This window comes from Pinus tabuliformis, chromosome 6 (genome assembly GCF_031772625.1).
Source record: "Pinus tabuliformis cultivar Carrire ecotype Pingquan chromosome 6, CPIR1, whole genome shotgun sequence".
NCBI classification, from domain to species: domain Eukaryota; kingdom Viridiplantae; phylum Streptophyta; class Pinopsida; order Pinales; family Pinaceae; genus Pinus; species Pinus tabuliformis.
The window spans coordinates 1,960,880,977-1,961,025,155 of NC_142292.1; the positions used below are offsets into that span (position 1 = coordinate 1,960,880,977).

The 144,179-nt window shown below is 37.8% G+C and overlaps 1 protein-coding gene across 1 annotated transcript; it reads right to left on the bottom strand.

The window, feature by feature from the left end:
* Positions 1–36,821: 36,821 nt before the first annotated feature.
* On the bottom strand, positions 36,822–38,741 carry LOC149267016 (uncharacterized). The gene is made up of 4 exons (XM_089397877.1): positions 37,889–38,741; positions 37,600–37,692; positions 37,438–37,505; positions 36,822–37,154 (listed from the first exon to the last, which is right to left on the bottom strand). Exons 1-4 carry the CDS (start codon positions 38,525–38,527, stop codon positions 37,037–37,039), a joined length of 918 nt encoding a protein of 305 aa, XP_089254003.1. The 5' UTR covers positions 38,528–38,741; the 3' UTR covers positions 36,822–37,036.
* Between the last annotated feature and the right edge of the window lie 105,438 nt (positions 38,742–144,179).

A 144,179-nucleotide genomic window follows, 5' to 3' on the forward strand; every position in this document is an offset into this window, starting at 1 on the left:
AGGAGGGGAGGAAGATGAAGTTGAAGGCTGGGAGGCAACTCTTGTCTGGTCTAACTGTTGACTCGACTGTTCAGGAATGGTGGTATTCTGAATGACATTGGTCGAAAAGAACCAAACTGGTAGGCCAATTGTCAGTCCTGGAAGCGACAATGTGGCCATGTGGGGCGCACCAACATCTCCCCAAGAGGAGAAGGGACTAGGATTTCCACCAAGAGGAATTCCTTGGTTGGTGTGCTCCATCTTTTCAACCTAAAGATCAACGCAGGATTAAAGGGTGATTGTTCCGTTTAAAATAAATTGTTAACGACGCTTTAGACACAACTTGCTTTTTCACTTTTAAAGAGTCGAGAAAAAGCTAAAGATGACTCTAGTCTCCTTCGATGTTTTAACGAGCCCAAAGTGACAAATGCTCGGATGGACTTTTTCTATTATAGAGTCTGAAAAAGGCCAAAAGAAACTGCTCTGGAGTTCTAGGCAGAGGGTGTGCCAAACTTTTCGCAAAACCGCAGAATACTTTTTAGGGTACGGGCGGTCGATCTTCATGAATGCTGTGTTCACTGCATTGCGATCAGTAGGGCGGCCGACACGGCTTCCTAAGGATAAAAGATATATGCCTATAGGGGTCTCCCAATATATACGCGACGGTACGTCGGAGCACAATCCATACTAGCGCTATCGTCCCTCAGGAGGAATCACCCACCTTCCACGAGATCGACAGTCACTAGGCTTAACGACGCCGGAACACGTCTCTAGCCTAGACCTCTATGTTATGCGTTATGTTACAAAGCGTTGTTAGGTTCATTCAGTTTATTTTAGGTTGATATTTTTAAAGTTTGCCTTTCAAGGTTCACCACGAGATGTATGATACAACTTCCTAAATGCAGTCTAAGATGATAAACAAGCTTTATTATCTTTTCAACTTTGAAAATCCTAGCTACTAAGGGAAAAGAATAACACTATCTTTTCTCAAAGAGCAATCAACACACTCTAATGCACTTTCCCTAAATCCATCATGCAAACTATCAAATGCAAAATGCACAATGCAGGTGTTTGTTTTCCACTTTCTTAGTATAAATGCCTACAAAGAAAGCTTTTTGTACAACTTTGAATTTGCTTTCAAAATGATGAATACAAACAAGTTCACTTTTTCGAAAACAACAAGGGTAGAAGAGATTACAATCACTTTGCGATTTTCGAAATAAAGACTTGTTTTGACACTTCGAAAGAGACAAATTCAAACCAATAAGCAAAAGTAAATCTATAATCAATCTGAAAAACAGCCAATGAAATCTCTTCTAAGATCACAAACAATCAAATCTGAATCAAAGGCTACAGGATGACTACTTTACTCATGCAAAGGAAAACTGTAAATGACGCCACAAACACATAAAAACATTCATAGTATTTTTGTACAAAAGGAGGCGGAATCTAAGCAAAAAAAAGAAGTTATCAGACTGGTACCTATGTTGGTTGAAGGCTACAAAAAACAGAGATCAAAACAGGGCAATAGACAGCAAAGAACCCCAGCTGCACAAAGCCAAACTGGATCAGCGCAAGTCTAACACTATGGAGTTGACATTCAACGCAGGTAGCCTTCACGGGACCTGCGTTGAAATGCAGACTGCCTTCACAGTGCCTGCGCTGAAGGAGAAACTCTCGTTTCCCCTGGGTTCTGGGTCACAAAATGCTCAAAAATCAACTGTTTCAGGCCAAATCAGAAACACAAGCAAGGTATAAACAAAGGGATGCTTTGAGAGGGTACTAAAGACTATCACAAGGATCATCAAATCATTTGTGGATCCATTGTTTAGATCATAGACAAGTCCAACAACTGGATCAAAGCAGCAACTTTCTACTTTGCATCCAAGAAAGATGCAGTTCGATAGTTGCTGTCAAGTCTATGAAGTAAACAAATGAATGAAAACACAAATGAAATAAATAAACAAATTCTCCCCAGCGGAGTTGCCAATTTGTTGTGGGGAAAAATGCCTATGCAGGACGATCCTATCCACCTAAGGTGTGACAGTACCTTAGCAACAAACGAATACAGCTACACTGGTTTCTTCCTTTATGAAATGTGAAAGAGGGGAGATCGATAGACTTACCGTTGTCTTCCGTTTGTCCCTCGATCTAGATCCTCTTCTCTTTGGGTGTTCACAGCTACTTGCCTCCTCGCTTGCTCAAGAGAACAGCTACTTGATTTCCACGAGATCACAAGAGAACAGCTACCTGTGACAAGAGAATAGCTACTTGCGACAAGAGAAGAACACAATCACAAAGGAAAATATTCATATTCATAAATGATTCAGGATTAGAAGTAAATCAAATACACTAATGCAATCATACAAAATACACCAGCATATAGGAAAGAACCAAGATAGCTTTATTGATTGATAACAGGGTTCAGGAAGAGATACAACCCAAAGGGCTCCAATCCAGCATCTCCTTCCCAACAGAATGGAATTCCTTCTTCAGCTCCCTTCAAAGCATTAAGCACCCAATGTTTCCAGTCACAAACCAACAACAATTCTTTGCAATAACAAAATTCCAGCCTCCTAGATCCCATGGAGAAGAGATCTATATATAGTTATTTTGGAGAGGGGATGAGTCAGCTTGAGATCTGACTAGTGTCCTCTCCCTCTCTCAGTTCTTGAGTCCACTTGGAGGTTCTTGCTTCCACTTGGAGATTTGGAACCTCTTACTCATCACCAGTCGAATTCCTTGATGCAAGTGTCATTTTGGAAGCTTCCTGGGCATTGACACATTGAGGAATGAGCCTGCCACTTGTCCAATTACGCTCAGCGCAGGTAGCCTTTGTTGAAGTTGACATTCAATGCAGGTAGACAGTGGAGCAGTTGACATTCAGCGCAGATGCTCAGTGGAGCAGTTGACATGATCCAGAATTGGCTTGTTTTTTAGTGTTTTCAGGTGGAGAACTTCTGTGAATTGCTGTGGTTGGTTTGCCTTGTTCCTTTAGGGGTAGGAACAACATGTTTAGGGACTTTGGATCCCTTAGATTATGGACATTTCATGCTCCATGCTGTAAGGCACAAAAATGTCTATAACATAGACATGAGTTTCCTTCACACAACATTCTCACTAGTATAAGAAACAATTATTTCACCTTCGACTTTTTGAGGATGTTTCATTAAGAAATTGAGTTGCTCAACCACATCCCTCTTTAAGTCACAAACACCTTTGCATCTAAAGTACAAGGCTGCAAATATATTATTGTTTTTGGATGTTTAGTGTAAGAAATTATTGTCAGTCTGAACCCAATTTGAAAATTCCAATACCAAATCCATGATAATTGATAAAAAAATGCATTAGTTTCTGTTTTGATTCTCTCTGTTCTTTTATATTTTAAATTTTAAAGCAAACAAAATAGAAAATGCATATGTGATAAACTATTTTTCATATTCTATAAGCAAAAGGAATATTTCTTCATGGTAGACATGGACTTCTTTCACATAGCATTCACCGGTATAAGAAACAATAATTTTACCTTCTACCTATTGAGAATGTTTCATGAAGAAGAAATTGATTTTCTCAACCACATCTTCCTTTAAGTTACAAGTACCTTTGCATTTTATGTACAAGACTGCAAATTGATTTTTGTTTTCAGAAGTTTAGTGCAAGAATCTATTGTTAGCCTAAATCCAGTTTGATTTCAATTATGAGGTTAGTTGGAAATCAATTTAAGCTCATTATAGATTTTGATAATCATGATTCCTTTAAAGCTACAAGAAGAATCTGTTACGATTGTGGAACATCTCCATTTGGATAAGAATACTTCCAAAATACCATTGAGGCTTATTGAAACATTCAAGTAATATGCAGTACCCGTTTATGTTAGTTTCAGTCAATTATCCATTTTCATCATGTTCATGGTTATAATAAAGTACATTGATGATAATTTTTTTAGTAGTGGTAGCAAGGAACTGCTTTTCAATGATATTCCTTATAGTGTAGCTGCAACTGTTTCAGGTGAGTTCCTTTATGTTGTAGTGAGAAAGTATTGGATTCAAGAGGATGTTATATTCTTCAAGGATGTACCTCCAAGATACAGGCTTCTTGAAACATTAAGGTAATATGGGTTCCCTTCTATGTAAATTAGATTATTCATTCCTCTATCTGCATTATATTCCTTTCATGGTTTGAAAAACGTACATGGACAAGGTGGAAGTTTTATGATGTTAGAAAGCTACAACATTTTCATTATTGTCCTTGTTTCTGAACAACTATTATAGGTGAGTCCCTTTGAGATTTGGTGTTAATTGTTTAGTGTTTAAGAGTTGTAATATATGATCTCAATGTGTTGGCATTGGAAATGCATATAGAAGGATAATTGAAATTGGTATATATATAGAAATAGCCAAGAGAGGAATATTTGTGGGCATGTAAATGTTTACAACAAGGAAAAATTGAAAAAAATTGTACAAAAGGGACAGTGTAGAACTTATGTTGACAAAGGAGGTAAGTTTTGTTCAAATGCATTTGGAAAAACAATGAAGAAATTTGAAATTGGTGAAGTGATTAATTGTGGACTTCATGATGGGGATTTTGTTTTGATTAATCGTCCCCCAAGTGTCCACAAACATTCATTGGAGGCTTTAAAAGCATACGTACATCCAAGCCTACAATGATTATTAACCCTCTCATATGTTGGCCACTTGGTGCAAATTTTGATGGGGATGGAATTCCTGTTTTTTATCCCCAATATTTAAAGTCTCAAGCTGAGCTTTCTTAGCTTCTAAGCGTGGATCAAAAAATGTTTAGTTCCCATTTTGGAGAGGTAAACAAAACTGAGTGTTGATAGTAGATACATTGTTGGCTTCCAAGCTTCTATCCAGAAAATCTATGCTGGATAAAACCACACTGAACCAACTATGAATGTAGATATCTAAAAAATTTCTTGAACCAGAAGTCACTAAAGTGCATGATGGAGGGCCTTTTTTTACAGCTAGCCAACTTCTTTATATGGGTTTAACTCTGGAATTGAATTGTGAGAAGAATGGGCTTCTCATAAGAAATAGTGAAATAATATTATTCAATGGTGATAAAAACAAATAAATGAGTTCTTTGAATAAAAATTTTAATGCAATTGTTAAGTGTAAAGGTCTACGAGCAGCAGTGAAGTGCTTGAATTCAGTTGAACATTTTTTTATCCTTAGATGGTTTTAGTGCAGGTTTGGATGATTTGGTTCTTTCTCACTATGTTTCTCAAATAAAGATATTTACGGAAGATCTAGGAAATGAACTTATTGAAATTTCTAGGCTTATGAAGCATGTGAGGGGAGGAAGATATGATAATTCCATAATTTCCCAAGTGGATAAGCATCTACTTCGAGTGCGGAAAAATGTTACCAAGGTTATTTCTTCTTCAAGTTCCTTTTTTCTAATGGTTGACAGTGGAAATGCAAGATCTACTAAGAAAGTGGTTCAACAACTTGGCTTCTTAGGGCTTCATATGTTTCCAGGGAGGAAAACGTTTCCTAGAGATTGGCTTACAAATATTTTTTCACATATTCCATTCAATGGTTCTCATCATTTGGAGCCACACAAAAAATATGATTCACCTAAAGTTTGTGGACTTGTTAAATCATCCTATGTTTTTCAAGTAAATCACTGTGAGGCATTTATTCATTCTATCTCTTCCAGAGAAGCTAATTTCTATCAAAAGATAGGAATGAAAGAACAAGGAACACCTTTGAAGAGTCTAATGATTGTACTGGTGAATCTGATAACACAAATCTTAAATCATACAAAAAAGATTGCTAAAAGTGTTGTAATGAGGCATGATGAATATGGAGTGGCTAGAACTAACCCTGGCAGAACAGAGCTAGAGAGGCTTTATTATCACCTCAAAATTACAGAACTTCTAATAAACAGTAATAACACAATGAGCATCCATGTCTACTACAAAGGCATAGCTAATGCCTCTTGCTTGGTATTAATCAATTCCTATCCAAAAAGAGTAGCCTTTATCTCAACAACCAATACCCTTATTGTAGCCTCTTTCCCTACGTGCTAGATGATTTCCATCGTTGCCTGCTTAAGGGATGATAAAATTTGTGACTCAATAGATTCAACAAACTATCGCATCACCAATGTCAGTCAACTAGAACATCAATACAACGTCAAACCATAATGGAACCAATACAAGACTTATCTAGCAGCATACCACCATGACAATAACACAACAACTATGCAGATTAGCACATCACAAACTTTGGCATATACAATCACCAACAAAATGATCTCAACCTCAATTACAACAACTAAATACAAATTTCTCAATACCTTAGCAACAAAAACTTTAACCATACAAGCAACAATTACTAGCATTCATATAGTGACAAAACTCTAGCTCATCATAATTTCTGCTACAAACCCTAGCTCATTACCCCAACAACAATAACATAACCTATGCTCACAATAAAACCAAATATATATGCATCATAAAACTTTCTGCCCATCGATTGTGACAAGCCCCAGCAGCATACATTCATAAAACCCTAGCAGCAATCATACTCTTACCATGCACCTAATTGCCATGTTAATCAGCAACATACACTGAAATACGTATGCAGTAAGATGTTATAAATTTACTCAGCCATACACATGTTCTTTGACAAACTCTTTGTATTAGTACCATACAATAGATAGTTTCACAATTCATTCACTATAGAATAGTATCATTACAAACCATAAGGTAGCCAGCCACTCATCAAGGTATTAAACCCATACATTACATCCTCTCTTAGGTCAACAACATATATACGAACTATATCAAATTGTCATACAAGACTCTGTCCCTATAACCACATCAGTTAGTACCATGAATAATGTCTTTCCATCAAACAAATTTTATTCTTCCCTCAAGAAAACTCATCCAAACATCTCATCCCTCAGCCATACATATTAATAGACTTATACTCTTCCCTTAGCAACATATATCGCAACATGGGTCACACTTAGCTAAAACACAACAATTCTACCATACTAGCAAAAGGACACACCATAGCAATATATCAATAAAATGAGAGCTACAAGATCATCTATGGTAGCATGATCCCTACAAGCATATTGTTAGCACAAGGAATACACAACAGTAACAATCCTCTGACTCTATGTTGTACTGATTATATTTTCTTCAAATGTCTTTAATCTCTGTCATGCACACTGGTAATTGTCTCAGTCATTAGTTCTAGAATAATGCAACTTCATTCGCACCAGCAACTCATTCCAACACACATGATCATGCACATAGTTACACTTACCATGCATTGTCTAACAATCTCATGCTACAGGTGCCATACTCCATTCGCTGGAAAATACTTTGTATGATCACTTTGCCATCATAGGCAGATTTAAGTTTTCCATGCACACAGGTTCCTTTTAGCTCAAGTCAATTTCTGCTAATTCCACTCCAAACTCAAATAATGTTCTCTCATTGCATTCTGACTACATTCCATGCACACAAGTGTCTCAGAGATAGCATACGCGCCATCATAATATGCTTTGACAATCATGCCTTTGATCCTTTATACCTAATCCAGAAAAATTAAAAAGAAACCAAAACATAAAATATATGTGCCTATGTCAAAGTAGTTAGAAGTTAGAACGATCCATCTTTAGAGCCAGACTGATCTACAAAAAAGGTAGTTTTCAAAATGCTTATATTGATCACCCTAAAGTGCACTCCTAATTGTCTAATCACCTTGCGTATTTAACCAAGTTGATTTGTTGATTACCATGGGAAAATACCCTAGATTCTTTGATGGCATTTCGAAACTAATGATGGACTAATTTAACCAAATTAATAAAATAATCTTTAAGTGGGATGCTTGGACAATAATTAACTGTTGATGACCAAAATTTTCCATTAAATCCACTATATGTTATCTCTAGAAATTAATTAAACGAAAAAAAATGTTGGACTTATTCATGGCAAAATTCTATGGGGATTACAAGCTCACCCTAGGCTCATAGACAATGTTGTTAGTAGTATCACATAGTCCATTAGCATTAGGAAACTAAAGGCACTACTTGATGGGAAAACAATTTTTTTGACAGGATTGTATTCTCACCCACTAGGAATTTGTTTAAGGTGACTCACATTTTTGCAAATAAGGGGGATGACCTAGCTTCAAATTAATTGAAAGTAAAGAGAGTCTGATATGACTCCCCTCTTTATAAGCTGATATGGCAAGGATTTGAAAGCATTCAAATTGAAAAAGTGGGTGTGTGGTTAGAGAGAGGTCTCTTTCTCATTCATTTCCACCACTCAAATACTTCCCTGAGAGTAATGGTTGCAAAATTGGAGAGAGCCCAATTGGTGATTCTTCCTGAGCAAGTCTTAGCTCTAAAAGACAAGGTTTCTGTGCTTGAATATTGAATTTCAGACGTGAACATCAGGAGCATGAGTTTTAAGAAAACCTGTAAGTTCTGACTACAAACAAAAACTCAAAGATTGACCTTCATACTCAGGGTCTCAAGATTCAAAGGCATGAGTCTCAATCTCATAACTTCAAAGAGAATAAAATATGAATGGGGATTGAAATCCAGAAAAGAGGAAGATGGAGGCAGCACCTAAAAGATAACCAATTCAAGTAACCACTCAATAAACTTTATGATAAGCATTGCTACTAGCAATGCAGGTAGAGTGGAAGTATCGAAAACTGAATATTAGGTTCCTTCCATTTTTTCCCTCTATAACACCCACTTCATTATAATATTCTCTGTAATTTCCTTGAATTTCATGTATTAGTTGGTGAATCTACAATGGCAAGCGTAAAAAAGAGTTTGAAAAATGGAATGACTTCAGCCCAAAGATAAGAGCAATGTTGAATTGTCTCAGAGGGCTCAGGTTAGCACTTGTTAACCTGCGCCAAGTATTTCTAGAACATATGAGAAAGGTAATGTCATAAAAATAGAGAAATCTGAAAACCTGAAAGTGCAGTAGCCTCCACTAATGTGGAATCAAACCAGATATAGCAAGATCATAACATGGTCAAACTCAATACAAACAACATAACAAAAAAAGATTAACATAGACTCAAAGCCAATAGAAGGAACAAGATAATTATTGCATCTATTGGATATTCTGCTGAGAAATACAAGGGGAAGCCCTCTATTTATAACAACCTAGGAGGAGTCCAGCATTTAAGAAGGATAGATGGCAAGTATACAAGTATTTAATGATTTACCCAAGTTAACTTACAACTATCTGTACACTAACAAACCCCTTAAGTGAAACTTGGGCGAGTATTAAAAAGGAGGCTGAATTCCAAAAATGGGTCATGGCTACATGGCCATGATAGGTACCCATGTACAAAATGCTTATAACAGTTGAAAAAGAGAGGGATTATAATTTTGTTGTGGACAGTGGAGCACCATATGTTGCAACTGAATACAATCAATGCATAATAGTCTTCAAATTTGAGGTTGACATATTCAATACCATTATATCTCTAACTCTCTGCAAACATTTGATAAACATTTCCAAATTGATTCAAGAAAAGTGTCAAAAGCCTCACCTTTTTTCTTTAAAAAGTAGACCCAAGTTTGTTTGGAGTTGTCATCAATGGATGTAAAAGGATAATGGGCCCTTTGAAATGATGAGGTAAGAATAAGACCTACAACATCATTGTGAACAAGTTGAAGACCTTTAGAAGCTCTCCAAGATTTGTCCTTAAGAAAAGTATCTTGAGGATTCTTGCCAAGAACACACCCAGTATAAACACCATCAAAAAGAGAAATAAACATAAGATTAGTGACCAAAGTTTACTTAGTTGATAATCATAGCAAGAGTTTAAGTGACCAAATCTCATGTCATAATTTAGTTAACTCGTTTGAGTGACCAATTAATACATTGATAGGAGGCTTCACTACAAAATGATTAGTATTGTAATTAACATATGTAACTTTGCGTTTTCATATTATATGAACTTGTACATTGTTTGCCATTTTTTTTTAATTTAGTTGCAAAATCATACTAATTAATTTATGCTTATTAATAATGAAAACATAAAATCAATCTAAAACTACTAGATTAGTAGTTTATATTTATTAATGATGAACACATAAAATGAATATACGACTAAATTAGTTGCTTATAACAATTGTTGATGAAAATAAATGAAATGAATATAAACTACTAAAGTAGTGATTTATATAATAAATATGATACTACCAAAAAATATAAATGACTAATGCAAATGATAAATTTGTGATTACAAACGACGACTAAACTTTACATATATGTGACTATTAGTAGCTAATTTACAGTATCTTATAACACGACTAAAATTTAGTCTTATATCTTTGGTCATTAATTGGTTTCAAACGATGACTAAAATTTGCATATAAATGACTATTAGTATCTAATTTACAGTATCTTATAATACGACCAACATTTTGGTCATTAATTGGTTTTCTCGGGTGATCCTTTAGTAATATATTTGTTGTATATTTGGTCATTAAATCAATGATTAAATCAATGACCAAATCAATGACTAAATTAATGACCACATTAATGACAAAATTAACAACTAAATTAATGTCTAAATTAATGACTAAATATACTCCTAGATAAACCAATTAATGACTAAGCTAAAAACGACTAAAATTTGGTCGCGTTATAAGATACTGTAAATTAGCTACTATTGGTCACCGACCGAAAAATAGTCGTTTATATGCAAATTTTAGTCATTTTTTTAGTAATTAATTAGTCATTTTCTACTATTGTTTTTATTATTAATTGAGCCAATATTTAAATTTTTACAACCCAATATCACTTTTAACTTCTTCTTCTTCTTTTTAATTTAGCCTCTAACACAAAAGTAAAACTTTTCTTATTAAAAATAAATCATTTAACCCAATTACAATTTATATCTTTTATTTTTCTATTATAAATATTTCTTTTATTTTTTCCATTATAAATATTTATTTTCGTTTTCATTTCAAGTTTAGCGCTAGGTTCAAATAAAATGTTCACAAGTTACAACTTCACATTTTAGCACTGTATTTTGCTTTGCCTTGTTGATAATGCCAAAATAAATATTTCTTTTCTTTTTTTTATTTCAAGTTTAGCATTGCGTTCAAATAAAATGTTCACAAGTTACGACTATCTTGATCTAGTTAGGAAGTATCTCGGCAGAGTTCAAATGTTCACAAATTTTGGGAGCTATGAACAACTTTCCAATAATTGGGTAATTGGTAGAAGGCCACTAAAGTCCAGACTATGTGGATATCTGGAGATAGATCTGTAGGGGTGGGATTTCCGATAATGGTGTAATTGGTGGAAGGCCACTAAATTCCATATTATGTGGATATCTGGAGATAGATCTACAGGGGTGGGATAAAGGTAGTTTACTTCGGTGAATTCCTTTCTTCAAGGCTTCCTCCCTACCCTGGATCTCTTGCTCAAAACCCCAGATCCATCACAATTATGAAATTTTCTTGTTGTAGTGGGCTTGAACAATTTATGTGTGGAGAGATGGGTCTCAGTTAGTGTGAATATTCCCATTTTGATAGATCACACTTTTGTAGTCGCGGATATACGGTTAACTCTATGCCTTTATAAACGTTGGTTGACTCAACCAGAAGTAGTGGGCACTCAGCTTGATTTGAATGCGGTGGATTAAACAAGTGAAAACATGTGGAGTTCTGGTAAGCGCTTTGGTTATGGTTTGAGGTTCTCGTACATATGTTAATTATATAATTTCAGCCTGGGTAATTTTTTACATTTAAAATTGTCAAATATGTAGACGTTACTTTACACATGGCTTAGATGAGAAAAAAAAGTGTCTTAATATAACACATAAACTTCATATTACTTACAGCTGATGCTATTGTATCTTATTGTGCATATGTTAATTTTATAACTCCAGTCTGGGTATTTTTTTACATTTAAAATTTTCAAATATGTAGAAGTTACATTACATGTAGCTTAGATGAGAAAACTCGTCTTAATATAACATGTAAACTTCATATTACTTACAGTTGATGCATATTGTATCTTATAGAAAAAGTTTGTTTTAATATAACATGTAAACTTCATATTACTTATAGTTGGTGCAACCTTTTGTAGGTGAATAATCAAACAACCCGTGTTGAACATGAATCAAGTACCTCAAAAATTGGGGAAGATCAGTTATTCTATTTCCAGAGGGGGAAAGATCGAGAGAAGGCAACGACAACTATCATAAATGGTTTTTGTCGGGTTTTATTTAATGAGATCTCACTAGAATTTGCTACTGAAGTAAATCAATTGATCAGTTTGAAACTTGAAGGTAGTGTTGAATATGTTTTGCAACGTCTCTCTATAGCACTATCTATATACATGATTCTAATACCATGATATGGTGTCTCAATAACACTATTCTATAGAGTCGGGTGGTAGATGTAGATATCTTTCTCAAGTTCTACAGGTAAATCATATCATTATATTTTCTATGAAATCTCGAAATGTGTTCAAAGTTTGTCTCAGATAAGGAAATATGTATGTACTCTTGAATTTATCTATGTTGTAATAAGATCAAGAATAAAGTTTTCATTGCAAGGAATTGGGATCTACCATGTAAGTTTTCTTTACTACATGAAATTCCTGATTTTTTAGATCCCAACTAGTTAGGTTGATTTATTTTTTTTTGTAATGAAATTAACAATAAACTTTTCATTTCAATCACTCGAATCTACCATGTAAGATTTCTTCACTACATGAAATTGTTGATTTGTTAGAGCCCAACTTATTAGGATTATGAATATTCCTCTTTCATGAGAATATTTATGAATGCTCTATTCTTGCTCAAAGAATTATAGATTACAGAAATGTGGAAAATAAATGAGATGCAGTTGAAGGGTTTCTGTTTTAAAATGCGTGAAGGGAGTATAAAATTGTCAGGCCAGGCAGTAACTCTCCAAAGGCAGAAAAACTGATTGGTGTATTATTCCATAGGTAACCCATTGTTATATACAATAGGGAGTGATTGTTTAGTTCATCTCCTGATGACTGTTCACCTTCCCAATTTATTTATTTACCTAAAATTCCCAATCATGAAGATTAGGTGTCAAAATTCCCCCCCTTAATCTGAAGGGATGTTGGTGAGTCCAAGCATCATTCTGAATTGTTCAAGCTTTTCCTTTCCAAGTCCTTTGGTGAAGATGTCTACAATTTGCTCATTTGTGGAACAATGACGGAGATGGATTGTTTTGGCCTCAACATGATGTCGAATCAGATGATATTTAGTATTGATATGCTTTGTTCGATCATGGAACTTTGGGTTCTTGGCCAGTTTTATTGCAGAGGTGTTATCAATCATGAGTGGAGTTGATTGTAATTGTTTTACCTGCAAATCTTCAAGAATTTTCCTGAGCCACACAATTTCTTTCGTTGCTTCAGCTGCTACCACGTATTCTGCTTCTGTTGTGGAATCTGCTGGAACTGATTGTTTGCGTGATCTCCAGGAGACAGCTCCTGATCCAAGACTAATAGCATATCCTGAGGTAGATACCCCAGTTTCTTTGTCTCCATCGAAGTCTGAATCAGAGTATCCAATCAAGCTGAAGTCGTCCACCTGTGTATACTTGATTCCAAGGTCTTGAGTTCCCTTCAAGTACCTTAGAACTCTTTTTGTAGCAGACCAATGTCCCTCACAAGGGTTTTGCATGAACCTGGAGAGGATTCCAACAGTAAATGAAATGTCTGGTCTGGTAGTAGTGAGGTAGATGAGACTTCCTACAAGTTGTCTATACTTTGTTGCATCCTCAAATTCCTTTCCTTCAATAGATGTGAGCTTTAAGTTTTGTTCCATTGGAGTAGAAAGAGGATTGCACTCTGTCATGCCAAATCTGTTTAACAAATCTCCAATGTATTTCTTTTGAGAAAGAAATATGGATTTTGGATGTTGGGTTACTTCAATGCCAAGATAGTAATGAACATAGCCCAAATCAGTCATTTCAAAACTTTTCCCCAATTCCTTCTTTATGGATGCAAGGTAGCTTTCATTGTTCCCTGTCATTAAAAGATCATCTACATATACCACAAGATACACAATTGTTTTGCCAACTTTCTTGACAAATAAAGTTGCATCATCAAGATCAAAATGATTGAAGTTGAGTTTTAGAAGATGCTCAGTTAGTTTTTCATACCAGGCTCGCGGTGCTTGTTTGAGGCCATACAAGGATTTCACAATTTTGCATACTTTATGTTCATCTCCTTTCACAGAAAATCCCTCAGGATGGGACATAAAAACATTCTCTTTTAGATCTCCATTCAAGAAGACAGTTTTTACATCCATTTGATGGACTTTCCAACCGTTCTGAGCTGTTAGTGCAAAGAGTGTCCGGATGGTGGCCCATTTTGCTGTGGGGGAAAAAGTTTCCTCATAATCGACCCCTTCCTTCTGTGCAAAACATTTTGCCACAAGCCTAGATTTGTGCTTGTCAAGTGAGCCATCAGCTTTGTACTTGTTCTTGTAGACCCACTTGCAGCCAATTGGTTTGGTTCCAAATGGAGGATCAACCACCTTCCAAGTGCCATTCTTTATGAGAGCATCATACTCCTTTTGCATCGCTTCTTTCCATTCATCATGAGAAGCAGCTTCTTTGAAGGAAGTTGGTTCAAAATATGTAGACAAGTTCAATTCACAATCATACGTAACATCCATATCAACAGGTGAATTAGAGTCATCTACATCACCTCCATTTTGTCGGTTTGAATTTCTGGTTCCTGTTTTTCCAATTTCATCAGGATGAACACTTTCAAGTGTCTTTGTCAGCCACTTTGGGGTACCTTTCTGAGATGGTCCAGGCTGCTCTATTGATTGAGTTGGGACTGAATCAAGATTGAGTCTCCCAATTCTATCAATTACATCACTTAAAGCATCATCCGTTGTTGGAGTTTCATGCAGGGGAGATTGTTCTTCAGAAGAAGATTCCACATGTTGATCTAGTATAGGAATCCCCCCTTCAAGATGTGGAATCTGATTATCAAATTCTTGAAATGATTTCATTTTTACGAATCTATTCAAGCGATCAAGTTGCCGCTCAACAACATTGTCAGATTTGGATGATTCAAGAAAAATTACATCTCTAGATACAACAAACTTTTTATTTACTTCATCATAGAGACGGTATGCTTTGGAGGTGTTTGAATACCCCAGGAAGATACACTTACGACTTCTAGCACCAAGTTTGTTTCTATGTACCTTTGGTATCAAAGCATAACAGGTGGAACCAAAGATCCTGAGATGTTTTACCGAAGGAACATGTCCATACCACAATACATAAGGAGTCTTGTTTCTTATAGCATTAGATGGACATCTATTCTTTATATATGCAGCACATAGAACAGCATCAGCCCAAAACATTATCTTTACATTTTTGAAGAAAAGCATGGATCGTACCATATTCAAGATTGTTCTATTCATTCTTTTAGCTACACCATTCTGTTGGGGATTATAAGGCATAGTTGTTTGATGTTTGATCCCATGTTGGCGAAGATAGTTTTCAAATTCATTTGATGTATATTCTTTTCCATTATTAGTGCGAATAGACCCAATATGAGATTGTGCATCATTTTCAATCCATTTATGAAAATTCTTGAATGTTTGAAAGGCATCAGATTTGTTCTTCAATAAATAAACCCAACACATTCTGGTGTAATCATCAATAAATGTCATGATATATTTATTTCCATTTGCAAAAGGAACAGGCATTGGACCACATAAATCTGAACGAATGAGTTCAAGCTTCCTATGTGCTCTTGAATGTGAATCATGAAAAGACTGTTTGCTATGCTTTCCTAGAATGCAAGCATCACATTGCTTATGTTTCCTAGGAATTGTAGGCAAACGAGCAACACCATTTTCTTCAATAAGCGGAGACTTTCATAGTTTAAATGTCCAAATCTAGCATGCAATAATAAACTTGATGGAAGTGTACCTTCATCATGATGAGAAATATATGAGAAATGTTGTGCATGAGCAGAGGTTCCTTGCAGTTTGAGAAGTCTTTCTTCTTCTATTCCCCTCATGACAAGTGAGTGGTCAGATGCTTTTCTTACCTCAAGCTTGCCATCAAACATATGAATGGAGTGACCTTGCTGGCGGATGTGAACCCAGGACAACAAGTTTCTCTTGAGCTGTGGGAGATATAGAACATGATCCAGAAGAAAGTCTGGAAGACCAGGCAGTTTAAGCCTGATTGTGCCAAGCCCTGATGGCTTGATTTTTGACTAATCTGCAAAGTATACTGCTCCATCAACATTGTCAGTGAAATCTTCAAAAAAATCTTTCCTATGAGTCATATGACAGGTTTCTCCTGAATCAAGCAACCAATCATTTTTCGAAGAAGCAAATGAAGCATTAAACAAATCTTCATTTACTCCGATGTTACATTGTGCCTCAATATAGTGAGCGGATTCAGGTGCTTTACCTTTGTCTGTATCATCAGTTTTACCTTTAGGCTGGTTTCTTTTCTGCTCAATTTTGTCCCATGGTAGCTTGCATGTAGAAGCATCATGTGATCCATTTCGTTTGCAACAAATGCAATGCAGATCTGCCTTTTCTCCTTGCGAATGTCTGCCCCCCCTGCCTCTAAAATATCTTCCTCTTCCTCTTCGTCCACCTCTTCCTCTTGTAGAGTCTTGAGCAGGATGCTTTTCTTTATGAGCAAGGCACACAGTCTCTTCAGAAGATTCAGGGACTGTCTTCTTTCCAAAGGCTTTCTCTCTTTCAGCAAACTTTTTCACAAGAGAGTCAAAGGTTATATCTTTAAGATTTCCATTTGCTTGTAAAGACCCAAGATAATTGGAGTAAGTAAGATAGAGTGCCTTGAGAAAAGCAATAAGAGGGATATCCAACTCAACCTTAGTGGATTTGATATCATGCATTATCGATTTTACTTCAGATGCAAGAGCAAGAGGATCATTATTTTTCAATTCAAGAGTGAAGAGTTTAATCATGAGCTGAACAACTTCAAGTGCAGAATGTGAGTCATAGAGTTCTTTCAGCTTTTGTAAAGCTTCAAAGGCAGTTGAATATGATGAAATATGGCGACTTACTTCTTCATTTACAGATGCTGCGATTAATGCATAGGCTTTGTTGTTCTTGTTTTCCCAAATGACGAGCTCTTTGTCTGATGTAGGCTGCACTGGGTCATTGTCTCCTTCTCCGACACACACTCCCTTCCACAACTCATTGAATATGAGGGCGTGTTTTATCATCTGGGACCATTCAGGGTAGTTCTGCTTGCCAGTGAGAACTATTCCTACCATAGAGATGATTGAATGCATTTTGTAAAAAAAACTTCTGCTGATAGAAAAAAATACTTCTGTTGATATACAGTGAAATTGTACTCAAAGGGCAAAAAAAATTTCAAATACTTTTATGTATTGTTTGTTCAAATCCCTCCAAGGATCCTCATATAATATATCCACCATATTCCATATGTACAGGCTATTTTAATGCCGTCATGATCCATTCATGAGACAACCTCCCTTTCTGCTTACAATATAATATGATGTGTTTAAATCCTTAACAGTACCACATTTGTAATATACAAAACCCAATCATAAACAAAAGCTAAAAAAAGAGGGCACCACGAGATCATATCAAAGCCTCAATGCTACTTACATCAGATAAATTCATGATCCACCAAGAAGGTCAATGTTATCAGCTATATTATAAACAGCCAGACGTTTCCAACTAGAACCAAAGAGCTGTTCACCGCCTATGGAAAATGTCAATGCCCATGATAGAATCACCGTTTGCTTTAATGAACACAACGGAAGCTAATGGGCCTCACTATGGAGAACCGCCAGGAGTTTCAAATGGTCACGGCGCAAAAGATCGAACAATAACTAAGCATGCTGTTTTTTTTTGGTAATAATTGAAAATTCGATTATTGGTTTAGAAATGTCCGATATACAATTGCATCGAAGGAAATTTTGGAAGAGTGGATACAACTGAAGCCACAGCAGACAGACATGGTGCGTCCAAGGTGCCTAAAGGTCACAAAACGAGAGATCCATTAGATTCTACAGTGAACCAAGCCCGCGTGACCTGTCGCGTAGCACAGTTAAGGTTCTACCCTAGCCGCCACCGCGCTTTTGATAGTCATACAAACACCATTGTATACACTATAAATCCAATGGCTGAACCGACTTATTCAAACAACGTCCAAGGCATATACAAACAGCGCGTTCAAAACATAAACATAAATGCGACTTCAGCTTTAATTCAACATCGCGTTAATATGATTTCAGCTTTTCAAAGGAGCCTTTTATCTTTCAAGGAGTTCAGAGAATTGAATAAAATAGCAGATACCAGCTTTAATGCACTGCACATTCAGAACGATGATACCACTGTGCATTCACCATTCCAAATCTCCGTTCTGGAACTCATTCTCAGTGGAACCTCCATGTCTGAGAGAATTCGCAACTCGGTCAAGGGTCCAAAACAAGTTGCTCGGTATTGGAGAATTTTTGCACCAACACATAGGAGTTACGCACAGTTCTTCCAACGCTTCAAAAACCAGCACTCACAGTGGACGCTCAACGTAGCTCTCAATTGATAACTGGAGGCAGAGCAGCGCTCAGGACAGAGCAGCGGTTAGGACAGAGTAATCAAGTGAATGCAATGCAATGGAGGCAGAGCATTTCAGGAGAGAGGCAATGGCAGAGATGAAGGGAGTTACAACTATTTTTAGAACTGGCTCTGATACCATGTCAGGCCAGGCAGTAACTCTCCAAAGGCAGAAAAACTGATTGGTGTATTATTCCATAGGTAACCCATTGTTATATACAATAGGGAGTGATTGTTCAGTTCATCTCCCGATGACTGTTCACCTTCCGAATTTATTTATTTACATAAAATTCCCAATCATGAAGATTAGGTGTCAACAAAAATCATAGTTTCCTTCAAATATTTTGGAGCACCCACTAAAGTGCTTCGTTTTCCTCCTAGCTAATTCCCTTTCTACTATCCCAGTGCTTCTAGAAGCCCTTCTCCAAAGTTCTCTCTTAACTATCTTGGAGGGAAAGTGATTATGTTATTGGGACCCACAGATTCGAATTTGATTAGGACGAAGGGATGAGAAAGCTTCATATTATTCAATCTCTTTCACGCGTTAAAATCATATCAAATGATTGTCTTTATGTTTGATTGATACGACAATCACTCCAACATTTGTTTGGATTTTGAGACCTTTTTCAATGAATTTTTTTCTTCTGAAAGTTGTGTTCTCAATTAAGGAAATTAAAGAAAAGGTGAAAATGATGCAATTGAAGGATTTTCTGTTTTAGCGCCTAATAATGCCTTGCTAATGTGAAGGGATTAGTATTTTCTTGACTCAAGATCAGTCGCATTTGACTTCCTAGCAATGCCTTTTAATTTCATTTTTCTCATGTTTATATTGCTATCCTTGAAGTTGGTGATCTACTTTGTGTGTAATAGGAAGTATTAACTATTAAGCACTCCCAAAGGTGATTTTGATGGATGACTAACTTTAAATGTCCCTACTTGACACTCTAGTATTATATGATCATGCAAAGAAAGTATTAATCAATATTAAAGGGAATATGATTAATGTGCAGTGTTTCTTGGCTTATCATATAATTACTACATTTTGGCACCCAATAATATATTTTAGGCTACTTATTGGTTGTTACTTGTGGAGCTTCTCTTTGGCTTAGAAAAGCATCCAAGATAAATGTCCATTGCATCGGCATTGGAAATCATTAAAGAGAACTTCACCAAAAGTAGTAGAGGACATGGGAGCAATTGGTATAATGAATGGATAACCACTAGAGAAACATCGAGCCACCATAATTTCTTATGTATTTATATTCACTCGAAATTAGCTAGTAACAAAAAGTACCTTTTTTTTAATATTTTCATGTATACGTAAATACTCAAAACACAATTTTAGACTAATTATTCATACTAATAATTATATGATAGTCATAATTTTATAATTAGATAGTATTATATGATTAATATTATAGGACACAACTATAGGGTCCGACTATGAAGGGCATTGTGACAATATATGTACACTTCTCATTGTATTAGACAATAATCTCTCAGAATGTGATATCTATCCAATGAAATGTACTACTAGAGGCCATCGTGGGATTGAATTTTTTATTTTAGTGACCATGGTGATATATTTTCTTGGGCCTTAATGTTTTGCTTCCTTAAGGGTTTGACACTTCTCATAGCTAGCACCTTCATTCAACCAAGTGAGGTACTCATCTTGGAAAGTTGAATCATTTTGTCTCCACAATCTAATATGATGCTGGATCAATCTCATGATCCTAAAACCATAGGTTATAATAGCCAGGAACTTTAACCATGGGCTAAAGCATCTCCAAATTTAAGGAACACGACTCTTTTAAGACAAGCAATAAGGATATTTTTTACAATGATCTTTTTTTGTTTTTTTTTCACAAGTTATATACTGTATGATATTCTTAGCATGTAACTTGATATGATTATGCCTAAGATTTTATTGAAGGTTGAATCCTAAGTTCCTAAGGTGTTATTTTCTATGGTAACACTTTATTTACTTTATTTATACAGGTCATATAGCCACATAGTGGCCACTATCGCCCGACTAAAAGCTATTTCCCAACTGAAAAAAACTTGTTTAGGTTTCTTACTTTTCTAGGGAAAAAATGGCATTGACATTACTTATTTTGAGGTATATGACGCATAATCCTTTATAGTCTACCTTAATTTATATTCTAATGTTCATCGTCTTTGATGTATTATACTTTGCATTGTATGTTCTGTCATTTTCAAAAGATGAACTCAATATTGATGGTAAGAAGCAAGAAATGAAGAAAGAGAACAATATCACTGGAGTGAAAAAAACAAAAAGAGAGAGAAAAGAACCAGTCTAGTGATGTCCTTAAAGCCAATATCTCGATTGAGACACACACATACAGACTAATGGTCAAGTCTTTAGAGTTGGTGAATTCGCCTACAATGCCTTGGCAAAATAATGATAATGTTTTGAAGTGATGAAACACTATTTCACATGTCAATTGTAGTCCAACCAATATTAAGTTAAAAATTTGTATTGTAATACTTGAACTTTCACATAATAAAAATTACGTAGTTGCAATTATTTATAGTTGCATTTGATATTATTTAATATTGTAATAAACATATGTAACTTTGTGTTTTCACATTAGATGAACATGTGCATTGGATGACATTTTTTTAATTTAGACACAAAATCATATTAATTAATTTATGTTGACTAATAATGAACACATAGAATCAATCTAAAACTACTAAATTAATAGTTCATATTGATTAATGATGAACAAAAACAAAATGAAAATACAACTAAATTAGTCGTTTATAATAACTATTAATTAAAGTAAATGAAATGAATATAAACTACTAAATTAGTTGTTTATATAATGAATATGAAACTAGAGAAAAAAAATAAAAAAATAAAAATAAAAAATAAAAAAAATGAATATTGCAAATGATAAATTTGTGATTATAAATGACGACTAAATTTTTCATACATATGAATATCAATAGCTAATTTACAATATCTTATAGCACAACAAAAAATTGTTCATATTTATTTAGTCATTAATTAGTTTCAAACGATGACTAAATTTTGCATATATATGACTATTAGTAGCTAATTTACAGTATCTTATAACATGACCAACATTTTGGTCATATTTCTTTAGCAATTAATTAGTTTTCTCGGATGATTATATAGTAATATATTTTGTTGTATATTTGGTCATTAATTATGACAATTAATGACTAAATTAATGACCAAATTTATGACTAAATATACTACTAGACGATAAAATTGAGACAACCAATTAATGACTAAGTTACAAATGACTAAAAGTTGGTCGCATTATAAGATACTGTAAATTAGCTACTACTGCTCACCGACTGAAAAATGGTTGTTTGTATGCAAATTTTAGTTCTTTTTTTAGTAACTAATAGCCATTTTTTACTAGTGGTATAAACCCTTGCCGGTTCTAGAAAGGCCATGGATAGACCTTTCCATGGACTTTGCCTTGGGATTAAGCCGCACTCAAAGGGGAAATAACTCTATTTTTTTAGTGGTGTACATATTTTCCAAAATGGCTTGATTCATTACGTGTAAGAAAACAAATGATGCAAGCAAGGTGGCTAAATTATTCTTTGGCGAGATAGTGCGCCTACATGGACTACCCAATTCAATCATGAGTGACTAAGATACATAGTTTCTTGGCCATTTTTGGAGACATTATGGTGGAAAGTTGATAGCATATTACAATATAGTTCAACCTATCAACCTCAGATGTATGGGTAGACATAAGTGGTGAACATAAATTTGGGAAATTAGCTTCAGAGCTTGGTTGGAGAAAATCCGAAGAAATGGGACTTGGTTTTAGCGCATGCTAAATTTTCCTTCAATTCCAACATTAATAGTTCTACAGGTAAGTCTCCTTTTTCATATTGTTTATGGAGCCAACACACAAGGAATAGTGGATGTAATTGACCTTCCCTAGGGAGGATGAATTAGTTAAACAACTTAAGGTTTTGTCAAGTATATGCATGATGTGCAAGAGGAGTTCAGACTAAAATTGCAAAACACAAATGAGGTGTACAAGACCAAGGAAGATTTGCATCTGAGAGAAAATGTGTACCAAGAGGGTGAACAAGTCATGGTTTACCTATGAAAGGAGAGGTTCCCTAAAGGAACTTACCATAAATTGAAACCCAAGAAGATTGTTCCATGGAGGATCTTCAAACAAATCAATGAAAATGCTTATTTGGTTGACCTACCTAAGTATTTTGACATCAAACCCATTTTTAATGTCACAACATATATATCTATCATGCAGGGGGGAAAGAAGCTGTTGAGGAAGATTTTCTTGGGGAATGGAATGGACAGTTACCACAGAAAAAGAGAGAACATATTGAGAAAGTGATGGACACCAAAGTTATTGCCACGAGATCAAAAAAATTATAAGCTATATCTAGTGAAATGGAAAGGATTGCATGAGTCATATAACACTTGGATCACTGAGGATGAACTCATTAGGTTTACTGAACTAGATTCATCTAAAACAAGAGGTTCAAAATTAAAAAAAAAAAAAAGTGAGGATGATGCACTATAACTCCTTAAACGTGCAAAGGTTCATTGAATCCTCATGAATGGAATTCTATTTAGAAAATTGTAGTTCAATTTAGTTAGGTAAATAAACTCGAAAATTTAGGGGATCTATTGGGGTGGAAATTAGTAACTATTGTAACTACTCCCGAGGGGGTAAAGGAGGAGCTTTTAGAAAAGAAATGAATAAGGAAGAAAGTAGTTTTTTTTTTATTTCTAGTTTTTTTTTTCCTGGGGTTCTGATTAGCTGGATTTTAAGTGCAAGGAGTGGCTTCCAGAAAGGGAAAGAATTCTCAATTATGTAGCAACCTGAGGTGTCTACACCATTTCTACAAGGAGGGACCATGGTAAAAGTTTCTATATTTTTTCATTCCTAACGAGATATTGTTAGCCTACTTGTGTATGAGTTGGCTAGGGATAAATTATTATAGAATTTTTCTAACTTCTCAAGCCCCTAGGTGACCAGATAAATTCTCCTAGAGGAAAAAATGAATCTATATAATCTGACCCTAATAAGAGGAGAGGAGTGAGATCTAAAGATACAAATAGATCCAAAATTAGGCACAAAACTAGAAGAGGAAAGAGCTTAGTTATACTTCCATTTTGTGTGAGGTTAACCTTGATCTAGGAAGTGGTCAAGCTGAAAACTAAGGAGGAGAAACAAAGAGCTTAAGGAACGATGATGTATACTTATATCATGGTATAATTGGAGCAATTGAGCATTTTCCATCATATCATTATCTCTTGTTTGATTTATGTTTATAGATTTTATTTTGATTGTGCTAATGCTAATGGGTTTCACAAAGTATTGGATTAGGTAGATATGTTCTTTGTATATGTGCAATATTTTATTGTAGGAAACAAAGGGGAAAAGATCTTTGATGATTCTTTCAAATTGGCTACTCCAAATAATGGTTTCTCTAAATAGAAGGTGTGCCCTATTCCTCCACTTTGTGATTTCTGTATTTCAATGTATGCACATGGATTTGCTTGACTATAATTATTGTTGTAACCATTACCATTTGTGTAAGTCCTCAATAAGCTGGTTAGAATAAAGTAGTCTACTCTTGTAGATGAAATATCTTCGCTAACAAAATGAAACTTAAAGGGAAGAATAAATAGTAGTAAAAGGGCTCGAAAAAAAATATGTTCACTGATTTATGACTGAATTCTTTTTAATCATATTCAAGGTGAAGAAACATCAACTCAGAATAAAATAACACAAAATCTCTAAATAAAAACATATATCTTACAATTATAACATTTCTTAAACATAAATAAAAACATTTTAAAAACATCAGATATGAATTTATTTAGACATAAAAAAACATCAAATATTAATTTATTTCGAAATAATATTTTATTATTAAGTAAATAATATTCTTTATTTAATTTACTAATTTAATTAATATATATCCAAATAAACTGCCCAATGTCACTATCAATCCATCTCTTCACACACCATCAATTTCCCCGTTAAGAATTATAATAGCATTCGATTATAATAGCATCCATATGAATCAATTTCCTATCACTTCACTCCTCGGCTCACTTAATGCATAGTCCACTTTAATGATGAAGTTATTGAAATGGTGCTTGGGTTCCCTCGAAACGCTATTCTATTCATTCCAATTAAAGTTTTTTTTTTTAAATCTTGAGTGATGACAAATATGAGAAATTAATTTTATTTTAAAAGAATAAATATAAGAAATTAATTTTATTTTAAAAAGAATATATGCTATGAAATACTAGGGTCATATTTAAGAGCTCGTCTTAAAGGAAACAGAATATGAGAGCCTGCTTATTATGCCAATTTAACAGTGATGAGTCTAGTCCTCACTACACCTCCACCTAGATGAAATACTAGGGTCATAGTTTCACTATCTGTGAATTAAATAATTACAATAAGAAAGTTGAGTCCTAATTACATTGGTAAAATAAATTAATACTTATCATATGAGGTTTCGTCATATCAAGATTCAAGAAATTGTGGTTTTGATTTGAGACCATCATTTCTAAGATTGATATGAGAAATTGTAATAATAATAATCTTATAAAATGGATTTTAGTGGGGTAATTCTTTGAACTATATAGGTGTAAAATCTATTACATTATTATTACATTATTATATTAAATTAAGGACTTTAGTGGGGTAATATATATATATATATATATATATATATATATATATATATATATATATATATATATATATCATTACAATGTTATTATTACATCATTACAATGTTATTATTACATCATTATATTAAAATATGATTAATTTATGTGATATTAATGGTTTATAACTAGAAAATGTATGATATCATTTTTTCATTTATTTGTATGAATGAATTAATAAGTTGTTGAGATAATATGGTTATCTTTGTTTAATCAATTAATTAATAAATATCCAAGAAAGAGGTATAGTTAAGTAGCATATTTAGCAATTTCAAAAGTTGAGATTTGAGTGAAGATTGTTCTAAAGGGTACTTTGTTGGATAGATGTTAACGGTAAATAACATTCATCACGACATGTGTCTTTTCTAACTTAAATCCCTACATCAGGGTTTTAGTGTAAGAAAGAGTGAAAAAGTAAGGCTACTAAAAGGGTTTCCATTAGCACCTATAGAAAGCATAATGTTCGCTACTCCTAATCTCAGTTGACATACAACAGTGACCCCTTAGCAATTGGTGAAAGAGGTGAAAATGACTTTTTTATATTTATTTTTCAATTCTAGTATAGTATGGGGCATAAAAGAAACGATGAAAAATTATCTTACAAAGATTATGAAGACCAGAAAAAGCAAGTATTAGAACCCTCTCAAACTCCAAATTCAAAAAAGGCTACACTAACCATATCTTGTCTTGCTTTGGCTAGAAGTAGTACACTCCAAAATATGAATAGGGAATGATATGTTTTCTTTGTAACTAGAGTTATTGGCAAGTCGGTTGGTCTCATACTTGCTTGACGCGGGTTGATTCTAACTGCTACCACTATAACCCCTAGTTTCCTATGTATTCCCCTTCCCTAGGCATAGGTGAATTGGGGGATCTGAACTTGTAATCACCTCACACATAACACTTCATTTTCACAGTCATCACTAATTAAGTTGTCCCCGAGGGCTTGAATATGAAAGGATATGTTAAGAAATGTAACATTGTTAATTGATTGTGGTAGTATCTTAATTTTATTAACCATAACTTAGTGAAACTTCTCAATGTTTTTCTATATTGAAGACCAAAATTTCAAATAACAAAATAATTGAAAATAGAAGATAAATTATTGAGGGAATAGCCATATTATTAAGCATACCATGGGAGATTCATGGACAACCCAATAGTTTTATGCTAAATGGGCAATGATGATGTGGTGTTAAACATCCAATTTTTATAAATATTGACTATAAATTTTTAGAAACCTTTCATTAAAATATTTCTGAAATGAAAAAAAAATTGAACTTAAAATTTAGAGGAGAAATCATTTAAAATGATAAACTCTAATAACATAATAAAATTGTTAAAAAAAATATCAAAGATCTTTTTTTCAATTTTATCCATTAAACATTCAAACATCTAATTTTAATTTATATCTTTATATCTCAAAAAAATGGTAAAAAAATCAAAATATTTATCAAATTATTAATTTTTATTATTATTATTTAAATTTAATCATACTATTCACCTCATAATTTCTACTTTCTCATGTATTCCGCTTACAAATATACCTATACTCACAAATTATGAAATAATAACCAGATGCAAGTTCAGGTGCTTTAATCTTCCTCAAAATGTTCAAGGACAAAGGTCTATTTGGACCAGTTTGAATTGAAATTGATCTTATACAAAATTTCAAAACTACAAAAATAAATAGTTCACATAACAGTGTTATAACTATGTCCCTTAGATTCTTATTAGTCCCTGTTGCAGGCTAGGCAGGGACTATAGTAATCGATATGATGCTCACTAACATTAATTGACCTGTTTAAGATTTTCAATAACCAAAGTTTTAAGACTCGCAACATATTTTTCATAGTGAATTTTTTTTCGCCATCTTATTTGGCCTCTTCCCGAGGTAGGGAGGCTAGAACCATATGTTATTTTCATGTTTCTTTAATATGTTTCCTTGGCATTTTCAATTGTGAAACTAATGCTGGCATTAACTCATTTCGATTAAATGTTTGGGTTATTTAGATATGTTAGTGATATATATGTTAGGGACACGCACACTGCATGCAACCAGACCAGATACCACATGGCTACTGCATGTACTGCCTTCGTGTCTGAGATACAAGTTCTGCCCTCGTGTCTGGTCCTTGTCCTTCATTGGCACCTCCTACTTCTTTTGATGGCTTGCTGGCTTTTGTTGTTGCTAGCTTTTGCTGGCTATGATGTGGGATATTCACAGAGACTAGCTATGATGGGGGATATTCATAGAGACCGACAACGGATGAGCGAGAAATTAAAACCTTTTGCTGGCTATGATGTGTGGGATATTCGTAGAGGTTGGCTATGATGCAGATATTCGTAGAGACTGACAGTGGAAGATGGGCGAGAAATTGAGAGCTGAAAATGGGCAAGAAATTGAAAGGTACATCATACTTCTTTTGCTAGCTTGCTGGCTTTTGTTGTTGATGGAACTTGCTCCTTCACTGCAGATTCTACTGGTTTCGGTTCAAATGCCACCACTACTTCCACGGATTACTTTGCTTCCATAACTACTGATTCAACTCGATTAGCTGCTTATGAAACTAGCTGTGGATCAATTTTAGAAACAAGGTAAACTAGGCACTCTACCTCTACACATGAATGAAAGCAGAACACAAAAAGATCTGAGCATTGGTCATGACTAAAACTACAAACTCTGCAATGACTCTACTAACATATGTGATCATGATGGTTTGATAGAGTCATTAATATAAACTCACACAGGTAGCTAGATAGATTATAGATATTAATATAAACTCACACACGCAGCTAGATAGATTATAGATATATGACACAATACCTCTCTGTCTCGATTTGGAAGGCTTTAACTTGTGCTATAGGGGAATTAACTCATGCTATAGGGGAATTATCGCCGAATCGGTCTTCTTCCTCTTCCTACCCGCCGGTCTTCTTCCTCTTCCTACTAGCGATCTTATTCTTCCTCTTCCTACCTGTCGTACACCTAGTTGCATTGTATGACACACCCATAATTTCTTGTTGGGTTTTTCAACAAGAACCCCCTGAGCTACCCAATCTTCAAATCTGTTTCCCAATCCGGTATTTGTTCCTAATCCGGTATCTGTTCTGAATGCAAGGGATTGCAAATTCAAATTGTTGGCCACTGGCATTGAGAGTACATCTTTTTCTGCTCGACTCTCGAAAGGGTTGTAATTGAAACATGATGGTTTTCCTATCGACCACGAAGAAGAGATGGCCAATATCCTCGACTCGAATATTATATGAAAGCAATTGGTAAAGAACTTCAAAACAATCTGTTCAATCTTTTGGTTCTGAGACAACTCAACATGACCATTGATCAATCGTTGCACAAGGTACAAGGGATATGGTCAAGAAATGCTCAACTAGTTTCTCTGAGAGCCTAACAGAAAAGCAAACACGCTTAAAAATCCCAAACCCTTACACGCGCAGAATTTCAACAAACTTTTCCATGAACAGAACAATGAACACCACAATAACCTCCTTTATATCAGCCCTGCGGCCCACTCTACAGGAATCGCTTGTTCCAAGTGTACTAGCTCGCTCGCTTTCTAAGGGATAGAGTTAACGGCTTGCTCCAAGTGTACTAGCTCGCTCCCTTGCTAAGGGACAGAGTTATCAACTTGCTCCAAGTGTACTAGCTCGCTCCCTTGCTAAGGGACAGAGGTATCAACTTGCTCCAAGTGTACTAGCTCGCTTAGAGCTGTCGATGCTAGGTCTTGAAGGTATTATTTTCCTGCTACTCTTATTTCAAGTCTTATACGTTATACTTTATGTTTTCATTCAAAAAAATTTATATTTAAGCTTCTCCTTATTTCTTTCTTTCGGGATAAGGACTAGCTTCAAACTAACCAAAGGAGGATAGCATTAACAACCAGATTTTGTGTTGTTTGACCTACAATGTAGAAGACCTTGCGATTCATGCAAACACCACATATAAGGAACTTCGTAATCATCGATGTATTTGGGGGAACCCACATATGTTCAAATGGGTAGGTAGGGACCCACTTTCGCCTTGACACGAGACTATTTTATCTTGTTGATTGCTTCATGCTTGGAAGATGTGAACCATCCACAGGGCCTTACCTAGAGATTTAGTGATGTAGGAATAATTTTGCAGACAAGGCCATTAAAATCTAGATATTGATATATGACTTCTTAGTGGCATCTAAACATTACATAATATCCAATTGAATTGGGGCTCAAAAAATAAGAAATAGAATTTATGGTGAGATCTGATTACAGGTTCCAAAAAACACAGGTTCTAGACTGCAAATTAGATTCCTCTTTATTACCAAGTACCCAGAGCCAAGTTAGAATATACAACAGATAGAATCAGGTATATTGGCTAGGATAGGAGAGCAGGTGTTGGTATTGGAAGTTAAGAATATATATATGACCAAGCCTTCTTTTTTTTGTCTGCTCCTAATAAAGAAAGAGACATTTAGGCTTTTCTAACTAGAAATCAAAATCAAGGGTTATCATAGCAAGCAATAGGGACTTTATATGCTAGGTTCAAGCAGAATCAACATGATCATCAGCAAGTATGGAAGTAGGTTCAGTGTGGTTTAAGCCCTCTAGTGTTAGTGCTATCGCTAGAGCCTTCTAGTGTTAGTCACAACAGCGTGGCCCCTTATCTCTATTTTCCAATTCGAGGTTAAGCTGTAGGCATGCAGTATGCACCCCCGATCTAAAGGTTGGCATCTTATTAGGAGTCTTCCCCAACCACCGAGTGACCCTTATCAATTTGAATTTCTAAATCAATGAATGGATTTCATCTGAGCTTGCCTTGTTGAAGATAGAATGGGAACAACCAGTGGTTTGCAATAGCGAGAATTGAATGGCCAGGCACTTGACTATGTAGGACCAGCACTCACTGACTAGTTTGACTAACTCTCTTAAGGCACTGCCTATCTCCGGGTCTTCACTAACTCAGGAAAGATGGAAACTTCTTCTCTATTATTTATATCTGACTGGTCTTACCTGAGTGAGTCTCTCTCTGAGTGGCTGATCCTATGAGAGCCCTAGTGCATGACAATGACTACTTGGGTAAGCTTTGGTATAGGCGTGAGTGTTCTGATGGGGAGGCAAGTTTCGATTCCTATGATTGAATCACCCAATGGTAGCAGCAATAGCAGAACCTTCATTCTCCCATGACAGGTTCCACACCTAATTCGTTTTTCCAATCAGATTTAGGACTTTTTTAGAAACTAGGATGAAGATGAAACCGTTTCATCTCATGTAGCCATCCTTTGTTGATTCAATTCCTAACATTGTTGCACTAGACACATATTGTAGGGAAATTATGAATCTGTCGAACCAATCTATATTCTTATTCAGAATATGGAGATTTTCTTATCTGAAATCCCAGAGCTATTTTACATCCACTTGATTACTTTATAACTAATTTCATCTACTATAAACCATACAGTTGGGTTTATCTAAATCTTAAAGCAATGCTTACATTGGATATCTTCTGATTACTACCAACTGAATCCCATGAGGCTGACTGCTGCCATATTTCAAATATCACATTGTCTGCCAAGCAAATCAACTTGTAGATCTCGTGTGCACAAATCAATGAGGGCAGTCAACTAGACCTTCAACCATCTTTATTTTAAGCACTTTCAAATAGAATAGAAAAGAACAAAGAGAGTGATATAATAACCACTGCTCTACAGCAATGGCTATATTCTTTAGAGTAGCAGCTGGGTTCTAGAGTCAGGAAATATGCCCACGTACAAGTATTTTATGAATGGGAGCCCTCTCTACCAATTGAAAAAAATCCTGCTCATAGCCCTTTACCTTAATTTCAAATTCAACCTGCGCAACAACCCACTCCTTGCTCCTCCCGCTCCTCCCCCTTAAAGCAGGGACTAGCTGCTGTGCAGCCCTCCTTGTTATAATTATCATCAAACAATCAACAACCACATGCTTATAAATATTGAATAGAGAAAGAATTTAATACCCGAATGCTTATAAATTCAACGAGGAATCACTTCGATGTACTAAAGATGTGCATTATAAGAATTTCATTTCCGCAAATTGCTTTTAGTCATTCGATATTTGGAAAACCGTCAACATATGTAAAGTATGTTGGCATTTACCATGGACAACAAATTACAAGCTATACATTCTTGTAATAAACAATGTTATAAATTCTTAAAGTATGTTGGCATTTACCATGAACAACAAATTACAAGCTATAAATTCTTGTAATAAATAGTGTTATAAATTCTTGCAAAGTATAACATTATTCAAAATAAAACAACAAAGCGTTTAACAATGTAAAATATTTATCATACTGCAATAAGATAACAAAATTATTAACAATGCAAAAAATGTATTCATAAGTTGCTTCAAATAAGTTCACATGATCAAGTTTAAAAAATATTTAGTAATGTGTTTTAAAAATGGTGTCGTTTATTTTTCTAGTTGGGGTGTACGTTGGTAGACAGAGCCATAAGGTTGTTATTATGAAAAGGACACCAAGGAATGGTGCCACTGTCTCCCACACGTTTGAAGCGTAAGGCGCGGTGGCTATCGGCGTGTTTAAGGCAAGAGGGATGAGGGAAGGTGGCAATTTCATGCAACCAAGTTTACAAACTACGGAGAAGGATAACAACTCGGAGGTTGTAAGAGAAGAGGTGACGACGGCAAAAGTGGAGTAGAGGCTTCGGGAAGGCAGGGTGATCCAACGACTCCAACCACTGGTTATCGGGTATGTTAATTGGTTTTGCCTATACTCCATTATGCTTCCCTACGTCTGGTCTATTAATTGGGGTTTGCATGGGGGCACGAGGTTTGTGGGTGAGAGAAATTTGGGCGGGGTGATTAGCTTGGTGGTGGAAGTCTGCGGGAATAATCCCAGTTCCATGGGTTCTGCATGGTGTCACTCCGTTTCGACATTCTACTCTCTCGCATGGGGCTTATTGGGTTGGGTCAGGAGGGAGTCTGCCTAAGCGAACTCCAGTTTCCTTTCTACTTGGCAAACCCGAGGGTCGCGAGTAGGGAGGCTGCAAGTGTTTATGTGTTAATGCAAGTCTGGTTCTTGAAACGCTTTGAGAACGTTGAGGAAAATTGGAAGACCTGGGCCCTGAGGGCAGGCGCCAAGTCCTTGAGGGGAGCTAGTAGGGGGAGGTTGTCACGGGACGGGGGCTTCTGAAATTGGGGAATTGGCAAGAATGGAACACTGGCTAGGTCAGCCTTGACCAGTTGAAGGGAAGGGGAGTGGCTAGCAACATTTGGGTTGGATGCCTCATGGAGGTCAGTGCTCAGATGTTGGGCTGCAAGGAGGACTAGAGTAAAGTCAAGCTGAACCTAAGTGAGGGGGAATAGGGGTAGGGTCATTCAATGGGGGGCAAAGGAGATGAGGGGCGTGGTTCCTGCATGGGGGCTTAACTGGGGGAGCAATACCATAACATGTGGGTTCATATTGGGGGGTATTTATTGAGGAAAAAGTCACATAATATATTGGTTGATATATAGGGGTTAGAGGGTTTTTATATTGGCAGGTTTAAAAATGGAGCCCAAATTTAATGAAAAAATATAAAGGGGTATAAAAAATGTTAATGAAAAAATGGATACCTCCAATATCTAGTGAAAGTAGGGGTTTTTAAATTAGGAAGGTGTATTGGGTTCATATTGGTAGGGGGTTAAATAATGTGTTTTTAGAGCTATTTTCCAATATTTAGTCAAATTAAGGGTATTGTTTAATATGCCATGAACACACATGATATGTATGAGGTTCATTGAGTGAAGCCCTCGTGGGTTCCTGTTGGCTTGGTGTTTGGGCTACAAGCTCTGTAAGTGGTCATGCACCTTGCTTCCAGGGAAAATTTTAAGAACCCCCCCTAAATTTACGGGTATAATAAATGGGCGAATCTCCATGTATATAGGAAAAATGGAAGGCGATTTTATCAATAATATGATATGTATATATAATTTTTTGGCGAATCTCTCACCAAGCATGACGAATATTTTACTCAATTATAAAATCTTTTGTTTATTGAATACACAAATGAAATCATTGCATTTCTTTAAAATATCTTTTGAAATCAAAATTACCGAAATTACATATCGATAACCTAGTGGGTATAGGATAAAATTCACCCGTGCCATTCATAGAAAGCATGAGAAAAAACCTAATACTATATATAAAACCAAGAAAAATTCAAATTCTTCACTTCTAGGGACCTCGTAACCACCTTGCCAATACACAAGTATGTTCCTATTTGCAATTAGAAAAATTACCCAAATTACAATCTGTTTACTCCAACATATGTTGGAAAGTTATAGAAGGATGACTAGTGCAATCAACCCATTCCTTTTAGCCCTAGATTTGTTTCAGTTTAAGACAGAAGTATACAAATATACTTGTCCAATGTCTATGCTTTAACCATTCACCTTAAGATTTTTTTACAATATAATTTCCTAAGTCTATTTAATATCTTCATTATCATAAAAACCAAACTATATCCATCTTAACTCCACATCTACCACTCTCAGGGGGATGAAATCTATTTATCCCTCTGAGCACTTGGTAGACCCATAATTAAGATGGATGTAAGATGATAGAATTTCCCCTTTAAATAGTCTATGCTCACATGAATACCAAGGGTCAATACCATGGGTTATCATAAACCTGGAGCTTAAAAATTACTATTAGTAATTTACAAAAATTAATAAAATTAATAGTTGATTTTTATTTTATTTTTATTTTAACCAAAGATAAAATGTTTAACATACATTAAATTACAACATCCATTTTTACTCTTGATCGGATCAAATATTTTTTCACTCTATGCTAGTTTGCATATCACGATATTTGATACCTCTCAGGGGTTAGTAGATCCAGAGTAAAGATGGATCTATGCTGGTTTAATTCCCCCATTTAAATAGGCTACATTCCAGGTGAATAGCATGGGTCAATACCATGTTCCATTTTGGTGAATACCATGGGTCAATACCATGTGTCATTTTTATTTTTATTAATACTAATATTAGGGTTAATAATGTTTTTTTGCATGTATTAATAACAATCTAGTCCATGTATTTGTCCCATAGTATTTTGCCCATAGGTTTCACCTAAATATAACGCATTTTTTGAGTGTTCATAAATATAAGGTGACTTATCGAGTAAATATAAAAAAATGTTTTATTTGTTTACCATACCTCTCGTTTATTTATATTTTTATTAATTTACCATACCTCTTTTACAAATATGGTATTTGGCCCATAGGATTCACTTAAATAAAACCTCTTTCTTGAGCCTTCATAAATAGAACGAGGGTTATGGACTAAATATAAAAATAGGTTTTATTTATTTACCATGCGTCTAGTTTATTTATATTTTTATTTATTTACCATACCTTTTGATTAAGTATAAAAAGACATTTTATTTATTTACCATACCTCCACTTTACTTATATTTTTATTTGTTTACACCCTTGCATGTATATAAGGTGACTTATGGAGTAAATATAAAAAATATTTTATTTATTTACCATGCCTCTCATTTATTTATATTTTTATTAATTTACCATACCTCTTTTATAAATATGGTATTTGGGTCTTTGGCCCATAGGATTCACTTAAATAAAACCTATTCTTGAAAATGGGCGAATGGATTCACTTAAATAAAACATATTCCTGAAAATGGGTGAATGGAAGGTTGTAACTCCTGATTTCAAGGGCTAAATTTACCCTTTTTACCCTCTCCCTTAAAATAAGGTGGGCTATTTGAGGTAATTTTAAAAATGTACTATGATACAAAACATTCGCCCACTAAAAATTTAAAACCCCTTAATTTCGCCAAAGGGCGAGCATTCGCCCCTAAAATTTTCTATGCTTGCTTCCAAGATTGTGTTCAAAGCGTTTGTAAGGCAGGGGTCATGTAGGGGCGTCCTAAAAGTCATGGGTGGGGCTCCTTATGCTCGGGGGTTATGCAAATGAATCATGGGTGGCGGATTTGATGCGTTGGCAGAACCTTTCGGAGGCGATAATATAGAAAATAATGTTTTGGAAATTATGGTTTCTTGTTCCCGTAATAGGCCCGTTGAAAGGTAACTATCCTTAGACGAGAAGAGCATAGAGGCTAGTTTCTGGCCAACAACAAAATTTGGTTGGAAGGTATAGGGACAAAGAGGCAATGGGTCGAGCAGCGAAGGGCAAGGGATGAGGAAAGAGACCACGGGGGAGCGAGGTCGAGGCTGAGTCGAGCACTGCGGGTAAATGACGAGGCAGAAAACTCGTGGCCAACCTGATACAGGAAGCGGCGATTGCTTACACGGATGGCACCAAGGAGGAAATCAAATGGCTCATAGCAGAATGGGAGGAGGATATAAATCACCAAGTGAGCATGGAGGCAGCTGATATGGAGGATTGGAAGCTCCTGGTTTTAGATCCGGGACACACCAGAGGACGAGAGACGCAATACAAGCAGACCCTATATCTGTATTGGCTTATGAAATGCCTCCTTGGCAAGGCCATGGAACAAATTTGGACCACTACTCTCTAGGATTTTCAAAATTACAAACAGGATTTTTCTAATTACAAACAAGATTTTCAAAAGATGCAATTCCAATTGCAAACACAGGATGGTCGTCTGGGCTATATTGAGAAATATTTCCCATGCCTGTTCTCCCACACTGAGCTACTAAACTCCAGCGCGAAAGATCCAACCCTAGTTACATCAGCATTTGCCAAGCAGGAGGACTAGCATGGTGGCTCTTAGTTATTTTTTGATTAGTTTTCATGGTGATAACTTTTAATTTAAGTTTGCAGTCATATATATATATATATATATATATATAGACACATGGAATATAGTTGTGGAGATGACAATTAAGTTTATATTGCTTGGAGAGATAGACTAAGTATGTTTTGTTACTGGATGACTTATAATGCTTTTAGGTAGTCAATAGACTTGGTTTCCTGGTGAGAAAATTGAGACCACCTAACAAAGCTTTATGTGGTTGTAACTTGCTTACTTATTTTATAGTGAAAAAAAACTCTACCAAACTTAACACACAAAATGGTGTAATTTATTATTTTAAATTTTAATTTTTTAATTAAAATTTGTAATGAATTTTTTTTGATAAAATTGTGGTTTTAGTAAATAGAAATTATGCGAGAGCATAATAAAATTATATCAATTTCACATGTGGAACTTATAATTTTAACACATTTCACTTTTAAGAAAAAACAAAATGAACCAATCTCACCACGATTTTTTTTCAATACTTTAAAGTAGTGTGCTGACACTACAATGCATAATGTACTAATGCTTTACAGTACAATAATTTAAAGAACCAATAATTTACACACTTAAGGTTGATATCGATATAACTCCTGTCCCATACATCAAACAGCTAATAAATACAGCCTTAAGAAATAATATTAAAATAAAACAACCCAATCATGAATAATTTTATCAGTATACTATAATGTGTTTCAAACCCAGCTGTATATGAATAAGAATAAATTATTAAATAAGCTTGATCACATGCAATTTTCCATACAGTAAAGCGAAATACAGCGCGAAACATTATTATAACCATCCAAACATTACTATGTTGAACCTTGTCCGTATGTCACATTTATTTTATTTTTAAAGCGATATGGTGACAGTTAGGCTCGTTTGTCATACAATTCATTTTCTGTGGCTCCTCCTCTTCACTTAATTCTCCAACTGAAGAAACTCCAGGATCTGCTGGTTCAACTGGGAGGGTTTCTCTAGAGGGAGAACATGCCCACACTCTTTTATCACCACAAGCTTACCCTTCTCTCCAATATGCCTTCAAACATCACAATAGATAACAATTAGGAAATCAAGAACTTGCCTTAAGCAACAGAAAACAATTAGGAAATCAAGAAGTTGCATTAAGGAGCAGAAGACAATTAGGAAATCAAGAAGTTGCATTAAACATCACAATAGAAAACAATTAGGAAATCAAGAAGTTGCATTAAGGAACAGAAAACAATTAGGAAATCAAGAAGTTGCATTAAGGAGCAGAAGACAGTTAGTAAATCAAGAATTTGCATTAAGGCAATTAATAATTTGAGTAGGGGGACTATTACCTTTGTAGAACATAGGCCTCTTCCAGCCTGAAGATTCTATCCTTGTGCCCCCACACTATTAGAACATCCTGCCAGATTTTATGATGGAATTTCAATAAGCGATTTCAAAATTTCAGACATTGGTTGAGATTATGGAATCTAGTATATGGCTAAGAAAGCAACCTGGTTTACTGAAGGGAGTGCCTGCAAACTCTTTGAACCAATCACAGTTGCATGCAAAAGCTCTGCCTTCTGCTCTCTGTTTCTTTCCACAGTCTTTGAAATGTTCAAATTCAAACCATTAAAAGTTAACATTTCCATATAATAATTAGAGAATACCCGCATATAAACATTAACAATGTTGCCTCAAGGTATAAGTGTGCTGAAAAGTTTCAGCACAGTGATATACAGAGATCTTGAAGCATGATGAGACATTGTGGAATTCTGCATTCAGAAATAATGAGCAATATACCTGCAATAAGTCCTTGTATATGAAAGATGGAAGCCACGGCATCCTGTAAAAGCAAAAATTTGCAACTTTCTTCAAGTCTCTAACATTCTTGGGAATAAGTAAGTCCTCAATGTCAGAAGAACCGAATTCTTCGAGAAGAGGGTCGTTTGTCGATGGCGCCATGCAAATTCCAGAGCTCACAATAACCAGGCGACGAACAAGGTTAGGGTATTTGTGCGCCATCCAGAAGGCAACGAAGCCACCGTAGCTATGCCCCACCACGATCACGTTCTCCACTCCGAAATGTTGGAGCATACTTTTGAGACACTCTGCCTGGAAAATCTCAGTGCGCTCAGAGCTTTTGGTTGTGGAGTCCCCGAAGAAAATGAGATCCGGGATGAAGAGATCGAAGCGCTTGCCAAGAGCGCAGATCTGGGTATCCCATCCCGTTAGGCTGTCTGCGCCGAAACCGTGAACTAAAAGGAGAGATGGCCTGCGATTCTCCAAGCTGTGTGGATCGTTCTTCTGTAAAACCCAGCAGTGCAGTGAGGTCCCATTGTTCAACTGTATCTGCTCCGACTTTAAGCCGCGCGAGATCCATTGAGATCTCTTCCACTTTCTGAAGAATTCTACAATACTGAATCCAAAGATTCCCCTCATTTCAACTGCGGATCGATCTTGTCTGCTCGATATCGAAGCGTGGTATAATGTTGTGGCGAGAATGGATGTCGCTTAAAGTAAGGAAGGTTAACTAGGGTCGGGTAGCCTGGTTATACTTTTGCTCAGTCGGAACCGATAATGGATTTGACAGTCGACCGTGATACTGCGACGAAGTTTCGTTCTAATCAGTCTGTAACAAATGAGATCACGGTATCTAGGGAAGGTAACGTGTTGCTTTTTTTTGGCGTTGTCCTATTTCTTGATGTGATGTTATGAATGTGGGCAGATTGGATTATAAAGTGGTTTGTATAATGGGATATTATTTTAAGTATTATGTTTTTATATCGTTAGTGATTAAATTTAAATATGATTATGATTACGAAGTTTTAAAATATTAAATATTATAGTTATTTGTATGAATCATAATTTTTTATAAATTTATTAATAAAAAATTGTAACTTAGTAGTTTGAATTGACTTAACTTGACTTATTATTCTATTATTAATTTTATTTTTTTCATTTTTATTATTTTTTAACTAAGACAACATTATGTTTCGTTATTTTAATGTTTGATGGTGCAATGAATAGTAAGTTATGGCTTGAGTGAATTGTTCAAGCCATGGATATTAAGGCATACATTAAGGCAGTCCATTTAGATAATTTATCCGAAACGTTTTGTAATAATATCAAAGTAGTTAATTACTCAAGTTAATCTACCATGAGAATGATGTATGAGACTCTTTTAATTGTGTGAAAAGAGACCTTTTGTGTATATAATTTTTTTATTACAAAAGGGTCAAGTTCGATTAAGCCAAATGCCATTAAAAGTTTTAAATATGATAATCATTTCAGGGTAGAGCACTTGTTATTCTTCTTCATAATATTCATATGAAAACCAAATTAACCATTTGGGTGAAAATGTAAAGTTGGGTTAGACATTTGTTTTTTTAGTAAAAAAATTATCATTTTTAAAAGTTCTTCAACTTTTGGCAAGGCAAAGCAATTTTTTTGTTTAGAATTTCATTTTACAATAAAAAGAAAACTTGACAGAAAATTTATTAGCTTTCTATTACTAATTTTTTGGAACTTTTTTATTCACATATGTTATATCAATTTAGCAATTGTTTTATTGTGTTTTTTAAAAATCAAGGGATTTATAAAAAGTCATTTTTTGGTACTAGTGTATTCTTTGTTAACTTTGTATTTTTGAAAAAAAATATGTTGCAACAATCTAGACAGACTCTACTTCGATGTGGTTATCTTTATGAAGCCAACTGATGCACATCATAATTACTAGAATTTTTTGAATTTAACCAATATGAAAAAACTACATATTTTGAAGATGTTTAGCATGGTATCAAGTTTCTCAACATATTAGTTGAAAACTAAAAATCTAAAAACCACCCATTACAGAAGACAGACCAAGGTAATGAGCCATAAAATTTTTATTTTTTTTACAGTGTATTTTGGAAGATATAGAATTTTGATTTCAATGAAACATAATGACCTTCAAAATATTTTTGCACACATTTTATTAGAAAATTAATTAAAATTAACAAGTATCTATGAAATTCCATCAAATTTATATCTACTTAAAGTAGATTCAATTATAAAAATGTTGGTATTGATTCCAAAAGTAAATTCACCAAATTTGATGGAGTTTAACTATGTCGGAGTTGGAGAAAGGTGACCAGAGACTATTGCAGACTTGCATGTTAAATTAGTTCGATCAAACTAAAAACACATTCAGTGAGATTTTTGGGTTGAATTTTTAAAGTGATTTTTTTGGTCTAAATTTGGAAAGTGAGTTTTTTTTGCAAGATTTTGAAATTGATTTTTTTGGGGTTGGGTTTTTAAAATCTACATAAATTGAATTATCATGAGAAATCAAAGAAATTGCAAGAGAAAATATGATCGAATAAGAGACGTTGAGGCTTGTAGAAAATACTCAAGAAACTATTACAAAATAAAGAAGGAAGAACACTTAAATATTGAAAGGGCAAATCAATCTCAACTAGAAGTTGAAGCAGGTATGTAAATGTAAATATTATAAATGATATTTAAAATTTAATTAATGTATTGTAAAATTTAATTTTATATTGTGAACTAATTTGAAAAATATTTTGCAATATAAAGAGAGAGAGGTATTCCTCATAACATTGACGATGAGATTCAAAATGTTGAAAGACAAAGTGAAAAAGATAATGAACCAATGATTGATGATGTTGTTGAAGATGTTGAAAGTTCAAGAGATTCAAGTGAGAAAGTTGAATCGCCATTAGGTCTATATATGTATGTATGTATGTATATGTCATGTGTATTATTCAAATTATACATATTTATTAATTTCAATTTCATTCAAACTCTATTTTTTAATTTAATTAGTTAATGAATATTTATACCCATTTACATTTAATTCTCATATGTACAGAGGAAATCAACATTGATGATTAGATGTTATAAAATGTTGACACTGACACATATGGAGATAAAAACGCTGACCATGTTATATGATATCATGTTAAGCTCATTATTGATAAGTTCTTCAAAGATGAAAATGTGATAGTTCAAGCTCAAATTTTGAGAGGTCTCTTAACATCAAAGAAATTAAAAGAAGCCACAACTCTATTGGGTATTCGAAAATCAACGAAAGATAAACAAGTGAAAGAAGATGTGATTCAAAATATAAATAGTGCTTTAAAATCAATTAGAATATTTGGAAAGAAAAGTAATATAGATACATGTGGTTTCATCAAGTACTAAAGAAAATCATTTGGTAAAATCAATGGAAAAAGCATCAAGGACCTCACGAAAAACATTGCACAAACATAGGAAGTTTTGATTGCAAATAGATGTAAATGATAAGCTCGCTTGTTGGACAATTATTTGTAGGTAACCATACAAAGATAGACTTGGAGAATATGTTAAAATAAATAGTATATGAATATTGGATAAAAAATTCATGTGTTTTACCAAAAGCAAGGGATGTGATGCGGCGAAGAATAACACGAAATTAGTATGAAGAACATGCAAAACATATCTTGGACACCACTCAGATAGAGTTGTTCAATAAGTTCATAGAATAGAATCATGGAATTAATGTCTCAATCAATACTTTTGTGCAACAAAAGCCATGGTATTTTAAACCTATCATTGTACCTGACACTTGTTGTTGTCTTTATCATATGGAATTTCAATTATATTATGACACCCTCCTTAATTTTGGTAAAACATTTTGGAAAAAATCACCTCCTCCCACTATCCATGATTTAATATCTGAAATTCTATGTGCAAGAGAAGGTCATGAATTATTTTACCAAAAGAAATGTGTTGGTGGTAAAAAGTGTTATCATTGTGGAAATTTGACGTTAATTCACAACAAATATTATATTGATATAAATGATCAATCATTGTCTAACCTAAAAGTGAAATGGAAGAGATATGAATATATCCATACATTGATTAGTTCAAATAATAATACAAGTGCTAAAAAGATTGATTTACAAGAAGAAGAAATTTCTGTGATAGAGTTTTTGAAGAAATTTGAGACAGAAATTTATAAGTACACCAAGCATTCACATAGAGCTTGATGGAAGGACCTGCAATTCAAAAACTCGTGTGAAATTTTCCCATCAGGGGCCATTTTGTCAGTAGTTGATTTTGCAGAGAATTACACATTTGTTGCACAAAATGAAAGACAGAGTGAATATTATCATTATGACCAAGTCTCTATGCTTGTCCATATTCCATATAAACATGCTGAAGAGAATGTTAATCATATAGAAAGCACCAGTGAGAATCGACATGTTATTAAAGAATATCACTTTTATTTCAGGGATGATTGTACACATGACACACATTTTGTACAACATTGTTTTGATAATATTTATAACCCATTGAAAGGTCATGGAATAAAATTCAATGAACATTGGATATGGTCAGGTAGATGCGCAAGTCAATTCAAATCTTCATGATCATTCTTTTGGTTGTGTCGTCTTCATAAGAAAACCCATGTTAAACATCGTTGGAATTTCTTTGAGACTGGTCATGGAAAATGAGAACATGATGGTGTAGCGGCATGTATCAAATGAGTGCTTCAAAGATATCAAATGGACCACTCTGAAAATCGACTTGTCTCAGCTGAATAAGTTGTTCAATGGTGCGTTGTTGCACTAAGCCATGGGACTAGCCCATTAAGGGAGGTATGGAGGTATGTACATACATACAAATCAAATTGTATATAGTTTTAATATATGATAATTTTTATTAGTTTTCTAATTTTAAACATTTATAAATTATATAGTTTAAACAATATCACAATGGCTATCTTTGATATATAAATTGTATTTTAAATAACATATTTAAATTCTTGTTTGAATTTACTATATGTTTTTTTGGAATATTGGATTCTAAGATGTAGATAAATTGATTACATATGAAGTTGAAACAGTAAAGGGGACTTGAAAATTGCAATCAATTAAAACAAAGGGTTACCGAAATGCGTTTGCATTTGATAAAATAAAAGATTCTTGTTTTTGTCCTGTTTGCATAGAGGACACACAATCCAATGATGTTTGTGAAAATAATATGTATGTAAAAGTTTGGCAACATACAAAACTAAATACAAAGGGGAAAATGCCAGTTGGAAGCTTTGAAGATATGGAATCAAAGGAGACTATAGTATCATCTGAAGGTGATCGAGTTTTTGATCTTGTTAGAGAAGGTAACATGTCAATTTCTTTCAAAGGATATATATATATATACATATGTGTGTTTTATGTTTTTAAAATCACTGCGTATATGTATCTAGATAATAGTTAAAATATAGAGATCTAGAAATAGAAAATAAAATCAAGTCCATGTTGATAAAGGTAATTTCATGTTAATTATGATCTAAATTTACACTTGTTTTATTGTGCAGGAGATGTTTTTGCTGTAGTTGCACCCATTAACAACATAGAAAATGTCAAGTATTATTTGATGCGATGCACTGAACAAAAGATGAAGTTGTTGAAAAACTATGATGATAACGATTTTATATATGAAAGAGGGTCTATTATACTGAAAGGTTATTTTTCCAAGAAAGTCATCAAACCGAGACTAATGTTTACTTTTAAGATTATCAACTCAATGTCATAAGTTGTCAATATAGTCTCTTGGTGTATGCAACACTCATAAAGTTGATAGAAGTTCAATAATAATAAAAAAAATGAAAGTTAAAAAACGGAGAATTTCAAAAGTTGATCATGAATGGATCATTGAGGATGGAATTCAATTAGAATTTTTTTAATTGAACTTCCCAACAATTTCTTCTCCTTGGATTCATCTTTGAGAACATAGAGTTCAAGTACATCGTTAGCCTTTCTTTTTGTGCACTCTTAAGTTGTACATTCTTAAGAATGTGATGATGTGAAAGCGATGTTCATTGGGTCTTATATTGAGTTACAAAGTTATATTTATACTACCTGTTATGTAGGTGTATTGAAGATTTGATGCTACTGATATTATGTTTGCATGCACGATAATTAATTTATATGTATACATTCTCTGGTCTTAAACGTTTCCATACATGAATGCAAAATGTATTAGCCTTTCTATACATGAATGCAAAATGTACATACCATATTTTAAAATGCAATTTTAAGTTATGATTGTTTTATACATCTACATCAAATTATAAGATTCATTCAAATGAAAAATGTACCAGGTTTTGTAATTTGCAGTTTTACTAGATTCATTTTAAATAAATTGACAAAACAACTTTAAACAAAACCTAAAAATCATCTATTAATATTATAAGAATGATTGAATGAAAATGTACCAACTAAATGAAAATTTACTTTCATTTCTACATATTCATGAACTTAAATATGTAATACTTTTAAAAGCATCAAACCATGCATCATGTAAATTATGGGCCATGTTTTATAATGGAAATTTATCTAATATGTTTGTTCATTCAAACAACTTTATATTAAAAGTTAACTATCAACCAACATCCATAGTAGTCTTTCTATACATGAATGAAAAATGTACATACCATATTTTATAATGCAATTTTTATGATTGTTTTATACATCTACATTGAATTAAAAGATTTATTCAAATGCAAAATGTAGCAAATTTGCTTTCATTGTTACATATTCATGAACTTAAATATGTAAAACCTTTAAGCATCAAACCATGCATTATGCAAATTGTACCATGTTTTATAATGCAATTTTATAGTATGTTTGTGCATTCAAGAAAATTTATATTAAAAGTTAACTATCAACCGACATCCATATTAGCCTTTCTATACATGAATGCAAAATTCACATGTACCATATTTTATAATGAAATTTTTATGATTCTTTTAGAAATCTACACCTAATTATCAGATTCATTCAAATGAAAAATGTACCATGTTTTGTAATTTGCAATTTTAATAGATTCATTTTAAATAACAAATGAAAAAACAACTTTAAACAAAGCCTAAGAATCATTTACTAACATTATAACAATGATTATGCAAAATGTACTAACTAAATGTAAATTTACTTTCATTGCTACATATTCATAAACTTAAATATGTAAAACCAAGTTTTAAGCATCAAACCATGCATCATGCAAATTGTACCATGCAAAATGTACATAAACTCCAAAATTAGCATGTATTAAATCATAATAAAGAGTTCTAGATTTAAAATATGTCCAAAATTTATATCATTATAAAAGTAAATATATAATAAAAAGTTGTCAAATAAAAATATGCATCAATTCATAATAAAGAGTTTTACTTTAAATATGTCCAAAATTTATATCATGATAAAAGTAAATATAACATAAAAACACTGTTAAATAAAAAGTTGCATCAATTTAGAGAATCTCGCTGAAATATATGATCTATCAACCTCCTTGTGCTCTCGTCTGAATCATGGGTGCCCAGCACAACATGTGTAATTGCATATATACATAAGATTTTATACTTTAAAATTAAATTTTAATGTTTTAAAATTAAATGAGAATGTAATCAACAATTTTTTTTTTTTTTTAAGTTCAAATTCCATGCAATACCTCATGTTGTTCCCCCCTCCATTGTGCCCTTGTGTTGTTATCCATACATTGTGCCCTCATGTATAAACTGTACAATACATGTGCATGTATATATATTAAAATTTTAAAATTGCACATGAAAATGTATAAACTAGATTAAAATTAAAAAAATTAAGTATCAACTTTTTTCAAATTGTCTAGACGATTCAATCCTTGTAACCAACTAAAGTTTCAAATTCCATGCAATACCTTGTGGTGTTCCCCCCTGCATTTCTCCCACCTGCATGCTGTGTACAATACATGTACATGTATATATTAAAAATTTAAAATTGCACATGGAAATTCATAAATCACAATATTAAAGAAATTGTTACACAATGTTTTCAATTTGTTTAGATGATCCTATCCCCATTGTCGACTCCATCACTAAAGTCCTTTGAGAATGGAAATCGTCTCCACAAACCTAAAATTCGAAAATTTTAAAATTGTAAGATAAATCTATCTCATTTTTTAATGAAACTTTCACTTCAATTATAGCAAAACATAAGTGAAATATTCAATACTTGTGACAATCGAATATTTGACACATCTCCTTCTAGGGAGGAAGAGCATGGCGCTATGTCAAAATCATCACACAAAATCAAAATCTATTAAAATTTAATTATATGTACATAATTCTTTCTTTTAAAAATATGTCCTCACAATACCGATATAATAAAAGTAGAATAATAATTGTATCAACATGAACTTTTAAAAAAACTAACAGCTCTCAAAATATCTTGATTGAAACCTAAACCTATGACAGTGATATTATCAAAAATTTCGTTCAATAAACGAGTTAACTGCAAATGGTGAACATATGATACATTTTTGTTAGATTATATCTGATCTAAAATCACTCGTAAATGACCTCAGGGAATTAATAAAGGTATTATAGACTCATGTGCTGGGGTGTGCCTATGTTATTTTATGCAACGGATCGATAAGATTGTGAAATACATAGACACAAAAGCAGTAGAGAAACACAGTAAGCAAACACATAAACACAATAAGATTAATAAGGAGTTCACCCAATCCTCATGGGTTACGTCTCCTGGTCCAGCCTTAAATGGTGGCCTTTCCTATTGTGTCTTAAAGCAGAGTTTTTACAATAAGGAGCTCAATTTGAGTCTCACTTAACAGATGATGATCAATAGGATTGTACTTGGATCCCCCAAGTCTCTAGAGTGCACAGACTCCCCTTACTGAATTTTGACCTCATTGGTCTCAGTGGTATGAGTCCGATTTGGTACTCATTACCGGATAGGTATACACAGAGGAGTTGCTTGAACCTCTCAAGCCTTCTCTGGAGTTCACAAACTCTCGGACTCTCTGATGAGCCCGAAATTTTGGTAACAATTTGGGCTCATTTGGCCTACTTACCTTGCTCAACCCTTCATTTTTTATCACTTATGCATCATTTCTTAGTATATTCGTGTTATTTGTAGGAAGAAGGGCAGTCATTATGCCTACGTAGCTAATACATGATGATTTCAGGTTTTTTGGCATTAAATGGAGCAAAGACCACGCAAATGAAGACAAGGAGACAACCAAGGTGGCATTGCGGGTTTATAGGGAGGTTGTCCACAGCCTTGAATGACCTCCCTCGTGATCTCCACCCCAACTCCGAGCTCCAACAGCTAGCACCACCGAGCTAGAAGGCAACCAACGGATTCTACAGGAACAGCAGTTCACTTTCAGTTGGACAGCCAAGCCCCACTAATTGAGGAGGCCAGCTTGGCCCTCATCATGTATAAATATTAAGGTTGTTGCCTTCGATGAGACTCTTGAACTTTTGTTATAGATTTTGGATTACGAGCTGTAGCTCTGTTTTTGCTCTTTGTAAGCCAATTTTGGCATGTTGTTAGACTCATGATTATGATATTTTAATAAAGGTAGTCAGATTCGGATTCGATTCTGAGTTCTTAGAGGAGCTATATCTCTCAGGTTAGGGCCCAACCTGAGAGCAATAGACCTCCTTCGTTGTATTGTTACTTGTCTTTTTTTATCATTGCATTTCTTTCCTTTACTTGCACTTGAAAAATACAGTTTGCTGAGTTGACTGTTTCGGTTTGGTTATGTAGGTTAGTTTTATGAATGCAGTTGTTTCAGTAGTTCAAAATTAGCGTAGGGAGGTTGAAGTTAAGTTGAGTTCAAAAAGGTTGAATGCATGCTCACTTTCACCTCTGTTTGGGGACCGGAAGTGTAGACCGTGCCAACTGCCAAAAAAACACTGTTTTAACATATGCATGCAAGGATTGTTGTAATGTTTTCGATTGAAGAGTTGTCCATGCGATTTTATCTTGAGTAATGACTCTTTGGTTCAGTATCATGCACGAATTCCTTTCAACTTACATTGTTGTTCTTCGATTCCTAATAAATCAGTTAGAATAGGTTGGTGAACTTTCGTTTACATGCAAGATAAGGGTGATTTGTTTCATTTACATTGCGCAGAACCACTTCGTGTTCTTATATTTCTGAACCGTGCCTAAGCCACCTACTCATCCTCTGTTCAGCTCATTTTCCTTCCAACCCTTCTATTATCCACGTTGCTCAATCTTTTTGACCTTCCATTGCCCTACCCTTCTATCGACCAACCAGCTCTATCCACTCTCTCTCCATCTCATCTCTCTGTCCATAGGCCATCTCAAGCTCCTCTTTCATCTTACCCATCCATCCATACAGTTCCTTCACTCCTCCATTACCCAAAACTCCGACTGTAGGACATCCTGTAGAAGTTAGCAGACTTCCTGTAGAAATCCCGAGTTTCCTGTAGGATCCCCTGCAGACATCCTGTAGAAGCCTGCGAACACGGTTGCCAAGCAGCTGAACATTGTGGACTTATGTGGAATGACGTGATGGATCCCCTAGAACCTCTCAGAGCCCTCCTAACCTTTCCCAAGCCTTCCTCCCGTTAAACTACCCCTGCACAGTCAAGACCTAGTAAGAAGCACAATCACAAGAACTCCAACCACTTGAGAAAAAATACAAAAATGTGTTCTCTTCAATGAAAGTAGTTTAAATTCATGCATCTCATCTCACTAGAAGTAATGGCATCATTTCTAGAAGTTTGCACTCCCACCATTGCACCATAGAGATGAAACTAGTCAGATTAGGGTTTACTAGGGTTTCCATGTTTGGTTGGCTTTCAGTTCATTCTTGCAAAGTAGGTTAATTTCCTTTGAGATAACCTTCGTCCATCATTTAGAAAGCTTCTTCTGAGAACATATAGAAGTTGGCTTGAGCCCTAGCGGACTTGTGCCAGCTGACCAAGTGACAGCTGCGACAAGAGCTAGTACTTGTGCATACAGCACCGTCGCTTCCAAGTTTGTTATGAACTACCGGGTTGATAAAATTAGAGATAGAAAGCTCCAGGAGTTGTAGCATTATTGCTACAATACTGGAGCCCACCATCTTTTTGGCGCCGTTGCCGGGGAAGCGTCAGAGTATTAGTAATTGTTGCTTTTCTTCTATTTTCTTACTCTCGCCTTCTGCCAAGTAGTTTATTTCATTTCCATTCTGCAAAAGTAGCATAGACATTTCCTGCTTTCATAGATTAGCATTTCAATTTTGCAAGCATAGATTAGCCTTTCAATTCTCCAAGCGTAGACTAGCATTTCCATTCCTGCAATTTCATTTGAGCAAAGTAGATTAGTCCTTTCCTGCTTTCATTTCAATTCTGCATTTTTATTTCAGCAAGATAGTTAGTTGTAGATCAATCTGTTTCAGTTTTGCAGGTACCAAAAAGAAAAAACAACAAAAGCAGTCAAAAAGTCTTTCCATTTCATGCCTCATAGGAACCGAGATAAAACAGGAAAATTCCTACCCAACACCCCCACCACATCACTGAGTCACCCTTCTCTCTTCTTCGGTGACAGTGATCTAGAAGAACCTATAGGTGAACCTCCTGAGATATACGAAGATCCTATAGCAGAAGAAGAATTAGAAACCATCCCATCTAAAGCTATGGCTGACAATAGAAGAGAAGATGAGAGAATAGAAGGTGCCTTCCCCATCCGAGAAACCAATGGAGACATGAAAATGAAAAACATTAGTCCCTCCGCTCTACCTCACTTCCATGGACTGACTACTGAAGATCCTGATACCTTCCTGTTTGAGTTTGTTGTCCTTTGTAGAACCTATGACTATACTGAAGATGAGCGAAAGCTGAAACTCTTCCCTTCAACTCTTAAGGATGCAGCATTACGCTGGTTCATAGGCTTACCTGGGAATAGTATCACCACTTGGGCTCAGATGCAACAAGCTTTCAATACCAAGTACCGGGACTACTGTAGGTCCAAGGAAACCAAGGGAGAAATCTTTCGGATGACCATGGGAAATGATGAGTCCTTAGAGGATTATGAGGAGAGGTTCCAACTTAGCTACAAGCGGGCCAGGTGCACACTTGGCCCTAAATCCCTCAAGTTGGTCCTGCTCCGAGGAGTCCCTGAAGACCTTTTAGATACCCTTCACATGCTAGCTGGGGGAGATATTTACCAGCTGCCTTATGAAGACATCAAGACTGTGTTCAGAAACCACTCTAGGGCAGCCCGGAAACGAGGTAGAGGAAACCCTCTCTCAGCTGGTATTCCTTTCTCCAAGCATGAGTTTGCAAATAAATTAGAATATCTTAAGAGTGAGGTGAGACAGACCATTGCCATGCAACTGGACACATTCAGGATCCAGCAGAAGAAGGAAGAAGCTAAGAGGGCCTTGGCTATCTTCTGCCCTCGATGTACAAGGAGACACCCTAAGAACGAATGCCCATTGCATTCGGTGGAAGTGTGCTTCGTTTGTGAGGAGGACCATCCCACAAATCAATGTCCCACCTTACCTGGGTTTAAAGCTATGTACCAAGGGACAGAAGCTCCCACTGAACCTCTCTATTACCTCAACCAAAGGAGGCCACAAGGACCTAGACCTTACCAACAGGGGATGCAAGGGGCACCTCAAGCTTATTACAGCCCCAACCAATCGACTCCTATGCCTTCCTGGGGCCCCCCTGCTCATCCTTCCTGGTCTATGCCTCCTCCATGGTCTTATCCACCTCAGTACCCTACTCAACCCACTACTCATTCATATCATTCACATGCCCAGCCACAGCCTCAGTGGAATGCACCTCAGTCGGGGTGGAGGCCCCAGTACAACACTCCTCCCGCCATTTTTCCTCCACCACCAGTTCAACCTCAGTCATTACCTCCTGCTCCTCCAAGGCAACCTCAAATGCCTGCTCAACCGAACCCGAACCCCAACAATAGACAGGCCCAGCAGGTATACACTGGGGAAACATCATGTCCTACCTATGCTGTGGAGATCTAGGAGATCAATCTTCGATCTGGAAAGACTCTTCCAGATCGCCAACCTCCTCCCCCAGAGGACGAGGAGGATAAATAGGAAAGTGAACCAAAGGCTATTCCACCCTTTCATGAGAGACTAACAGCCACCACACAACCCAACCCAGAGGAGGATGAGCTTCTGGGAGAACTCAAGCAGTTGTGTGTGAAAATACCACTTCTCCAAGCCATCAAGGATGTGCCAATATACAACAAACTGGTTAAGGAAAAGTGTTTTAAACACCCAGGCAGGCGAAAGAGAGATGCTTCAACCATCAATGTCTTAGGACAACTGTCTGACCTTATGTTAGGACAAGTCATCTGCCCAAAGTACCTAGATCCTGGGAGTCCTGTAGTAGATGTCCACATCAATGGCACCATCATACCTCACACCTGGATTGATCTGGGGGCTGCCATTAATGTGATGACCAGGGATACCATGCTCAAACTCAATCTTCAGGGTTCCTTGAGGAAGACCTCGACAGTACTGCAACTAGCAGATCGCTCCACTGTGACTCCCGAAGGGATTGTGGAGGATGTCTTGGTCTCGGTCGACTCTTGGGAATACCCTGCAGATTTCTTGGTTCTGCAACCCAAGGCAAAGCTTACTGGATATCCTCTCATTTTGGGAAGGCCTTGGTTAGCCACTGCAGATGCTTACATCAGTTGCCGTGCAGGAAACATGACCATCAAAAACGGTCCTATGTCCAAGCAACTAGTCCTATACCCTCCTGCCCAACCCTCCTTAGATCATGACTTACCACTATGGTTGGAGGAAGGAGAAGAGGATGAGGTGTACTCAGCACCTTTGTGCACCCTAGATACCACTAGAAGAGACCCCCCAACCGAGGATGACTTGATTGAGACTTTGATCCAGAATCCACCTTCCAGTGCACTATCCTTAGAGAAATTGGTGGAGGACGCCCAAGCCAGCACCTTAGTGGACCTTTGTACCACCAACCCTGTTACTCACAGAGTCAAGAATGTGGAGTTCGGCCCTGAGAGATTGTTAAAGATCAGCCCCTCCCTATCTCCTTCCCAGGAAAAGGAGCTGTGTAGCCTGTTGGCCAGTCACCTAGATGCTTTTGCTTGGAGCTATAAGGAGATGAAAGGAGTCCATCCCTCGGTCTGTACCCATCACATATACATCAAAGAGGATTGTAAACTGGTTAGGCAACCTCAGAGGAGAATGAATCCAGCCCTTAAGGACATTGTCAAGGAAGAATTGCAAAAACTATTGGATGCCGGATTCATTTACCCCATCTCAGATAGTGAATGGGTGTCCCCTCTGGTGTTGGTTCCCAAGAAAAATGGGAAGTAGAGAATCTGTGTGGACTACCGAGAACTGAACAAAGCTACCAAGAAAGACCATTTCCCTCTACCTTTCATAGATCAAGTGTTGGATGGACTGGCAGGAAAGAAGTTCTTCTCTTTCCTGGATGGGTTTAGCGGGTACAACCAAATCCAAATCAGCCTGGAAGACCAAGAAAAGACCACCTTCACTTGTCCTTGGGGTACCTTTGCCTACCGAGTTCTTCCCTTTGGGCTATGCAATGCTCCTTCTACCTTCTAGAGAGCTGTCTTGAGCATCTTCTCGGAGTTGGTCCATGATGCGGTGGAAATCTATATGGATGACTTCACTCCTTATGGGTCCAACTTCCAGGAAGCATTGTCCAATCTGGGAAAGGTCCTAACCAAATGCATTGAGATGAACCTGTCCCTTAGCCCTGAAAAATGTGAATTCCTGATGACTGAAGGGTCTGTGCTAGGCCATACCATTTCTTGCCAAGGGTAACAAGTGGATCCTAACAAAATTGCTCTCATCAAGAAGGTTCCACCTCCCCAAAAGGTAAGGGATGTCCGGAGTTTCTTAGGATTAGCAGGGTATTACCGGAGATTCATTAAAGACTTCAGCAAGTTATCCTCGCCATTGTTTGGTCTGTTGGCAAAAGAGGTGGAGTTTAAATGGACTGACGATTGTCAGAGGGCTTTGAATGAATTAAAGGACAAGTTGGTGTCAGCCCCAATCTTGAGAGGTGCAAACTGGGCCCTACCTTTCCACATCCACACTGATGCCTCAAACAAAGCCATAGGGGCAGCTTTAGGACAAGTTGAACAAAAACTTCCATATGCCATTTACTTTGTTAGCAAAAACTTGTCCAAAGCCGAACTGAATTACACTGTAACCGAGAAGGAGTTCTTGGCTGTGGTCCATGCACTGAACAAGTTCCGACATTATATTACTGGCTATCAAACCTTTATACATACGGATCATGCTGCAATTAGATATTTAATGAATAAACCAGACGTGAATGCTCGTATTATTAGATGGTTACTTTTGTTGCAGCAGTTTGATTTGACCATTGTTGACAAACCAGGTAAAGAAAATGTTGTTGCTGACTTTTTATCTAGATTGGATTTGTCTACAGATGAGGATGGAACAGTGGGTGACCAGATGCCCGATGAACATCTGTTTTCTATCTCAGTACTCTCTCCATGGTTTGCTGATATAGCAAACTACCTTGTTTCAGCACAGTTCCCTCCGCACCTATCTTCAAGAGAGAAGAGCAGAATCATCAGAAAAAGTGCCTCATTTACTTGGATCGGGGGCAATCTGTTCAAGCTTGGCCCTGATCAGATCTTAAGGCGTTGTGTAAGGGAGGAGGAAGTCTTTGATATCCTCCTCACCGGTCATGATGGGCCTTGTGGAGGACTGCCTTCAAAATCCTGCAGGCAGGCTACTATTGGCCCACACTTCATCAAGATGTCAGAAGATATATCAGCCAATGTGACCGATGCCAAAGAATGGGGAAACCGAACTCCAAGGGATGAGATGCCTCTCCAACCTCAAGTGACTCTTGAGCCATTTGAGAAGTGGGGTATGGATTTTGTGGGTCCAATCAACCCTCCTTCGAGGCAAAGGTCTTACATCATTGTGTGCACTGACTACCTGACAAAGTGGGCAGAGACTAAAGCAATCAAGGCAGCAATAGAAGAGAAGGTGGCCGAGTTCTTAAGAGAAAACATCTTCTACAAATTTGGCTACCCAAGAGAGCTGGTCACCGATCAAGGGAGCCAGTTCACATCCAACTTGATTGAAGACCTGCTAACTCACCACAAGATCAAGCATAGGACTTCCACCCCCTATCATCCACAGGCAAATGGGCAAGTGGAAGTCACCAACAGAGCATTGGAAGGGATTTTGACTAAGGTGGTGAGCAACAGTAGGAAAGATTGGACAGATCGCCTGGTTGAGGCCACATGGGCTTACAACACCACCTGGAAGACCACCACCGGCTTCACACCTTATGAGCTGGTCTATGGGAAGAAAGCTTTGATGTCCATTGAGTTTGAGCACAACACTTTGAGGATGGCAGCTCAGCTAGATCTAGATCTCAGCCATGCACAACACGAAAGGTTATTGCAGCTGAATGGACTGGACGAGCACCGGATCCAGGCCCTCCTTCACTCAGAAGTGGTTCAACTTCAGAGAAAGGTGTGGCATGACCAACACCTCCATGACAAGCAATTCCAGCCAGGAGATTGGGCCTTGTTGTATGACTCCAGATACGAAGATTTCAAGGGGAAGCTGAGAACTAGATGGCTAGGACCATATGCAGTGGAAAAATGCCATGACAATGGATCTGTTCTTATTCGAACCATTGATGAGGAGGCCATCCCCATGCTTGTCAATGGGCATCGATTGAAGATCTACAGGAAGCCTCTCTCAAGACAAGAGTTCATCACAACTATGGAGAAATCAGTGTTGGTCATAGAGAAGGGTTCTGCCTCTGCTTTGGGCATACCCTGAAAGATTTAAAAAAAAAGAAAAAAAGAAAAAAAATAAATAAAAAAATAAATAATAAAGATCCTTGGGTGAAAACCTCTCTGAGGCTCCCGAGGCAGGTGGTAGGGGTGAAAACCTCATTGAGGCGCCCCTATTGTCTCTCTCAAAAAAAAGAAGAAGAAGAGAGATTTGAAAAGATCCTTGAGTGAAAACCTCTCTGAGGCACTTAAGGCAGATGGCAAGGGTGAAAACCTCATTGAGGCGCCCCTGTTATCTTTCAAAAAAAGAGAAAAAAGAAAAAGAAAAAAACAATAAGCAAAAAGATAGGGACAACAAGTTTATAATGTGAAAATGCATGCAAGTTGCAGGTGTTCCATGAAGGTGAGGAGGACTCTTAATGCAAAGCCAAAGATCCTTATCATGCTGCCAGAAGACCTCACCAGCACCTCCTCCAAGAATACTCATTTTCTCCAAGGTATGTGCACAATTTCATCATGGCTTGAGTCTTCTACAGGAAGATGCAGACTCTCTACAGGAAGATGCAGACTTTCTACATGAAGGTGCAGACTTTTCTACAGGAAACACAACTTTTCTACAGGAAGTTCTGTATTTCTACAGGAACCTTCCTGTAGAAGTTCGGACAGGCCAGAATTCATTTTATGAAGAGATCTAACGACCGAGGATCAGTTTGGATGCATGCAAGCTACTGTTGCCACCCTTATACATTGTTGTCACCTCTTTCTACCATCCCTGTCGATGTGCAACCAAGTTACCTGCACCATCAAAGCAGATCAGTGAGTTATCAAGAGAAAAACAATTTTTGCAATAAACAAAACGCTGAGATGTCATACCATATCCATCCCAGCCATCCATGAGCTCTGTGAGCGTGATCGTGGGGCCATTTCCTTCATCATGCAGCATGCACCCGAGGAGGAAGAAACTGTTACAGGACATCCTGTAGGAGTCCTGTAACAGTTACGCCCGCTAGAGTGCACACCATATACGATGAAAACGCGGGCGCATGCAGCTGAAACATCCAATCCAGCGTCAGCGGCCTATGAATGTGAACCTCCGGGCCTGTGCAAATCAAGCAGCAGCAACCAAATCCACTCATCGTCGTCCAAGAGCCTGAACAATCGTGTTGCGGCCGCACAGGTAAGTGTCTCGACCCTTTCTTCCGACGAATTGCATGAATTTTACTTTGAAAATGTTTGCAAAGTGTGAAATGGATGGGTTGAGCAGTTGTATGGTCAATCGATTGGCCATGTCGACCAGTCAGCTGGTCGAGCTGGATGTGTGAATGGTGGCCGTGGAAAAAACGGGCAGTGGACACGTGAGAACCGTCCACTCGGGGAGAAACGAGTTCTAACGAGAATGGCGGCGGCGGATCTGTGGGAATGATGCGACAGTAAGTAAACTTGCAGAAGAATGATGGTGTGACGTCACCCAACGGTCCGGCAGGGACAGCTCACCCCCGCGCCACGGATTCCGCCGATTCAAATCTAATCGGCTAGATTATGAACCTCATGCATTTATCATTCACCGTTTGCGACTCGAGTGATCATCCAGATCCCTCTGCAGTTCGATAGTCCGAGTCTTTGGCCATCAGAACGCCTGTAAAGCCACAGCAAGAGTGCAGACCCACTGCAGTATCCCCCGGAAATCACGCGCTGCTCCTACAGGAAAGCTGCTCCTACAGGAAAGCTGTTTCTACAGGAAGTCGGGTTCCTCACGTCAAAAGGTGGCGGATTAAAAAGGTAAGCCTGGACTCTCCATGCAATTGGTTTTTGAAGGTGGCAGAATCATCGTCTACGGTCTGGTCGAAGAAAAATTGTTGCAATTGTTGTCTGTCGTGCATGAACTGTCATCCTACAGGATGTCATTGTAATTAGTTGTGTTAAAGGTTTGCAGGGGGTAAGCTTTGTGAATTATGTGCATGACAGAGGCGTAATCCTACGCTCTGTCCCAGTAGACCGAATTTCTTTCCCATTTGCCACCTCCAGCTAACACAGCAGTTTTTCACCATGTCGGGTGGGTTCATCAGAAGGGAGCCCACTGATTCAGCGAAGCTAAGAGAAAATCCTGAGGTGGTGGAGCTCTTCACACGAGCACAATGGATATCCTTCTGTGACAAATTGCAGGGCTATGATGACGAAGTGGCAGAAGAGTTTTTGCAAGCTCTGAGGCCGAAATCTAAAACGTTGGCCACCGTTACCTTCAGGGGTCTGAGCCTCAAACTCACCCCACAATTCATCAGCCAAGTTACGGAGCTCCCAATGGGATTACCATGGGATAAAGAAGAAAGGAAACTAAGCCAAAAAGCTAAGAAATAATTCTTTCCACTAGAGGAGGAATTCTCAGAAGACAAAAATGGGGTTCGTAGAACCAGTTTACTGCCACCATGGAATGAAGTGAGCCTGCAAATTATGAAGTACATCACCTGCGAAGGCCGTTTTAGCATTGTATACGGGTACCACTTTCGGTTACTCAATGAATTACGGCACCAGATGGAGCTACCTGTAGAAAACAAACTCAGTTTCCCTTACTTTCTACTACAGTCTCTGATTGAGTGTGCAACCAAGTTGAAAGAAGGTATACCAGACCAGGTAGCCCACCATGGACTGATCAAACTCCTCGTGGAGGATGCGCTCCACACGTACAAGGTTCCTCTCTCATGGGAAGACTTCAGAAATTTGACAAAGGAAGGGGACATAAAGATGCTAACTGAAGAGCTCGGTTCTTCTAGCAGTGAGGAGAAAGAGTCAGTGGCCACAGTAAGGAAGGAAAAAGGCCAAAAGACCCCGAACACAGAGCAGAAGAAAAAGCAAGAGAAGAAACAAGAGAAAAAGGATGACAAGGAGAAAGATGACACACCCATCTTGACAACAAGAGAGAAAAGGTTGCAAGGCAGACTGGACAGGGCTGAGAAGGTCCACATCAGCAAGAGTGCCTCGACAGCGACCGCAACCAAGTCAAAAAGCAAAACCCATGCAGAAAAGCAAACCAAGGCGGCGACACCTGTTTCTACAGAAAAGCCGAAACCGGCTTCTACAGGAAGCCCGAAAATTATTGAAAAAGGGTCTTCTACAGGAAGCTCGAAAATTACTAAAACAGGGTCTTCTATAGGAAGCCCGAAATTGACTAAAACAGGGTCTTCTACAGGAAGCCCTGAAAAAGTGAAACCCAAGGAGAAGAAAGCTGACATTCATGAAAGGGAGGCAGCAGCTGTTCTGGCCGGCCTCAGTACACCTCCTAAGCCAAAGGAGAAGAGAAAGAGGGAGACCCCTCTATACTTTAAAGCTCGAAGAAGTGTGAGAATAAAGACGGGCAAGCCACAGCCTCCGTCCAGCAGCCCGATCATCATTGAAGATGCTCCTACTTCACCCAAGGAAAGGTCCCCCTCGAGGATATCAGTCACCTATGAGAGGGGAAGCCCGAAGAAAACTACGTGGCGAGAAAGAGTAGACCAATTGACTGAAAAAGCTCGGCTACAGGATGCTGAAAATGCTCTACAGGAAACCTTAGCCAAGCTTAAAGAAACTGAGGAAATGGAAGGAGAAGCACCCTTATCACCACCAAGGGAGGGTGAAGTAGAGCCACCAAAGGAAGTGGAGAAAGAACATATACCAGAGCCCAGCCCTTAGCCAAGTCTGAGTTCATATTACAACTTTTTAGAGGCTGGCAAAATTATACCTCAGAAATTTACCATGCCACTGTTTTTTGCATTAGAGGAAGAAAGAGTCCGTACACACACGTGGATGAAGATAGCCAAGTCAAAGGGTGTGGTGGACATAGGTCCCTTACAGGAGTAGCTCAAGGAGGCCAGAAGTGAATTGTCCATGGCCAAACACGTGGCAAATTTCCAACGTGGGTTTCTACAGGAAGAAAACCAGAAGCTGAGATTGCAGCTACAGGAGCTGAGGGCAGGGACAGGTACATCCTCCAAGGACACCACAGAGGAATAGCAAGGTAAAAAGGAACTGAACACCGGTCTTGGGGAGCCAACCACACTTCTACAGGAAGCAGAACATCAAGCACAAATTGAGGTGCAAGCTCTCAGAGAACAGCTGCAACAGAAAGAAGCACAATTGGCCTGCATGGCCAGCTGGGCCATGGATGCTATCCAATGCAGACAGCCAGTCAAATCCTATGGCTTGTACTTGAAAGACCAATGGCTGCAATCTCAGATCAATACATTGGCGCAAAGAGGTATCTCTCAGCTCCAAGACCCGCAACAATTCACTGAAGTTTGCAGTACTAGCTCATCAGAGGATAGGGCCAAATTAGCAGAGTTCTACCTCTATAATCTGGCCTTGCCTAATGAAGTCTCATGGGATCCCAATACGGCCTTGGGAGATATGCAATTATTGGCATTTGCCTCATGGTTGAACCATGAGGACAAAAGAGCAGCAGAAGCCAAGGCAATTATGAACCGGGAGCTGAACGAACCATTGCTCATCAGACCAAAACCAGGGGATCCAGTTGCACTAATCTCGACACACCAACATTTGTCATCTGACCCTCAAGCTTCATTAAGTTATATGGATAAACAGGCCCAAGCCATAGCTCATTTTGAGGACATGGAGAGATTGTTAGGAGACAACGTTGTCCAAGCATGCACACGCAGATGGAATACATTGGCACACAGTCTGAAAATCGGAGAGTATCATACCCCAACTCGGATGAGGGAAGATCTGGTAAGGGTAGCCTTCTATAAGAAATCCATGCAAAACCTCCAGGCCAGCTGGATTGGCCTTAAACTCAGCCCACCACTGCTGCTAGGATTGATGGAAGGCAGCATAGAGACAGATGATAATGAACAGTGGGAAGAGGTAGACAGAAGGGCTGGGTTTCATATCAGCGAGGACACTACTACAGAGGCTTGGGATGTAAGGGTAGCAGTAAAGGCAATGAATGATGAAGAGTTGGACTAGTTGCTCAAGGATGAGCAAATATTTTAGCTGGGGGGTGATGATGAGCCCCAAATTTTGGTAACAATTTGGGCTCATTTGGCCTACTTACCTTACTCAACCCTTCATTTTTTATCACTTATGCATCATTTCTTAGTATATTCGTGTTATTTGTAGGAAGAAGGGCAGTCATTATGCCTACGTAGCTAATACATGATGATTTCAGGTTTTTTGGCATTAAATGGAGCAAAGACCACGCAAATGAAGACAAGGAGACAACCAAGGTGGCATTGCGGGTTTATAGGGAGGTTGTCCACAGCCTTGAATGACCTCCCTCGTGATCTCCACCCCAACTCCGAGCTCCAACAGCTAGCACCACCGAGCTAGAAGGCAGCCAACGGATTCTACAGGAACAACAGTTCACTTTCAGTTGGACAGCCAAGCCCCACTAATTGAGGAGGCCAGCTTGGCCCTCATCATGTATAAATATTAAGGCTGTTTCCTTCGATGAGACTCTTGAACTTTTGTTATAGATTTTGGATTACGAGCTGTAGCTCTGTTTTTGCTCTTTGTAAGCCAATTTTGGCATGTTGTTAGACTCATGATTATGATATTTTAATAAAGGCAGTCAGATTTGGATTCGATTCTGAGTTCTTAGAGGAGCTATAGCTCTCATGTTAATACCCAACCTGAGAGCAATAGACCTCCTTCGTTGTATTGTTACTTGTCTTTTTTTATCATTGCATTTCTTTCCTTTACTTGCACTTGAAAAATACAGTTTGCTGAGTTGACTGTTTCGGTTTGGTTATGTAGGTTATTTTTATGAATGCAGTTGTTTCAGTAGTTCAGAATTAGCGTAGGGAGGTTGAAGTTAAGTTGAGTTCAAAAAGGTTGAATGCATGCTCACTTTCACCTCTGTTTGGGGACCGGAAGTGTAGACCGTGCCAACTGCCAAAAAAACATTGTTTTAACATATGCATGCAAGGATTGTTGTAATGTTTTCGATTGAAGAGTTGTCCATGCGATTTTATCTTGACTAATGACTCTTTGGTTCAGTATCATGCACGAATTCCTTTCAACTTACATTGCTGTTCTTCGATTCCTAATAAAGCAGTTAGAATAGGTTGGTGAACTTTCGTTTACATGCAAGATAAGGGTGATTTGTTTCATTTACACTGCGCAGCACCACTACATCGTGTTCTTATCTTTCTGAACCATGCCTAAGCCACCTACTCATCCTTTGTTCAGCTCATTTGCCTTCCAACCCTTCTATTATCCACGTTGCTCAATCTTTTTGACCTTCCATTGCCCTACCCTTCTATCGACCAACCAGCTCTATCCACTCTCTCTCCATCTCATATCTCTGTCCATAGGCCATCTCAAGCTCCTCTTTCATCTTACCCATCCATCCATACAGTTCCTTCACTCCTCCATTACCCAAAACTCCGACTGTAGGACATCCTATAGAAGTTAGCAGACTTCCTGTAGAAATCCCGAGTTTCCTGTAGGATCCCCTGCAAACATCCTGTAGAAGCCTGCGAACACGGTTGCCAAGCACCTGAACATTGTGGACCTCTGTGGAATGATGTGATGGATCCCCTGGAACCTCTCAGAGCCCTCCTGACCTTTCCCAAGCCTTCCTCCCGTTAAACTACCCCTGCACAGTCAAGACCTAGTAAGAAGCACAATCACAAGAACTCCACCCACTTGAGCAAAAATACAAAAATGTGTTCTCTTCAATGAAAGTAGTTTAAATTCATGCATCTCATCTCACTAGAAGTAATGGCATCATTTCTAGAAGTTTGCACTCCCACCATTGCACCATAGAGATGAAACTAGTCAGATTAGGGTTTACTAGGGTTTCCATGTTTGGTTGGCTTTCAGTTCATTCTTGCAAAGTAGGTTAATTTCCTTTGAGATAGCCTTCGTCCATCATTTAGAAAGCTTCTTCTGAGAACATATAGAAGTTGGCTTGAGCCCTAGCGGACTTGTGCCAGCTGACCAAGTGACAGCTGCGACAAGAGCTAGTACTTGTGCATACAGCACCGTCGCTTCCAAGTTTGTTACGAACTACCGGGTTGATAAAATTAGAGATAGGAAGCTCCAGGAGTTGTAGCATTATTGCTACAATACTGGAGCCCACCACTCTCTCTATCTCTGTCTGGCTCGACGCTGCCTTTGATCTGCAGGTCAGCTTGGCTTCTCTGTTCTCTGTAATTCACTTCTTTCTTGCCTCTCGGCTTTTTGCTTCTCTCTCTTTCTACTTGCTTTACTCTCTTTCTATTCATGGCTTGAAACCAATCCACTCCCCGATTGTTTGTTTCTGCTTCCTGGCTCCCTCGATCCCCTACCTCTGTTCGCTTGAATTCCCTTGCTATGCGTCATCATCGTTGTAACGCTTCACAGAGGTGGCCACCTATTTCCTCGCAAACTGAGTGTCAATTCTCTTTGGACGGTCGTTATTTCCGTTGCTCCAAGATTGGTCACGAAAATTATTCCTCTGCTAACCCAGCAGCCATGTCGGACCTAAAATCTCATATGACTCAGCCTATTTCCCCGTCGAATTCTGTCATCCATCGGATCATTTCTCCACTGTTGATTTGGAGCCTCCAGATCCTATGGTCTCCATCCATATCGCGCGATTAAGTAGCGTGACCTTTACTCACGCGATGTAAGGGGTTTTCTCTCTCATTCGTTGGATGCGTGTCACCTAGTGTATGGCATCGCGTGAGACTTGGTCGAACCCACTTACTTCTTGAAGCCCTTTCAATATCCTACTGGTTTTAGCGTGGGACCCGCCTTCTGACGGAATCGGCGATTTCCGTATGGTTTTATGCTTTTCCTCGTGACCGAGTGCTTGGGGGCTTTCCTTCACTAAGGGGGACACCTTGCGATACGTGATTAGAACTAATCACGTATCATAAATTGCCTCTGTTTCAGGATTTGACCTCCCATTTGCCAATTTTATGCCAGTGCACGGTCTCCATGGGCCAACAGTCTACGCGCTTTGACTGAGGGTCCTCGTTGCTCCGTGTTGACCATAAATTGTTGTTATTCAGAGGTTATTTTTGATAAGCTCGACATCCACAAGACTTTGAACTTCGGTATGAGTTTTTACAGAGTTCAGGTAACTTTAAGAGGGTTTAAGGATCCAATTCAGATCACGGCCTCCCCATTGAAAAAGCTTTTGGACCACCAAAAGTTGGTTTTCAAGCATCAACTAAGTGAGGGTACAGTTGTCTCACTTGTCCAATCTCTATCCATTTTGGACTACTTGGATTTCAACCCTTGAGTCCAATCCTAAGGTACTCAACATCTCCCCTGCGCATCGTCCTCACCTTCCTGTCCAGAACTGTGTCTTCCCGCAATTCATTGAGATATTCATGTAACAGATCATCAATAGAAGGCAATTGACTCTGCTCTTCGGGATTTTCAATTAATGAAGGTTCAAATAGTCTCAAGCTGTCTGCATTAACGACTGAGTAGATGTGCATGTAAGTTGGTAAATCAAGGCGAAAAGCATTCTCACCAATTTTCTCAAGTATCTTGAAAGGTCCATACCTTATTGGCTTTAGATTTTTACCTTCAACTTGCATTCTGTCTTCGCTGATATACAACCATACTTGATCACCAACTTGGAAACTATGCTCCATTCGATGCTTGTCATGCCTTGCCTTATATTTGGCTTGGCTCTTTTCCAGCTATTCTTGTACTGCCTGGTGAATCTCTTAGATTTGTTCATTGAACTTGGTTGCCTTGTCCACATCACTATGTTCATTAACTGCTATGTCTGTTACCAAAGAGCAAATCCAAGGGAGACCTGGGTGTGAAACCAAAACAGGTCTCAAAAGGAGATCTCTATGTAGAAGAATGTTTTTCTCAGTTGTAAGCATGTTGCACATAACACAAATGTTCATCCCAAATTTTGGGATCCTTGCTGCAATAACCTCTGAGCAACTGGATCACTATCTTGTTGACCACTTCTATTTGGCCAGTTGCTTGTGGATGAAAGGTTGTGCTTTTCTTTAGTTTGGTGTCCATCAGTTCCCATAGATTCGACCAAAACTTCCCAACAAATCGAGTGTATTGATCAGATATAATTGAAGTGGGTAATCTAAAATGAACCCATGCATGTTGAAAGAATAACTTTGCATTTTGTTCAGCTGTAATCTGTTTATTACAAGGCATCAAAATACACATTTTGCTAAACCTATCCACCAAAACATATAAATAGTCATGACATTTCCTAGATTTAGGCAGTTCCCCAACAAAGTCCATGGAAACACTTTCCCAAGGATGAGAAGGAACTGGTAGTGGAGTGTACAAGCCTAGTTTTCTATTGCTGGGCTTGATTTTAGCACACATGGTACATCCTCTTACATATCTAGAAACTGTCTCATTTATTTTTGGCCAATAACAAAATCTTTGCAGCTGTGCAACTGTTTTACTTACCCCAAAATGCTCTGATATTAGAGAAGTGTGTGCTTCTCGAATTATCTTTACTCTTTCAGTTTGTGGAATGCATAGCTTCCCACAATGATACAAGAGTTGGTCCTTAATGTGATAATCCAATTCTTCTACTCATTTGCCTTGACTTAAAGTTGCATATACATCTTTAAAATCTATATCTTGAGCATATTGTTCAATGTAGCTCTCATGCAATACTGAATTATGCTTAAGTATAGTAGATGCATTTATCATTGGTCTAGATAACATATCTACAACTTTATTGTGTATGCCCTTTTTATATTTGATGGCTAAATGAAACTGATGTAGAAACCCCATCCATCTATAGTGTCTTTATTGCTGCAACTTAGTTTGGGAGTGTAGATATTGAAGTGGTTGATGATCAATATGTATAAATGTCTCTTTGCCCATTAAGTAATGTTTCCACTTTTTCACACTCTGTACTAATGCATACAATTCTTTATCATATGTGGGATAGTTAACTACTGCAGAATTAAATGTCTCAGAATGATAACATATGGGTTTACCATGTCGTATCAACACTGCTCCCATGGCATAGTCACTGGCATCTATTTGGATCTCAAATGGTCTTGGAAGATTGGGCAGTGCTAGTACTGGTGCTGTACTAATCTTTTCTTTCAAGGTGTCGAAGGCTTTCTATTGTTTGCCTCCCCACTGAAACACCTTGTTCAATTTTGTTAAAGCATGTAAGGGAGCTGCAATTAAGGAAAAGTTAGAAATGAAATTTCTCCAATATTGTGCTACTCCTAAGAAGCTTCTAACTTTTGTAGCAGATTTGGGTTTAGGCCAGTTTACAATGATTGCAACCTTAGATGGATCTATCTTCAATTCACCACCCCCTACTATATGTCCCAAATAATTCAAAGATGTTTTGCCAAATTCACATTTTGAGAGATTAACATAAAGTTTTTCTCTTTTCAAAACATCTAGTGTTTTCTTAACATGCTTTAAATGTTGTTCCCATGTTTTGCTAAATATAAGAATGTCATCCAAATATACAATAACAAAATCATCAAGAAAAGGTCTGAGCACATCATTCATTACTCTCATGAAAGTAGCAGGAGCATTAGTTAAGCCAAAAGGCATAAACAGCCACTCATACAATCCCTACTTTGTTTTGAAAGAAGTCTTCCATGCATCTTGTTCTGCAACTCTGACTTGATGATATCCACTATACAAGTCTAACTTGGAAAAATAAAGAGCTTCCTTTAACTGATCTAATAGATCATCTATGCGAGGAAGGGGATAACAATTTTTTATTGTTATCTTATTCAGTTCCTGGTAATCAATGCACATTCTCCATGAGCCATCTTTCTTTTTCACCAAAATGATTGGAGACCCACATGGTGATGTGCTAGGTCTGATGAACCCCTTCTTGAGCAACTCGTGCACCTGCTTCTTGATTTCTGCATTCTCTAAAGCGGACAACCTGTACATTCCGATGTTAGGCAATGGAGCATCTTGTTGCAAATTAATATCATGCACTATTTCCTTTTTGGGTGGCAGACCTTTAGGTTCTTGAAACAAGATATCATATTCTGAAACAACTTTTTCTAAATCAGCTTGCTGTTTATCATCACAACCCTCAAATACATTGGTTTTATTAGGTTTCTTTTCCTTTACAACCATTAGTAAAAATTGTTTGTGCATGTATTTACAATTCGTTTCATCTGCCCTAAATTTATGAGAGTGTAACTATTCTTGAGCTTATGAGCTCTTACAACATATTCGATTCCATCTTTAATGACGAGATACTTGTTCTCAGCGCTATAGAAAATATATTTTCTATCATACAAGTAGGTTCTTCCTAAAACAATTCCACATGAATCCAAAGGAATTATATCTAACTCAACCTCATCTACAAATGATGACCTAAAAGAAAACTTAAGTTTACATTGTCTATTCACTTGTAGTTGTTCTTTATCACTTAACCAACCTAACGGGTATGGTTTCTTGTGAGGTGTAGTCAGTAATCCCAACTTCTTTACAATTGCTTCATAAATTAAATTTACTTGTGAGCCACTATCAAAAAATGTATCAATCTTTTGATGCTTGGAAATAACTCGAATATGGAAAAGCTCTTGTCTTTTTCTCTCATTTTCTTCATTATTAGTAGATTATGCAAAATTACTAGTAGATGCTTTAGAATTCTTACCTTTTATACCTGTGGCTGCAATGGTTGTTTCATCTCCTGAGTCTGACCCCAAATCTTTTTGAATAGCTGCAACAGTCTTCCTCTTCTTGCCCTCGAACTTCTTAGGTCTCAACTCCGGATGCAAGATCCAACGCTCATCATCATGCCCATCCTTCTTACAGTGAGTGCATGAAGACTTGCTCTTCTCTACAGTGTTGGCTTTCCTCTCTTTCCATTTTTGTTTTCTTTTCTCCTTATTTTTGCTTGCAGTGGGTTGGGATGATCCCCCAACTTCTGGGTTCTCATTCTTTCCTCTAGCTTCTAGATGCGTAGCTTGAACAGATACCTCATCTATACTAGTGGGATTAAACATGAGGATAGTGTGCCTCATGTAGCTATGTATACCACCTATCTACTTCAACAGAGTCTCAGGTGAGTCTAATTAAATTCCTAGAATCCAAGCTCTTTTCCTGAATTCTTGGGTGTAACCTTGTACACTTTTCCCTTTCAATTGGTGAAGAGTTTGCCAGCTCATCATGGCTTGCTGCATGTAAGCTAGTGGATAGAACTACTTCTTGATTGCAGAAACAAATTCACTCCAGACAGCAATAATCTTACCATGTTGTCAGCATGTGTCCTGCCTTCCCACCATACGAAGGCAGTGCCTCCGAGGCATAGGCTGGCCAGCTGAATCTTACTCTTGTCTGATTCGATACTCTGCACTCTACAATAAACATCAATTTGTTTGATCCAATTATCCAGCTTCTTTGCATTCAACTCTCCATCATATATTGGTAAATCAAATTTAACATCTAATTTAATCAGAGATGTTTTCTTTTTATTATTAGGGCTATTAGGTGGTGTGAGAAAGTTTTCTTCTTTCCCTTTGCCTTTTGAGTGGTCATGGAGGAGAGATTCTTCTTCTCCTTTATCTTTGTAGTTTGATGCATCTGCATCTTTACCTTTCTTAAAATCCTTATACATTTCCTCTACCATGGACCTCATGGCCAGGAAAATATCTATAAACTGGGGGTTTGATCCCAAGGGACTTTCTTCTGACATTTTCTTCTTGGAATAGATTCTACCAATTTCCGGGTTAGTTTCAACCAACTCTCTTCCTAATTTAAGCTTTGATCTAGTTAGCATTCAACAACAAAATCTAGCACAAGCTTGTCTAACCTTAACAACCTAGATGCTCTGATACCACTTGATCTAAAATCACTCATAAATGACCTCAGGGAATTAATGAAGGTATTACAAACTCATGTGTTGGGGTGTGCCTATGTTATTTTATGCAATGGATCAATAAGATTACGAAATACACAGACACAAAAGAAGTAGAGAAACACAGTAAGAAAACACATAAACATAACAAGATTAATAAGGAGTTCACCCAATCCTCCCGGGCTATGTCTCCTGGTCCAACCTTCAGTGGTGGCCTTTTCTATTGTGTCTTAAAGCATAGTTTTTACAATAAGGAGCTCAATTTGAGTCTCATTTAACAGATGATGATTAGTAGGATTGTACTTGGATCCCCCAAGTCTCTAGAGTGCACAGACTCCCTTACTGAATCTCGACCTCACTGGTCTCAGTGGTATGAGTCCAATTTGGTACTCATTACCGGACAGGTATACACAGAGGAGTTGCTTGAACCTCTCTAGCCTTCTCTGGAGTTCACAGACTCTTGGACTCTCTCTGTCTCTGTCTGGATCGATGCTGCCTTTGATTTGCAGGTCAGCTTGGCTTCTCTATTCTCTGTGATTCACTTCTTTCTTGCCCCTCGGATTTTTTCTTCTCTCTCTTTCTGTTTGCTTTACTCTTTGTCTATTTGTGGCTTAAAACCAATCCGCTCCCCGAATGTTCATTTCCGCTTCCCGACTCCTTGGATCTCCTGCCTCTGTCCGCTTGAATTCCCTTGCTCTACGTCATCATCAATGTAACGCTTCACAGAGAGGTGGCCACCTGTTTCCTTGCGAACTGAGTGTCAGTTCTCTTTGAATGGTCGTTATTTCCATTGCTCCAATATTTCTCGCGAAACTGATTCCTCTGCCAACTCAGCCATCATGTCAGACCTCAAATCTCATATGACTCAGCCTATTTCCCTGTCAAATCCGGTCATCCATCGGATCATTTCTCCGCCGTTGATTTGGAGCCTCCAGATCCTATGGTCTCCGTCCATATTACGCGGGTAAGTAGCGTGACCTTTAATCACGCGATGTAAGGCGTTTTCTCTCTCATCTACTCGATGTGTGTCACCCAGTGTATGGCATCGCGCGGGACTCGATTGAACTCGCTTACCGCTTGAAGCCCTTACGCTATCCTGCCAGTTTTAGCATGGGACCCGCTTTCTGACGAAATTGGAGATTTCCATACAATTTTATGCTTTTCCTCGTGATCGAGAACTTGGGGGCTTTCCTTCACTAAGGGGGATGCCCAACGCTAACTGCGTATCAGGAACTGCCTCCATTTCAGGATTTGACCTCCCGTTTGCCAATTTTGTGCCAATGCGCAATCTCCATGGGCCAACAGTCTGCGCGCTTTGACCGAGGGTCCTCGTTGCTCCGTGCTGACCACAAATTATCATTATTTAGGGGTTATTTCTGATAAGCACGACATCCACAAGACTTTGAACTTCGGTATGAGTTTTTACATAGTTCAGGTAACTTTAAGAGAGTTTAAGGATCCAATTCGGATCAATATCTGAAAAAATTAAAAAAATGTATGTGAATCAAAATTAACACATACATTACAAATTAGATTAAAATATCCACCCTAACCATTAACACATACCGATCCCACGCCTTCTTCCTCATGAACAATTAGGTCTTGCCAACCATTACGACAACCCTTTGCATATGCTTTAAGCTCCTCAATATTCATATCATCTATCTCCTCATTTGTTTTATATAGAAAATTAGTATGTGCATTAGCTCGTGTTCTTTGTCATTTTAGACCGATATCGATTCCAATCAAAGCATCCTGGATGTTTTCTATAATGTCATCCCTTCCCTCTTGGCCAATTTGAAACATGGCATCCATCTCTGACAACAAATTTACTTGATGAGGAGGTCGACGTACCAAAGGTGGCGGAGGGCGAGGAATTCAATATCATGTAATGCATCGTTATGATCACATAACATGCCTTGTTATGAAACTAGCTCATGAAATAGAAGAAGAGATATATCAACGACTTCAAAATTAGCCTCTTCGAAGGGGAAAATTCCTTTACATTACACAAATGAACAATTCTTGGATGATACAAATGACAAGACCTCCTTTCTATATATCAGAGTCTAAGGGGTCACAATATAATCAGAACCTACATAACAATAATATTGTAAGGGCACAACAATAACAATAGTGGGCTTCTATGGGGCACAATAATAACAATATGGGGACTACATGGGCACAACGATACAATAAAGGGGTTGCACTAATAACAATAAGGGGCTACAATGGTACTATAGGGACCTAACATACCTCTCTCCTCCAAAAAAGTGTTTTCCTCAATGTTTAGTAGTTCTGGATGCTTATGTATAAAATTATCATCCTCCCATGTGGAATCTTCAGTGGGTAAGTTCTTCCACTTGATGAGATACTTTGAAATTGATCGATTTCATAGTTGGCGGGTTCTTGATTCCGTGACTTCTTCAGGTTCTAATATGATTTTTCCTTCCTCATCAAGTTCTGGAAATATTGTTTGAACTGGGAGCTTGTCACCTATAACCTTATTTAAGCATTAAACATGGAGAACTAGGTGCGCTCGGGAAGATACAGGAAGCTCCAATTCGTATGCCATAGTACCAATCTTTTGCAACACTGTGTAAGGACCATAGTACTTTGGTGATATTTATTATCCTCCTTAGCTTGCTTGAGGGACACTTGTTTGTATGGTTGTAGCCGTAAAAATACCCAGCTGCCCACATCAAAACTTTTTTTGTTGTGATTTTGATTTGGCTATTGTTTCATTCGATTCTGTGCCAAGGTGAGGTTATCCTTTAAGAGTTGGAGAAATTTTTGTTAATGCTCTATGTGATCTTCAAATGCTAGAACCATAGAATGATTGTCCAAGACCTTTTGGAGATCTGGAGAAAAAGATGATTTCACTGTTTGAACCTCTAGTGAACATAATTGTGAAATTACACCCCATTGTTATTTCTTTAGAATATTTTTGATGCCATTAGAGCTGATTATCTTTCATGTTTTCCCTGTGATACCCATTAATTCAACTTCCTTTCCTTCCTAAAAAATTTCAAGAAAATTTACTGAATATCAAAAGCTATCATACCCAAAGATTGTAACCATTGGACTCCTAGTACAACATCAGCACCACCCATTGGAATGGAAAGCATTAGAATATTCAATACATATTGTCCCATGGATAGCTTGATATTATGGCACTTTCCAATGAAATTTATGGTTCCTCCATTTGCAACCATCACTTGACACTCTGGTGCTGGGTATAGGAAGAAATTTAATTACTTGGTTATCTTACAATGAATAAAATTATGGGCACTACCTGAATCAATCAAAACTATTTCCTTATTTTTTCTTGATATGTCCTTCTATATCAAGAGTTTAAGGAGTGGTAATTCCTATGAATGCATTACAAGGTATGGTAGGATTCATTTTTTCATTCTCTGGGATTGGTTCTTGGTGTATATCCTCTTCTTTTGACATTTCTTCTTCCTCTTCCCAATCTATGTAAATTAATTTATTCTCTGCACACTTATGACCTTTAGTGTATTTTCTATCACAACCGTAACAAAGCCCTTTTTATCATTTTTCTTTCAATTGTTGTGGTGTCAACCTTGTAGGTTGTGGAAGGCTAGGATCAACAACACTTCCATTTTTATAGTTGTGAGTGGTAGGATTCCTTGTTGCCATAATTTTTATTTCAATTTTTCTTGCCAGCCTGAATGCCTTCTCCAATGAAAAGGGTTCCCAAAGACAAACCTCATGTTGGATGTTATCATTTAAAGTCCCTATGAACACATCAATCCTATTCTCCTCTAGAATATCATTTACCCTTATATTCAATTTTCAGAAGTCCTTAATGTGCTCTACCATTGAACCCTTTTGTTTGAGATTTATCAATTGGATAAAGAAGGTGGTACTCTTTATATCCTCATAATGTGCTATCATTTCCTCCATGAAAATTGACTAAGTGACAATTTACAAGAGAAAAGCCATCAATACCATACAAAATAATTGGGTTATAAATATAAAGTTGCAATACGTACCTTTTGTATGTTTTGTACATTATGGAGATCAAAATATTGTTCCATCTGTAGTATCCTGCTATGAAACCAGCTCAAGAAAAGATAGAAAAGATAAATCCACGCCTTAGAATTCAGCCTCTTCGAGGGGGCAACCTCCTTTACATTACATAAATGAACAATTCTTGGATGATACAAATGACAAAACCTCCTTTCTATATATAGGAGTCTAAGGAGTCACAATATAATCCAGCCGACCTAACAATAATATAAAGCCACAAAAATAACAATAGAGGGATTCTATGGGGCACAGAAATAACAATATGGGGGTAATAGGGGCACAACAATATAAATAGGGGTATAACTACAATAGTAATGGGGTAATCACTAGTATTATAGGGACCCAACATGCCCCTCTCCTTCAAAAAAGTGTTGTCCTCAACGCTTGAGTAGTTCTGGATACTTCTGCATAAAATTCTCATCCTCCCATGTGGAATCTTCAGCGGATAAGTTCTTCCACTTGATAAGATACTCTGAAATTGATCGATTTCGTAGCTGTCGAGTTCTTGTTTCTGTGACTGCTTCCGGTTCCAATATAATTTTTCCTTCCTCGTCAAGTTCTGGCAATATTGTTTGAATTGGGAGCTTGTCACCTATAACCTTCTTTAAACATGAAACATGGAAAACTGGGTGCAATCGAGAAGCTGCAGGAAGCTCCAATTTGTATGCCATAGTACCAATCTTTTGCAACACCTTGTACGGACCATAATACTTTGGTGATAATTTATTATCCTTCTTAGCTTGCTTTAGGGACATTTGCTTATATGGTTGTAGCCGTAGGAATACCCAATCACCTACATCAAAACTTCTTTCACTGCGATGTTGATCTGCCTGTTGTTTCATTCTATTTTGTGCCAACACGAGGTTATCCTTTAAGAGTTGGAGGACTTGTTGTTGATGTTCGATGTGATGTTCCACTGCCTGAACCTTAGAATTTTCTCTTAAATATGATGTGATGGATGGTGGTTGATACCCATAAAGTGCCATAAATGGGGTCATTTTTGTTGCTGTATGGAAGGAAGTGTTATACCACCATTCAGCCAGAGGCAACCATTTGACCCATTGTGTCTGTTTATCAGATACAAAGCAACGAAGATATCCTTCCAAACATTTGTTTACTATCTCAGTTTGCCCATCAGATTGAGGATGATAAGATGAGCTATGAGCTAACTGAGTACCAAGACAAGAAAATAATTTTGTCCAAAAATTTCCAGTGAAAATGGGATCTCTGTCACTTACAATAATCTTTGGGTTTCCATGTAGCTTTTGAACTGTTTCCATAAATGCAGTAGAAACTGTACTGGCTTTAAATGGATGTGATAATGCACAAAAGTGTGCATACTTGGTAAGTCTGTCAACTACCACCATGATGACACTCTTTCCCTCAGACTTGGGTAAACCTGTGATAAAATCCATTGAAACCTCCTCCCAACGTTGGCTTGGAATGGATAAAGGTTGTAATAGACCTGCGGTCTTAATTTTTCAACTTTATTTTGTGGCAAACCAAACATTCCGCCACAAACTATTGCATATATGATTTAAGGCCATCCCAAAAAAATTCCTTCTTAACCCTGTGGTAAGTTTTTAAAAATCCTGAGTGCCCTCCTAAGGGAGAAGTGTGCAATTCCATAAGAATCTTTTGTTTTAGCTGGGAATTCTTACAGAGGTATAAGCGATCTTTGTACCATAACGAATCATTTTGCCAGCTAAATGTATCAGAAGTACTGGAATCTTGTTGTAGCTTTCGAATAAGTGCCCACACTTCTTCGTCATTCTTCCATTCCTCCCTTGCTTCGTTTATCCAATCTGGTTGGATAATAGAAATGGCACACAACAATGCTTCCACATCCTCATCCTTTCTTGAGAGTGCATCTGCCACCACATTTTGCTTCCCTTTTTTGTAGATGATTTCAAAGTCATAACCCAACATCTTTGTGACCCACTTTTGTTGCTCTTCAGAGGATAATCTTTGTTCTAAAAAGTATTTAAGGCTATCATGATCCGTTTTTACCTTGAAGTGTCTTCCCATTAGGTAGGGTCGCCATTTCTTAAGTGCATGGAGTATTGCCAACATTTCCTTCTCATAAATAGCTTTGCTTAAAAACTTTCCCTTGATTGGACGACTTTCAAAAGCAATGGGTCTTTCATCTTGCATTAGAACAGCACCAATTCCATTTCCTGAAGCATCACATTCCACAATAAAGGTTTTTGTGAAGTCCGGTGTAGCTAAGACCGGTGCTTGGCACATTGCCTCTTTAAGATGTTCAAAGGCCTTTGTTGCTTCCGAAGTCCATGAAAATGAATCTTTCTTCAATAATGTTGTTAGAGGTGCTGCTATTCTCCCATAATTCTTAACAAACTTGCGATAATACCCTGTCAACCCAAGAAATCCTCGCAGATGCTTTATGGATGTGGGGATTTTCCATTCCTTAATGGCTTTAATTTTGCTAGGGTCTACCTTAACTCCTTCATGAGATACAATATGACCCAAATATTCCACCTCCTGGACTCCAAAGAAACATTTGGATCTTTTTGCATATAATTGTTTCTCCTCCAATAGTTGTAGCACCCTGTCAACATGTTCAACATGATCCTTCCAAGACTTGCTGTAGATTAGTATATCATCAAAAAATACTAACACAAATTTTCTAAGGAATGGTTTGAAAATTGAATTCATCAAACCTTGAAATGTTGAAGGTGCATTGGTAAGGCCAAAAGGCATGACCAAAAATTCATAATGACCCTCATGAGTTCTAAATGCTGTTTTCGGAATGTCTTCAATCTTCATTCTGATTTGATGATATCCCGAACGAAGATCCAACTTGGTGAAGTAAATTGATCCATGCAATTCATCCAGTAATTCATCAATAACAGGAATGGGGAACTTATCTTTAATAGTGAGCTTGTTGAGCTCCCTATAATCTGGACACATGCGCCATGATCCATCCTTCTTGTGCACCAATACTACTGGAGCTGAGAAAGAACTTTGACTCGGTTGAATTATACCAGCCTCTAGCATTTCTGCAACCATACGTTCAATTTCACTTTTTTGGACATATGGATATCTGTACGGCCTGATGTTTGGAGGAACACTTCCTGGAATCAGATGAATAGCATGATCATGATCACGCATAGGTGGGAGACCTTTGGGAGTCTCAAATACCTTGGAATGATTGTCCAGGACTTTTTGGAGATCTGGAGAAATAGATGATTCCAATGTGGAAACATCTAGCGAACATAATTGTGCAATTACACCTCTTTGCTCCTTTTTTAGAAGCTTTGTCATGCCATTAGAGCTGATTATCTTTCCTGGTTTCCCTGCAATACCCCTTAATTCAACTTCCTTTCCTTCCACAGAAAATTTCATGAAAAGTTCTTGAAAATTAAAAGCTATTGTACCCAAGGATTGTAGCCATTGGACTCCTAGTACAACATCAGCACCTCCCATTGGAATGGAAAGCATTGGGCTAGTCAATACATATTCTCCCATGGATAGCTTGATATTATGGCACTTTCCAGAACAATTTATTGTTCCTCCATTTGCAATCATCACTTGACACTCTGGTGCTGGATATAGGAAGCAATTCAATTCTTTTGCTACCCTACAATGAATAAAATTGTGGGTGCTTCCTGAATCAATCAACACTATTACCTTTTTCTTCTTGATTTGTCCTTCTATCTTGATGGTTTGAGGAGTGGTAATTCCCGCCAATGCATTACAAGATATGGTCGGATTTATTTGTTCTTCATCTAGGCTTTGTTCCTGGAATATATCCTCTTCTTTTGACCTTTCTTGCTCCTTTTCTTCTTCCTCTTCACAATCTATGTAGAATAATTTCTTCTCAGCACACTTATGACCTTTTGTGTATTTGCTATCACAATTGTAACAAAGCCCTTTTGCTCTTTTTTCTTCCAATTGTTGTGGTGTCAACCTTGTAGGTTGTGGAAGACTATGGGCAACAACACTTCCGTCTTTATAGTTGTGAATGGTATGCTTCCTAGTTGCCATAATTTTGCTTTCCATTTTTCTTGCTAACCTGAATGCCTTCTCTAATGAATCAGGTTCCCAAAGGCGCACATCATGTTGGATATTATCCTTTAAAGACCCTATGAACACATCAATCCTATGCTCCTCTGGAATATCTTTTACCCTTATGTTCAATTTTTGGAACTCCTCAATGTGCTCCATTATTGAACCCTTTTGTTTGAGACTTATCAATTGGCTAAAAAAAGTGTTGCTTTTTGTATCCTCATAATGTGCTATCAATTCTTCCGTAAAAATTGCCCAAGTGATAAATTGTTTACGAGAACAAAGCCATTGATACCATACAAACTGATTTGGTTCCAAATATAAAGTTGCCATACGTACCTTTTGTGTGTTTTGCACATTATTGAGATCGAAGAATTGCTCCATCTGTAATATCCATGTGGCGGGATCCTTGCCATCAAACTTCCTCATATCGATTTTTGGAACATGGTGAGTCTTCGATCCAACATTAGAGTCTATGGAATCATGATTAACATTTCTTTTGTTCTCATCATGAGTTTCCTTTACTACCTTTTCACCATTAGTGACCCTTTCTTGTAGCAACTTCTTCAATTCATCCATCTTATCATCCATGCCATCAATTTTAGCGTCCATGCCATTCACCTTAGCTTCCATGCCATCCATCTTAGCTTCCATTCCCTTTATCTTAGATTCCACGCCATTTACCTTAGATTCCACGCCACTTATCTTAGCTTCTGTTAGCTTTTGTGAGCGTGACATTTGTTGCACTTGTTCTTGTAATTTTGATATATCATGTAGCATTTCTTCCTCTTCTTCATGAGTCATGCTAGAGCTTTCAGGTTCCTTACTAGGTGTTTGCATTTTCTTTCCTCGGGGCATCAGTTACCGATAATAATGCTTTACTATGCCCTTTGAATTCCGTTAAACCAAGCTTACACAAAAATTAAAAAAAAAACTACACACCTTTTTTCACTTTATAGAAGCCTGATATTGAATCTGATGTATCTCTGTAATTTCGGATCATCCAATTCTAAAATTTCTACCTGTAGTAGCCTTCTGCGTCCTCTTTCCAATGCCACAAGTCTGAGCCAAATTGGATTCTCCAAGGAAGAGTTATGTGAAATCTCCCACAGTGACTTGCTTTTAGACTGGTTCAGTAGAGTGAACTTGTACGACGTGCCACGAGTCACTGTTTCAACCTTTGAATCTGAAACACACATACAAGAAACTACAGTCCGTCCTCTTTCTGTACCTTTTTACGAAATTTCAATCCGATCCTCAAAGAGAGAGTTATGACGATTTTCCCCAGGTCACCTGTTTTGAATGTAATTCAGGAGTCTGCAAAAAGGCCAACTTCCTCAACTCATATCTCCGAAATTATCGCGCTAAAAGCTCTGAAATTCGGACCCAAGGTTCAGCGCCAATTCTTCTCAAATGGGTTTTTTTTGTGACTTCTGAAACGTCACAGAAAAAAAGTTATAGCGAAAATTCCACGATGACCTGTTTGGAGCAGCGAAACCCTAGAATCCAAAGCTCTGATACCAAATGTTATGAAACCAGCTCAAGAAAAGATAGAAAAGATAGATCCACGCCTTAGAATTCAGCCTCTTCGAGGGGGAAACCTCCTTTACATTACATAAATGAACAATTCTTGGATGATACAAATGACAAAACCTCCTTTCTATATATAGGAGTCTAAGGAGTCACAATATAATCCAGCCGACCTAACAATAATAATATAAAGCCACAAAAATAACAATAGAGGGATTCTATGGGGCACAGAAATAACAATATGGGGGTAATAGGGGCACAACAATATAAATAGGGGGTATAACTACAATAGTAATGGGGTAATCACTAGTATTATAGGGACCCAACATATCCATGTTACAGATCCTTGCCATCAAACTTCCTCATATCGATCTTTGGAATATGGTGGGCCTTCAATCCAACATTGGATTCTATGAAATCATTATTAACATTTCTTTTTTTCTCATCACAAGTTTCCTAAACTACCTTTTCGTCATTAGGAAGCTTTTCTTGTAGCAACTTTGTCCAACCCTTCTTAAAACGTTCCCTATCTTTCCTCAAATATCCCATGTTGCCTTTCAATTTTGCTTATATACCATCGATCTTAGCTTCCATGCCATAGATAAAACCATTTATCATAGCTTCGATTGCAGTTTTCAAACCATCCATCCCATTTTTCTTACTAGGTGTTTCTATTTTCTTGATTTGAGTCATTCTTTTTCTTTCTTTTAGGAGCTCGTTCATGAAATGATTGTAGCTTTGTAATTTCGGATCTTCAAGTTCTAAAATTTTGTCATGTTGTAGCTCTCCGAGTCCTCTTTCCAACACCACAAGTCTCATTGACATTGAATTCTTCAAGAAAGAGTTATGACCAATCTCCCACGATGACCTGATTATAGACTCGTTCAGTAGAGTGAACTTGTATGGAGTGCCACATGTCATTGTTTCGATCTTCGACCTTGAAAATGATATCCAAGAAACTAAAGTCCACCCTATTTTTTTCACTCTTTACGAAATTTAAATTTTATGCTCAGAGAGAAAGTTATGACGAGTTTCCCAAGGTCACTTGTTTGAGATCGAATTCTGGAGCCTACAAAAAACCTTAACTTCTTCAGATAATATATATGAAAATATAGCGAGACAAGATCTGAAATTCATATACAAGGTTCAACACGATTTTGGCTCCATTGGATTTTAATTTTAGCTTCTGAAGCTTCATAGAAAAAATGTTAAAGCGAAAATTCCACGATGACCTGTTTGAAGCAAGGAAACCCCAGAATCTAAATCTCTGATACCAAATGTTAAACGACCAACTCACAAAATAGAAGAGATAGATAAATGACTTCAAAATTGGCCTCTTCGAGGGGGAAACCTCCTTTACATTAAACAAATGAACAATTATTGAATGATACAAATGACATGACCTCCTTTCTATATATAGGAGTCTAAGTGGTCACAATATAATCAGAACCTACATAATAATAATATTGTAAGGGCACAACACTAACAATAGTGGGATTCTATGGGGCACAATAATAGCAATATGGGGACTAAATGGGAACAAAAATACAATAAGGGGATTTCACTAATAATAATAAGGGGCTACAATAGTAATATAGGGACCTAATATACCTCTCCCAGTACCATAATATTCAAATGGAAGGTCATTATAATCAGGTTTCATAACCAAAACGAATTCCACATAGAATAATTTTGCAAAATAAACTGGAACCTAATAATTCCATGGGAGGTTTCCATAAGATGTAAGGAAACTATCATACAAATGGATGGCTATGTCAAGGTTCTTGAAATATTGTACATTGAGCATCTTGATTTTCAACCCTTCTTTGAAATTAAACATAGATTTTTCATTTTCTTTTGTAACCTTTTTACTAACCTCGACCCATTTATTGAGACCCATTACTGCTTCCTTTATATGCCTCATCATATCTATAAAGAAATCTATGGTTGGTCCAATCTTCTTGTAAATATAAAGGAATGAGTTTAGAGAGTGCACAACTATTTCTAAGATTTCTTAACTCTCTAGAGGGAGCTCCAATCTCCCAAGATATTTCCTCAATTTTGAATAATTACTTTTGCACCTTTGTAATGTACATTGTTGGAGGTTTGTTTCCCAAGGAAGCTTTGTTGAATACCCTCTCCTTCACAATTTTTCTCACCTCTTTCCCTTCCTTTTCCATAAGATTACAGATCCCCATCAATGATAAATGATACGTTTTGTCTTAAGGAAGGCATTAAATGATTGAAATGATATATTTTTATGTTTTATATTTGAATAAATTTTATAAAATTAGCTACAGAACGCAACCTATTCTGCCACTAACTGTGTATTTCATACCTACTTCCATGGTCTAGCAGGTTCCAGGTGTCAAATGAAGAATCCGGCCACGTGGGCATCTCTAGAATTGTCTCCACATGAATTTTTATCTTATTCACTCATCCTAGATTGACAAGAAAGCAAGCTCAAGATCGTAGTCAAAGGTGGAGTCAAACATATGATACTCAGGAGCAATAGGACTCTTCGTCTATTCTTTCGTAGTTAATCAATAAATCCAATAGTTCTATTTCAAGCATTGACTCAGATCATCCACCTGTGTTAACGGTTCTGTTGCAAACGTCTCGCTCGAATTTAAGTCACCTGTAGCTGATCAGACATTTACACAGTTCTGTTATAATACGTATGAGCCACCTATAGCTAGTTTTCCTCAAAGACAGTTATGATTATTTCCTTTTAAATATTGGTTGTACAGAACCAGGGGGGGGTGTGGAGAATTTTATGTATTAGGTTTAGACTTCCAGCTCTGCATTTTGGGACTTCGTTCTTTTCTATAATATAAGTCGTGTGTTGACCAATGATCGTTTAAGAGAGCATTTTCAATTAGTTAGTAGCTCAACCTAGTCAGTTGCAGAGGTCCCTTGCAGTGAAGGAGGTTTTCTTTCCATTTGTTTTCTGTTTAGTTTTAATTTCATTATTTTCTTTTAGCAGTATTTCTAACTTAAGTTGATTTATTTTAGTTTTGATCAATAGCATAATGTTAAAAATCAATTGTGTAGTCTTGTTCTTCCAACACATTTCATGAAAGGAAATGATTTTGTTTCTAAACAAAGTAAGTTTGAAGTAATGAGAATGAACTGTTGTCTAGCTTACTCACTGATTTGTTATTTATTTTCTAGGACAGATTTGTCAATCCACTACGTTAATGAATGTGTTTTATCACCATTTCAAGTTGATACTCATCCTAAACGAAATGGTTAAACATTCAATCCATACAATGGTTGAAATCAATCAGTTACCTTTTGCATGTTTCATTTAGTTCTCTAGATCATAAAGTACAGAAAGTTGCTTGTATCCCATCTCAAGAAGGTTATCCTTCAAATTGAAGGTTAGAGTAACTAGAAGTAGTTCAGTTGATTTCATTCTCTGTATTTATTTCAACATGCATTACAAATTCACCCTTAATTTTAAGAAATAGATTCATGACTTAGGATTAATGACGAGATAGGACAAATGCTCTGTTTTTCCTTTCTTTAAATTAGATTTTGACTAGTTTCTACTCTTTGTTCACCTTTAGGAAGTTTAGATTCAGTTTCTCATAGTTTAGATTGTACATCATTAGGAATCAGAGAACATAAACCCCCAAAACAATATAAAAATACAAAACAACGAAGTAAGAAGGGTCAACTAAGCACTTATCGTGCACTACACTTCATTAGCTTACAAACCTCGGTTGATAATTTATGCAAGAAATTTAGGACACTAAATTGACTAAACATTTTGGCACCGTTGCTGGGGAAGTGTAAATTAGGTAACCGTATGTCTTACATTAAAAAAAAAATGATATGTGTAGAGAAAGAGACTCTAAGGGTAGATTTATAGTTAGAGGCAGGAGTTCCATTCCTACAACACCACCTACTCCACCAAGACTAAGAAGAGATACACCTCCATCTCAAGATCATACTCCTAGCCGTAGAACTCCGGAAGTTCTAAGGTCAGAAATTCAATCAAGAGGATGTCCTACTTCATCTACTGAGGCAATCCTAGAGGAGGAAAATCTTGGATCTCCAACAGAAGGAGTAGCCTTTTTCACCTCCATAGGGGAGCATATTTTAGTTGAAGAATTAAGAATACCTAGTGAGGAAGAAGAAGTAGAACCTCTCTCCCACATACCATTAATAGAGGAACCATAGGAAGAGAAATTAACCTTGCAGGTTGAATCTTATACTGACTCTGAAGAAACTATAATGGCAGAAGAAGGAGAGGATGGAGAATTCACACTGTTTGGAGGAGGAAGAGGTAGAGGAATAGGTAGAGGAAATAATGGAGAAGGTAGAGGAAATAATGGAGAAGGTAGAGTAAATAGGGAAATTGATAATTCTTTTGGATTCCCTATAGTTGATGAAGAAACAATTGCCACAATGAAAAATATCTCACCTTCTGTCCTCCCAAATTTCCATGGGTTAAAAAGTGAAGATCCTAAAACATTTTTATTTGAATTTGAAGTCTTGTGCAGAACCTATGATTATTTAGATGACTCTCAAAAACTTAAGTTGTTTCCTTCAACATTGAAAGGAGTTGCTTTAAAGTGGTTCATGGGGTTGGTCACTTAGTCCATTAGAACATGGAATGAAATGAAGAAAGTGTTTTTGGATAGGTATTTGAATTATTGCATGCCTACCAATCACAAGGATGAAGTGTTCAAAATGATGCAAAGAGAGGATAGAAATTTAGAGGAATTAATTGAGAGATTCAACTATAACTTAAAAAGAGAAAAGATGGATAACTTAGATGAAGATACCTTAAAAGCTGTTCTATTAAAATCCATTAGAGATGAGTGGATAGATATCCTTAACATGATGGGGAAGGGAGATATCTCTCAACTCCCATTAAGTGACATAGAAGAATTATGTGTTCATCTCTCAAGAGGAAAATTCAAAACTCGGAAAGGTCCAAGAGATCCTTCTCTTGTTAGAGTGAATAAATCTTCAACTGGATTAGTGAGTAGGGTAGAAATTGGGAATATGCTTGATGAATTCAAAACAGATATTCTAGGGAGCCTTAGTGAGCAAATAGACACCCTTAAGTTACAAAACAAGCAGAAAACTGAGGCTGATGCTTTAGTTATTTTTTGTCCCAAATGCAGAAAAAAACACACTTTAAGAGAATGCCCTTTAGATTCAAGAATCATAGAGACTTGTGTGATTTGTTCAGAAAACCATGAGACCAAGGGTTGTGCTTCAATTCTAGGTCTTAAGGTTGTTTTTCAAGAAGAAACAATTCCAAATTCAATAGAATCTCTTTGCTTTGTCTCTAGAAGACCTTGGCAGGGGCCACATAATTAGGGATTTAACAATCAAATGTATCTTCAGCCCCCACCAAATTGGAATTCTTGGCAGCAACCTTGGCCTCAATCTCAATCTCAACCTTGGCCTCGAGGAATACAAAATCCTTATGGAAGATTTTCTCAATACTATCAATATCCTCCATCATATCAGAATTATCCTCCTCCGCAAATTTTACAACAAAATCAGTAGCCACAACTTCAAAATTAGAATCCTCAACTTTCACTACCATTCCCACAACAAATTCCACAACAAAACCAGCAATCTCAACTTCAAAATCAAAATCCTCAACTCTTACTGCCATTTCAACAAAGACCAAATCAGCTACTTGCCCAACCATTACCAAACCCCAACAATAAAAATCCTCAAAATACTTACATGGTGAAAGGACAACAATTTCCAACTTACATGATCACTCCTCTAGATCTTAGTGACGTTCAACTAAAGCCTTCTGTAGTTATTCAGGAACACGACCATTCTGAGGAAGATTCTCAATAGCCCAATAAAAGTTTTGAAAGAACATCTCTCCAAAACCAAAATACTAAAAATGAAAAATAGAAAGAACCAATGAACTCAACTCCTATCATTGAGCACCCAATATCTATTTCTGCACCTCATTTTCTTGAAAGTTTACAAGTTGATAGAGGGGTAGAAAAGAAGATTATGTTGCCTAATTATGATTTTCTAGATGAATTGAAAAATGTCTGTATCAAAATCCCTTTTTTACAACCCATTAAGGAGATTCCAATTCTAGCTAAAACAATAAAGAGTTGAGCATAAAGAAACCAAGAAGAAAAACAAAAGAAACAAAAGGAATTCATTTGGTAGGAAAAATAGAAGACATAATGATTAGAAAAATTGCCATACAAAAATATGCAGATATTCCCGAGCTTCGTAATTTACCCAATTTCAGATAGCCAATGCATTTCCCCTTTAGTGATTTTTCCAAAAAATAATGGTAAATGGAGGGTATGCATTGATTATCGAGAATTGAATAAAACTACCCTTAAAGATCATTTTCCTTTGCCCTTTATAGATAAAGTGTTAGATACATTAGCAGGTAAGAAGTATTTCTCATTCTTGGATGGTTTTAGTGGTTATAATCAAATTCAGGTGGCACCTGAAGGTCAAGATAAAACCACATTTACCTGTCCATGGGGAACCTATGCCTACCGAGTACTTCCTTTTGGATTATGTAATGCACCTGCAGCATTCCAAAGAGCAGTACTAGGAATTTTTTCTGATCTAATACATGATTGTGTAGAGGTATATATGGATGACTTTACAGTCTATAGGAATACATTTGAAGAAGCTTTATAAAATTTGGAAAAAGTTCTTGAAATATGTAAGGAAGCAAACCTTTCACTAAGCCATGAAAAATGTTTTATGATGTTTACAGAAGGGATTGTTTTAGGATATCACCTTTCAGGACATGGAATTAAAGTTGATAAATCTAAAGTGGAAGTCATCTCTAAATCATTAATTCCAAATTGTCAAAAGGATGTTAGAAGTTTTCTAGGATTTACAGGATACTATAGAATATTTATAGAAAATTTCACTAAAATAGCATCCCCACTCTTCAAATTACTCACTAAGGATTGTGAATTCAATTGGAATCCCGACTGCCAGTTAGCATTGAGACTTTAAAAACAAGAATTTCTGAAGCACCCATCTTGAGAGGTCCAAATTGGAAACTACCTTTTTCACATTTCAACAGATGCTTCAGATACAGCTCTAGGAGCTATATTAAGACAAAAATATTTGATTCCCTATGCCATCTACTATACAAGTAAGAATTTGACTCCCACCGAGTTAAATTATACTGTAACTGAAAGGGAATTTTTAGTTTTTGTTCATGCTATCAATAAGTTTAGACATTATATAACGGGCTATGAAACCTTTTTTCATACAAACCACTCTACAATTATATACTTAATGAATAAACCTATTACTAATGGCAGAGTTACAAGATGGCTACTACTCTTGCACAAATTCAATATTATTGTGCTAGATAGACCTGGAAAAAAAAACATAGTTGCTGATTTCTTGTCCAAAATTCAAAATATCAAAGATGACATTCCGGTTGAAGATAAGTTTCCTGATGAATATCGTTTTGCAGTAACTACTTAGAACCCTTGGTTTGTAGATATTGCCAATACTTAGTCACAGGGAAATTGCCTTCACATTTGTTTCCTAGAGAGAAAAGGAAAATCATTCAAATAAGTGCAAGATACTCATGGATCACTAATGAATTGTATAAAACAGATCTAAATCTCATGATCAAAAGATGTGTTAGGGAAGATGAAATGCCTGAGATTCTTAAGGCATGTCATGATGAACCGTGTGGTGGACACTTTGCTGACAAGAGGACAACTTATAAAATCCTTTCTCTAGGATATTATTGGTCATCCATCTTTAGAGATACCAAAGAATATGTCAAGATGTGTGACAACTTCCAAAGGGTAGGAAAACCTGCTTCTTCAAATGAGATGCCACCAAAAATTCAGGTACTCATTGAATCTTTTGAAAAATGGGCCTTGGATTTTGTTGGACCAATTAATCTCCCATCTAAGAAAAATAAATATATATTGGTATGCATTGATTATGTCACTAAATGGATAGAGGCTAAAGCATTACCTTTTGCTAATGAAAATTTTGTAGTTAATTTTCTTTTAGAGGACATCTTCACTCGTTTTGGTGTTCTAAGAGAAATTGTGACAGATCAGGGATCCCAATTTACATCTAAAATGTGAAGAGTCTTGTGAAAGATTACAAGATCAAACATAGGAAATCTACCCCCTATCATCCACAAGAAAGTGGTCAAGTTCAATCTACAAATAAGGTGATTGAAGGAATTCTCACTAAGACTGTGTATCTACATAGAAGAGATTGGGAAGAAATGCTTCCTGAGGCCTTATGGGCTTATTGAACTACATGGAGGAACAAAACGGGACATACACCCTATCAACTTGTTTATGGGAAACAAGTCTTGTTCCCTATAGAGTTTCAAATCAAAACCTTCAAGATGGTAGTCCAATTGGGACTGGATTTATTAGGGGCACAAAAAAATAGATTGGACAAACTCAATGAGCTTGATGAAAAAAGGCAAGATTCAGTTCAAAGAACTAGTATAGTCCTATAGCAAAGGGCTAAATGGCATGATAAATATTTCAAGGAGAAGAAGTTTCAAGCAGGAGATTGGGTACTTTTGTTTGATTCAAAATTTAAAGATTTTCAAGGGAAGTTGCAGATTCATTGGCTTGGGCCATATGAGATTGAAGAAGTCTTTAACAATGGAGTAGTAAGGATAAGGAAAATAAATGAAAGAAAAATACCTCTTATTTTGAATGGTCATCAGTTGAAGATATATCAGAAGCCAGTTTCAAGAGAGGATTTCATTAAGATTTTCTAGAATAGCTCTGAAATGAAGCTAGTGAAGAAGAATTCTTCTTCTCCACTAACTTAGCCTTTATTTTTCCATATATATATATATATATATAATTGTATGAGTTTGAAAACCAATCATTGATTGGCATAGTTATACAGAAAATACAAGGTGAAAATCAAAGATTTCTGACATCCTTTATTTTCCATTTCCTTTCTGTAATAAGTAGTGACAAAACAATACATTCATTTGCAGTTCAGAGTCTGCAAATTCATAGTCTCATTCCATCTCATTCTGTTTTCGTTTTATTTTACAGTTCCATTTACATTTTATTTTTACAGTTTTACTCCATCTCACTCTATTTCCCATTTTATTCTGCATTTCATTCCATCTCACTGTCATAACCCATTTCTATTTCATTTTTACACTCATATTCCATAGCCATACTTCACTTTTCCCTCTTCTCACATTCTGCAGTTGATTTCGTTCTACAGCCGATTCCATTCTGTAACTAATCTGATTCTACAACTACAACTTACTTATCAGCTCTAGCACAATTGTACAAATCACAAATAAATCATGAATCCAGGAAATTGAAGGACCCAGGTTTGGAGACCAAACATGCTAAAAGGTACCTATGGATCAACACCAAAAGAGTTATCAAGCAAAAAGGTTAAGCTCTGAAGGTAAAATGCAAAATTTATTTCAAACAACAACTTAAAAACATAAGGCATGTATAATATGGATAATCGTGTGTCTCCTTAATGAGTTGTCATTTGATTTGACTACCACTTCATCATACCACATCTCCACCACATCTTCCATACTCGGTACTAAAAGTTCCATAATAACTTCATCATACCACATCTTCGCTACACTCTCCATACTTTGTACCTAAATGGTCCCTGATAACTCCATCTGTTAACAGTCATGGCTACGATGTGACCAACTTGTCCACGTCCCTCTAAACCCTCACCATCTACTTATTCCACACAACAAATCCGTAGTTCTTTTTCACCATAATCATAGTCAGTCCATTTCATAGACCAGGAGAGTGGTTCTGAAGGTTAAGAAATTTTGCGAAACATAATCCATGGGACTCATTGTCAGTACAGATCCAGTAGGAGAAAAATATATGGAAGGATACCAACAACTCAAGGAAATGCTGCAGAAGGTTGGATGGCTCAACTTCATTGAAAAATTTTATGGTTTTGACAAAGAGATCACAAAATATTTTTCTAGATCATTTGATGGTACATAAGTAGAAATTGGAGACATTAAGTTTGCAGTAACAAAATCCTACATAACAGAGGCTATAGAACTACCAAGACATGGTGAAAGATGGTTAAAAAACAAGGAATTCCACAGTGAATCATGGAAAGTAATCCTTAGGAACCCAGGTATGGATGTCTCTATGTTTAGAAAAGGAATTCCTATTTCAGCACTTAAAAGTAAACGAAAAAGCATGCTTTTGATATTATAGAAATTTATTACCTGTGAGGGAAGATTCGGTACATCTATATCGACCATATATGTTTATTGATGAACTGTCTAGAAAATGGAGAAATCAATCTTCCTTTCTTCCCGCTAAACAATTTAAGAAGGATGGCTTCAAATGTATAGAAGAAAATAGAATTCATAGACACAACCATGTACCATCATGGGTTGGTAAAGATACTGGTTGAGTTTCATTTGAAAAGAATAGGAGATACTTGGAAAAATTTCCTGGTAAGAAACTATTTCCAAGAGGCACCAGAGTCACCTGAAGAAGGTAATGTCAGAAGGAGTAAGAGAAAGAAGACTAGTATAACCATTCAAAACAAACCTGAATCTTAATTACAAAAAGATGATGAAAAATTAATCTCTGAAGAATTGACAGAGATTAGGAAACAAATTAAGAGAAAATAAAAGATAAGAAAGGAGAAAAATGACACAAAGGAGGAGAACGTAAGTCCTCTACAACTTAGAAGGAGCTCTAGACTCTGAGGTATGGTAAAGAAGATATCATCAAAGGGGATGGAGTTTATAAATTTAGAAGAAGAAACCCCAGTACCATCTCTTGATAATGTTCCATCTGTACATAGTCCTCAAAATTCTCCTGAACAGTATTTTGAAGGCAGCCCCAACAGAAGATATCCAGGCATAGACCCAGTGCAGCAACAAATATATGACTATTTAGAATCACTGGAAAAGAAAAGTGTCTCAATGGATCCAGAATACTCTGTCAATCTAGAACCCTCTGTCAATCCACAAGAACCTATAATTGACTCTCTCAAACAGGAAATCTATGAGTTAGGGATATTGAATAGACATATGAAGAAAAGAAAATGAAACCTTGAGGGAACAAAGTAAATTGGACAAGGCTATTCATGATAATACAATTCTACATATAGGGTTGTGGTATAGGAAGAATAGGAAGTTGAAGAGGAAGAATAGAAGCTTGAATAGAACAGTCATCAACCTTAAATACATGCTTCCTGTGAAGAAACCCAAAATGACAGTCACTTCAAAGAAGAGAAAAAGCAGAAAATTGGATGTACTAGAAGAAGTGTATGAGCAAATGCAGTAGGAAAGCGGAATTCACATTTTTGGAAAATTGCATGAGGACATGCAATGATTTTGCAGTGGGGGCATGTTGAACCTCAAAATTACCCTCTCCTTGACAATTTTTCTCACCTCTTTCCCTTGCTTTTCCATAAGATTACAGATCCCCATCAATGATGAATGATAGGTTTTGTCTTAAGGATGGCATTAAATGATTGACATGTTATATTTTTATGCTTTTGCTATTTGAATAATTTTTTTGCAAATTAGCTACAGAACATAGCCTATTTTGCAGCTAACTGTGTATTCTGTAGCTAATTCCATGATCTAGTAGGTTCTAGGTGTCAAATGAAGAATCCGGCCACATGGGCATCTCTAGTATTGTCTCCACATGGATTCTATCTTATTCACTCAGCCCAGATCGACAATAAATCAAGCTCAAGATCATAGTTAAAGGTGGAGTCAAACATATGATACCCAGAAGTAATAGGACTCTTCGTCTGTTCTTTCGTGGTTAATCAATAAATCTAACAGTTCTATTGCAAGCATTAACTCGGATCAACCACTTGTGTTAACGGTTCTGTTGCAAACGTCTCGCTCAAATTTAAGTCACCTATAGCTGATCAATCGTTTACACAATTCTGTTGTAATACGTGTGAGCCACCTGTAGCTAGTTTTCCTCAAAGACAATTATGATTATTTCCTTTTAAATACTGGTTGTATAGAACCGAGGGGGGTGTGGAGAATTTTATGTATTAGGTTCAGACTTCTGGCTCTATATTTTGGGACTTCATTCTTTTCTATAATATAAGTCGTGTGTTGACCAATGATCATTTAAGAGAGCATTTTCAATTAGTTAGCAGCTCAACCCAATCAGTTGCAGAGGGCCCCTGCATTGAAGGAGGTTTTCTTTCCATTCATTTTATGTTTATTTTTAATTTCAATATTTTATTTTAGCAGTACTTCTAACTTAGGTTGATTTATTTTAGTTTTGATCAATAGTATAATGTTAAAACTCAATTGTGTAGTCTTGTTCTTCCAACACATTTCATGAAAAGAAACGATTTTGTTTCTAAACATAGTAAGGTTGAAGTAATGAGAATGCACTGCTGTCTAGGTTACTCACTGTTTTGTTATTTATTTTCTAAGACAGATTTGTCAATCCACTGCGTTAATGAATGTTTTTGATCACCATTTCAAGTTGATACTCATCCTAAACTAAATGGTTAAACATTAAATCCATATAATGGTTGGAATCAATCAGTTACCTTTTGCATGTTTCATTTAGTTCTATAGATCATAAAGTACAGAAAGTTGCTTTTATCCCATCTCAAGAAGGTTATCCTTCAAATTGAAGGTTAGAGTAACTAGAAGTAGTTCAGTGGATTTCATTCTCTGTATTTATTTCAACATGCATTACAACTTCACCCTTAATTTTAAGAATTAGATTTATGACTTAGGATTAATGACGAGATAGGACAGATGCTCTGTTTTTCCTTTCTTTAAATTAGATTTTGACTAGTTTCAACTCTTGGTTCACCTTTAGGAAGTTTAGATTCAGTTTCTCATAGTTCAGATTGTACATCATTAGGAATCAGAGAACAGAAACCCCCAAAACAATATAAAAATACAAAACAACGAAGTAAGAAGGGTTAACAGAGCACATATAGTGCACTACACTTCATCAACTTACAAACCTTGGTTGATAATTTATTCAAGAAATTTAGGTCACTAAACTGACTAAACAAGCTCATCATGAATGTCATATGGATGAGTGGTATTTGTTGTATGGCCTTCTTGAATTGCTTGGCTTTGCTTACATCCACTTCGAGCAACATTTTCACCCTCTGCATCAATATATAAAATTACATAAATATAGAAACATATGAAAAAATGTATTCATACACTTGCAAGATAGACATGTACACACATGTACATACAATTCATTTACATGTACACATTTGTTTTAACATATAAAAAAATTATATAATTTACCAAAATGATGAGGATCATGATGATCCGATTGAGATTGATGACCACTCGAAGATGTTTGAGCACCATCATGCCCACCCGGAAATGGTTAAGCACCATCATGACCACCCAGAGATGGTTAAGTACCACCATGCCCAAGTACATGAGTTGATTGAGCTTGTCGACCATGGGGAGAACGTTTACCACCCTCACGCGATGACATAGTGAGTGAAGCGTCTAAAACAAAATAGAAAAACAATTCAATGTATATGTATACATACATATGATTCTACCTATTTATCATTTAAGTAAATTCACGTGCACACACACACACACACACATATATGTCATTTCACGATGGTGTGAACAATGGCCCTCCATTGATTGAGTAGATACTATTTGCGACCTGGTTTGAGATGCTCCTAAAACAAATGAAATTTATTATAAATTAATTTAAAGATAAATTGAAAAAGTATCAATTCCATATGTATACATATATATGATTATATTCAAATATCATTTAAAAGCTTTCACATAAACATATATATACCATGATCATGATGGACCTCCCCCAATTCATTTGATATTCTCATTGATCCACGACCTCCCCCTCTAGTAGATGCATGAGATTCGATTGATGCTCGCCTCGAAGAATCTTGTGGCAAATGCTCATCCATGAAAAGGATATATATAGATATATAGATACATGATATTTAAAAAGTTACCTCATGCATTTAAAAATCTTGAAATCTCTACTTAAAAAGATTAAGAATTCAGAAAGTTTATGTAACCCTTGAAATTACATCTTGCATTTTAAGATCTTGAAATTACTATTTAAAAACATTGAAATAATTCAAAAATTTAATGTAACTATCCAAAGCTCTTCATTTAAAATATACTCAAGGCTAAAAACACAAATGTTGAAGCATACACATTTTGAAAATTAAATACAAAATTTTTGAAAACATGTAAATTTCCCCAAGTTGTGCTTACATAGTGGGGGCACACTTGGTATAGAATTGAAAAAAACACATGGTCATTAGAAACAACACATTTATAACTAAAAAAAAAAAAAAACATATCAAAGATACTTTACAATGTCCATCAATAAATTTTGATGGAGATCTTCTTAACACTAATGAATCTTTCACACACAAACCATGAATTGGCATTGCCCCATACAATAGATCATTAAACATCCTATTAACATTTACACAATGTCTTATGCTAAATGATTGAAATTGACTAACAATATTTTTTGCTTCTCCACGCAGTTGTGTTAACCTCTCCTCTTTAACTCAGTACACACCTTTCATCTGGTTGCACACAAGTTCAGAATTGGTGAAGACTACAATTCCATTTGATCCATACTCCCTAGGTATTCCTAAGACTTATATCAGTGCAATATAATTTGCTTCATTGTTTTTTGTTCTTCTAGGTACATTCCTTTTCCTTTGGAGGAATTTGTTTGTCACAATATTGCATAGCACATAAGTAATCACCGCTTGACCTGGATTGAGATAAAAAGAAACTTCTATGCATAATGTCTATTTTTCAACCATGTTTAATGGGTTTTCTGATCCCTGTAAAAAACATATTCAATAAAATGACTTTGGTATATTTATTTATTTCAAATGCCTTAGTTTATGGGAGAATGATAACAAATAAATACCCATTGTGATTCAATAATAGAATAATACAAGGATTTATGAATGAAGTGTCAAGGGAACCCACAATCCAAATTATCTACAAATTAAGTGTGGTCGTTCTAGTTTCAATGTTACTTATTTTAGAATTATTTTTCAGTTTTCTAGTATAAAATGAGCGCTAGTTGGGAGCCTTGAAGTAGAGAAATCAAAATGCTAGTCGCTTAGTTTTCCCCTAATAAAATCAAGGCTATACATGAAATAATTTGAAAAAAGTTCTTCTTACAGTCTGAGTATAGAATCACATTGTTTCCCAATTTCAAGGGCACTCCCAAGGGGTCTGTCGTCTTAAGTGGTAAAATTCTAGTGAGCAAATTGCAAGTGGAGGTAATGATAATATCCTTCTCATTTGGGATGTAAAAGCACTATCATCATCGTCATCATCGAGTAATTAGTATCTCCATCGATGTGACAAGCTGTTGTAAAATATCTTGCATGGTGTCCTTTCCAAGCAAATTTACTTGAAAGGTTTGGTTGGTAAAGTTAAAATTCTCATTTTAAGGCTTGAACTCTTAAGGCTTAAGGTAAGGCTTAAGGCTTAAAATGGAATTTAGTGCATGGACTAAATATATAATATAGAACAACAATATCATTTCTATTCCACTACTATCACCATATGGAGATGCAAATAGAACTAGGTAAAATGCGTCAACTAAAACTATTGTTGCTTGTGGATCTGCAGGGTTGACTATTTTTGGCTTTGCCTCTTCATCCCTTAAATATTGAGCACCTATGTCTGGTATTGGTGGTACTTAACCCCTTGTTCTCCCCTCACTAGAGATTATTTTCATCATGGAGGAATATATACCTTGTAATATCATGATAAGTTTGGACCACCTGGGTCCCTTGCATTGCAATAAAATGTTTGGTGATCTATTGGTGGTTCATTTAGTTGTAACTCCTCTCCCGGAAGTTGCAGTCAAGTAAGATATATAATTAGTCAGTATGACTTGGTATTAGGGGAGATATTTTTTGTATTTGGTGGTAGCACTATTTTTTATAGATGGGTCAATTGGAACTATTATATTAATAGTTGTAGTAGGTTTGGAGAACATATATATGTGAGGCTTGTATAGATGTATTGATTTCATTTAGGGTAGTTCCATGGAAATAACAGAACATGCATATCACAAAAGCGCATAAGAGGAAGGAAGCCATTACAATAAGGCATGCATCCTCCATAGGCAAGTAGCAATTGAACAACACCGATATGCTTGCACAAAAAGGAAAGTTAACATATTCGACTCTTAAAGCTTCATTATGCGAGGTTCTAAGGTTTAAGGTTCCATCCCTATAGAATATTCACTATCCATAAATCTTAAAGGTTTTCATCTAATTGGTTTTTTGGATGCCCAAATATGGCACACATGGTGTTTCCCAAATTTTTGGAAATTCTCGATATACAAATATTTGTTCATTCATATATCTAACATCCGATATTAATTCAACAAAGCATGACAAGAAAATTCAAATGTATAATGTCTGGATTTATTTAATTATTCCAACATGAAATAGTAAAGCTCAATCGAGTTAAAAAAAAACTCTATGAAGCTCTTCCCTGGATTGGTGAAACTAGAGATTGAGACACAAAAATCCTTTTCCCGTGAGAGGGGAAACTAGAGACAATAGCTTGAAACATTATATTAAAACAAGTCATAAAGGGAGACAATTTTTTCCAACTGTAGACTAAGTGGTGCTGGGCCACCCATTAACCAGCCTTAGTGTAGGAGCCCTAGATGCCAAAATGGACCAACCTAGTGAGAAGCATGAAAACTTGAGCAATTAGTGCTAGTGGCATGAGAAGAACTGGCACCCAGATCTGAGGGAATCCTTTTATACTATTAATTTTCTATATTAATTACAATTTTTTCTTTATCGACTATTTTAGGTTTTTTAGGGTTTCTTGCATACCTGATCTAGATGACGAGGAGGATGATAGGAGGAAGAGGATGAGGGGGCTGATGGGAGAAAGAGGAGGCTGCAAAATTCCTCCAGCAACGACAATGAATAGAACCAACCAATCATGCAAAAAAACCATTAAAAAATTAAAAACAATAGTAAAAAATGCAGTAAAAAACCAAAAAATCTAAAATAACCTCCATGCCAACACATATGTTGTCGGAAAATCAATTCCTCTAGTGCACTGATAATGTAGAAAATTCCTCCAGCGACGAATGAATAATAATGATAAATTGACAGCAAAGAAAATCTTTTTGCAGCATTAGGGTCGTGATATATATAAACATTAATTCAGTTGAATTAATAATTCGGTCGAGTTATTAATTTTGTCGAATTATTGTTTCGGCTGAATTATTATTTCGACCCAATGAAAAAATTTATTGTCTTTTTTTCCACCTTTGGCCTAAAAAACGTTTAATGGTCGGCGTTAATGTAAATGACAACAATAGTTCGACCGAAAAAGTGCGATTATGAATTTTTTGGGGGCGTTTATCACAAAAGTGTAACTCAAATTCACATGTTTACCCTTGAATGATAAATCAACCCAAAATAGCCCAGACATGCATGTAATCCAATTTCCCAGCGAGAGTGGAGGAGACAAAGGCTAGTGTAACATTAATTGTATACTAGTTGAGTGTAGAATTTTTGCATGCGGTCAAGAGATCAATTTCTTGGGAGTGCAGAAGGAAATAGGGACTTCCTTATTGTTTAGGAGCCTAAATTATCTCAGGTTTGTGCAAGGAAATAGGAGGCTGAAGGAGGCAAAAATTGGCTTAGTGTTGGCCAAAGGTCCTTATTCGGCAGAGAGAACAATTTTTCTTTTACATGTGGTGCTTAGAGCTAGAGCATGCAATTGTAATTGTTTCTATATTGAAATGATTAATGCAAAGAGGCTTGAGGGGATATTTCCAGTTTGGTTCGCATAGAAATCATTGTGTACTTGTGGTTTTTCTTGTTGCATGTCTATGCATGTTGTTCTAAATTATAATTTTCATTCCACAAATTAGTAGAGTAGAATTTGTGTCTCCTAGTTTCAGTTCATTTTTTTGAATAGTTGCAATTTATATCAAATTTCTACATGGTATTAGAGTCTTGAAATCCCATTAGAACTATAATTTTGAAGTTGTCCCCCAGGAATTTCGAATTTTCAACTTAAGCGTAGCAACTTTTCTTCATATTCAGGAGAATGTATTTCAACGGACTGAGATTGGAGTATGCCCTTGAGGGTAGATCAAATTTCATAGCCTGGAAAGGCAAAATGGAAGTAGTGCTTGATGGTAATGGTGTGTTATAATATGTTAAAACTGACATTGTGAAACCCCATCACTCTGATGCATAACAATTACCCTAATGGAAGAAGGATGTTGCAAAGGCCAGGAGAATTCTTTTGGAAGGTGTGAGAGACCATGTGGTCTCAAATATCCATGGAAAATAAACACCATTTTCTATGTGGAATACATTGATTGAGATATTCGAAAATAATAGTGACCATAGAAAATTGGTGCTGAAAGACAAACTTTGAAACATTAGGATGCAAAAATGTGGTACCATTCCATAATATCTCTCCATATTCACTCAAGTTCACGATGAGCTTGGAGGGGTTGGAGAGAATGTTGTAGAAGGTTATTTGGTAAGCCTAGCTCTTCCAGGCCTTCCAAAATGATGGCAAAAATATCATGGATCTGTGGATGGAAGGGAAAAATTACCAAATTGGGAAAGGTTGTGGTTCGATTTGGTTCAAGAAGAGATAAGGAGAAATAATAGAGATGGAGTATCATCCAGAGAAGAGGATGAAGATAATTTTTCCTTGGTTTGGAAGGGGAAGAAGGGAAAATGAAAGAAGACCCAATGACAATCTAAATCCAACCAAAATAATGGCAAGAAGAAATAGTTGAGCTATATATATTGTTTCCACTGCCACGAATATGAGAACTATGCAACAAAATATGCACACAAGAAGTCTAACAAGAAGCCTTCAGGAGGACAAAGAGGTGAAGAACTGGCTTCACAATTCGAATTATTCTTCACCCTAATAGAATTCATGGCCAACTTTGTTATGGGGAGTGCGTGGTACCTTGATCCCAGTGGCTTGTTCCATATGACAGGGTGCAAGAAGTTTTTCAGTAGCTTGGATGAGAAGGATTAGTAGATGCATATTGAATTGGGGGATGATGGGAGGTACACTACTATAGGAATTGGTACTATCACCTTTGAGAGGGATAAAGCCTCCCCTCTTCGCCTCAAATATGGTGTGTTTGTACTTGGGTTGAAAAAGAACATTATATTTGTAGCAGTATTGGAGGATAGAGGCTATGATGTTATTTTCATTAAAGGGAGGACTTTCTGAGACACATAGCTACATGGCAAGTGAAGTAGATTGGAGTCTCAGTGAAGAACCTATACAAACTTGGGGTGGGGTATTGTGTTGCATTGGGAAGCAAGGCATAAAAAGTGCAAATTCGAGATGTTGGAGGACTTTGGCGCAAGAGCTTGGGTCATCTATAAAATGTTACCTTAAAAACCATGCAACAAATTACCACCTGTCTCCCTAAAGGCTCCCTTTGACCAACATGATGTTTGCAAGGGTTTCACATTGGGGAAACATGTTAAACCCACCTTCCAAGGCCAAGATAGTGGATCAGATGCAATATTGGAGCGAGTCGACTTTGATGTTTGTGACGCTTTAATGAGCCTTAGTATTGCAACAATAATGTTGCAACTCCTAAGGCTACTAACTTTAATTATCAACCTGGGGTTCATACAAACTTAAGAGGTATCGACACTATATGTGTAGCATACAATGTGTCCTTATCTCATTGCTATCATGTAATGGAGTGAATGTAATGAAATCAAATCCTAAACTAATTGCATAAATGGAAATTCTACTTTGAAAATAAATTAATCCCAGGCAAGAACAACAATTTGTAATTGAAATCATAAGAGCATGAATTCAAATAAATAAGCCTAATCTAATTTTTAAAAAGACATGTCCTAATTACTGTTTTATTATTCTTCAATCATGTATTTAGAGCCTATGGGTTATGATTCAACCCTAAGAGGCAAAAAACAAGAGTTTTGAGCAAATTTGAGCAAGTTTACACATGCTAGATGAGTGTTACAGGAAGTTACAAGTTTGCTACAGGAAGATATTATTCACAAAATGACCAAGTAAATCAGATCCAAATGGGATGGGATTTTTTTTTTTATTGAATAGGATGTCTTAGGTGTCCATTCCAAGTAGAATCACTTATAAATACCTTTGTTAAGATGTGCTAAAAATAGCATAAAATTTCTAGTCTAAAGTATAGAAATTAGAGAACTAGTGAGCTAGTTAACCTATCAAATGACTAACCTAATAAAGTGAAAATGCAATGGGGTGATTTTTTTTATTAAATTGAATGTTTTTATGATCTAATGCAAGTGGAATAAACTCAAATTAAGCACATTAGTATGTTCTAAACAATAGAATAAAATTATTACTAGTTGCTATAGGGTGCTTCTAGAATATTTTAGATTTGTGAATAAGAAAAGTAATCCAAGTAGTTCAATGATTACAATGACCTTTCAAAGCCGTTCCAAGGATGAAATCATGCTTTTGATACTGCAAAAGAACTCACTTCAACCATTTAACCCAATCCCACAACAAGAAATCATCAATACTAAATGTAGGAGTTCGAAAAACAAGAACAAGAGATGCATGTGAATAAGAAGTGAAAAGAAGAAAATTAAATTATACAAAGGGCTCTGAGGCTCGTGGGATGGCCAATCCCAAGGATACTTAGAGTCCTATGAAGAATACCAAGCTTTATAAGCTAAAAATGGCACCAAACTTCATTATTTGAATCAATCCAATTACGTCCCTACTAGAAATGAAAGTGGAGCTGCAAAAATGCAAGTTTTCTCCATAAGAAGACTTAAGAATATCTTCCTCTAGAGGAAAATTAGAATTGGCACTTATGCAAAAAGATGAGGAAGAATTCTCCATGAAAGTATGAAGCTTTCCCCTCCAAAATCCCTCAAATAGTGGATCTAGATCCCAACACTAGGAATCTACATTAAATGACAAGGAACACATTCCTAGATTTTCTCAATCATTGGAGCTCCATAATTTGTATAATAATTTCATAATATCTTGTTGATTTATTATCCAATATTTATCGTCATGTAGTAGGGAGAAAATCCCTAGATTATCTCCTCCAAAACTTCATAATCTGCCCAATATTGTCACAATATTCTTCAAAAATAAATAATATTGGGCACAAATATGAAATTATCCATAGACCTTCCTAATGAACATATTAAAGTTAAAAACATGTCATCTAATGCAAAAAGAGAGGTTTAATGTGTTGAAGGATGGTCAGATGAGATTTAATTTATGTCTCATTTGGAGGCCCATCATACCCCCTATTGAAAGTGCTTCTCATCCTATGAGCAACTTAGTGACCTCATTGTGTCTCATTCATGGCCCTGGTGGCCTCCCTGATATGTCCTATAGCTGTCCAACACTTTCTTGTAGCAACTTTCTACCTTCTTGTAGAAAATTGCTACCTTCTTGTAGCAAATTTCAGCCTTCCTATAGTAGGTCATATTCTTCTTTTAGTTGTTTGTTCATGGCTCCCCTAGTGCTTGGCTTCTTCTCAGAAGCTTGGGGCTCCTTTATTTTGGATTGGAGGGAGGTTATCTCTTGATTTTTCTTCTTTTTCTCCTTTCATCCTTTGTTTTGATTTTTCAGGCACTTTTTCTTATGTTTCAACCTTTACTTTTTTGTTTCCACCCTCTTCTTCTTCTGCAAAGCCATCCCCGACTCTATCTTCAAGTCCAGGAAAGATTCTCTATCCATGTCAACAAAATTTATCCACGTGCTCTCAAGGTTTGTGTGAGGGAACCCTACTGCCAATTATCAATTTCATAACACTTAGGATTTCAACTTATGGAAAGAGGAGGAGTACTTCCTATTGATGAGTAAGGTGAAAAATGGTATGCCAATTTCAAAACAAGTTTATTCTCTCATCATAATGCTCATCGTCACAAGAAAACTCCACACTTCAAGTTTTTATGGTTTTGCTACATGATGTTTAGTGGAGGAATTTTGCAAAAATTCACAGAATTTTTGTTTGTAAGAGGTGATAGATCAAGTACTTCACCCTTCCTTGTAGACTCCTTCAAATTTCTAGGGTTTTATGGCCAATTATTCTCAAGATAGGGCCCATTTTTTCCTCTTGGGACAATTTTGTAGCAGACAGACCGTCTCATGTAGCAGCCGTGTTTTCCCTATAGTAGCTCCATTTTCTCCTATAGTAAAATAGTTTGTGCCTTGAGCTACTTATTTATGTTTTCTCTAGTGTTTGGCCTCCTCAAAAGTGTCAAACATTGCTTCCCTTCTATTAAATCATCCATCCATTTCTCCTAGTATTCCTCCTTGATGTTACGTAGGTGTGGAACCCAAATTTTTTTAAACAGTCTTAGTGGTGAAACAATGGTAAATTTTTTGGTATTATCGAGGAAGAAGGGTGCTTGAAATGGTGTCAACCAAATTATTTTATCTTCTCTTAACTGCAACAAACTTCAAAAAGACCTCCTACTGATCAATTGAGTGTTATAGGATCTTAATTTCTAACAAACGTCTCATGAAATTGGATGTGGAAACGAGGAAGAAGGGTGTCACTTCCTTCTTGTCAGTGAAATTCTGGGTGTGCATGAAGGTTTGAGACAATATTGGATAAATATTGGATCACTTCCTTCTTGTCACCTTTTCTCTCCTCCCAAGTCTTCCTGTGGCTCCTCTTGGCCCTCTTGTAGCACTTGTAGGCCTACTTGTAGCTTTCTCCTGTAGCGCTAGCAGATCGTGTTCGAAACTCCTTGATGTCACCCTAGGAACTAGCTTGTTCTTCCTCTACCTATTTTTGGAATGAGTGATGGTGCAAATGAAGTCGATCCAACACATAATATCCTCTTTTGGTTAAAATATTGGAACACTTTAGTGACTTGGCATTAACCTGAGTTTCCTCTTGTGGAATATTGTCCCTACTAACTATAATCATTTCTCTCTCCTTGTAATAATCACTTTTTCCCACTTTGAATTCTTCACATTGCATGTTTGTTTAAGTAAATTGTAGTCTTACTAGTCGAGGGTGGCCAAGTTTACTAGCCACCTTCAGCCTATAAAACCTTCTCTCATGTGCATTGAAAACAATTTTTTTACCTTAATATGCTCAACAGGAGAGGTGAAGAACAAATGCATACCTGTGCCTACCTGATGTTGAGATGTTGTAGATGCATGCATGTTGTTGGTCAGCTTCATATCATGATGGGTTGAAGGAGAGGCATGCATGATGCTACTGAGTTGATAACCGATCCATGCTTCTCTGGAGGTGCTAATTTTCTTTTCTTGCTTATGCACAGGTCTTCATAGCTTGATTATTCTTTGAATGATAAGGTTGTTGTGTGCAAGTTTCTTTTGAGTGTTTAATCTATAGCTGGTGGAGTGGATGGACTTCTTCCTAAGGAGGATGTGCCCCTCCTTAATCTTCAGAAATGGATTCTTGATGCTCAAGGTGGCTAAATATTCTACTATGTGAGTGAAAAAAGAATTGATGTTGGTTTTTGTTGTAACTGTGTAGGCTGCTACATGAGGAATCCTCTTCCTCTAGCAGCCATTTAATTCCTATTCAAGACATCATTACTGCATGTGGGATTGATGGAAATTCATAGGATGTGTAAGGATGGGTTAAACTCATCAAGGGGTGGTGTAGGCGGTGGAAAAGTTGATGACAATTTTTTTTATTATGATTTTTTCATGTAAGGCAGAGTGGAATTTAAAGATTAATTTTAGTTAGATGGAGTGGACGAGTGATAAAAGTGGTGTTGGGGGACCTTGTTGGATTGATGGGCCCAAACTCAGGTTAAACATTATTCAACCAAGAAAATCCGTACACTATTGGCCCTTTCGACATCAATCCGCAGAGTGCAGACCAAAGTCTCACCCAAAGCAGTATGGGGGGATGAAGGAACCAAGTTTCCACACCCTGAGATGGTTGTGATGTCGGTTTTATACCTTAACCCTTCCTTCGCACAGATTGATAAGCCTTTAAGGCTCATCAATGTACCTTCTCTTCCATCTCTTAGAACCTCCATGAAGGTATACAATCATACTTCACACAACCCTAACCAGTGGCTCATGTACTTACGTGCCTTTGTTACTGCGTTATTGTATAATTTCCTGATTTATCCTAAGTGTTCGCCAATTTTTGTAGAAATTTTGAATAATTTAACACATATTCAATGGAAATTATCCTGATCATGTACTATTGCAGAATACATACACAATACATAATCTCCTCTACATTGATCATCAATATAGCAGCATCAATAACAAAAAAACATCAAGAGCATTCACACATTAACATAGTATGTAACCCGGGGAAAGCATCTCGCTAAAAACCCAACTATCTGTATATTAATGATTGAGACCATGTAACATTACAAAGTACAATGCTTATCACAGGCAATCTAGTACCAGCTCCACCTGTTACAAACAATACAGCTAAGATCTGATCTCCAAATCTATTCCACTGCTTGCCTGCCTCCACTGCTCAATACCTGCTCAAGAATTAATGAGAATGATTTACCAAACTCGTATTTCACCTCCAAAGAATCACTCACACTGTGTTAGATGTGAGCAGAGGCTATAATACTGGGAAAATACATGAGCAAACTCATTGGCTTACTCAATCCCTTGATTGTGCAAATCCTCATGCACAACTATAGTCACAACTGATAGCAATCTGATTCTCTAACACCTGTCCCTGTTGAACTGAACATGCATTGACATGCAACTGAGTTAACTGATGTATTCTATAGTTGTATTATGAGTTAATAATTAGTTTAACAACTCATCATTAGTCTATTTGCAGTTAGACTAACTACAACTAGTTTAACCAAGTCAAACTGAACACAACTCCATCAACTCCACAATCAACTCCATCAAACTCAACTGATTGAGTTCTAACTGAAGTCATGCATGCAAAAACTTAACTGACTCATAAGAAAAGCGTACTTCCTTCTGACAACTGCATGGGCCACATCTGCAGCTCAAACTGAAGTGCTCCAAGAGAATAAGATCGAGTTTATAGTCCAAATATTATTATGAGACAATAATATTCGACTTTTCTATTTTGGACAGCCAGTCTAATAATAGAATTTGATCACTCCTGCTGTGATCACTCCTGCTGTGGTCACTCCTACTGTGATCACTCCTGTTGTGGTCACTCCTGCTGTGATCATCCCTGCTGGGATCCAAAAATAGAACTTGCGCCATAATTTGCCTGCGGGCCCACTTAGTGAAGGTGACTCTTTTCACTAAGCTCCATCATCTTGTTGCAATCTCAACAATTTTACCATGAAATTAATATTATCTTCGCGTAAACATATATCCTTATTTGTGTTCATATAATAGATAGAGATATATACGTTCGCACATCAAATTAGCATTATAACATAAACCCAGAACTTAACATAACATAATCACATGCGATCCATAGAGGTAAAATACACAGCAATTTCAGAATACTTCTCTTTATTAATGATTCAAATTTCCAATACAGATTCTATCTACCCTGTTCACACAACTACAGGGGTCTATGCACTCAGTTTTAGACTTCTACCCTAGACCTCTGTGCACTCAGCTACAGAGCCTCTTCCTTCGCTAAGACTCTTGCTCCTATCTCTTCACAGACTGATCAAGCACTTCTCTACTTAGAACTCTACTTCTAAGACTCCCTTTTTATACAATCCCATGGTCTATAGACCAACGAAAAATCTCTAAAGCTGACACAAGCTATCTAAACTAAGGGCAGAAACCCTTTTTGACTCTTTCTATCTTCGCGCTCCGTGGCAATAGAAAGCAGAGATTTTACATTCTTTTGTACAAAATTCGGGCTTTCTGCCCCAAACTTAGGATTTTAGTCCCAAAAATCACCCCAGGGGACCCACTCCCAATAGGCCCCCAACATAAGCATGGTGACTCGCCCTCGAGTCACTCGGCTGGCACAGAGATCTTGTCGCGAAGACCTCCTAGCTCGACTTGGACTACTGCAACTTTAGCAGTACACTGTGTTTCCACCTGGTTCATCTCCTTCACCAGCTGCTCTGTTGTTGGCCCTACACCATCTCACTGAATCTTCTGCTGAGTCTTCTGCAAACTAGCCAACTTGCCTTCAATTGTGGCCATGATCAAATATGCCTTGTCCAACTAAGGTTGTAAGTGAGCCTTCAACATTGCTTCCTTTTGTTGAGCTACATCTACCTTCTCTTTCAAAGCCTTGGCCTCCTGTAGCTTTGCAAGCCTTTGCGTGATGGTGACAGTGTGCACCGTCGCTTTAACTTCATCATAGAGCTGATGTAGCTCCCACGCTTCTGTTTCCAGCGTCTACACAGTGGGGTCTTCCTGCAGGCTGGTGACCACCTCTAGCGACTGCTCAAAGAGTGTCGTACAGTGCTTTACTATGCTGTCTACTACTGTTATGGCATATTTCATAGCTAACTCACACTTTTCTCTTATTTTCGGCGGAGTCAAAGGCTGGGCCTTCAACTGCAACTCTACAATTTTAAGGTTCAGTTCCAACTAGACCTTTGCCAATTCTGTGCATGCGTCACGTACTCCAGCAGCGAGCTTCCGAACCCACAGATCGACTAGCTCAGCCTTGGGTATGTCTAGCTCTGGGACAGATCTACATGCCTCAGCCATGACCTTAGCCATGTGCTGACTCTTGTCCGTAAGGTCTTTCACGAGGTCAATAGCGAGCCTTGCTGTACAATCATCTGAACATTGTTGATCTTTTGCTCACTGATGACTTGTAACACGCGCTATTCGTGAGCCCGCAGTTCCGTGATCACGCCATCCTGCAAAAGGTGAAGCGGCTTACTGGGAAGCACGGCCAAGTTAAGTCCAACTCCCTTGAGGGTGCTGATAGCAAGCTTGTCATCTTCTATCTCTGTAGTCAGTGCTCCATCCGGAAGCACTATTGCTCGAGGATCTTGTATGCACAACATCCCTATGGCTAGAGAGGTACCAGGTTCCACACTGGTTGATGTCGCGCTGATCTATACCTATGATGCATGGATCTACAGCTCACATAGACCCATCTTGATAACACCCAAAGACTGTTGTTGCTACTGTTCGAACTGCTGCAATAGTTCTGCAGTGGCATCCCTCACCGTATCACCTATGTCATTCAAGTCCCTATCCGTTAGGGTGATCGGGTTGAGAGATGTCTTGCTAGCCTTGGACTTCTTTTGTGGCCTTACTTTCTCTGGATCTCTGGTGGGCTTGTTGCGGAATGGAGTCGTCTCCAGGTTCGCTCCTCCCTGCTCCATCTGTTCGTCCTCTTCTTCTGGCTCTGGGGAAGGCGACTTCTGACTCCGGTCAGAGCCGCGCTCCTCTTCCTCCACTTGCCCACCTATCTGCTTCACGACAGTGCACTCCACCTTGGCCTTATCCTTGGCCTCCTTTCTTTTCTTCGTGTCCAACTATTCCATCTTTAGCTTGGCTTCTTCCTTTTTTCACTGCACGACAGACTTGCTAGATCTTGCTATCAAGTCCGTGGAAGTGCGCCAATATATCCGCGAGTGGTCAAGGAACACTGCAATCATGTCATCTATGGCCAAGTATGGCAGGTCATGTCACTATTGTTCAGGGTCCTTTCGCACATGTATTAAGACATGGTGGAAGTCGGCCTTGAATTCCACGTATTCCTGCAGCCTATCAAAATTTGTTGGTGACAACCGTGGCTTACGGTTGATGGCCATATGGATGCTCATCTCCATCAAGATCCAGAAGATGTTGTTGTCCTTGATCCGCTGAGGATCCTTCGTAACCCATAGGAAAGCGAACTTCACTGCTTCCAATAGGTTTGGTATGACTAGAGGAAACTGGATATCCTCGGGAAGCTCTCAGGTAACCAGCACTATGGATAACAGTAACCATGCATAGTGGAATTCCTTACTATGATCCTACAGCTCACGGAAGTTCACAAGGAAATCACCATAGAGGTAGCGCGTTCAGTTAAATTGTACGTCCTCCATGAATTGGGCTGCCAATTCTATCATTGGTGTCAGGACTTCATCTGTGCGACACTTCCTCATGACTTTTCCTGCCAATATTTGCATCGCCACTTTGACTGCAGGGTCACAGATACTCGTGATGGCATAGTCACACAGTTTCTTTACTAGCTTGAATTTTTCCTTCATTTCCTCAGCGGGCATGCTCACCGACCTTTCCACCAAATGCCATGGTCAGAATTTCGCCTAAGTGCGGAAGTTGCGTGACCCTATGGATCAGCATGTTAGTGATGGGTATCGCCTCGTCCAGCCGCAGACACCCATCGTGCACCAAGCACAACAGCTGCTTGATCACGATCATCGTGATGGGCGTGCGGTTGTAATGTCGCACCCATAGCAGGTTTAGTAGGCCTGCCTTGTCCATGCCTTTCAGCCACTTCCTTGACTCCAAAGCGGTCACTTTAGTCTTTTTGTAGAAGACACAGTGCATAAGTTGGTCTGTCGCTAAATGAAGGAAACGCTTTGTGTCAGCTAAATCCCAGTCTTCCAATTTCAAAATTTGGACACACCCCAAGCACGGTGCCTCAAAGACAATTTGCTCTGGTAGTAGGGGTGTGTGCAGGGTGACCTTACTCTCATCAATATCCTTCAGCACCTTCGTTTTACCCCTGCGTGGAGAAATGTACTCAGGTATCTTATAAATGGGGTCAGACCCCTCAACCTCAACATCCTCGGTTTCCATCACAATATCATCATCATCCATGGGGATTTCTTCAACCTATTGTGCTGGCTCTAAGTCAATCACCTTGCCCTTTTCCTACGTGGTGGGCTTATCCTTCTATGGGTGCTTTCTAGGTGATGTGCGCATTGGTTGCGGTGTCGTGGCCTGCATGCCTTTCTTGTTATTCAGACACTCCTTGGTCGAGGTAGGCCTCGGCCTGGGTGACCGTGGTGACTTAGGTACTTCCGCAGTTACAACCTTCGGGGTAGCTCCTTCAGCTGCCATGGCTACCCTTGGAACAACTCCTTTGGCCATCATTGCTTCCCCGACATTTACAGTCTCAGCTGACATTGACATGATGCTATTCAACAACTCTTGTGTCTCCTTTGACAACATCTCAAACACTAAACTTTCTATCAAAACTTCAAATCTTTCATGATTCATGTGCGCCTGAGAGCTCAACACCTCAGTTCTCAAAATACCAAGTGTTTTCCGCTCGGAAACCCTTTGTCATTTATAGGCATTTTCGAATTCAAATTCGACTGTTCCCCCCACAGTCGGTTCATTAATGATAGATTGGTGGAAGATTTTTAAATATCTGGTACATCAATTCTGACTTAAATGTCGCCCCCCTTGCTCCATTTGACTATTTTTTCATCGTCAAATCATGAATAGTGACTTTAACGGTCACTTTTTGCCTATCCTACGCGGTTTTTCCTTTGGTAGCGTAGCTCCCTACGCGCTTTTGTGGGCTCTGTGACACTTATTCATTCCGTGTAGTTCCCTGATTGTGTAGCCTTCCAATCTGATTAGTGTAGTTTATAGTCCTGCACTTCCTTTTGGCTACCTGAAGCTCTAAGACTATGCTTTGCTCATATAGACACCTAGCTGGATCACCGGTGTATGGCTCGGTTGCCATTCACCTTCCCTACAAAGGGTTCTCCATTCAATTTGACCAGCTGAACTGCTCCACCATTAGTAATCTCCTTGATGACATATAGCCCTAGTCAGTGCATCCTAAATTTCCCTAGAAATTTATCAAATCTGCTGTCATATAACAAGACCAAATCATTTACCTTGAAAGTGCACAGTTTGATGTGCTGATCGAGCTACGCCTTTTCGCGCTCCTTTTGAACTTGTTGATGAAATCTAGCTAGCAATCGATCCTCCTCAAGCTCCGCTAGCTACCGCGAGCAGTTCTTCTAGTGCTTCGTGATCCACCATTCCTGTGAGTGCCGCTATGCGCAGACTAGGTACAATGTATTCCATTGGCATCACAACTGCTATGCTGGACACGAGTCTGAAAGGCATTTGTCCATTCAACTTCTTGCAAGTCGTTCTGTAGGCCCATTGCATCGCGAGTACGCGCACATCCCAATCATTTTTCTAAGCATTGCAAACCTTCGTTAGTGTGCTTTCTAGTATCTTATTGAATTCTTCCACTGTACTGTTAGCTTGCAGATGATAAGGCGTACTTTTCTGATGATACACCTAAAATTCTTCTGTCAACGTGCTGGTTGTTTCGCTAAGAAGGTGCATACTGCGATCACTCACCAAGATATTTGGACACCTGAATCTCATCAGGACATATTCAAAAATAAATTTTGTTGTTGTCGTGCTTGTGGAGTCCTTCACAGGCTGTGCCTCCGCCCATCTAGTCAAATACTCAGTCGCAGTGATGATGTACCGCGCACCTGTCTTCCTTCCTTGAGGCTGAATTGGTACCACAAAGTCAATTGCCCATTTTTGAATGGTTGTAATGTCACCTACGACATCAGAGGCAACTCATCCCTCCGTGACAGCCTGCGAGTCCTTTGACATGCATCACATGCCCTACAATATGCTTTCGAATCCTTATGCATGGTTGGCCACCACAACCAAGCGCGGAGAATCTTCTGCGCTTTTGCTTTCCCTGCATAATGTCCTCTCACAATGCCTCCATGAGCCTTAGCAAGGATGATGTTTCGTTCAAAGTCAGGCACATAACATCGCAATATTTTGTCTAACCCCATTTTGTACAAGTGCCCTGCAATAATAGAAAATTTTACTGCGTGCACTACTAGTTCCTTCTTCTGTTGACTTGTATAACCTTTCGGAGCTGATCCTGTCGTTAGGAAGTGGATAATATCTTCAAATTGACTGTCCGTGATGCACACTACAAATAGTTAGGCATCAGGTGGTCCTTCCTCTAAACTAGTAGGTTCCTCTCCAGTTTCAATGCACGATAGATGATCAGGTCCCACATTCAGTCGTCCTAGCTTCACAATAACCTCAAAGTCGTACTCTTGGAACAACAACAACCACCTACATATTTTCCCCCACAACATAGGCTTGTTGACCAGGTACTTCAACGTGGAATGATCCGTATACATGTTAAAGTGTTTGCCCAATAAATGGTCCCTGAATTGCTGGAGCGCATACACCATAGCTAGTCCTTCGTGCTCTGTCGTTGAATAATTTTTCTCTGCTTTAGACAACTTCCTACTTGCGAATGCTATAGTATGATCTAGTTCTCCCTCACTGGCCTGTGACAGTACAACCCTAAGCACAATACATGATGCGTTAATGTGCACATGAAATTCCTTCTTCCAATCTGGGAAGACTAGGATCGACGCGATGACCATTTTCTCTTTCAGCACATCCAAGCTCTTCTGAGATTCATCATTCCAACAGAATGTAGCATCCTTTTTCAACAATTTCTCCATAGATGCAGTGATCTGGGCATAGCTGTTGATGAACTTCCTATAGTATCTGGTATGCCCTAGAGTTGCGCACAACTGTTTCACACTCCTCGGTGCCTCCAAGTTTATCATCACTGTGATCCTCGTGGGGTCTACCATCAATCCTTGTCTGCATACCACATGACCCAGCAGGATCCCAAAAGGGACACAAAATAGACACTTCTTCAGATTGAGCGCGATCTGGTATCTCCTACATGTATCTAGCATCAAGCGCAAACTTTCCACATGGTGCTTGACCAATCCAAAAATTGTCCAATTGTCAAAGTATACGTCCAAAAATTTATGAATGAAGTGTTTGAATGCTGCAATGACTACACTCAGAAAGATCGCTGGCACATTATTCAAACCAAAATGTATTACGATGTACTGAAAAAATCCCCATTCAGTCGTGAAGGTCATCTTGCTTCTATACTTAGGCGCGATTTTGATCTGATGGTACCCAGAGAACCCATCAGTGAAAGAGTATGCTTCTTGGCCACCTACATTATCCAGGACCTCGTCAGTGAATGGGGTCAGGAAAGGATCATGCACACAAGTGTCATTCAATTTCTTGAGATCTACGCATATCCTTATTTCTTCCTTTTGTTTATTTTCATGAAACCACTATTGGGCTTACCCAATCAGAGTCTTCCATTGGTTCAGCAATACCCACCGCGAGCATCTTATCTAACTCAACGCAGACCCTTTCCTTATACTTCGGGTCGAGGCAGTACAGTCTTTGCTTCACAAGTTTCATGTCCGGCTTTAGGGTGATCTTCATGACACCTAGGTCTCCTATTATCCATTTCAGATCAGAAAACTTCATGGGGAATAATTACTGACATTTGCAAAGCAGTTCAGCGACCTTATCTACTATCGCGATGTCCCAATAGTCCCCAATCTTTTCAAAATTCGGTTCTGCCTCCGTGCCAATGTTCACCTGCCTAATCTTGAGCGGCTTAGTTATGTTTTGGTTCTCTAGATGTGGTCCTTCAACTCCACGGTGACCTTCAGTCTCGGGGATATTAGCCTTTCTCGGGTCTTCATCTTCTTCTTCCACTGTTACATTGTAACATTCTAGTGCGTGGCTCAGCTAGGTAGTCCAATTAGGTTGAATCAGGTCCAGAGGATCCTATGGTATCCTAAAGATGGATGTCTTAACCTCCTGCAACACTTCATCGATGGACTCAAATCCATCCTCAAAGTTGAACGTCATCAGAAATTCTGGGCGTAAAACATCCCATTCTTCAGTTCCATGACAGAGTTTTGTCTCCAAGTACTAATTCATTGGTATAACCTCCAAGGTATGAAAAAATAGATGGACCCACTCCGGCTGAGGCTTCGCTCCATATGCTTTAGTCCATTTGGCTAAATGATCGCGCAGATCATTCCTCCCATGATACTTATTTGTTAGTCGTACCTTCAGGTGGCTGAAGTGTATCCTCATCATCCTCCTATATTCGCGCCAATCATCAAAACTACCCTTGTGTGTACCCCATCATCTTGCAGGTGTAGCGCGCAACACCTTATCTAATGCCTAGAAGTGATGCTTCTCGGGAACTTCCCTTTCGAATGCATCCAAAAAGCGATCAACGTTAGTTAGCCCATCATTGTGAGGCAAGTTCCTTATCTATGATGATACGAAGTGCAACAACTTGGTCATCATATTACAACGCAGCATAGATACCTCATGTACCCAGTTCTGCCAGTGCTCTAGTTCTTCATCCGAATCCGATGTGCAGGAGCTCCTGCGGTCCCATGCAATATTCCCGTCTGCTGTTGGATTCACCGAATCCTAGTCTCGCGCCGTTATCTTGTAAATATGTTCCAAATCTTCATCACTTTCATAATTGCAGACCGGTTCTATATAGCACAGTCCTTCTATAGGATCTAGTGGCACCACTATGCGGAGTGATTTCTTTTCAAATATCATCTTTTTCTTCTTCAGGTTAATTACGCCATTCATGTCGGTGGCCCAATCGATCCCAAGGAGCGTTGTAGGGATTGCTATCATCCACGATCTTTATTACTTCAAAATCTGCCAGTGTGCGCGTGTCTTTGATGTCAATTGTTACCCCCTGCAGCCTCCCCATTGGGATGATTTTATGTTTATTCGCCATCCTTAACTAGATCAGAGACCACTGGAGCGCTGGCATCCCCATCCTTTCCCATGTTTTTTTTGGAAAAACATTTGCGTTGGATCCCAGATCCAAGATGACTTTGTCCATTTCGTATTCCCCAATCTTCCCAGTGAGTCTCATCTCACGTCTAGTCCTTGCCTTATGCTTATCAAGCCTTCTGACTACACGTGGTTCACCCGTAGCGTTGCCCTTGCTAGCGCACCGATTGATGAATTCCTGTAGTCGCTTCACAACCTTACTATCGTGGAGTAGTTTCATGTAGGTCTCTGAGAATGTGTTAATCATGGATGGGTCCATTTCTTTAACTGGTTTCTCCTAAATTCCTGAGGTAGAGGCCTCAACGAAGCTTTCATTTGCTTCCATAAATGTTTCTTTTGTGTGCTCTAGATCAAACCCAGTCTCCTTTTCTGGTTCTTTGCGGACCCACTCACCTTCTGCAGGCTTCTTCCCTTTATCCTCACCAGTCGTTGTTCCACATCGCAGCATAATGTTTACCTTAGGGTCTTCCTCATGAGGCTCATCCCTCATCATCTAGAGGTTCTACGTCGGCTGTGGAGGTTGCGCCCCCTTTTTTCGAATCTTAGCCAACAACATAGGGCAATCCTTAGTTGCATGGTCAAACTGAGTACAGTAGCACCATGACAGTCGTGTCGGATTCAGGAAGTCTCTAATGTAGTGTCCTAGTCCTCCACAATTGTAACAAATAAGTTGCCCTCAGCCTCTACCAGGCCCCCGTACACCTCGGCCTCAGCTGCGCCAGTGATAATCACCTTGCGCTCCCCCAGTGCCTTGGTCCGGAGGCCACGTTTCTGCCTGCACCCTGTATGCAGGTGTTCTGTCCATCATTAATTCGTAACTATGAAAATTTCGCTCTTCATGACCTACTGATTGACAGAAATTGTAGAAGAGTTGTTGTGTCTGTACGAATTTTTGCAGCAAACGGCAATGGTCGGTCGCATGTTTCCGAACTACCTAGCATATAGCGCACCATAGCACGGGCCTTGCCCTTGGCCCCGCCGCAGCCTTCAACCTTAGAGGCATTGGTCCCCCTATTGCAATATAGTTCACAAATACTAGATAGTGATCCTTGTCATGCCCCTGACCTTTGCATTTCAGGCACCAGACTTCTTCACGCACCTTTGGCTGAGTTGTTCTGTCTTTCTTCAAACTCTGCATTTCGAGGCAAAGGTTCTAAAAATGTGCGTGAATATGCTGAACCCCTATATTAACATCCTACATTGGTGTCTCATGTAGTCTCATCGTGATTTACAGAGCTTCTACCTGGGTCTTGTTCTTCTATTGTGATAGCGCAACCCTTAGGTGGGGCAGGAGCGAGGCCACGAACCATTCACGGTGTTGCCCATTAGTTAGGTTCATGGTTGCTTCATGGACCGTACACTTTAATATTTGATCTGAATCCCAGGGCATCTCCCCAAGCTTCATCATGATCTCCTTGAATCCCACAATTGATTGCGCTTGAGACTTAGGTCTACTGAATTCCTGCTTCAGCGCAGTCTGGATATCTGCCAATGCAAACGTTCGGTTATTAGTACTATACTTGATTTACCACATTAGTGGGCGGTCCTGCAAAGCACTAACCAGCATTGCTATCTTCATTTGATTGTCTGTGATACCCTGAGCTTCCCATACAACCTTCGCTACAAACAAAAATTGGTCTGAATCTTCATTTCCTACACCCTTGAATACAGTAAGCTTTATGGAGTTCAACATATTAAATAGTGGTGGAGGTGTCAGTCATTTGGGTGATGGGGTAAGTGGTGGAGGTGACGATGGAGGTGGTGTGGATGGATGGGATGAGGATGGAGGCGGTGTAGGTATTTGTGGGAACCCTTGTCTTATCAATTGAATAGTGCTTAGCGGGGAAGTCTGCGCTGCTCCTTTGTCATCACTCAAAGGAGGTTCAATCAGCGGGATATACTCAGGATCTTTTCTTCCTTTGTCCCTGAAAGACGTTCCACTTCACGTAGCTCCAAACATCAAGGTAACTACATGACCCTCTTTTCACAGAAGACCATCTTAATCCAAGTATTTAGTGATTTCAAATACTTACCTTGTGGCCCTTTGAAGAAGCAGCGCTCTGCTTTGTTGTAGCTAATCAAAGTATCAACTGCAAACTCTGTCACAAACCCTCCTATGATACGGTCGATCTGGTGATCAACAACACGCGTGATTTTATCTTCAGAGGCTTCCAATCTTCGCTCTAACTCTGGGGTCTAGACAATTGGATTATCAAGTCTCCACCTTCCCTAGTCGTCTGTCAACTTCGCGATCCACTTGTATAATTCAACTAGGAAAGAACAAAATAATATTTCGTGAATTTCTATGTAAATATATTTGTACAACCACTATTCCTTTGTCAATCATGAATCCCTATTTTCTTGTTCCGCAAATTCGTGCGTCCTCCTATCCAACCAGTCTTAAATCTCCTTCTTAGTTGGGTTCCAATGATGCGACATCACACATCTCATTATGCAGATCTCGGTCGTGACAATGAAACCATTTGTTGGATTGATGGGCCTTGATGCAGGTTCAGTGTTAGTCGGCCAAGCAAATCCCTACACTACTAGCCCTTTTGGCATCATTCCGTAGAGCGCGGACTGAAGTCTCACTCGAAGCAGTATGGGGGGATGCAAGAACCAAGTTTCCGTACCCTGAGATGGTTGTGATGTCGATTTTATACCTTAACCCTTCCTTTGCGTAGATTGATAAGGCTTTAGTGCTTATCGATGTACCTTCTCTTCCGTCTCTTAGAACCTCCGCGAAGGTATACAATCGTACTTCGCGCAACCCTAACCAGTGGCTCAAGTACTTACCCACAACCCTAACCAGAGGTTCAGGTACTTACGCGCCTTTGTTACTATGTTATTGTATCATTTCCTGAGTTATCCTAAGTATTTGCCAATTTTACCATGTAATTAAGATTATCTTCATGTAAACATATATCCTTATTTGCGTTCATATAACAGATAGAAACATATACATTTGCGCATCAAATTAGCATTATAATATAAACCCAGAACTTAACATAACATAATTGCATGCGATCCACAGAGGCAAAATACGTAGTAATTTCAGAATGCTTCTCTTTATTGATGATTCATATTTCCAATACAGACTCTATCTGCCCTGCGCACACAGCTGCAGGGGTCTTCTCACTCAGCTCCGGACTTCTACCCTAGGCTTCTGCGCACTCAGTTGTAGAGTCATCTAGGTGGATATTGGTGGCCACCCACCAATTCCACTTGGACCCCCACCATTGTTTCTTTCGGTTTTTCAGTTTCCTTAATTGTAGCACAATTCACTATTTTTAACAGTTTTTTAAGTCTTGAACTTCCGGAGCTGTTTTGATGCCCTAAACGATGTTTTTTGCGAAAATTGGGAGCAACATGGATCCATGGATTGATGATGTTCTTCCAAAGGTTGTTGTCCTCAGATAGATCTTTCTAACAAGGTATTGTGCACATAATATGAATATCGTATGCCAAAGTTACGATCCCGGGAAGTTGATGTACCAATTTACCCAAAACGGGGCCCATAGTTTGGCGCTTCATCTCCTAGAGTTAGGTTTTTGGATGTTAAGTGTTTTCCATTGTTTCTCAACAATAAATTGGCCTTCAAGCCTAATTGTAAGACAGTTCAGAGGCATGTAGCCACCACATCTCTTCTCAGAGATAAGCTACCATCGCCCTAGCTAGTTTATTTCAGTATATTTATAGTAAAGAAAAATAGTCATTATCATATTCAAGTTCTTATAATAATGATTATCAAAGTGAGATGTTGGATGTAAATAAATCATTGAAGGAAATTGTGAAGAAATTATACCAGGAAAAGGTGTGAAACTCAAAGAAGCCTTTTCGGACTTTGATATGATGCATGCATGGCGTACACAAAAACCTGATTCACCATAGATATTTCCAAGAATAAATGATCTTAGTTGGGAAAGAGATCATAAATTTGAAATCAGAGTCGACATTTAGGCATAGGAAAATCTTGAAAAGGATGTGATGAAAATAATGAACACCTATAAAAAACATCACATCATGATGGGGAGACTAATAAAATCTCAGAGGTAAGTCTCCATCAGATCCCAAGGAAAATTGATACTTGAGCAAGATATTGAACATGAAATACAAGCATTGATTCTTTCACAACAACTAACATTCATAGAAAATGATATAAATACGAACAAAGAAGCATTGGAATAACATTTCGTGGAGCCCACTAAGCTACATACGATGCTCAATTTGTTATTTCACTTGAAGAAAATGACTTGATGAAAATGGTACCAAATACAGGTGAATATGAAGTCATCAATGAAGGATTAATTTTAAAAATAATGTTATCTATTGCAACATATTATAAGGCTTAACACACTCACAAGACCGAATAATTAAAAATCCAAGGGAAATCCATAACAATTTTGTGGATGGGTCCAAGTTAGATGTTTATTTCATTCAAAATATTATTTTGGAATTTAAAAGTAATTATGTAAAAGTAAAACAAAATTATAAAATAAAGTGAATTAGAAATTAGAGATGAGGGTAGGTGAAAGGTCATGAAAGGTGTAGAGTCACATCAATTTTGTATAAATATAACCCTTTAGTAAGTGTCACACGGAATTTGTCAAGGGTGCGGACACGACTGACCTTCCTAGAAGTCTAAGACATTCTAATGACAAACAAGACAAAATGGAGTGATCTTTCTCTAAATACACCTTTTACAACATGAAAACTACAAGTGTTTAGGCTTACCTTATTCCAAAACGCTGTTGTTGAAGTCCGTTCTTGACGATCCGGATGAGCTCCTCCTTCAAGTCAATTCCTGCAACCACAAACAATCAAACAATTACCAAGCACTTGCATTTCATATAATAAAACATATATTCAACATGCAGACCAAGGAACACATGAAATAACTCATTAACACAAGCTATTGAGAAAAATAAACCAGTTTGTATTAATAACGAAACAAAGAAACTCTTACAACCTGGCCTTGGTGTTGTGCAAGTTCCTCCCAGGGTCCATCAAGGGTTTTCCTCTACTTTGACAAAGCTCACCCTCTTCCAAGTAGAATCAAGTAAAGACAATCTCTCCTTACAAAGGCTCTAATGGAAGACCTAAATCCTGCAGCATTTACCCAAAGAAAATGTATAGCTCCAACCTCCTCTCCCTCTGGCTCAATGTCTTTATTTATAGTGCTGTAAAGAGGTTATTCAGGTCCACTATCAATGGGATCATCCCCCTCTTTGGGTGGGATAGCTCCCTTATTGATGGGATAAGTTCCCCCTTAATAGAGATACATGAACCAACTGGAGGCGCATCCATTTCATCAAACCGACCTCTAGAATGTTCTAGAAGTAACCACAAGTAACTTTTTCAAGATAAAACTCGCGCATTTTGCCTTTTACAGAGGGACGCACCTGTCCCTTAACATACAGAGCGTCCATGGACGCAGATTTTGTGAACATGGTCAGCGTCCCCGCAGGTAAGGCTAGAGAGAACCTGCGACCCCAGAGATAAACATAGTTTTTACAAGACTTTCTCTCTTCTTTGAGTTTGAGATGGATAACAGAGGCATGAGACTTGCCTAAGAGGGTAGCATGACTGTTGATTTGAGCCATACTAACTGTAAGTAGTCAAGGTGACATTTTTTAGTGTAACAGATTGCCCCCTAAAGTGCGAAGCCTGGAATAGAGTAGGGTTTTGTAATTCTAGGAAGGGTGAAGCGCTTTATCATTTCAAGGATTGTCTTGTGGATGGCCTGGTTGGAACCTGCAATTTTCAACACAAAATACATGGATAAGATTATATCATCACTGAGGTAGGCATTCCCATACTCAGATTCAAAACTTTAACTAATGGACTAACTATTCTGATACAGGAATGATCTTGCAGTACATCATTTTTATAGACTTTTGTAGACACAGTATGGACGCAGCCATCTGTTTATGATTAGTCTACATAGATAATGAATACAAAACTCCTCGCAGCCTGGATGGTAGAAACTAGATCCAGGGTCTTCACTTCTACTTCCCGAATTGGTACGATTCTAGCCATGTGATTAAATGATTCGATGTCGAACATGTTAGAAACCACTTGATTACCAGTCGATGATGCAAATTGTTAACAAGCGTGAGAGAAACCACCAGTAATGTCAATGGTTCTCAAAGTACCAAGCACAACCCGTGAAATGTGAATAGATGTTTTGATGTCGAACACTTCACGGAATCCTTTGATCGAAAGTCAATGATGTAAACTGACGTCAAAGGCAAGAAACCTGCCATTGATGCATGCAGACTTCAAGGTACTGTCGATTCCTAAGTCATCTTTCTAGATAATGTGTCGATGTCGATAGAAAGCAACCCATTGCAGGCAAGCCCACAACACGAAATCATTGTTCAAGTTGAAGAAATGTTGCTGTAAGGACTGACTCAGGGATGGTCAAATGGATGACAAGTATTTTGCAGATGAAAGTTTTTCTTGCAGACCTCTTGAACACATAACGACACAACAGATGGCTTTGGTGACGAATAACTCAAAGTTAATCCCCGGAACCCGGTTAAAGACTTTCAAAGTGGTTTGGTCAACTGTGAGGTAAAAGATTTCCCAACCCAGGTGAATGAAAAGTGTCGTGTTCAAGAGCGGTAATAAAGTTTCTTCTGAGACAAAAGGTGACAAACAGGTTCATTCTTCTCTCTTTTCCCCCACCATTTCTGGCAAGTACCTCTTTATTTTTAACAAGCTTGAGGAGGATAACATATGCTTGATTATAAGCTCATCCTTCGGACGAGTCCAACCTAGTTTAAATTCGAACCCTAGGAAGGAGTGGTTCGTTCCTGTTTGTAATTGAACAGGTCCTCTACTGTAAAAGTTTAACGAGCCCAGTATAGGAGAAACTCGGCGTTTTTCATTTTTAGAGAGTCTGAAAAAACTAAAGGAGACTCCAAGTTGAACTTTTTCGTAGATTTGTGTCCCTCAAGCCCGAAAAAGTATAAAATAATACCTGGGGGAACCGCTTGATCTTGCGACCAAGGAGTACTTTCATAATTAGTGCCACTGACCTGAAAAGTAAAAAGCGATCAAGGACACGTCGTTTTATTTCCTTATCGAGTTTGAAACGACAAAAACCCGGCAATCTTTTCCTGATTTTGCGGTCAGAAAAGAGCTAAAAGGGGACCGTCTTTTAATTCCGTTTTAACAAGTGTAAAAGAAACGCTCGGCAATCTTTTCATGTTTTAAGAGTCTGAAAAGGGCTTAAAAGAGAACTCCAAGGTTTCACTTTTTCGTAAGTTTTAACGAGTTCGAAAAAGGGATAAAAATGTACTCATGGTTTTCACTTTTTCGTAAGTTTTAACGAGTTCGAAAAAAATGATAAAAATGTACTCATATGGCCGACTTTCAATTTAATTTACGAGTAGGAAAAGACGGAAAGATCTCGGCATTTTCATTTGTTTTACGAGAATGAAAGATAGCAAAATAATCTCGGTATTTTCATGAGTTTAACAAGTCTTGAAAATAACTAAAATTGACTCGAGATAGGTTTCATTTTTACAAAAGCTTGAAACAGATAAAAACTATGCTTCAAATTAGTTTCATTTTTACACAAGCTTGAAACAGAGATAAAACTATGCTTGATGCCCCCTAAGCATAACTGCTAGAGTGCATGCCCCCCAGCTTCATTTCATTCAACTAAGGTGGATGAAATGAAGGTTCAAGAACGAGATCATTTGAAAGACTCGACCTAAAACTGTAAGAAAATTATGCAAAAACTGAAATAACTAACCTAAACGTACAACCTAACATCTATGAGGTCTAGTCAAACTCTCGACTCAATTAGAGGAGGATTTGTTTCATTTTTTAAACGAGCTTGACACAGGAAAAGAACTATGCTCGGATTCGGTTTCATGTTTACGTAAGCTTGAAACGAAAAACTATGCTTGTTATAAGTTCACATGCCCCCAACATAATGATGCAAATCAAGGTACATGCCCCCCAAGCTTCATTGCATTCAATGAGGTGGATGGAATGAAGCTTTACTTTCAAGATCTTGGAAAGAATTGTGGGAGTTGTTTCATTTTTTAGTGAGCTTGACACAAGACAAGGAACTATGCTCATAACTACTCTCTACAATCTACCTAACAAAAACTTAACTCTAAAAACCTTGATTCATTTTTTAACGAGCTTGACACAAGACAAGGAACTATGCTCTAAAATCCTTGATTCATTTTTTAATGAGCTTGACACAAGACAAGGAACTATGCTCATGACTACTCTCTACAATCTACCTACTTAACCTACCCTTGTTTCATTTTTTAACGAGCTTGACACAAGACAAGGAACTATGCTCAAAAAGTTCGCATGCCCCCAGCATAATGACGCAAAGAGAGGTACATGCCCCCCAGGCTTCATTGCATTCAACCGGCTGGATGAAATGAAGGTTTACTTTCAATATGTAACTTGAAAAGGGAGTTGTTTCATTTTTAAGGAGGTTGACACAAGAAAAGAACTGTCCTCTTACCTGATTCATTTTTTAATGAGGTTGACTCAGTAACAGGAACTGTCCTCATACCTAATTCATTTTTTAACGAGGTTGACTCAGTAACAGGAACTGTCCTCAAAATCCTACTTTCTACAATCTACCTAAATATCCTATGATCTACCTGATTCATTTTTTAATGAGGTTGACTCAGTAAAAGAACTATCCTCATACTAGCCTGTTTCATTTTTTAACGAGGTTGGCACAGGAAAAGGAACTGTCCTCGAACACACTGATTCATTTTTTAACGAGGTTGACACAGTAAAAGGAACTTTCCTCGCACCATCCAGTTTCATTTTTTAACGAGGTTGAGAGAGGAACAAACTATCCTCGTAAACTGATTCATTTTTTAACGAGGTTGACACAGTAAAAGGAACTTTCCTCGCTAATCCTACTTTCCTATATAACCTACTATCTACCTGATTCATTTTTTAATGAGGTTGACTCAGTAACAGGAACTTTCCTCATACTAACCTGTTTCATTTTTTAACGAGGTTGGCACAGGAAAAGGAACTGTCCTCGAACACACTGATTCATTTTTTAACGAGGTTGACACAGTAAAAGGAACTTTCCTCGCAACATCCAATTTAATTTTTTAATGAGGTTGAAACAGGAACAAACCATCCTCACACTCACTGATTCATTTTTTAACGAGGTCGACACAGTAAAAGGAACTTTCCTCGGGACACCCTATTTCATTTTTTAATGAGGTTGACACAGGAGCAAAACTATCCTCGTGCTCACTGATCATGGCTTCCAACTGGAAGAAAGACATGTCAATGGACACACCTTGATCATGGCTTCCAAAAGGTCTTCATCAGAAGGAAGAATAGTTCTTTGGAAGGAACACATGTCAAGGGACTCAAAAGGGATAAGAACATCGTGTTCAAGTAATCCCATAGAGTTTTCCATGTCAATTACCGGATCTAAATCAAAGGAAGATGAGCAAACAGTGAGAGGCTCACTTACATCGGTAACTGAAATCATGGGACCAGTTGCCACATAATTAACCCGTGGCAGGGTAGATACCACTTTAGAATCAGGAACATTTAGGGGTGTCATATTATTGGTAGTTGAGACAAGACTAGGGAACGAAAGCTGGTCTACAGTCACAATACTGCCATTGTGAGGGAAAGACATCACGCGAAAGAGTGTCGATACGACAGCTTTCATTGCATAAACATAGTCTCGCCCAAGGAGTAAATTGAAATCCAAGGGACCTCGAACTACCATAAGATCAACACAAACAGTTTTACCTTCCAAGGTAATAGAAAACTTAGGAAGGATCCCTAAAGGTTCACTAATTGTTCTGTTAAAAGCTTTCAGATTCTGCGTAATAGGCGCAAGCTGAGGGGAACCCAAAGCTTTCCAAACAGCTGAGGATAAAATACTAACAGAAGCACCTTCATCTACCTGAGTACGATGTATGTCCCTACCACCAGCCTTGACAATGATTTGGAAAGGGATGGAGGAAGGAAGACGAGGTTCTGTCAGTCTATTCCAGTCAAAGGAAAAGACCTCAGTACTTGGAGGGGGTTCTGTAGAAACAGGTGAAATGCCCCCTGGCATAGAAGAATCTGATGTAACAAGAAGAACCTGAGCGGTATGAAGTTCACTCTCTAAATGGAAAGTGGGATCGACCGAATGTGAAATTGAATCGACCACTTGATCAACTAATGGATCATCAACCTGAGTGACATGAGTTTCACTCTCCAATGGAAGAGTGTGATCGACTGTATTTGAATTTGAATCAATCACTCCGTCAGTTGACGGTAGGTTGGGAGAAAGTTTACGGTAACCAGTTGGAAATTCTTGCTATGGAACAGTAAGGTTTTCCAATAATGTTGAGGCTTCATCCATGTGAGGGCAAATGTGAGTTTGATGACTCCCTTTGCATAACTTACAAGGAAACCTAACTTTACCCTTTTTCCCAGGAACCTGACTATCACTGGTTGATGGATCAGTGGAAAGTTGATGAGATTTTTCTGACCATACTTCCAAGACCTTTGGAAGACCAGGACAATTCACAAGGAAGTGGTCACCCTTACAAAGCCTGCAAGGGTATTTGGGTTTACAGTGCATGTCGGAATTTTCCTCAACACAACTAACACTTACAGCCATGGTTGGTTGGTTGACTTCTTTCTTATCTTGTTTCTTCTTCTTTTTCTTCTTCTTCCCTTTCTTCTTCTTCTTAACCTCCTGGTTACTAGCATCAAGGCTTTTACCAGGCGAAGAGGAAGAAATGGAGGAAGAAAAATTAGGCGAAGAAGGTAAAGGGTCAACAGAAGGTTGGTCATGTTGAGATGGTGAACTCTGTTGAGGTGAAGCATCCGGTTGAGGTGGAACAATTGGAGTATTGTGGGCCAACGAAGTTGAAAATAACCATATCGGTAAACGTATTGTAAATCCAGGTAATGACAAAGTAGCCATATAAGGAGGACCAACATTCCCAAAGTAAGGAAAAGTACTAGGATTCTCATTAGGAGGGGTTCCTAGGTTGATAAATTCCGGAACATTTGCCATTATATTCAACTTCAGTGAATTTTATTAACAATTTTAAACTAAAATTAACAATTCACAATTTACACCTAAAAATTAAAATTCACAATTCACACCTATGGTCTCTAAAAGTAAAAACAAACAAATTAACACGCGCTATCAAATCTAGGAGTCAAACCACACACAAACAGTAAGCTCTCCGGACCGAAAACACTAGTTGGTGATTAAGCCCAACCTCGCAGAATTCAGTACAGAAATAGTGGGTGGAACAGTTACCCCGACAACCTGCTTAATGAATAGACTGGACCAAGTTCCTCCACTTTAACCGTCTCGAGTGAAGTGAACCCCCCAGAAAATCCAAGTGAGTATAGCCGACGTCTGCTCCAGGTACAGTGGGACCTTCCCTCCACCGTCACCTTGGGTAGAATCCTAGAGATTATGGTCACTAAGGTTACCAATCACAACAATTACACCTGGGGGAACAGTCTAAACTCCGACAGCACGCAAGGGCAGAGTAACAAGCTCAATCCCCTTACCGGCTCCTTGACAATAATCCAAGGTTTACCGATAAGTGACCCCTGGCTCCTCGACAATGGTTAATCCGAGGTTTACCGTTTGTAATACGTACTGTCTGGCGTCGTTCCCAACGAGGGGGGAATGATCCCCTCACTGGTTCGGACACGAGCTCGTGCTTCTCCTTTAAGAGGAGCTTTCCCAGAGTGCAACTGAAACAATTGGATTTAATCTACTCAAGATAAACTATCTGTTTGGTTTTGTAGTCTTGGAGAGTTAAGTACTCACCTACTCCAAGACCCTAGCCTAAGCTATGTTGGTGTTTCAGAGCCCTAGAAATGTAAAAATTACTAGATGAATTTTAATTAAGCGCTGTGTTATTAAGGCTGTTATTACTCAAATGGGTAAATGGATTCGAAACCAATGGTGTTATGACCCGACTCAACTGAATGCAATCGAATATGATAATGTAATCTTTTCAATTCGATGAATCCTAACTAAAGTAAGGAGAGAGTTTCCATTCACTTCCAACAATGCAAAAAATTGATCATTAAGAGAAAATATAACAGATTCTCTAATGCACTAATTTTATCAAGAAAAACTAATGCAAATCAATTCCAAACCAATTTTTTTATTTTTATTTTTGTGTAAATTCAAATCAAACAAAACTGATCTAAATCTACGATTGATTTTCCAGAATGTAAACTATGCAATTGTAATCTATGCACAATTCACTCGAAAAGTATGCAAATGTAATCTATGCACATTTTTCATTCATATTCCGAAAATGAGAATTCTAATTATGCAAATGTGATCTATGCAAGAGAATTCTCAGACACAAGACGATTCTAATGTGATCTAAGAACCAATCAAGTGCAAGTCGAGAAAAATGGGTGAGAGTTCCAAAGATCAAAACATAAAAACACTCAAAGGCGATTAACACTCATACACAATTTAGCCCCCCCCGGCGAATGAGGGGGAAATTTTTTTGCAAAAACAAAAGCAAAAAGATGCAAAATTGTGAAAAGACTGAGACAAACCTCCAAGTAATGATCAAAGGAAATCAAATCAAGAATTTCTCAAGAAAGAGACTCAAAACACCCAATTGATGAAAGCTAAGAGCAGGAACAAGCTTAGGTGAAGATTCTGGACAAGGGACTAATGAATCTGGGCAGAAAAAACTAAGAAAAAACAAAATCTAAGAGCAAAAAAGGCAAAAAATGGAATTTTCTCAAATTTTGGCAGGGGACGCAGGCAACCCGTTAGCACAGGTGCGGGCCCGCTCTGTGCACACAGCAAAAGTGCGTCCAGGGACGCACTGTGCAGCACTCAGAGGGTGCGTCCGTCTGAAAAACTCAAGAAAAATCAAAATAAAACTAATCCTAAGCTAACCCACCCAGAGACAGAATCACAGAGCCAAAACCAGAAAAATAAACAAATTTTCTCAAAGCAAAGTTCACATAGAGGAAAAGACTTTTCTCATCAATGGAATCTATCCCCAGTGGAGTCGCCAATTTGTCACACGGAATTTGTCAAGGGTGCGAACACGACTGACCTTCCTAGAAGTCTAAGACATTCTAATGACAAACAAGACAAAATGGAGTGATCTTTCTCTAAATACACCTTTTACAACATGAAAACTACAAGTGTTTAGGCTTACCTTATTCCAAAACGCTGTTGTTGAAGTCCGTTCTTGACGATCCGGATGAGCTCCTCCTTCAAGTCAATTCCTGCAACCACAAACAATCAAACAATTACCAAGCACTTGCATTTCATATAATAAAACATATATTCAACATGCAGACCAAGGAACACATGAAATAACTCATTAACACAAGCTATTGAGAAAAATAAACCAGTTTGTATTAATAACGAAACAAAGAAACTCTTACAACCTGGCCTTGGTGTTGTGCAAGTTCCTCCCAGGGTCCATCAAGGGTTTTCCTCTACTTTGACAAAGCTCACCCTCTTCCAAGTAGAATCAAGTAAAGACAATCTCTCCTTACAAAGGCTCTAATGGAAGACCTAAATCCTGCAGCATTTACCCAAAGAAAATGTATAGCTCCAACCTCCTCTCCCTCTGGCTCAATGTCTTTATTTATAGTGCTGTAAAGAGGTTATTCAGGTCCACTATCAATGGGATCATCCCCCTCTTTGGGTGGGATAGCTCCCTTATTGATGGGATAAGTTCCCCCTTAATAGAGATACATGAACCAACTGGAGGCGCATCCATTTCATCAAACCGACCTCTAGAATGTTCTAGAAGTAACCACAAGTAACTTTTTCAAGATAAAACTCGCGCATTTTGCCTTTTACAGAGGGACGCACCTGTCCCTTAACATACAGAGCGTCCATGGACGCAGATTTTGTGAACATGGTCAGCGTCCCCGCAGGTAAGGCTAGAGAGAACCTGCGACCCCAGAGATAAACATAGTTTTTACAAGACTTTCTCTCTTCTTTGAGTTTGAGATGGATAACAGAGGCATGAGACTTGCCTAAGAGGGTAGCATGACTGTTGATTTGAGCCATACTAACTGTAAGTAGTCAAGGTGACATTTTTTAGTGTAACAGTAAGGAGAAACAAGATCTATCTTTTGGACTTTTAGAGGACTCGGGAAAAGCTTGTAATCACAATGAGGACTAATTTTAGCTTGATGCATTCCAACTATTGTTATTTTTTAAGACACTTTATGATTTTGCATTAAATGTTCGACTATAATATTGTTGATGCTAGTTTTATGACATTTTTCAACAAAGAAGAAGTGACCGAGACGAGAGATCTTTAAATAACCCAAGTTGTTTGGGGTGGTCACGCTTCATGAGTTTTAAGGCTCTGTTGGCCTTTTGCCTCTTCTTGTTTTGAAGGAAAAGATAGAGGGTTTATTATATCATTATCCTATGATTAATCCAAAGTTATTGTTTATATTAATTTACCTCTTGTGCAAGTTAAATGCTTATTAAAATAAATTACAAATTAGTATAGTATGTTAGAACATATGATACAAAAATATAGAAAATATAATACACAAGAATAAATGCGAGAAAGCATGGTAACTAGGGAAGAATAGGTAAAAATAAATATATATTATGCTAAATATTCCAAATTCAAACTTATTACTAATTCTAAACTAAGAAATGCAACTATAAATCTAAAATGATAATTCTACTTGATGATATAAAACTAAAAAATAAGAACTACAAAAATGCTAGCTTTCAAATGATAATTCTACTTGATGATATAAAAATAAAAAATAAGAACTACAAAAATGCTAGCTTTCAAAATTTATCTTAAACAAAAACAAATCAGACTACACTTGTTAGGCCGATAGGCCTTCTTTTAAATCAATTATATCATCAAAACTTCTCATATCTTTTTGACATCTGTACACAGGTTTCCATTTGACATGTGTGCACATCTGTACACAGAGATTTTCATTTCACATGAGTGCGCATCTGTACACAGATTTCCATTTGACATATCTGCGCACCGCCAGATTTTCAAAAGAGTCAGTTTGAATTCTGTATACAATTTATGGTTTGATAATGCGCTGTGCTCCAGTTGTGAAGCAAAATGTTTCCATTCCGAACAAGGATTTACGGGCTTAATACTACGATTTACGGGCTTATACAACGACTACTAAGTCTACCCGTGAAGTATATGGGACGAGCAAGGGAACTGATAACATATCCTTTAGCCCTTCATCCCTTCATCCTAGGAGATGGAGTCAAAACCCTATAAGCCAGGAAGACTCAAGTAGCAGGTATGGTCCAGCCTGCCATAGTAATAGAGATACGGAGGTCTTACCCGAGCATGCATGAAGGGTTGAAGGTAAGGTCCGTTGATAAAATAAGATATGTGGTTCTAGTAGATGTAGTTAGTTCTGTAATTAGTTCAAAGTGATAAGAAAGCGTAATTACATATATAATTCATGACTGGAAGAAATGACAAACAATGGAGCGTGAATGCATATATTATATATGTAATTATGCATGAATGACTTGCGTTGCTCAATATTGCAAACCTTCGCGTTATTGGGTGGGGGTGAGCAAGCGAACTCTCGACCAAGGCCCGGTAGGGACTCACTATTCATATGGTGAGGGACTCACTATTCATACCAAGAACCGCAGAACTTAGTATCCAGAAAATCCACTATATATTCAACTTTTAGCTTGAAGAGTTTCTTGAACCACCCAGTTTTCCATCCCCTTGGGGTTTATTAGGCTGTTGATCTCCACAGTGGGCTCTGGTTAGGGTTCTGAGTTTCTTGGCCTCTTTCCTCTTGAGCTTTATCCGACCAACACAGGAGACGTCTGGCGAGCCTGGCTCATAAGTCTTGAAACTATTTTCCTTGTGAATGAAGGAAAATGAGTGTTTCTTGTAGCTTACAAGAAATACGACTACCCCAAAAGCTTCTTTGGGAATGAAGGAAAATGAGGGTTTCTTGTGGCCTTTACTAGTGAGCCTGCATCGAATTCTGGCAGCAAATTCTTGACTCCTGAATCTCATATCGGGAACCTTTGGTAAGCCAATTGTTAAGCCCTTCCTGGATAACCAATAACACCAATGTATGCCCAGTGTTATTCTTCAGAGGTGATCTTCAAAGACTGGCACTTTTCCTCATATTGGAGATTTTTGTGACCTCCATTTGCTCTATTACTTGGACCTTGCATGTTGCATCAGACGGAGGCGCTCAGAAATGGTATCAGATTCACTCTATGCCGCTGGTTAAACCTAGGATTGTAGTGATTTTGTTAGGCATTTTTATTGTTTTGGTCATGGATGCCTTTGACTTGAAATTGTATTCGAAAATTAGAAGAATGCCCTGTTTTAAGCTAAACAATGATTAATTGTGGTTTAATCATTGTGGTTATGTGCAGAACTCTTGTATTTCTTCATACATTGGCTATTAAATAGTTGCTACTAAGTATTTAACTGCGGAAAATTTCTTGTATTTCTTCATACATTGGCTCTTAAATAGTTGCTACTAAGTATTTAACTGCCGCAAATTGAAGTGATGTATTACTCATCTGGTTGTCATTGCAGCATAAATTATAATGTTACTTTGTTTATTTATTGCGCATCAATGATAAGATGTGAATGTGGTGTATTTTTCTTGGTTAATGTGTTTTTATTTTTGAATGCTTCCAAATAGAATTTAAATCAGTTCAGAGATAATAATCTCAATGGTAACTAGTTTTGTATTTGCTGGCAATCAACCATGCCAGATGCGAATCTATTATATTTGTTGGCATTCTAACATGACAAATGGAAATCTATTATATGTGTTGGCAATCTAACTATGCCAGATGGAATTTACTATATTTGCTAGCGAACCAGTAATGACAGCTGGGAATCTATTATATTTGGTAGCAAACAACAATGACAGCTGTGAATCTATTTGAATTGGTATTTGAGCTTTGTTTTCATTGTTGCGGCCGATCCCTAAAAACAACGATGATCTTCCTTTTTACTCTTCGCTGGTGTTTGATGTGATATTTTGTTTATTTATTTAACTGGTCTTGTTATCTGGGTCGCGGGTCGTTCTAGATTTTACTATTATTTTGTAAGTATAATTTTACCGTAAAAATCCGTGATATTCATTTCGGGTCATTTTGCCAATTGGCTTTTTAGAAAATACTTAAAATGGAAAGCTTTTGTTACTGTATAATATTATTCCATTTTGTAATGGTTAACATAAATGCAATTTATACTATTTAAAAAAATATGACGGTAAATATGGCTTTACTTTAATATAAAGAATGTTAATGAATAGAATAAGTTATATTAAATTGATGTTATAATACAATAAAATTTTAATATACGATGATTATTTTTTATATTAATATACTAGTTGATTTAGATTGATATAGCTACTTATTTTTTTATAACGAATGAATCCATCTGGTTGCTCAATATAGACTTCTTCTTTCAAGTCTCCATTTAAAAAGACAGATTTCACATCCATTTGAAAAACTTTGAACTTCTAAAAGCTAGAAAGAGCAAGGAACATTCTTATGGCTTCAAGTCTAGCAACCTGTGAAAAAGTTTCTTCAAAGTCTATGCCTTCTTGTTGAGCATACCCTTTACAAACAAGTCTGACCTTGTTTCTAATAACATCTCCATTTTCATTCAGCTTGTTTTTGGATATCCATTTTGTACCTATGACATTCTTATCGTTTAGTCTAGGAACCAACTCCCAAGTGTTATTCTTTTCAATCTGCTCAAGTTCTTCATTCATGGCCCTGACCCAGCATTCATCTTTGCATGCTTCTCTTACATTTTGTGGTTCAGTGGAGGAGAGTAATGCTAGATAGCTTTAAGCTTCTGAAATAGTTATTCTTGTTTGTACACCCACCTCCTTTTGCCCAAAAATTTGAGTTTCTGGATGATTCTTCTAAACGTACTTGGCTGGAGTCTTTTCTTCTATCCTTATATATTCTTCTGGTGCCTCATGGGTTTCTTCTTCATCATAAGTTTGATTTGATGTTGAAGGATAGTCCTCATCATCTTCGAAATCTTCAGATTTTACCTGCCTAGGAATGTTTCCTTCTTCATCAATAACTACATCAATACTTTCAAGAATTTTTCCAAGTCTTTTATTGTAACACTTATATCCTTTGCTATGGGGAGAGTAACCACGGAGAATGCCTTCATATGCTCTAGGTTCAAACTTGCCAAGGTTTTCATCAGTCCTTTTGATGTAACATTTGCTTCCAAAAACTTTGAAGTATTTAACCGTGGGAGTCTTACCATACCAAAGTTCATGAGGAGTTTGAGTGTTGTTCACCTGGACGTTTGTCTTGTTGAGAATAGTAACCGCAACAAATGGAGTAAGCAAGGAGAATGCCTTCATCTGCTCTAGGTTCAAACTTGCCAAGGTTTTCATCACTCCTTTTGATGTAACATTTGCTTCCAAAAATTTTGAAGTATTTAACCGTGGGAGTCTTACCATACCAAAGTTCATGAGGATTTTGAGTGTTGTTCACCCGGACGTTTGTCTTGTTGAGAATAGTATCCGCAACAAATGCAGCTTCACCCCAGAAGGTTGCCGGAGTTCCAGACTCATCAAGCATAGCACGAGCCATTTCTTGAACCGTTCTGTTCATCCTTTCCACTACTCCATCTTGTTGAGGATTCCTTGCATTAGAGAATTCCCTTCTTATTCGATTTTCTTCACAAAAATCGAAAAATTAATTCGAGGTAAATTCCCCTCCTCTATCAGACCTGAGGCATTTGATTCTGCGATCTGATTCGTTTTCAACCAAGGCTTTGAATGCTTTGAAATTTTTGAAAGCTTTGTCTTTATGCTTCAGAAGTCCTATCCAATACATCCTTGAAAAGTCGTCAATGAACAATATGAAGTATTCTTCTCCTCGAGGTTACCTCTTCCTAGTTGGACCACATACATCAGTATGGACAAGTTCAAGTGGCCTACTAGCAGATCCTTCCTTCTCAGGGCAATTAGTTCTGGTTTGCTTACCAAACTGACATGATTTGCATATTGTATTGTCAGGAATTCTGATGTCAGGGAGATCACGAACCGCCTAATATTTGCATGCTTTCCTTATCTGAGAGAAGCTTAGATGTCCCAATCTTATGTGCCATAGCCATTGTTCATCATTCTTGCTTAGATATCATTGTTGTTATCCTCCTTGAGTATGTATAAATTATTTGGTGTTCTTATGCATTTGATCACTGTTTCTCCTATATCAAGCTCACGAACAATACATCCATTTGATCGAAATATTACCTCATTTCCTTGATCACACATTTGATTGACACTCAATAGATTATGTTTTAAGCCATCAACATACATAACATTTCTAGCTTTGACCTTTTCTTTCAAAAGAACAGAACCTTTACCTTTTATGAATGCAGGGGTATCATTTCCAAATGAGACCTTCTTTTCCTTTTCTAAGGCACTATATGATTGAAGTTTTTCTTTATCACCTGTCATATGTTTCGAGCATCCACTGTCGATGTACCACTGATTTTCCTGCCCTTTCGCATATAAGGCTATACCACATCTTTCTGGTTGCAGTTCTTTCTTCCTCCATGTTTTGGGACTCAATGAAGCTTGCTCCTTCTGAGTTGTTTGCCGAAACCTACTCTTGCATTCAGAATCTTCATGACCGAAGTTGTTACAAATAGAACATTCTATTTCATTTTCAAGAGCAGAAAAGTTATTGTAGGTTCTTTTCATGATTCCAGTCACACTCCTTTGATTTCGTGCTTCTCTAGTCATGATGGTCTTGTAGGCAACACATTGAGCTGCTTTGTGTCCAAAGTTATGACAAGAGAAACATTGGCCATTGAAGAAATTCTTGCGATTATCAAGCCTTCCGTCCAGGTGATTGTAATTTCCATAGCCATTCGTTCTTGAGGTAAATTGAGAATGATTTACCTGCAGTTGGTTGTAGCTTTTGTTCATCCTTGAAGTAGATTTCCCTCGATTTACTTCGTGATCTGTGTTCATTCTTGAAGTAAATTGTCCCTGATTTACCTGGTGATTTGCATTGTGCCTTTGCTATCGATTGTCAACCTGTTCACTTCTCCTTGCTACTTCAAGATAACTTTTGGAGGTAGATGGCTTCTATGCTTGAGATTCTTCTTCAGTATACCCAAGACCTATCTTGATTAGAGGAGAACGCTGCACTTTGATAATCTCATCTAAAGTTTTGGATCCTTTATCAAATCTAAGATTAAGAGCTTTTGTTTTCTCAATATCTTTTCTAAGTCCCACAATTTCACATTCTAACTTTTCAATGTGTTTTCCCTTTCAACAAGTTGGAATGTCAGAGTATCTATAATCATATTCTTTTTTTCTAAACAAATTTTAAGTTTAGAGATTTCTTCATAAAGACCTTCTTCATCTATAGCATCCAAGAAATCATCATCTTCAAAAGCCATCAAAAGTCTATAATCATTACCTTGTTCATCTTCATCACTATTTGAAAATCCATCACTGTCTTCATGTGTATAATAGCTCTTCTTACTTACATTTTTTTTTTGTTCCATCTAACTGGTTCCTTAACTTTGTCAAGCTTATCTTTATGAGGACACTTGGCTGCATAGTGACCGACTCTTCCACAAGCAAAGCATTTAAAAGGTAGCTTACCTCTGAATCTTCCAGAACCCCGTTGAAGGTTCTTGACAAAGTTTGATTCTTCCTCTCCTTCTGACATATGTCCTGACTCATTGTATTCTCCTTTTCCTGAGGCTTTGAATGCAAATTCTCTCATGTCTGATGGTCCTCCTTTTCTCATTTCAAAAGCAGTTAGGATTCTGTGCAGCTGTGACATGGTAATGCTTTGAAGATTCTACTTTTCTTCTATGGCTGAAACTTTTGATTCAAACTTAGAAGACAAAGATCTTAGAACCTTTTCAACCAAAGTAGCTTCTTTTATCTCTTCACCCAAGTTTTTCATACAATTAACAATCTCATCTATACGTAATAAATAATTAGCCACACTTTCATCATTGCGCATTCTGAGATTTTCATATTGGATTCTGAGAGTTTGTAGTTTTGCACGTTTTACCTGATCATCTCCTTCATAGCTCAGAATGATCTTGTCCCATATTTCTTTTGCGGTTTTGAGCTACATAACCTTGACGAATTCTGATTGAGATAAACTCCCTAATAGAGTATTGAAAGCCTTTGCATTTGTTTCATATTGCTTCTTACCAGCCGTATCTGTAGGAGTTGCTGATGGAAATGTGTATCCTGTTTCCACGATATCCCAAACTTCTGTACCAAGAGATTGAAGATAGGTTGTGATTCTTACCTTCCAATAGATGAAGTTGCTTCCATCAAAGATTGGTGGCTTGATAGATGCCTCCTTTTCGTAGTTTCTCATGATGATAGATCTTCCTTGAAACGATCATGTCTCTTCTGAAGGACCTGCTCTGATACAAATTGTTGGTCCGAATAATACTGAGAGGGGGGGTGAATTAGTATTATTAAATCAATTATTTTTCATTTCACAATCAGATTTGTATACGCTACTTCAGCTATGGGAAATTGCGTATATACGCTATTGTGTCTAAAGAAACTAGCGTATATCAGAAAGCTTAAGATTCATTAATTGTTGATCTTTAATCAGTGCATCAGGACTTCATTAATCATAAGAACAGTAAGCAGGACCAGTAAAATAGAACATATCATCAAACACATGGACACAAAGATATAAGGTGGAAACCCAATGTGGGTGAAAACCACTTGCTGCAATGCGTCTCTATCTTATTTTAATTAGAAACTTCTTTTTACAATGATTCTATACTGGTGCAGTCTTATACTAGTACGTACGCTACTACCTGTAGAAGGCTACAACCTTCTCTCTTTCTCCAGCTTCTCCTAGAAGGGAGCTACAACCCCCATAGCTCTTGTACTAGCTGAGGTACTAGTACATAGGTGCTGACCTACAGAAGGCTACAACCTTCTCTTTTCTTTCAGGAACCATGTTTCATAAATTTTCAGACTGGATCCATGAATAACATCAATCAACCATCAAGTATATCTGCATCAACCAATCTCCTTTGCACCAAAAAAATTGAATCAAATAGTCACTTCTTTGAAGTTGTACCTAGAAAACAGTACTAGTAACAAGGCAACAATTCTGAACCCAGACCACTGCAGGAATAAACAGAAGTAGCTAAAACATATATCAAGAGATGTACGATACTTCAATGTGTACAACGTGCATGCATACGCTATTTTGAATTACAGAACCAGCGTGTATACGCGCCTTTGCTTCGCTGGACTTGCGTATAGATCTATAAAAGATAATTTATCCTTTTCACTTATTCAGACATCAGTTATACCTAGATTATCAGATTTATAGATCAAGTCATGCCCCAAAAGTAACAGATCAAAATCACACAAAGATACTACTATTCAAGCCTTAAGATATTGACCCATCAATAGTACTTATCCTTCTTCTTGTGCTTAGGTTCCTCCTTGATTTAGATCTAGCTACGCACCATAACCTAATGACTAGTATTTCAGATTTAGCTCTTCATCAGATATTCAATGCTTAAGTCAATGTCAATGCCTAATGATCTCCTTCCCCTTTTTATAGTCTTAGGCCTTACACAATACCATGGTCCAAAGCCATAAAGAATCAATACCTTGGACCAAATACCTGGGTTCAACACATCAGACGAGATATTATGGTCCAAAACCATAGGTCCAAATACCAAGGACTAAATACCATGGACCAAAAATATGTTTTCCCACACGTATGCGCTTTTTCATGCATGAAAGTGCGTGCATACGTATACGCGACTTTTGATCGGCAATCTCGCGTGTATACGTGACTTAGTTAAAGGAAACCTACATATATCTCTTTTTCTTTCATTCTGAGAGCTTGAACAATGATCTGCCATCTGAGTGAGTTGCCATCAAGGACAACACCTGTCTCATAGTGCCAAACATGTGTCATAATGCCAACAAATCTATGCTAGTTTAGAACCACCACTTCAAATCTCATTTCCAACATGCCCGATAAAGCTTATAATGTTCCAAGAAGCAACGGTTTCCCTGAAGGATCAACTCCATTGATGGGGGCCCAGCCCACATGGTCCCACACTAGCCCAATCCTATGTGGACCTGCACTGATATTTTGATTTTGGATATGGTGTGATTGCAATTTATTTGGTAGGTGATTATTAATCAACCCACGGTACTGACTTGGTCTCTTCCCGCGACACCTGTTCTTCTCGAAATTACCAAACCCTAATTTCACTTTTCCCTTTTCACTGCCGGTTCGCGCCTATTCGGTCATTTTCACTCCGTCACTTTGCTCTCTGTGTTTTGCTCAGGTATTCGGCTCCGCCTCTGGTTCTTGTCCGACGTTCGGCACTGTGTCTTCAGGTAAGAGATTGTTCCTTGCTATATTTCATTATCCTCTGTTCGAGCTGGTGCTAACTCTCGCAGCCCCTCTGTGGTCAGGGTTTCACTTTGTTTCTGCGGCTTATGGGTTCGGTTCACTTCAGGTATGGCTATGCTCCTCAGCCATACAAGGGTTTCGCTTTCTGTCAACTCATTTACAGCTTCACGACGTTGTTTCTGTTGCGAGGGTTTTGATTTGGTTATAAACCCTAACGTTGCTCTTCTGTGGTGGTTGCAGGTGACCAGTCCCGTGGCTTTGCAGGGACTTCGACTGCTTGTCTTCCGGGTAGCTCTGTTCTTACCTTAGTTTCTTCCGTGGTTCTTCGTCTTTGCTGTATTTACTTGCATCTGTGGTCTGTATGCGAGATAGTGGTAGAGTCTGGTCTTTATGTTATTCCAACCCGTAGCCGTAGCTTGGAGGGTTTCTGTGAATTCTTTTATTTGGTGGCCGGGACCAACGAATCCTCGTTGCACAGTCCTTTCATGTTATGGGAGTTTTATAGACCTGCAATGTAATTACACAGTGGTATGTAATATATATTTAAGTTCGGTGCTGTTGCTTACCAGTTTCGACTGTGGACTGTATCTTGCGTTATTGTTTGTCTCTCCTCGCTTTATGCTCGCTCTCGGTCTCGGCTGGTCATGAGACTTTTGGAGTCGTGATACTCCGTTACTGTGTCTACCTGCAATGAGTTGAATGTACAACAAATAGATATGTGTATTCCTTTTGGGGTCGTGAAACTCGATTACTATATTTGCCTGCAATGAGTTGAATGTACAGAAAATATATATATATGTGTATTCTTTTGAGGTCGTGAAACTCTGTTACTGTATTTGTCTGCAATGAATTGAATGAACAGAAATATGTATGCATGCGTATTCTATCATAGAGGACATAAATCTTGCAATCTTGTATTTAATTGTGCACTGAACATTTGATGAAGGAAATAAAATGTATTTTTCTTATTCTCTTTTCAATGCTTCGCTCCGGAACCCCTCTGGGTTATTTCATCTGTCTTTTTATACAATAGTTTCAGCAGTTAGATAACTGCTTGGTAGTTACTACATTACAGTTGCTCGGCAGTTACTATCAACTTACGTGACTTGACTATTTGTTTGTTTACCTGTTTCCTCTGTTACATAAGGGTTTGCTGCTTACATTGATTATTGATATTAATCTAATTCTTAACAACTCTAACTTAAGACCTGTTACTACAGTCTCTTAACAACTCTAATTAAGACCTGTTACTATAGTTAAAACAAAATAAATAGAAATTTAAGCTAACAGAATCAAATGCTGTAGTTGACCTTGGAAGAAACAAAATAAAACATAAGAACTCTGACAGACTTGTTGTCCATTTGTCGAACTGTTCATCTTTCCCAATCTTCTTCAGAAACTTTGTCTGCCCCTTCTCGATCTTCGCCCTATCGACCAGATGCTCCTGCATCAGGCTGCCGGGGTAAAAGAGAGATCTCATGGCTCCGTTCAATGAGTTCCTCCACCGAGTAGCCCGCCTTCCGAATCTATATCTCGTCGAGCCAGGAGCTGTCCTCCATTGGACGGTCCTTCCACTTTACGAGATAACGCAGATACTCCTTTCTGCGTGTCTTCTTGGCCACCTATGTGCTAATGATTCCTTCTATTTCATGGGTCTTGACCGACGGTAACTGTTTCTTCCAAAGACTGTCCTCGAACTGGGTGTCCCGTTGTGGCTGTACCATTCTTTTATCTTCTGCCTGGGCATGATATGGGAACAGGTCTGCCACGTTGAATATGGGTGATATAGCTATATCAGGTGGCAGCTGAATTTCATATGAATTTGCTAAAAATTTGCGCAGAATTTTGCATGGGCCGATTTTTTTGAACTTCAGTTTGTTATACGTACCCTTAGGAAACCGTTCCCGGCGCAAATGTGCAAGGACTTCGTCTCCAATTTCAAAATGTACCTCACGCCGTCTTATGTCTGCATGCTGCTTATATTTTTGCGTGCTATCTTGTAATCTCAATTTGACTTTCTCATGCAGTTCGCTCATCGCTTAAGCAAAATCTTCCCCGTCTACACTTCTCCTTTCTAGCTGTCCCAAATCCCGTAACTCATGTACTCCTCGCGGATGCATACCATACAAGATTTGAAATGGGCTAAGCCCGGTGCTCCGATTGGGCGAATCGTTATAAGCGAATTCTGCCTGGGCAAGAGCTCGATCCCACAATCGCGAGTTTTCTCCTGTTAAGCTTCGTAACAAGTTGCCCAAACTCCTGTTTACTACCTCTGTCTGCCCATCGGTCTGCGGGTGATATGCAGAACTGAAATTTAACTGTGTGCCCAGCTTTTTCCACAGGGTGCGCCAAAAATGCCCTGTAAACTTCACATCCCTGTCTGAAACTATAGTTTTAGGTAAGCCATGTAATCGAACTACTTCCGTAAAGAAAAGGTGTGCCACGTTTGTGGCGTCGCTAGTCTTCCGGCAAGGAATGAAATGAGCCATCTTTGAGAACCTATCCACCACCACCATCACTGAATCATATCCTCGCTGCGTTCTAGGCAATCCTAGGACAAAGTCAATGCTGACCAAATCCCACGGCCTGCTTGGAACAGGTAGGGGTGTGTATAGCCCCGTGTTCTGGCTGTGCCCTTTCACTAGTTGGCAGATTTTACACCTGGTTACATACCTCTGTACGTCCCGGCTCATCCTTGGCCAGTAATAAAAATGCCGGAGCTGCTCCAATGTCTTATCGATGCCAAAATGTCCCGCTAGTCCGCCACTGTGTTTCTCTCTCACCAGATTTTCCCTCATCGAACAATCTGGAACACATAGCTGTCCTCCTCAAAACAATAATCCTTCCTGTAAATTGAAATCTAGCCATGGGCCTGTATTCCTCAATACGGGATTCTGGCATGCTTCAAAAGCTTCTTTGAAATCCGCGTCCATCTGGTACAAATCCTTCAAATACTCAAATCCCATCACCTGTATGCCACTTTCTTGTAAGAGCAGGGCTCTTCTGCTTAAAGCGTCTGCCACTTTGTTGGCTTGCCCACTTATGTGCTTCAACACAAAAGTGAAACTTTGCAGGTACTCCACCCACTTGGCATGTTTATGGTTCAGTTTGTGCTGCTGTGTTATGTACTGTAACACAGAATTATCAGAGAACAAAACGAACTCATTGCCTAGTAAATAGTGCCTCCAATGCTTCAAGGCTTGAACCATTGCATAGAATTCTTTGTCGTATGACGAATACTTCTGCCGACTTTCATTTAGCTTTTCACTAAAGAATGCCACCGGTCTGTCCTCTTGACTGAGTACAGCGCCAATAGCTGTCCCGCTGGCATCACACCGAACCTGAAAAGGTTTGCTAAAATCGGGCAGCCTCAAGATTGGCCTCTCCGTTATTTTCCGCTTCAGAAGTTGGAAACTGTCTTCTACTGCCTTAGTCCAGCAAAAAGGTTGGCTGGCCTTTTTGATGGTTTCTAGCATGGGCGCGCAGATTTCACTAAAATTCTTAATGAACTTTCTATAAAAACTTGCTAAACCGTGAAAGCTACGTACCTCGAATAAACTCTTAGGTGACGGCCAACTCATGATCGCTTCAATCTTCTCCGGGTCCATCTTTAACTCATTCTCTGCCACTACAAATCCCAGATAAATTAACTCCTTCTGCAAGAAAGTGCATTTTTTTAAATTTATCAGCAGTTTGTTCTGCTGCAGCTTCTCGAATACCCTTCGAATATGCTGAAGGTGTTCTCTTTTCGTCCTGCTAAAAATTAAAATATCGTCCAGATAGACTATCACGAACTTTCCAATAAACTCCTTTAACATTTCGTTCATTAATCTCATAAAAGTACTCGGTGCGTTACTCAACCCAAATGGCATGACCAGCCATTCGTACAGTCCTTCGTTGGTCTTGAAGGCTGTCTTCCACTCATCTCCCTCTCTAATTCTGATCTGATGGTACCCACTTTTCAGATCTATTTTTGTAAAATATGCTGCCCCACTAAGACAGTCCATCATGTCATCCATTCTAGGCAAGGGAAACCTGTATCGAATGGTGATCTTGTTTATAGCCCGCGAATCTGTGCACATTCGCCATTCTCCTCCCTTCTTGTGTGCAAGGACTGTAGGTACCGCACAGGGGCTTAAACTCTCTCTGATCAGTCCCTTATCTAACAATTCCTGCACTTGTTTGCATACTTCTTCATTGTCCTTTGGACTCATTCTGTACGCTGCCTTGTTTGGCAAGCTTACTCCTGGTATGAAATCAATATGGTGGCTGATGCTCCTCTTGGGAGGCAACTTATCAGGTAATTCATCAGCCGCAATATCTTGAAATTCTTCTAACAGCTCTTGTACTTCTTTGGGCAATTCTGATTTCTCCAAGTTCAGTAATACTGGCTTCATCCTCCTCACAACTGCAAAATTAATTTCATTTTCCTCAACCTGCTTTACGAACTGTTTTCCTCCCATTAATAGCGCCTTTGTTCCGCTTGATTCTGCTGAATCTTCCTCCTTGATGGGTACAAGTGTGTGTTTGACCCCATCCTTCATAAACTTATAGCAATTAGTTTTCCCATCGTGTGTCACCTTCCTGTCATACTGCCATGGTCTTCCGAGCAGTATGTGGCACACGTCCATCGGCATAATATCGCAGACCACTGTATCGTGGTACTTGCCAATGCGAAACTCTACCTCGCATTGTTCATCAACCAACAGCTGGTGGCCTTTCTGCAGCCACGACACCTTGTAAGGTGTGGGGTGTTTCAGTCGCTTCAACCCCAGTTTTTCCACCATCTCAGTGGCAACCAAGTTATCCGTACTCCCGCTGTCTATTATTACCTTGCAGCATTTTCCATGCGATTTACAGACTGTCCGGAACAGTGCCTTCCGCTGTGTTGGTTCAGCCACTTCCTTGGTTGGCTTTAACAACACTTTGTTCAAAATCAAATTTTCCCCTGTCTCCGCCATGTCTTCCACCTCCCGGGGTTGTGCTTCAGCTTCTTCAGGCTGTGCCATCAGCGTTCCCCTCTGACCGGCCTGTTCAACTTCTGGACATTCAAAGGCTCTGTGCCCCCATTTGTGGCACTTGTAGCACTGGACATTAGTCCCTCTTCCACGGCCATTCCCTCGTCCTCGCTAATATGACCGTCCTCCTCTGGTGCTATCTCCTTTGTCTGCTGTCCCTGAAGGTTTTGAGCTGCTGCCTTCTTCGCTGTTCACAGCACTCTTTCCTCTACCGTAGGATTGTCCCTGTCCTCTGCTACTTCCTCTCCCTCTTCTGCTGTTCTATTTTCTGTTAATCTTTTCCTCAGCCTTTACAGCGCTCTGAAAGGCTTCTTCAATATTTCGGGGAGAAAGAATGCTAATTTCATCCAGAATTTCCATCCTCAAGCCATTGACATATCTCGCTGTTTTTTCTGGAGTTTCATCCGTATAACCAGCACGTAGATTTACCCGGTAGAACTCTTCCGTATACTCTTTGACAGTCATACCTCTCTGTCTCAAATTCGGTACTCGTTGACATAGTTCAACCTGGTAATCTTTCGGCAGAAATCTGCCCTTCAATTTTGCTACCATCCTTGACCAATTCCGTATAGGTAATTTGTTCAGTCTTTTTCTGTCTGCTTGGACATTATCCCACCACAAGAGGGCATGTCCCTTCAACTTAGTAGCAGCGAACTTGACTCTCTTATCCTCCTTAACTTCCTCATTTTCGAAATACTTATCTAGTTCGCTTATCCAATCCAATAGGATATCAGCAGACAGACTGCCATCATAATTCGAAATCTCTGCTTTGGGTTTGCTGCTGGACAATAAAATTGAACGCAGCAGTCTCAATTCTGGAGCTTCTTCATCAGACCCGTCTGTAGCAGCTACCGCTTCTTCCTCACTGTCATCTCCCAGTTCCGGGTTTCTTCGTCTACCCGCTTCCACTGCTTCCAAGTGAGCTGTCAGAACTCTAATCTGTTCCCTCAATCCTTCATCTGCTCCTCTACGTGCACCTCTTCCACGTCCTCGTCTTGGCACTTGCCCTTCTGCCATCTTTCTCTATATATAAAAAAACTGCTCTGATACCAATTGATGGGGGCCCAGCCCACGTGGTCCCACACTAGCCCAATCCTATGTGGACCTGCACTGATATTTTGATTTTGGATATGGTGTGATTGCAATTTATTTGGTAGGTGATTATTAATCAACCCACGGTACTGACTTGGTCTCTTCCCACGACACCTGTTCTTCTCGAAATTACCAAACCCTAATTTCACTTTTCCCTTTTCACTGCCGGTTCGCGCCTATTCGATCATTTTCACTCCGTCACTTTGCTCTCTGTGTTTTGCTCAGGTATTCGGCTCCACCTCTGGTTCTTGTCCGACGTTCGGCACTGTGTCTTCAGGTAAGAGATTGTTCCTTGCTATATTTCATTATCCTCTGTTCGAGCTGGTGCTAACTCTTGCAGCCCCTCTGTGGTCAGGGTTTCACTTTGTTTCTGCGGATTATGGGTTCGGTTCACTTCAGGTATGGCTATGCTCCTCAGCCATACAAGGGTTTCGCTTTCTGTCAACTCCTTTACAGCTTCACGACGTTGTTTCTGTTGCGAGGGTTTTGATTTGGTTATGAACCCTAACGTTGCTCTTCTGTGGTGGTTGCAGGTGACCAGTCCCGTGGCTTTGCAGGGACTTCGACTACTTGTCTTCCGGGTAGCTCTGTTCTTACCTTAGTTTCTTCCGTGGTTCTTCGTCTTTGCTGTATTTACTTACATCTGTGGTCTGTATGCGAGATAGTGGTAGAGTCTGGTCTTTATGTTATTCCAACCCGTAGCCGTAGCTTGGAGGGTTTCTGTGAATTCTTTTATTTGGTGGTCGGGACCAACGAATCCTCATTGCACAGTCCTTTCATGTTATGGGAGTTTTATAGACCTGCAATGTAATTACACAGTGGTATGTAATATATATTTAAGTTCGGTGCTGTTGCTTACCAGTTTCGACTGTGGACTGTATCTTGCGTTATTGTTTGTCTCTCCTCACTTTATGCTCGCTCTCGGTCTCGGCTGGTCATGATACTTTTGGAGTCGTGATACTCCGTTACTGTGTCTACCTGCAATGAGTTGAATGTACAGCAAATAGATATGTGTATTCCTTTTGGGGTCGTGAAAATCGATTACTGTATTTGCCTACAATGAGTTGAATGTACAGAAAATATATATATATATGTGTATTCTTTTGAGGTCGTGAAACTCTGTTACTGTATTTGTCTGCAATGAATTGAATGAACAGAAATATGTATGCATGTGTATTCTATCATAGAGGACATAAATCTTGCAATCTTGTATTTAATTGTGCACTGAACATTTGATGAAGGAAATAAAATGTATTTTTCTTATTCTCTTTTCAATGCTTCGCTCCGAAACCCCTCTGGGTTATTTCATCTGTCTTTTTATACAATAGTTTCAGCAGTTAGATAACTGCTTGGTAGTTACTACATTACAGTTGCTCGGCAGTTACTATCAACTTACGTGACTTGACTATTTGTTTATTTACCTGTTTCCTCTGTTACATAAGGGTTTGCTGCTTACATTGATTATTGATATTAATCTAATTCTTAACAACTCTAACTTAAGACCTGTTACTACAATCTCTTAACAACTCTAATTAAGACCTGTTACTATAGTTAAAACAAAATAAATAGAAATTTAAGCTAACAGAATCAAATGCTGTAGTTGACCTTGGAAGAAACAAAATAAAACATAAGAACTCTGACAGACTTGCTGTCCATTTGTCGAACTGTTCATCTTTCCCAATCTTCTTCAGAAACTTTGTCTGCCCCTTCTCGGTCTTCGCCCTGTCGACGAGATGCTCCTGCATCATCCATATTTTGTTAGTGGCGTCGTTTACCGTCTGAGATATATCCATCAATAACTGCAGGTCATTTATGCAATTAGCAACAAAAACCCTCTACAAATGTTGTTCTTTAAAGCGAGGAGCTCAAGCCACTGTTGGGAAGTTGTAGGGTCCAATACGAAATACACCTTTTTTATGGTAATAGTCCACCTGCATCCTCTGGGCTAAACCCTTCCACAGAACCTACCCAGACTACTCCGAGTACTGGAACTTAACCAACCACGTCAAGTAATGTACATTAAATCTCTTTGTGCTGAATTGATATTTATGATATGCGTCTTACTGGGATTATATAGAGTCCAAATTCATTTTTATTATAAATTTGAAGTGTGTTTTATCTAATGTCTAGCAATTATATCAAATTGTATACAACATAGAATCCTAATACCTTTTTCCGCAGAGAGATTCCTAAAACCTTGGCTAGATATCCTATGCATATAGGAACATGGGATTGTAATTAGCTTGTGGTTCTTGAGTTGCCAATGGCTGTCTGATATCACTGTGTACATGTGTTTGAAGTATCAATGTTTTTTTTTTTTTGTTTCGTTTTTGTTTGGGTAAAAAAACTCAGATCATTCTATTTCTGCAAACCTCATATTGCAATTCTGATAAATCTGAAATATATTTCCTCAAGTGGCTTGTCGGTAGCAATCGCATCAAATATTAAAAAAATATAGAGGCCTAACACCATGGCTGTATATGCTATACTGTAATTAGCCTGTGTTTTTTGAAGTTGTCGATGATGGTGTCCTTGACTCCTTTATGACTGTGTAGACATTTATTTGACCTGTTAATACCTTGTTTTGGTAAAATTAGTCACACCATTGTGAATGTACAAACCCCACTTCAAAGTTGTTGATTATTGCTGGAGCATCTAGAAAAAGTCCATTTTTTTTCCCTGATAAATCTGAAGTCAGTTTTGTTTGGTGGCTAGTGGGTAGCAACTAAATCAAGTTGTGTACAATTTAAAATTCTTATAACGTTGTTGGATATTCTATGCAAACAGAAACCTATGATTGTAATTAGCTTGCCATTTGTAAGGTTGTGAATGGGTGTGTTTTTTTGACTTGTGTAAATTTGTTTGAAGTATTGATGGCTGTTTTTAATAATATAACTAGCATCTTCATGTTTTGCAAATCCAATTTTTAGGCTATTAATTATTATTGAGCCATTTAGATCTGAGTCTAATTTCTGCATTTCTTTAAATTTGAAGTAGCTTCCTCTAGTGGCTTGTAATTAGCTTATGTTTCTGGAGGTTGCCAATGGTTATGTTTGTTATAACTTTGTATACATTTATTTGAAGTGTTAAACTCAAAAACATTAACAATTAACAATAGATTGAGGGAAATAGAAGGCAATTAACCATATTATAATTTCTTATTTTTTATAAATGCTTTTGCATGCATAAATAGATCTGTGACAAATTATGCACTTGCTCGATCACCTTTCTGACTTTTGCTTCCCATTGTCTCAACTATGAGTGCTGCTTGATCTTGTCTAGAAGGTTGAACTGAGTCGACAACTTAATTTTTTTTCTTTTTTCTTTTAAATTTGAAAGTTTTTCCAACCCAGCCAAGACTTGTAATTCTAGAGATAGCCACTTGGTGTCAGCTCATATGATTCCTGTAAGTGCATGTTGCTTCACAATCAAATAGTCAGTCTACCAAATTTCTTGCTTGCATCAAATATCAACAAAATTTCCTGCCCTTTTGAAGCTGTCAAAATCTGGCTTACAAGTAGCAGAGAGAATAGCTGCACTTTTAAACCTTATCCCACCCACTTAAAAATCAAATCATGATATTGTTTTTCAATTAGCAAACTTCATTACTAATTCCTAAATCAAACACAAAATAACACCTAATTTAACAAGAAGTATCCAACTATTACTATTAATAAATCAATATAGTTCACTTAAATTTATTCAAAATAAAAATACCTGCAACCTGGTTGAATACACTTTGAATCCAATGCTTTGAAACTTCTCATATACAAAGATATATGTTAATACTGTTGTAAACTATCTGAAATACAAATCAACAAACTCGTGATTCTATCGCCATATTCAATGTGAAATACAAATCAAAAGGTATTATTAGTGAGTTGTAGCTATCCAAACTAGTTACCATTGAGATTATTGTCTCTGAAATGATCTAGATTCTATTTGGAAGCACTCAAAAATAGTGAAATGAAAATC

Coding starts and splice junctions, on each gene's coding strand:
- LOC149267016 (XM_089397877.1), bottom strand. CDS start 38,527: ATGAGGGGAATCTTTGGATTCAGTATTGTAGAATTCTTCAGAAAGTGG. Junction 37,693..37,888: donor TATACAAGGACTTATTGCAG/GTATATTGCTCA, acceptor AACATTTCAAAG/ACTGTGGAAAGAAACAGAGA. Junction 37,506..37,599: donor CACTCCCTTCAGTAAACCAG/GTTGCTTTCTTA, acceptor AAAATCTGGCAG/GATGTTCTAATAGTGTGGGG.